At 38.0% G+C, this 118651-nt stretch overlaps 2 protein-coding genes across 2 annotated transcripts; one reads left to right on the top strand and one right to left on the bottom strand.

Moving 5' to 3' along the window:
• Positions 1-14049: 14049 nt before the first annotated feature.
• LOC139735500 (aquaporin AQPAe.a-like) lies at positions 14050-29488 on the top strand. Its single transcript, XM_071646260.1, has 5 exons — positions 14050-14661; positions 23161-23241; positions 23606-23764; positions 24429-24527; positions 28608-29488. The coding sequence occupies exons 1-5, from the start codon at positions 14050-14052 to the stop codon at positions 28635-28637; spliced, it is 981 nt and encodes a 326-aa protein (XP_071502361.1). The 3' UTR covers positions 28638-29488.
• Positions 29489-39000: 9512 nt separating this feature from the next.
• On the bottom strand, positions 39001-97603 carry LOC139737054 (large neutral amino acids transporter small subunit 1-like). The gene is given in 11 exon segments (XM_071647736.1): positions 39001-39107; positions 39967-40054; positions 40056-40145; positions 43109-43258; positions 46770-46866; positions 48589-48692; positions 49994-50117; positions 50599-50643; positions 52367-52466; positions 58517-58642; positions 96641-97603. Coding segments are annotated over 11 exon segments (1485 nt in total). The 5' UTR covers positions 97140-97603; the 3' UTR covers positions 39001-39045.
• Positions 97604-118651: the final 21048 nt, after the last annotated feature.

Below are 118651 nucleotides of genomic sequence, written 5' to 3'. Positions count from 1 at the left end.
TTTAAGCTGACTGTAGTGATATTTGAATTCGGTTTTGAGATTCCTGTTGACTTAGTGTATATGTAGCCCTATATCTAATGTACTAATTGTTATGTTAGTGTGTGTTTTTCCTCATGTAGATATATTAATTGTGAAAGTCAATTCTGGTGTACAAACTTTTTGAAATGTACATTGTATTTAGTTATCAATATGTCTAGTACTACATGAAGTAAATAATTAATTTCTAGCACTGAATGCCCTATATCAAATGGCTTGAGAACAATTTTTTGAGACTGACATAAACACTTCATATTAAATAGTTTTCAAGGCATTTGTACATCTGATGCAACACTGATCTTATTTAAGCAAAAAATTGTCCTACCAACCGTACAAAGCATGCACACCTTATGACTATAATAATTATGATACTGCGCTGTCCAACAAAGATCCAAAACATGTACAGTTGTTATGCATAAGTATGAAAATAGATGTGTTTTGAAAGTTTGTTTGTTTGTATTTATTTTTCCTCACAGGTTATTCATAAGATCTGAATAAATGACAAACTCCAGAACTTGGCTGCAATCAAGGTGCAGAGAACATGAGTTAGTATCCATGTACAGAATTATCCTACATGACATGAATTTTATATGGCAGAGCTTTTGACATGAGAGAAGAAGTAGCATTAAGAATACAATTGATTGTCTGTGGCAACAGCTTTAGAGCTCAGAATTTGAGACAGGATGTGCCATACACTATACAAAAAAAGTGTAGTATCAGGAAACACACTGGAAAGTTTAAACATGACCACTTGTTGGTATGTTCCATCTAACCCATGATCCTTCTTCCAGTCTATGAAAACTGTAAATATCAACACAATTTCTGCCAACAAAGGGGGTGGGGGGGGGGGGGGGGGATACCATGCCAATGTAAGTAACGATTCTCAAATCAAGCTGACACCAAACATGGCAGATACAAACCTATGTATTGAATATACGTGAAAATAATATCTTCATGCAACAGATATTTTCAAAAGTATTCGCCTATCGATGCTACTGTATTTATTTGCATAGAATTGGTCATTTGAAATTTTTGTCCTAAGAGAAGTATATAACATGCACTCTTCATGTCTTTGTTGTCAATTTTGTCAGGTATGTTCAGTACCACATACGTTTTTTTTTAATGCTGGTGGAGCTTGGGGACTTGGGAATCTGCTTAAAACATTATTTGTGCCAGGTAGACCACAGCAAAGAAACACTGCATTTGGGTAGGTTCTTATGCAGTACACTGTTGAAGCTGTGTTCACAAGAATCCAGTGAAGCAGCAGGAAATGAATATTCCTGGACAAGATGCTTTACCCACTATCCCACTCGACCCAGGAAAGATGTACATGAGTAACTTTCAATGTTAGGGTGAAACTAATGGCAGGGCCCTCTGGAAGATCAGTACTAATGCTGAAGAGGCTACCCTGAGTTATTAAGACCATGTTATTATTAGTTGGAACTAGTAGTAGAATTATTATGAGGATTTGGTGTTTTGTCTTGTGAAGTATACATGAACACATGAACTAGGCAACTACAATTATTATACGACACTAGCACTACAGAAATGTGTACAAGCATACTATCTGAAGATATATGTAAGTAGTCAAGCAGCTCGGTATTATTGTCATTGTCCAGACATTGAGTTTTGGATGATCATTTCTTCAGGCCAGTACAAGTTTCATAGTACATTGTATTGCATATCCACAAAGTCAAGTGTCTATGTTTAAAAAGCAAGAAGATTATATCTAAAGGTCCTGCAGAGAACGAGGTGTTTTCAATTTCTGTTTCATTACCCGAATGTTTAGGAAGGAAATATGAGTGCTTTGTCATCTAGTGCTACCTATAGTAGCTACTTAGAAATAAATTTAAAACCTACATGCATTACAAGTGTCAATATTGAAACCCAGTGTACTGTGACTTGTGGACTTTGTGTGGTTGTGATTTTTTTTTTCAAACAGTTGTTTTCATGCGAGTCAAAATACTGAATACATTCGTGCAATATACATTATATCACTACACCTGAATATATTATCTATTCTAATGTGTGCAATAAAGATATGGAATATATCAAGTAGAAGGTGCTTGTCTTCTTGTGTGAAGCTGAAGTAGTGATTTCCTGTAGCACGCAATGTTACCATCCTGGCTGAAACGATTTTGTATTAAATATGCAGCTACTAATAACATGGGATTTAGGAAGCTGTGAGCATAACTTTGCTGCAGTTTTTCCCGCAACCATCAAACATATGCATCTCTTGATTCCAAGTATCACACACATAGACTGTATTTCATTTCATTTCATTTCATTTCATTTCTTTATTTGTCCAAATTATGTATAAAAACTTGGTATGGAAAATTGGTTTTGTCACACATTCATAAACACATCTTGACAACAGATAAACAACAAATTACATTACATATAACATCCAATAAATGTTCAAAAAAATTACAGGGAACTAAACATACATCAAAACACAAACTATCATCATGTGGTGAACGTGCAAAGAGGGGATATATATATATATATATATATATATATATATATATATATATATATATATACATACACAAAAAATGGCATTATAATGCAACAATGATGACTTGTATGTGACTCATTTTTTTTTTTGATATATGGCTGTGTACTGTTTATACAAACTAATTGTATAATAAATATGATTTAGGGACTAAGATTGTAAATACAAAACTTTGAATTTGATTTGATATTTATGTAGACTTCATGACTGAAGTGATAAAGAACAAGTCCGTACAATCTGAATTAAATGTGACATTGATATGGCCATTCATCTTGTGCAGATAAGCAGTTGCCACACTGTAATTTACATTGATTATTCTCAAGCTCACAGGTTGAGGATTAATCACCACTTGCAATTAATGATTTTCAAAGAATGAAAAGATTGAGATATGAAATATAAACAGTCAGAGACTGAGACAGAATGCATGTAAAAAAAAAGAATTGTGAGAGAGCAAAGTTGTCAAAGTATACACAGTGTACGAGACTTACACTAATTCCAAACATGCTTCGCACTCCAAAATATTTTAGGAGAGGGAGATAGCATACAGTGTGTCCCCAAAAAATGCACAACTATGCTTTCTGCAGTCTTTTTTTGATAATGATTAATCAATCTATAAATGCTATTACAGGATATCAAAACTATTTCTTATTACCTTCATCTTGCAGAAAAAAACCCGTTTAATTTGCTTCAGCGGTCATGGAGAAATATGAATGTCTGTAAAACATGTAATGGGTGTGTTTAGCAGTTGGATACTATTGGCATCCATATAAATGAAAATATTTTGCTCATAATTGACAAGATAACTTATGAATGAATTCAAATTCTCTGCATAATGTTGCATTAATATGTTAATATATAGACATTATCGTTCATGGTCATCTCGATAAAAGAGAGAGAGAAAAAGAAAGAGTGAAAAGAGTAAGCCAAAAAGAGATCCATTCTTCCATGGGTTCATGATGTAATGTCTTTACTTAATCACTGCTTTTCACACCTTAACCACATTTGCAAGATTCTGTTTCTTTTTTTTATGTTGTTCATTACTCATTTTATTACATGGAAATGAAAAGAAACAAACAGTCACTTTTTCAAAAGAGAAATATTGTGCGAGAACACAATGAACGTCTTTGTATTTGTAAAGCGCGAACACGATATTGGACAACGCGTCTCCTTACAAAACTTGGAGGGAAGGGACTTATACATGCTTTACAAAGATCTCCATTTTTCTGTGACCATCGAAGCATATTGAAAGGGGTTTTCTGCAAGATGTAGGCAATAAGTTAATAGTTTCGTTCCCTGAAATTGCATCTTGATTGATTCATTGTTATTTAAATTTATTGTTGCAGATAGTGCAGATTGTGGCAGTACTCACCCATTACAGACAGTATACGACTAAAACTCCTTGTAAACTGAAACTTCGTGCAAAACCAAAGACTAAAACACTAGCGAGGTATAATGCAAAATCCATTCAAGAGAACAGTTTCTGTAGAGAGTAAGTTTTCTGATCTTTTACAGGAGACGTATGAAGAACAAACATCAAATGAACCGCCGGAGAGTGCAGAAAATAAAGTTCTCACTACAGCTTGGGATTCGCTGGGCAATAAGAGCAATATATGTATACACGAATGGACATACGTGGCTAAAAACCTTGGGTCAGCGACGAACAAAAGGGACAATACACTGATACATGGATGATGGAAATACACTAGAAATCCAATAGATTGGCAATGGAGGACAAAACACATTTGTTGAGAAAAATTACCGGGAAGTTTACAATGTACAACAAAACTCTAAGAAAGTTTTTAGAATTCTGCATGAGGGAAATAACGGAGACAAAACTTCAAGATATGATATCATGATATGATATGATATGATACTTCAAGTGATATGATATCAGCACGGAAACGCAGTGAATATCGGAATATCGGAGCTTGGGTGTGTTGGGTGTTTGTTCCAAGTTCATCATTTCACTGCCTGCAACCAGGGATAGCCTGGTGGTAGTGTTGCTGCCCGGAAAGCAGTAGATGATAGGTTCGTTTCCCACTTGTTCTCTTTCCCGACATGTTTGTTAAAATGTAGATCAGCTGTTGCGATTTTCATTTTTCATTTGAACAGAGGGCAGACAGATTGAAGAGTACTTATACCTCACATCTTCACCCCTCTGCTTGATAATCCCTTGCTTTCAAGTACAAAAGAAAACAAAATCAGGGTAATTGACAGGCATGAGAGTGAACAAAGAACATTTCATTCTAGAAGGAGAAAAAACTGAGAAGCAGTAGTTTAAGTTCAGGTTGATTTATTTCACTTCCAACAAACAAACAATTAGAAATACAAAGAAACGCTCATATACACAGACGTCATGAAATCGGTACCACAATGCGATGAACAGAATAACATTGTAAAAGAGTTACAAGTAAATTATCAACAGAGATACAAATAACTGTTACGTCACTGTGTTAATGACTTTTTCTTTTGGGAACTTGGATGAACAAAGAGAGAACTCCATCAGCAGCCCTGAAATCAGGAGAAAGTAGCTATGGCAAGCTGTGCAGTGTAGAAAATGCAAAACATAACCGGGGAAACATGTAGACGTCAGCATAGCACACAACGAAAGGTGAGAATTTTACGGGCCATAGCATTTCCCATGGCAACATGGATGCGAAACTTGGACAATTCGATAAAACACATTGATTGCAGGAAGTCGGACGTATATGTTACGGCACATTTTGATAGATTACCAAAATGTGCAGTTACCAAAATCTGCAGGACATTGACGGCACATTTTGGTAACTTTCTGCTCCTCCACAATCATCACAACAACAACAAAATTGTAAGTGCAGTTGGTTTTTGTCCCCACCGAATGAGTTCGGTAGCCTAAAGGCCGTGTCACACCTTTCCGGGCAAGCTACGCGGGCTTGTTGCGAGTAATGTTTTTGCCTGCAGGCAGGAAAATCATCTCGTCCGTAGTTGCCCGGAGCTGCGCACGCCAGTCCGATTTACCCGCAGCCAAGTTTTGAGCATGACCAAAACTTTTTCCGGATGAGTCGCGGGGATTGCCCGCAGAGCTACACGCAGAACGCCAGTAGGAGGCCCTTGGCGGCAGCCTCCTTGACGGTATAATAACTCTCAAGCCATCCATGGGTTTTTAGTTCAGTTACCAAAATGTGCATATTGTCCAAAATGTGCAGGCAAATCCACTTTTAACTGCACATTTTGGTAACAGTTGATCCCGTCAGGTATAGGTGCACTATCAGCACATTTTGGTAACATTCTTTAAAAAAAAAACCAAAATGTGCAGTTACCAAAATGTGCAATTTACCAAAATGTGCCGTAACAGACGTACATGTATATAAAATGTGGTGTTGCCGCAGAAAATGTTAAGAATCTCATCTAGAGAGGGCGTAATGTCTGAGGAGATTTGATTAGGACCAGTCATGAGGAGACTCAAAAGCTCAACAGGTAAACTCATCCACAATCACAGCAGCGCACATTGTACCAAGTGAACTGATGACGATGACCAGAAGTCATCGCACACTCATCTGCTTCTGCTCCTCCATTCTCGTATGGACAATGTCACCCGTTTGTTGGCTATTGCTAGTCACATAGGGCGAACCACGAGAGGTTCACGGCATCAATCACCCGTGAGGGTATAGGTAACGACGTAGGTAAACTATACTTGATTTCTTTATGACAGACACAAGGAGGGAGTTCTGTAAATTATGACATATCATTTCCAAGTGTAAGTCCATTGTGGAAATTTGAACGGTTCCATACTTTAGATTAAAAAAAAAGAATTTGTCAGAAGGAAAAAAAAGGTCGAAGTTTATTAGAAGCCCGTGTTAAGAGAGAGAGGGAGAGAGAAGGTCTTCTTTAACCAGGGGAGCTTCTTCAGTGTTGCCACTGCTCTACCAGAGGGCCCTACTATTATTATTACCCTAGCGTTGTCAGGTACCCATCTATATACCTGGGTCGAGAGGGACTCGGTGGATCAAAACCTCTTGTCCAAGGACGTAAGCACTGGGCGGGAATCAAACTGAGGAGTCTGGAGTCTTATCCATTTTGCCATAGCACTCCAACGTTCCTTTGTTTCCTTGTTTCTTTTCATTTTTCCCAACTGGCTATGGGTATAGCCCCCTCTGGATAGCCCACAAAAGCTTGTCTCCATGGGGTCCAGTTGGGAGTAGGCCTACTTGGGGCGGACCACTTCATCGGGCTATGCATCCTGTTTTGTGCAAGTAATGAATAAAACGGGATCTTTTACGTTCGTGTTTTGTGACTCTCCCACACACACGGGACCTCCATTCTTTTTTATCCTATCCGAGGGACAGAGTATCTTGCCTCTACGAGATGGCATATACTGTAGCATGATAACGCACAACATTGCTCAGTATAAACCCCCATATACAGGGCCGGCGCAGTGTTTTCAAAAGTGTGGGGGCCCACTTCCGGGTTTTATGAGCTAACAAGCAAAAAAAAAAATAAAATAAAGGTCCTCAGCTCATTCTCTCCCCTCCCATTTCCGGATGTTATAAAAAAAAAAAAAAACGTCTTCAGAGAAAACACATAACCTAACCTTTACCGCTGCCATACTTCAAGATCTCTATCTATTTCTATGTTAGTGCCACTTACGTACTTCCGGGTTGAAAAAAGTGTGGGGGCCTAAAGTGATGACACCGTATGTATTTCTTTGTATGGTGCACAAAAAGTGTGGGGGCCCGAGCCCCCACGGCTGCGCCGGCCCTGATATAATAATAGTAACCGACTCCCGAACACGAGCCATTCGATTAAAAACATACCGCTACCAACTGAGCCACCTCGCCGCTCTACCGGACGGTGCACGTGTCCAAAGATTGTTCTTCGGTCTCCTGCCATGATACTTTCTTATCAATGGTTTGTCCGTCGTTAGCCGATATGTTGCACAATTTCCAGCATTCATAAGTGTAAGATGACGCACCATAGTTGCTGACATGTTTGAGCGTAATCTAAACCCGTTATTCTTCTCGATGCGAATCTTTTGTTCAGGAAAACAAATTGATTTATTGGACAGATTAAGGGACAGTCATGTTGTTGGTACTAGGCAAAGAGAGATCTGTTGAGATAGGGCTGCATGGATGCAGGGGTTCATGAGTTTGATTAGTTTTGTCAATTTTTGCATAGTTTGGTGCATAGCTTTTGTTGAAAATCCTCTAGAAATTGGCTCATATTGCACCAAAGAGCCTTTCGTTACTTGGACCTCAGTCGTGAAGGGCATGGAGTTCGCTAGTTCGTATTGAGAGAGTTTGGCGTTATGAGACTGCTCCATACATTTTCATCTGAAAGAAAATGAGGAGGGCTATGAGCCGCAAAATAGCTTTGTCCCACCATTCCCGCCAGCCATAATCTCGCAGAAGGCCACTAAACAGCTATAGCAAACAACAGGCGTTTTCAATCTCTTTGTAAAGAGACAATGCAGAATTTTCAGAGCTCTCTCACTACGTTTACTCGCACTTCTTAGCATCAGTCGTATCAAGTTACACATAATCATGCACACATTGACAAACCTTTGATAAAGGAATGATACCGATATCACAATGCAATCTCCCCTCGACACCAAGGACCTACCTACGCCACCACTGTCCGAACAAACTTTGACAATGTTTGAGATACGATCCATTGCAGACGTTTCGGCTCAAATCTTAACTATGAAAACCGTTTTACCGACAACCATTTAATAAGAGAGTGAATTTTGACAATGTCGAATATAAAAAAAACCGAAATCACTTTAAAGTGCTCTTGAAATTTGATTTAGAATACACAGATAAGTTTTTTTTTCTCATCTTTTCTCATTCGTTTGTTTTGATCTTTCGCCATGGACTCTCGACACGTTTTTTATCCTTTACAGTAAGTATAGTCATTAGAAAAAACATTAACCCCTTTGATTTCTTTTACAATAGATGGAAATTATATAGCCCTTACTATAATCCTTTTTTGTTAATCATTCTGTTGTCAGTATATGTATATTATCATTCATACTCATCAGGAGCTCATCGACCGCTAATGAGAATTTACGATTTAAACTGTATGCTGATAGCATTATAGATACTTCTCATGATAACAATCATGGTATATGATGCCAACAAGGACAATAAAAACTTGTCACGCAAAAACTCAAAAATATAAGATTCTAACGCAACAAAAAGTTGTTACACACATTATATTAAAGAAATTGGAGAGAGAGAGAGAGACCAAATCTGTACAAAATTGAAACAAGGAAGTTCTCTCAAGTTGTCCAAAATTGTCCAAATATTTATCCAAAGTGTGCACAAATTGCTGAATTTCAATTACGAAAATGCAAAATCTCTCTAGCGTTGGATGGGGATACCGCCTCCCACTCCCTCCTCCGTTATGTCCTTTTCATATAGATTTAGTACACTTTTAGATTGACAGATTTCCAAATGTTTCATTTAAGTGTGCATCAGATCTATTACTTAAATTCTAATAGATTTAAAAGTTCCCTAATCTCCGTTTTATTTACCTTTTCCCCGCTCGGTTCCCAGTCATTGATTTAGACTCTGCACACTTTGGGAATTGATAATTTTCCGAATATTTCACCAAAAGTGTGCACCAGATCGCTGAATTTCAGGTCTAAAAATGCAGAATCTTCCTCGTGTGGGAGGGGGATACCCCCCCAACACCCTCCCCCTGACTCGGTCGCTCCGTTCCCTCGCACAGGTATTGCAACTCCAAGTCCCTCCCCCCTCATTTCCTGCTCTTTCTCTCGGTCGCTCCTCTCTCTCGCACACATTTTCCATGTTTTTTCGGTTGGCAGAATGAATACATGGTTCACGTTCAAGAGAGATACAATCAGAGGTATACAAAAGAGATGGTAGAGACGCCAGATCTAAATCCCCTCCATTGCTGTGGAGGTGATACTATTGACATACACAGTCATGTGTAGGGTGTGACGACAAAAGGTGCTATTGAAAGTACAAATCAAGCACACACAAAAGATGTATAGGAGCAAGTGTACAACACTGGACACTGAAAATGGCAATACAGAGTAGGCTACAGTATCAAGATTCAAAATTCAACTGCTACAATCTACAGTTAACTTACCAACAAATTGACTGGAAAAGGTCTAGCAAGATCCTTGACACAAACATAATACAATATAAACAACCAAATTGCAAAAATGCAACAAGAACGTGGTAAAGGACACAAAATAATCAGAGCCCTAAATGAGTGGGGCTACCTATGGAGGCGCACACCAAAAACAAAACATGACAAAACAACAAAACAACAAAAACAAAAACCCGTCATGTCTTACAAACATTGTACTGCGAGTATTATCGTTCTCCTCACTTGCAACGATAAAACCTATGGGAGAACAGTTACGTTCCGGTGGTGCATCAATCGAATATACGGAACGGATCCTTCGGGGGAAGACAGTGAACATAAATTAATTTGCAGCATATAAGGACTTTCATGGTATGTCTGAAAATCACTGAACCTGACTGATGGTAATGATCTGAGGTAGCTCGACATGCGAAGTAATAATCATTAGGAAACAGGTTCCACAGTCACTTTAAATTTTGAGAAAATTGCATTTGGAAAGGCAGCATAAAAATCACCTGATCTCTTATACATGCCTATAGTTCTTTTATTGGGTTTGTACACCATTCGATAATCTGGTAAACTGGTACTAGGCACAGGAATACATTAGATTTCTTAAGTCTTTTTCTTTTTCTTTTTCGCCCCTTCTTCTTTTTCTTCTTCTTCGCTTCTTCTTCTTCTTCTTCTTCTTCTTCTTCTAATTATGATAATAATGATGGTGATGATGATGATGATGATGAAGATGATGATGATGATTATTATTATTATTTCTATTATTATTGTTATCATCATTTTTATTTATTCATTCATTTATTCATTTATTCATTTATTTATTTATTTATGTATTTTCTCTTTTTTTTTGCGTTCCACGTGTCGCAAAGTCCTCCTGAGTGTTACACAAGCTTCCAAAGTACAACACAATTTCAACTTGTGACCTCCTCTTAAAAACAAGATATCTACTCAATCTAGGAAGTATTGGCACTTTCATATTGACCATGAAAAGAAATGCAAGTGCCTGTAATTAATTCTAGTCACTTAAACATGCAATGCCAGGTTGACGAGATTTTGCCTTTAAAGGTGCACTGGGTCTTTATCTGCTTTAAACTGTCAACCGTATGATAGCAGACTGCTCTCCGCGGGAAAAAATGATTTACGAAGTTCTTTCACTTGTTGCTGTTGTTTTGATAATTGTCCTCATGTAAAGTGATATATTTGACTAAGATTAAGGTGCAAATATTCAAATTTAACCACAACCAATCTTGACCACCACAACAACAGTACCATATGCAATGTCAAATGATATACATGTTATAGTTTAGAATGATACAAAGAGAATTGTTTGGAGTTTCAACGAATGGGAGAAAAGATGTTACAACACAAAATTTTCACAATTTCAATCATCTTTGTACCTCTATTTTTTTTTCTCTGCAACACCCTGATTTCTTTCCCCAAAAATTCTAATTGCACTCGATAGCACATTATCATAATTATGTCACTTGTTCTGCTAACTTAAAGAGAGAAAAAAAAATCACATTTAGGAGCAGAACTTTATGACATCTGATAATGCTTCTACTTCATAATGCGCCTGAAGTCATATTGGTGTATATTTGCAGTTTGCATACCATTAACAGTGCTATACCATGTACGCGAACTTCCATCTAGGCATCGAACGCACTGCCACTATATATCAATGCCGTATTCGGGATGCAGGTTAAGGAAAGGCGTAGAATGTTAATCAAATATCTATAACCGGATTCAGGAAACAGAAACAGGAAACTTTTCGACATGGTTCAGTTTCTTTTTAACACACGAACACTTGGTCAACATGTCACCAGTCGAGATACTTTAATATGTGATGTGTGGACATCTTTGAGTACACCAGAGGGTACGGTACAAGTGTGTTTGTTTGTGTGTGTGTGTGTGTGTGTGTGTGTGTATGCTTACGTGTGTCTGTATGGAGATGTGTCTCTGTGTATACCTTAAAGGAAGGGGACAAAAATCATACAGGACTGGTTTTCACCTCGTTCTTTACGGAGTGATATGAAGTTGGATATCAGTTATACGTGAGTCGGTTGTGACTCATGTATGCACTAAACATCCATTTAATGTTATGTGCAGACATACAATTTGGGGGACAGAGTGATTCTAAAAATAAAGGGGGGGGGGGCAGGATGATACACACTTAATATCCTCAAGCGGTCTCACCAGGCCTTTATGAAGACACATTTTGATAAGAAAAATATGAAATATAAAATCCCCCCCCCAAAAAAAAAATCAAGTAGATAAACAAAAAACAAACAAACAAACAAACAAACAAAAACCAACCAACAGCAGCAACAACAGAACAGAACAAAACGAAACAATAAACTAGATAAACAAACGAAATATCTGACAAAACCAGAAGCAATCGACATGAAGTCTCATTCTTTCTGGTAATACTAACAAAGGTTTAGTTATCATATTTCGTAATGTCTTCTAGATACAGGTATGATGAAAAACAAGGTGTGTTCCCTTTATAGAAATAAACGACAAATAGCTAACGTAAAAAGGCAGTGTCGCTTGAAAACGCCTGTAAAGAGAGAGGGAAAAATAGAAAGAGGGAAAAATAGAACGAGGGCATATATTATTGACATCCAAAGGAAGATAAAACGTGTGTTTAGTTGATCGAGATGAGATGCTGCTTATTTCCCCGGTAATACACATTGCCTGTTTTGGGGCTTCAGCTCATTTCTGTCTATAACCATGAGAAGTAGCCTACTAGGCGAGCCTCCTTGCTATATAACCAGGGAGGTGGAATTCCCTGCTAGAACCATGTCGTGTCGTCATGTAAACCCATGTTCTCAATTACGTCATCGCCTCTAGAGCTCCGATGAAAGATAGTAAGTAAGTGAGGGAAGGCATTTCAGTGGGCACACCTCGATCGTGGCTGCATAGCTTCTTCTGCCTTCTGAAAATCATGCATATATTATCCGTCTGAGAAGAATTTGGCTATGGAAATTGCGCCCTTGAGATAAGTTAACATCCCTTAGAGGAAAGGCGTCGTCTTAGAGATGTCAAATAGACATAGGCACACCATTGGGAAAGGGGAGTTGGACTCACAATCACAATCATGATCTCCCTAAGCATTAATCCTATTCTGACAAGTGTTAAAGGGAATGTAGTAGTTTCCTCATATATGAATGAGCAACATATGGCTCACTGGAATGTGTCTGGTACAAACTTGATTTTTTTTTTTTCAATCTACCTGTTCCGATGTTGTCAAAACCATGTTTTATTTTTCTGTCAGCTAACCATATGATCTTATTGCTTTGCCCACGTATCTATTATCATTAATCTTTTTCTCTCTCTTTTGAGGGGGGTGTCGTGTTCAAACGATATCCTTGATTGGCTGGGAGGCTAGAGGGAAGCATTTAAAAGCGTTGAAGATTCAGTCAGGAAGAAAAAACCAGATACAGATCTATCGAAGCGTCACTGACTTGACGACATCAAATCATTCTGGGGAAAGCGGGAGAAAAAAATGATTTCACATCTTGGTAAGATTGAATTCAAATATGTCCTTCAAGATATCAATTTTGACATTATTGTACTCAATGTTGACCTGATAGATTCAAACCGTTTCGTTCACATTTTCATCTATTCATTTAAATTTTCACGAATGAAGAAGTTCTTCACAGATGTGTAAGAGAGCACAACAATATGATTAAACGTTGTACGTCAATTCGTGTTGATGATAAACGGAAATCTCAACTTGACTATCTCTTTCACATTGATTAAATTTCCTTTTGCAAATCATGTCTGTAGGGTCCTGTCAAATAACTCATACAAATTCTTAAAAATTAGATCTGTGCACACGTGTATCAAATAGATGTATTTCGTCATGTGAAGATGATTATTGTGATGCTGCTTGTTTAAATGATGCGTTCTGCGGGAAGAGATCTCGGTCTACAATGGTATAGTGAAGAAACGCTACTCAGGCTAGTAGGCTACACAGATGGTTGCAGTCTATGATCTTGTATCTTCGTTTGTGATTACATACCCGTGGGCTGCTTTGCAACCGAAATGAATTCGTGCCTGTGAATCGACAATCAGCCGCTCGACCCAGATTTAGGAGCACGCCCGGCGATTTGTGACGGCATTATTTGCGCCCCTAGTGTTTGAGATGATCCCTGAGCTCACACGTCCAAAGTCTAGTCTAGTCACGCGTTGCAATGTGTACCTAGTAGCTCAGCGACGGGACAGCGCTTTGCTCAGTTGGTTTACAGCAGCAGATCTTCTCTCTCATGTGCTGGGATAAAGATCTTTCGAAGGCTCAAAGAATATATTCACATTTATATTCAGCTTCGAGAAGGGGTTTTTATACGGAAGTCAATTTGCCACAGTAAAAATACGTTCAGCAGCTTTCTCCGAAAATGGTAAAGAATAATTTCGTTAATTTGCTCGTGTCGTATCGTGCACCCGGTAAACCAAGTAGCAAGGCACACTTGGAAAGGGACAATCTTCGGAGTGCGGTTTTCTGGAGGGGTGCAGCAGCAGAATGTCTCGCGCTAGTTTTATTTATACCCCTGGGTCCCGGTGCGTCGGTAGGATGGACCGGTGGTAATACACCATCCAATCTTCTCATTGCTTTTTCTAATGGCTTAGCAATTGCTACTCTTATTCAATGCTTTGGACACGTTAGTGGGGCACATTTTAACCCTGCAGTGACAATTTCTCTAGCATTGGTTCGGCAGGTTAGTATCGTGAAAGCCGTTGTGTATATTGCTGCCCAGTGCATAGGAGCTACAGGAGGAGCTGCAATTTTACGAATCATCAGCCCAGTGGACAAACGGTCCTTTATCGGTATGACGAGGATAAACTATGCAGAAGACGTGTCCCTGTGGCAAGGTTTCGCCCTCGAGCTTTTCATCACCTTCCATCTCGTGCTCATGGTTTTTGCGACCATAGATAACGACAGAAAAGACCTGAGAGGGTCGCCAGCTGTAGCCATTGGTTTTACTGTGGCCACTGGACTCATGTATGGCGTAAGTACATTATCTAGCCATGTCATATACAACTTACCCACAAAGTATCTGTAGAGAGGGGGCGTGGCTCGAAAAGGCACGCAGTAAGTTCAAACTTCTGACCAATCACGATCGTTATTGTGGTTTATTGAGATGTAGAAACATTAAATTTGACATCACACACCATTCAAAATTCATGTCCGTTCTTACTTAACGTTAACCAACTCAACCTATAAGGATATCATCTGTTGGCGGAGAGTTGGTTGGGGAGAGTATGAAGAGAAATGACGTATTGTGTCTTACTGCTCCTAAGGGTTGTAAGGGGAACCCACTCCAAGGAATTTAGAGCAGAACTCCCGGAAAGTTTTGGCTTTTACTAATTTTATTATCAGAAGAGATTGTAATGTATTACTTAGTTGCTAGACACTAATATTGCGTTACTATCTCTTCTTTTCATCTTTTGTGTACTGACATCAACACGTTGGCGGGGGAATCACCGTTTCTACAGAGTATTTACGAGGGTTGGAAGGGCTGATCTCATAGTGTTTAGGGGAGCACGCAGGATCCTTTCAAAGGAGATGATCAGTACACGCATAACATGATTTACTTTTCTGCCTTTAACTGGCCTCTAATGATCTTGTTTCTTCGTCATGCATGCCTTATCCTGATGATTATGTAGAAGAGGCGGTAAGGATGGCATGAGGAGGAGGAGAAAATACTTTTTTTCATGAATAGCACAATTTTGGAATACACAAGTTAGTCAATAAATATGTGTATCGTGCGAATGTCTATGTAAATGTTTACATTCAATTTTAATTGCTCAATCCGTATTTTTTTTTTAAATTACGAAACAATATTTTGTCAATTTATTTTCGGAATTACGAACCTTATTTCATTGTCGGATTAAGCAGCCTTATCTTTTTTTTTCCGATTTACGAACTTCCGGAATAACGAATCTTTTCTTATTTTCCGATGAACCGGACCCTTATTTATTTTTTTTTGGATTACAGAAATTTCGGAATGAAGAACCTTATTTAATTTCAGATCAACGATTTGATTTGATTTGATTTGATATAATTTATTCACAAAATGCACGTAGGCCCTACATACATTATTCCCAAATATGCACATAATTTGTACAATCACATGACATATATGTTATATAAACATTTTGTGTGGATCGTCTTATGAAAAGCTTGACTGGGACGTCCAGTAGGGACAACGTATACACAGTTATGTACATAAACATTATTAAAAAATGTATCATGCACGTTTCTTCGAACGAACCTTCGGAATAACGAACTATAACCCCTAGGGGAGGTACCCACAAAAATGTTCTGAAAAACCGCTTAATCTAAGAGTGGGGATTGCTATGCCAATATAAGCAATCCACACTAAAGATACAGAGGATGTCGAAATTAAACATGATGAGAAGAGTAACTAGACCAGGATAGAAATAGAAATATAGGCCCTACAGTTAAAGACACAGAGATTAAAGAAATACAAACTTAAAAAAACATCACGAGCAACGCGAGAAAGTGAATGATTAATAACATATAATAAAATTTGCTTAAAACTTTGGAATATTCCCATCAAAGTTATAAAAAATACAACTGCGCTCGACAATTTTGATGTCTAACACTTCATAGTAGTAATTGGCGAGAAAATGTGTAATTGCTTTAAAATACAACAACAACAACAACAACAACAGCAAAAACAACAACAACAAAAACAACAACAAAGCAACTTATATTCAGGTATTACCACATCCAGTAAGTAAAGTGTGGCGTATTATAATAGTCAGGACTCAGTATAAAGTCTCCTTCATTTTTCATAATTTTTTTTTTTTGTATAGATTCCTTGTCAGTCAAAGAAAATGACTATAGCTGACAACAGGTATATTTAGACTAAATCAGTCAGTATAGTTTCTTGCAAAATGCCGCAGTAGTGATTCCGAGATAACTACTTCTCTGTTGTTTGTGTATACCACTCTTCAGAAATAGGTATGACCTAAAATTACACCATTATCGTAAATCTAACATCATCATGTCACCAACCATGCACGTTCACACGTTAATTTTGTTTCCGATTTATAACGGACATTTTCAGTGTTTGGTGAAATTGCTCTTTAACTGCGAGTTATGTTCACACAGCTCCAAGTTTGAAATTGAGGGACCGTTGGCGAAGTTGGCTAACTCCAAGTTAACTCACTTCAACTTGACTAACAGTTCCTATTGTGACAGGAATACATTCCACGTATTCACGGTATAAAAACAGAATTGATTTCCTTTTGAAAGAAAAGGCAATCCTACCTACCCTACACCAACAGTCGTGTATAGAAATACATCAACATGTCCTCATGGATATCACATGCACGCCATATGTTACCTTTGTTATTTATGCTTCTTTTGTATTCTTTTCGAATGCAATTCAATCTTCCCCCTATTCTGATCTTAACGTGCTCGGTGAATACAATAAACTTCACACACTGTATCTTCATAATACATGCGCCTGTAAAGGCTATACTGCAGCATGGCTGCCAGTTTACCCTTTTGTTGTTGTTGTTGTTGTTGTTCTTTTTTTATATACCGCTATGGTTTCCACCACAGCCTACAAGAAAGCAAGATATTAAAGGACAAGTTCACCTTCATAAACATAAGGATTGAGAGAATGCAGCAATATTAGTAGAACACATCAGTGAAAGTTTGAGGAAAATTGGACAATCCGTTCAAAAGTTACGAATATTTTAAGTATCTGCGCAGTCACTGCTGGAAGAGAAGACTACTACAGTGTATGATGTCACATGCGTACAACTATATAAGGAAAATAAAAAGAGAATTTCACAAAACTTTACTTTTTGAATAAAGTGCACATTTCTTCGACTTGCTACTGACGTATGTTAAGGGTAATATTATTCCCCCTGCCTTCTGAAAGAGAGAAGTCGAGTGTTCTTTTGTTATGCGAGAAAAATGGAAATATGTTGAATTTTCTTTATTCTTTCTTTATATCGTTGTACTCATGTGACATCACAAGCTATAGTAGTCTTTTCATCCAGCCGTGACTGAGCAGAAACTTCAAAAATTCATAACTTTTTAACGGATTGTCCGATTTTGCTCAAACTCTCACTGATGTGTCCTACTAATATTGCTGCATTCACTCAACCCACATGTCTATGAAGGTGAACTTGTCCTTTAATGTTAACACGTTTTACACACTTTGACATGCAAGTCATAGGGTAGTCAATGATTATGAACTTCAGAATGCTACAATTTGCATTTGCATTTATTTCCACGTTCACTTACACACTGTACAAAAATAACGCAAGACGAGCATATTGAACTTTGGAACAAAGCTGAAATGATTTACACATTATACAATTGTAAACAAGACGATAACAAGTAGAGATGAACAGTTTTTAAGTTAGCAAATTCGACCGTACAGGTACAATTTTTAGGTATATGATGCTTAATATATGAAATAATAACAATGGGGAACGAAGCAAAAATTAAAGTGTATATGCAATGAAGTGAATCTATATATACGTGTTTTAGTGAGAGGAACCTTCTAAAAGGGTAATAAGCCTGCTATGTAAAAAAATAGTTCCTAAGAAGAGAGAGAGAGAGAGAGAGAGAGAGAGAGGAAAAAATAGGGATATACGCTTATAAATAAAAGAGCATGGCAGTGCCACATGGAGCACAACGATTTTGTATTTCTAATTTTATTCCCGGATTATGATAATTCATGGAGAGATGTCAATTATCATTTATGTGTTATTTCTATAAACAAATTTTAAGGGTGTTTCAAACAGTACTGGTTTTAAAAAAGTGCTTGTCAGAATACGTGCAAAAAAAAAATGTGCAATTGTTACAAATGTCTTTTGAAATGTCACTCAAAGCAACCTCAGGCTGCAAAATAATGTCAGAAATGTCAGAAATTTCGTAAGCGTGATGGTACAACGTTGGGACTTTATCAGACTTTGTATGTAATTGTTACGGCTCAATGCAAACATTGGACCTTAAACCTGGACCTTAAACCTGGACTTTGTTTGTGATTTGTCATTTGCAATCTGATCAGTGTCTGCTCTGTATACGTTGTGTACTTGCAGTGCTATATAGTCTTATATATAACAGAGAGAGAGAGAGAGAGAGAGAGAGAGGAATAGGAGGGGATTTTAGAGAAATAGTGAAATAGATGTAAAGTTTATTTCACATTGTCTAAATGTGCTGATCCATACCATCTCTGCATGATTAGTATTGAGAAAACAGCAATGTGATGTAAACAGTGGTAAAAGTTTAAGAAGTTTGATTGCAATGGAACGTGTTACTTGAAATAAGTAAAATCTGACAATTAAATCATTTAGTTTTCTTAATGTTTTGCATCCTACTTTTGGTCACAGAGTTAACGTGACATTCGAAGCATGTTATCTTCACGTTATTATCATAATTTATTGCATTATTTTCGTGTTTTAATTTCTTAGATTTTTTTTTCTTTCGGGTCACCAAATTTAATTGTCGGGTCACCCCAGCTCCCCAAAAGAACCAACAATCGAGAAAAAAAAAAAAACGGACAATGTAAATCCGGAGCCTCGATTGACAGGGATTGCATGGAGTCATACAAGTCACCTTATTACTGTGAATATAATGTTATGTATTAAGCCGTCGATGGAAAGTATTTAAGAGGTACTCTCGATAATCAACAAGGCAAATTTGCTTTCATGACAGCAACGTGAAGAGAACATGACATACAGATATACCACAGCAATTACATTACTGAACTTGTGCTTAAACACTACGATTTGCAACCATGTAGGCCTAAATACGGCTTCAGTTTGTGATATATGACGATGATGTAATGTGGTATATGCCTACATCTGTGCATCCACTTCCTCCTATGCCTTTGAGGTAGATAGCTTTGCTTAAAAAAAAAGTTTTGCTCCAACACTCATGTTAACTATTGCTCTAAATTATGTAATATTATGGGATGATTTCATTTTTTGACTGATTGTTTCGGTCCCTTTCCATATGTAGGCCTATGTCTACAAACATTGTTGACAATACATGAGCGTAGAAATACGACAATGTATACAAACGACCCGATAACGAACTACATTACGGAATTCCATTTTCCCACGAAATCTGCAAAAACCTGTTTCTTCGATATGTCACCACCATGTTGTCAGTGCTTTGCTTGCTCTGCGAGTCATCTGAATGTGGTATGTACAGAGCTTAATTCATAGTGACAGAGTTTTACATTGTTGGGATTTTGACCTAATAAATTATTAATCAGCTTTGAAGAGTAAATCAGAATCTCAATATTCAAAATATCGTTTTTATAGAAATAAGCTTACCTCAGTGATTCGACTTTCCTCACGGAAATTTGAATCACATAAAATTGATATAAATGTGCTTTGGAATACAGTAAATATTTCATTAGAGAAAAAACTCATAACGATAAATGTAATTCATATGTTGATGATGAGCTGGTAAACGATCCACTCAAAATTGCAGAAGAATTTAACACGTATTTTGTTGAGATGGGTCCTCGTCTTGCCACTGCCATAAATTCGGGAAATGCTCATTTTACTCAATACTTATACCGCCATCTCCCGAAAATTCTCTATTTCTTGCACCTACAAATCGTTATGAAATTATCAAAACAGTCAAGGAACTTAAGACTAGCCATTCTAAAGGCATATGATGGGTTTAGTGTTAACCTTGTTAAGAAGGATAATAAACTCATTATAGACTCATAGACTCATTATCTCATATTCTTAATTTATCGCTTTCTTCTGGGCAATTCCCAAACTCATTAAAAATAGGCAAGGTTATACCAATTTATAAGAAAGATGACTCATCTCATTGAAGAATTATCGTCCAATTTCTTTGCTTCCTGCCCTATCAAAAGTTCTAGAAAAGATTGTACATACAAGACTTTATGGGTTTCTGAATGATAATGCATTATTAGTTCCTAATCAATTTAGTTTTAGAAAAAGACATTCTACTGATTATGCAATCATTCAATTACATATCAAATTATTGAATCATTTATGAAAAAAGAACATGCTATCGGGATTTTCATGAATCTGAGCAAGGCATTCGATACCATACTCCGCTTGTAAATGTTCAAGGCCTCACTACCAATTTCCGTTCAATCATCCCCTTCATTACCAGTTTTCAAGAAACGCCTCCGGCTTCACCAGTCTATCTTTTGATTTAGTTATCATTTCATATGACCACCACTTGTATTATGTCGTATTATGTTTGTATTTGCTTTTTCTATTTGTATATATGTTACCCGATGTTATTTGTAATTCGTATTTGATTTTGTAACCTTTGTATGTGATGCAGGGCTCCCTTGCAAAGCAGGCCATTGGGGCTCTGAACGAGACAACCCTGCTTTTAAAGAAAACATGAATAAATAAATAAATAGATAGATAGATAGATAAATAAATAAATAAATAAATAAATGAATAAATAAATAAATAAATAATAACTTATTGTACAAAATGCAGAAATTACGGTATCCACGGCCAAGCTCTAACTGGTTTAAAGATTATTTACACAACAGAAAGCATGTGTTTTATCAATCGACTGAATCCAATAAACAAAACGTCCTCTGTGGTGTCCCACAAGGATCGATTTTAGGACCTTTGTTGTTTTTGATATAATTATATAAATGATTTAGTGCATTCATTTTCGTTGTTTAACTTTGTTTTGCTCGCAGATGACACAAGCATCTTCTTTTCTCATAAAAATCTACATACACAGACTACAGTTGTCAATTCAGAATCATTAAAGGTTTCAACGTGGTTTAAGTGCAACAAATTATCACTGAATGCAGTGTATTGAAAAAACGAATTACGTTTTCTTTAGAAATAGCCATACACCAATTGATGATATCATGTTACATATTGATGGTAAGCAATTGGATCAAAAGTTTTGTGTAATTTTTTTTGAGGTAACTATCGATTCATATAAATCGTGATCCTCTTGAAAGTAAGAGAATATCTTACCAAACATACCCTGAAAATTCGTCATAATGCACTCATATTACCCCATATCACTTCCTGCAATATTGTGTGGGGAAATTACGCTGTTAACACACACACACACACAAAAAAAAAAAAAAAATCGATATTGTTATATTGTTATTACAGAAACGTTCTGTAAGACTTATTACCGGTTCACACTACTTAGCACACACTGAAACTTTGTTTTATGATTTAAGGACTTAGAATTTCTGATATGCATACATGGCAAACAGCAATATTTATGTATAAATATACCAATAATCAGCTCCCAGAATTTTTTAAAGATATGTATATTTCAAATTATAGTGTTCATTCATTTCCTACCCGTCATGCAACAGATTATAATTTGGAAAATCCTACACTCATTATAGCTCAAGACATCATGGTCCAGATGTATGGAACTCATTGAATGAAAAGAATGGTGACCTTAAACGCAGTTTATCTTTACAACGTTTTAAATCATCATATAAAAACGCTCTTCTCGGAATGTACACCACTCGAATTAGAAATTACGCTTTTGTTAGCTCTCAACTCCTGAACACTGTATCTCATCGCTTTTCCTCTCTTCTCTCTAAGTCTTCCTATTCGGGTCCCTTATTCTCGGTTTTTTCCGTCTTCATACATTCCACCTTGTGTTGTCCTTTTTGGTCAAATGCCATTTAAAATACTTTAAAGATTTACATTATTTGTTCTACACAACTGAAATCATGTGTTTTATTCCTTTAGTTAAACAGAAATTGTAGATCAAGACATATATGTTCAGAGGCCGTTGTCCAAGTCAAGTGATTTATTATTGATATCGGTCTTATTGATATCGGTCTCCCCCACCTGTACACTTAAAGATCTGTACACTTAAAGATCTGTAATGAAACTCATGTATTATTTCACATGATTATATACTTGCAATGTGAAATCTTGTTTATATTTTCATGACTTGTGAATAATATGTTTGATATTGTTATACTTATTTTCTGTTATGTACAAGTGGAGATTTAAAACTTACTGAAACTGAAACGTTGTACTAGTAGGCCCTAGCTTATTTCAGTAGAGAAAACGGGTCCAGGCTATGTTACATCATGATTGTAACAAGATGGCGGCAAGTCGGTCATCTCTCACTGCATTCCAAATAAAACGACATAGTCACAAAAGCATTGACAGTCATTCGCTTCAAAAATCCCTTTTGAGAAAGTCAATCCTAAAACCTCGAATAGAGTGCTTTCTTACGGAGGAGAAGCGTGAATACATCATGGACGAGCATTATACCTTGACCAAATAAGAATTCATGTAGAGATAGCTTTATTCATGGAATGATTCCGAGTGATATTTGAATTGAGAGGGATATGAAACTAAAATCTTAGTCAGTGAGAAATCATAAAGAGAAATGTGTAACATTCGAACCAAATTTATGCAGTTTACGTGACTGGGGTGTGTGGAAGAACTGCTATTGAGATGTTTAATACACGTTTGATTAATTCTTTCCTCTTCCCCAGATTCCATACACTGGGGCGAGTATGAACCCCGCCCGCTCTTTCGGCCCCGCTTTGGTAAACTGGGTGTGGACTGACCAATGGGTAAATCTAGCTGTATACTTTTATCTTTCAATCTTCCCTTTTCAGACTTCAGAGGTAATTTGAAAACTGACCCTTTGTTACTGTTAATTAGCCATGAACGTTTTGGTGATGATAATGACATTGAAGGTAAGTAAATCTGCAACTACATGTATAGTACTCTTGTTATCACATCTAAATGTGTTATACATGTAGAGAGTGAAAGCAACACAATAATATGCGAGTATACAATATGAATTTACCATAACGAGTTAACGCGATATTATCAGTAAACCCGTGATATTATCAGCACCCTCACCCCCATCCGCTCAAGATTCTTAGAATACTTGTCGACAGTGATCGCATTTGATTCTTCCTTATGAATCAGGTTTACTGGGCGGCGCCTATTGGAGCAGGTATCCTTGCAACACTGGTCTACCAGAGTCTGTTCGCCGAAAAGGCGCTGATTCTCCGAGAAACTTCGTGCCGACGCACAACTGATGGGGAGAGCGCACCCAACGGTAGACACAGCGAAGTAATTGACGAGGTGACGAGTGTTTAGTCGGGATTTGATGTGTATCCGCCTGTGATCTGGATAAAGAAAACGATTCCATTCCGATCATCATTCCATCCATCTGAAGTCGTTGTATAAAAAAAAGAGAGTTCCATAGTAATTCATGTACAGTGGGGCAAAATTAAATCCAAAACACTTTGGTCTTGTTGATGTATTGCACTTTTGCCGAAGGCTTTAGGTTGATTTGAATGCATCATAATACGAGTGTCTCATATTTATTCACTTTGGATCTTAGCTGGTATGACACTCACTGGATTTATTCACAGAATAATAAACATCTAAAATAATGTAATACCAAGTAAAGGAATCTCATGCTAGCCAATTTCAAGTCACTTTCTGACTTTAATTTCTGCATCCTAATGGAAGTTTGAGCACAATCTGTATCATAAATATTTATCATCTATGCAAAATGTTCATGCTATGACCACTGTCGCTGAAGTCAAACAATAAGCATAAAATCTGTGAGGTAAGTTATTAAACTTCAGATGGGGAATTCATGACATGTTAATAAGATATATCTGCTCTACTTGTTATCATTTATGAAGTCATTTTAAAAGTATAGCTATCTTGGATGTCCTTTTTCAAAAATAATTGCATGAAAGTCATTTTCAACTGATCAGTGTCTGTGTTAAAACAGGTAATGTATGCATCGCATGGACAGTATATCAAGAAAGACTACCGTCGACTGGATACTGTAACCTTTGACCTGAATTCCTCCCCGTACTCGGCGAGAGCTGTGAGTGTTTTTAGATTACAATGTTCATTAACTTCCAAGTCGCCATTCATATTTTATACTCACAGTTTTTTGATTTCACCTTTTCTTTTAACACTGCTTTGAAAACTAGAGTCATGAGAGCACTCAAAAGTCAAAGTGTGTGTAGTGTGGAATGATATCATTGCAAGCAATATCATAATTATTCCTACCCATACACATTTGCAGATTTCACTCACGAAATCATTCCATGTTGTTTTGAAAAGACGAAAAGTTCAATCCTGTTGATCTAACAGTATCAGGTTTTCTATGCCTTCATTCGGGCGTATACTATTATACGATGTATGGGAAAACAGTTTTTCTCAAATCTCCATTTTGTCATCTGACAGTTAACGCAAAGCACAATGCGAACCTCAGTCTCATCTTTTCCTGCTGTAACTATACTACATACAAATTTCAATCATTGCTGCTGAATCAATCATGATAATGAATAGAATAATCAATTAATCAACGTATCAATTTGCTTTATTGTTAATTTCTCTTCACACGATTTATATATTCAGTCATAATGTGCTCATGTGGTTGAAGCAAACGATAAATAAGCTTGTCTGTCATTATGCAATCAATACATGTACATCAGTGTAGTTACTCATTTTGGACAAAGTACATCTTCGAGTCAAACCTTTGTGTGTAAACTAGTCTTTTATTATCACGATTAATGATGTGTGCAGTACATACTCGCTTGTCAACATATCCATATTGCTGCTCAAACGGGTATAGTAGTCATATACTCCGCAAGAACTTTCACTTTATGCAAACTTTGACCAGAAGATGACAACGACATACGCTACGCTTCGCCATGCTTAAAACATTGATTGGCAGCGTTTCATTTTCTCTTCGGCAAGGCCGGACCAGTCGCCTTGAATTACAAATTTGAGATATGCAAACATTGATTTCTTGATAGCAATATTTCATGTATAACATTCATGTCATGTCATAGTTAATTAATTGAACTTGTGTTAACTGACTTTGTATGAACCATCTCGTTATAGGCTGCTTCCTTGACAGGTTTGATATTATCGCATCGTAAAATGATCGCTAAAATTGACCATGGCACTAGTTCCCAGAGGATTATAAGGTCAAATTCTGTGAACGCAATGGAGAGCAAACGAACAACACACATACACACACACACACATACGCACACACAACAAACTTATTTGCACACGTCGACCTTCGCTGAGATAAGTGTCCAAAATAATCTATAATCTATTTGTGGTTACATGTTTTAATTGTTGCTCCCAGGATGTGCAAACATACGATTCACCTTCGCAATATAAAGGTATACCTTGACAGAAATGCGGCAACATAAATATATTTTGTAGCAAATTTCGACGAAGATTTCATGTAGATAACATTGCAAGTCATGTGTTTGCAATATAATGTACAAACATTACCTATAGAACTTATGTACCATCATAAGATAGCGCTTTATTATGATGAAGTCGAGAGAGTTTAAAATTTGATTGTGATATGAGCACAATGTCTGCATTTTTAGACCGGATGTTTTACCCACCATATTACTGTTGCCCCCAGCTAGACAAGCACGAGTGGTACAGCCTACGAGCTAGACGTAAAGTATGACAGGTCCATGACCTAGACACTAGGTAAAACAAACCCACGAGCTAAACACTAGGCAAATAAGGCCCTTGAGCTCAACACAAGGCAAATGTGGCCCACGAAGGGTTTGCAGTGCGACACTATACAATATCGATGACGTACATTAATTACCGTGATGTATATGTCCAGTTCGTCGGCCTTTTTGCGAAGTGTTGAACTCGTGGGAATTATTTTCCTTTATAGTGTATACCTCGTGGACCGTATAGCTAGTGTGCCTTGGCTGTATAACTCGTGAGTGACTCGTAGACAGCATGACTCGTGGGCCTTGGCTGTATAACTCGTGAGTGACTCGTAGACAGCATGACTCGTGGGCCTTGGCTGTATAACTCGTGAGTGACTCGTAGACAGCATAACTCGTGGATGTCGAGCTTGTGACGTGCACCCCTTTGAATTTAAAACAGGTATTTAGCAACGTCGGGATAAAAGACATGTCAGAGAATATACATCAGAGAAAACAGTGTATGCAATAACAGGGTATGCTGAAGAAATGAGGTCAATTTGTTTCTTTGTTATCATCATAATTATCCTATTGCAGTGTTCGTGACTGTGCACGGAGTAAACGTTTGATGTGTTATGCAGATCAAAGTTTTTCCGAAAGTTGATACCATGCATACGAGCTGCTAGAACAAAAGATAATTTCTTTTCAAAGATAGACATTTTAAGCATTAACAAAGAACAAACTTCCAGCCGCTGAAGCCTTCATCCAATAAGTGTGTACCGCCTTTAGAGATTTTGTGTCTATTCATTTTTGTGTTCGTAAGTGCTCTATACCATGGATTCCCATTTGTCTTCCATTGTTGTCTGATTATGAAGTTGTCAAACATATTTTACTCTTTTTTTTATAGGTATTAATTCTGGCATCAGCACATTGTCTGTTGTCACCTCTCATTTGTGTTGTTTCAAAAGAACGTCTGTCTTGCTTTCAGGAGTATGTGTGTGTGTTTCAGTGATGACCTTTGATGTAACATTTTATAAAGTATACATAGTGTCATTGAATGCATATCCTTTCAGAGAACGTCGCATTTCCACAACCCACATTCTATCTCCCAAAAATAAATATGCAAATATTACACAATATTCTATAAAGGACTCTATATGTAGGGGTGCTGTGGAATAGTGGATAAGATTCCCGACTCCCAATCGGAGGACCCGAGTTCGATTCCCGCCCAGTGCACCCGTCCTTGGACAAGATGTTTTTACCTACAACAACCTTCCTTGATCTCCAACGCTATACAGGGTAATAATAGTGGCAAGGTCGTCTGGTAGAGCAGTGGCAAAACTGAAGAGGCTACCCTGGGTGAAGAAGGCCTTAATATTATTATCGTTATTATTATTATTATGATTATGATTGTCATTGTTATCATTATCATTATTATCATTATCATCATCATCATCATCAATCATCATCTCATTATCATAATAAAATCATTATCATTAAAAAGACAAAAGGAGAATAATTCTTTCTTTTTTTCTCTCTCTCTTTTACCCATAGTCTTATCTCATTCGACTTACCTCTATTCTTCCCAATTTATTCTCCTTTTGTTGTTTTGATTTCGCGTTTCATAGTCCACATCGTTCATAGACTTCGGTTCTCCCCCTTGGTTTCATGAATAATGAATACCCACCTCTCTCTCCTATCTCCATATTTCCAGCCTTCAACTTTATTTTTCTCCTCCCAGCGATGTCCGAACCTTTTACTTGATTTTCACTATATTCTTCCTTACGACTCTCTCTATCCCTTTTCTCCCGTCTCCACATAGTGCAACTTCAACTTCAGCTGTCTGCTGCCCTCACTTTTCACTATATTTGCCTGTCTTGCGCTCTCCCTATGTCGTTTCCCTCCTCAATTCTCCATTTTTTTTTTCTAGGACATTCTTTTGTCAAGCCACGATCCCTACAAAGACTACATACACATGGTGCTACACAAACCCTTTCCCCTCATTTACTTCACCATGCAAACCTTCAAGCAACATACAATACAATATTGTCTGATACTCATACAAAGTTCGCAGATGTGTATTACTACCAGTCGTGCATTTGCTGAATCCGCTTATATATTTTTTTTGGTAAATGGAATTTAGGAGGAGTTGCAGCCTTGAATTCCAATGTGTAATATTGTTCTCTTAACCTATGTAAATAATCTGCAGGATTCGTTGGCCAGAAGTTGTATATCATTAGTCGAATTTACTTGTTTATAACTATCCTAAACATACATGTACGGTTGTACTATATGGGAGATTGTGGAAAATTATGTAGTTAACTGTAAAAGTAAAAACCCCACCCAGGAAAAATGCAACAACAACAAAACGACGACAAAGGGCCAACATTTCTGTACCACAGAGGGTGACGACATATTTTGTTTATGCATCTGCACTGACAGTAGGGCCTACTGTATAACATAATCAATGACTGTTTGTTTTGCAGGCTTGGGGCACGTCAAATACTAGGGTATAGCGGCGTTGGCATCGGACATCCTATCAGAGCACCTTGTACAATCTTAAAAGGTCCATGTAATTGTTTCACTTCAGGTTGCCAGATATTTCATTTGTTTTTCAAATTGCAACGTTGTAACATACCAATTTGTGATTTTAACACCCTATGATTGAAGCACGTTCTTACCTTAGAATGTTATAGATATGAAATATTACACACGACCCTTTCCAAACAGGTATTCGAAGTCTTTGAAATCAATCACTATGCTTATCTTTGATTACTAGTATGTATCATGGCAGCTCTATGTAAAGCTTGCTGCAACTTACCAGACGACACTTTGTTTGAATGATAGTGAACGCCGTAGAGTTGCCCCCCCCCCCCCTTCACCAACACACACACACACGCACAAAGCTCTCGTGATTGTGTACAAACAGAACATATGTCAGGTTTTGAAATACATTGGACATAATGACGAAGGGATACCACTAAAAAGAGTAGGGAGATCTTGTTCATCTTTTGGTGACAAGGGCTGGAAAGAAAAGTCATAGAGTTCTTCTGTTTTATCGAAATTTTCTCATGATTCTAAGAAAACGATGAAACAAATGGATTCTCAACAAATTTGCTCAACAAGTAATAATATCACAGTGGACTCCCGTTATAACGAAGTCCTCGGGACCAGCAGCTTTCTTTCGTTATAACCGAACAAAATAGGCGATAAAAACAAAGACCGGATAATGTTGTGGCCTGAATTTATATTTCGTTGTAACCGGTATTTCGTGGTAACCGTTATAGCAAGCAAGTTTACGAGATGGAGTTCCAACTGGCTGTAGTTATTCAAAAAGTTGTCAGTTTTCTATTGATGTACAAAAGAATTCCACAGGCGCATTTGTGCCTCTAATGCCGGGGTTTGATGCTGCCGTCTTGCTGAGCAATCTGAAGATTCATTTCGAGCGTTGAAATAATGTTGGCTATTTTTTTTTTTTTTTTTGCTTGTTCATTCGTTTACATGAAATGAAATCTCACTTAATGATAAAGCATATAAAACAAAAGTCAATCCCGTCAAGAAATAATATTATGTGCAAAAGTGTAAATCATAGCTTTATCATGTGAAAGTGTTTAAAACTGTACCCTCCTAGAAAGCCGGTTTTATCACTTTTCCACTTAATTCCAACAAATAAAACTGAAATGGAATAATCTAATAAGTAGAATTCTTTATTAATAAATATTATACAGATATTGACTGGTACGGGGTGGAATATAACATTCTTTGGACCGCCAGGGAGTTATATTTTCCCCAAGGGATTATATTTTCCCGCTAGGCTCATGTCCTCTATAAACGACAGGAGGCTACTAACGTTAACGTTAGGCTCAAATCAAGTAAACGACGCTTGGGCCCTACAGTTAAATTAGGCTCAGGTCCAAAAGATGTTTTAGCTAGGGTCTACTCACAAAACAAATCTAGATAAATCTAACTTTAGGCCTTAAACGTTATGGCCTACTGGGCAATTTTTATCATTTGACATTTTGTTTCTACAGGTAGGCCCTAACCGTTAGTACGTTAGAAGTATAGATCTAGATTCTATGTCTACATTCTAATTAGCTCTGAGTCTAACACATAGAACCTTCTAACGGTTACATGTTTGCTAAATGTTATAGGGCTAGATAGACTCTATTATAACTGTAATAGACGTAGGACTAACGTTACCTTCTGTCATCAGGAATCTGCAGCAATTTCAAAATCAGTCTTTTTTCCCCTCTGTTGCAGAGATGAACATTGTAGAAACACAGTGATTTGCAAACCAGTCTGCTCGGTGTCGTACAGTTAGTCCTCCACAACCGTGGTTTGTTCGATGTAACGTTAGGCCTGGATCTAACGTTAGTCTAACTCGTCGTTAAGTTACGTCAATACAAAGATGCATGAATTGCCCTCGTTCTAAGAACTGAACTGAACAAAATGTCTCTAGACTATTAACTTGCTTGGTTTAGGCCATGTTTTCCTTATCCTCCAAAATCTTATCGAGCTCGTCGTCGTTTAACTATATGTAGCATGTATATTTATACACTGTACTGTGATGTGTACGTAACGTTTAGCTTCCCGAATTCCATCCACACGTACCAGGCAGCAGACCTAGCGCATGACGCTACTAGTACTAGTACTCCGCGCCGCGCCGCGCCGTGCCGTGCCGTCTACTCTCTCGCGATCTGATCACGTATCGTGTGTGTGTGTGTGTGTGGTGGGGTGAGTGGGAACAGATTATATCGATCCAGACTGCAGTTATCGATAGTAATCGTTTGCTCCTCCCAGTTACCGACGCTTGCGATCCTCGCAAACAGCATCACGTGATGAGCTCTCGACCAATCACATACCAGAAACTGTCTAAGCCATCTAATATATCAGATTAGCGGCCGGGCATGGCCAGTCGATATATTTTCATTTTTATTTCATCGTTTTTTTGCGCAATTGCTATTCGCGCATCCCCGTGCCTTTACCATTACAATATCACCTATCTTTAATAAGTAGGGATGGCGAAAAGTAATTACCATCACAAAGACATACACGTATCTTCCTTAGAAAGTGGCCGGAGATTATGCAATTGTCAATTGTCAGTTGTATTCCTATCTGCGCGGCAGATCCAGTTTGGCACATGCTTCAAATATTTTCCAGTGGCGGCATCAAACATGGGTTCAACCCCAGGAGATAAGACAGTTGAGACTCCATTCTGTTGAACCTCCTTGGTTATACTATAGCGGGAATGCAATGTACTGAAAGTGATCAATTTATAACTGAGATAATTTCAAGTTTCAAGACAGCATGATAAACAAAACACCTTTAGATAATAATCAAATGGTTATGACGTCATCTTTTGTCAGAGATGGCTCTGGCCTTCATTGATCAGTAGCTGTTGGTTTACTGACGTCATCAATGCAGGGGTCAGAGGTCATCAAAACCCACTATGCTTTATAACGTATACATATATACTCAGTACTTTACACACATCGTGGTTTAAAGTACATATATCTGGTTCCGGCATTGTTGTTATATTGCAGTGATTATCATCATTGTAGGTAGTTTCCTGGAATATTTAATTTTCCAGATTCTCAAATTTAAAAAAACAGCTGACATGCTTTCTTGATCCTCGCTTAGTCGGCTATTTATTTTTAAAAAGGAAGAAAAAAGAGAGTAAGTCTACTTAAGAGTGACATGTTTAAAGACAACCAGCTTGAAGGTTATATTTACAGTAAACCTTAAGGCTTATTACCGTTTTCCATGTATTGTGAGGGGTGATCCCCTTGACTGATACTCTTCTTAACTGTTTGGATACTCTTATTTACAATATATCAAGTTTCAGCTCTACATCATTTATCAATTTAATCTCTGAAATACATATGTAATACAGTTTTTATTTTGCGCAAAAAACAACAAAGTAATGTGTTTTTCAATTTAAACTTCTCAGTAGCGGTTTGCATTCCGCAATTATCCTCATTGTCACTATCATCAATATCACTATCAGTATTGTTGACATTTTTCAGTTCGCAGCACTGTCCACTCAATACGTATATCTGTGGTGCAGTTTTGCTGAATGCAATGATCAAATCGGTTCCATGTAATTCCTTGGCTAGCATCATACAATGTACCTACTTAATATCCCAGGTGGTCACTTCTCTTTCTTTGTCACGTGATTCAGTCGTTGATTTGTAACGCATTTATTTCTACTTTATTCTGTCTTGCTTATCAATGTCGTGTTTCGTGAATTAGCTTAAGAGGAAAGATTCCTGAAGTTGAATAAACGACTATGGAAGAACTGTAGCCCCATTTTGGCACGTCACTGTACACTTATGAGATAAAAAGAGAAATTTGGATGTGGCAGAATATCGGGAAGTAATGAAAACCGAATGGTTTCATCAATTTTGATCCTTTCCCTTGCAAAACAGTCTATGTATGATAACCTACGTAGACTTCATAAAAATCCTGTCCATGGCTAGGAAATAGTGTTAATTGATGTTAAACCCGATCAGTAGACAGGGTGGTGTTGCCATCTCCCTGGTGTTACAAGTTGTTGGCACATAGTGAAGGCAGAAAGTGATGGCAGAAGAAGGAATTTACACATCAACCTATTGGTGGCTTTACATCATCTTTCATAATTTACTTGGACATAATTTACTTGGTGGTCTTTGTTTATCATTCGAAAAGATTGAAGATGACTGAATATAAAGTATTTCACGATGTTAGTAATACGAAGAGTACGGCAACGTTAGGAATACTAAGGCAATGGAACATCTCTGACATTCTAGTGATCGTATATCTTGCGTTATACAGATTTGTATTAATGTACACGTGTACCATGAAACCTCGTTTGCAAGACTAGTCATGCAATGACCTTCAAAAATTAGCAATAGCATCACATTATAGTCATTTTCAGGTTGTACACTAATATCGGTGTATTCAATAAACCACCTTAATATCAATGTCTGTTTCAATTTCTAAGTTTTCTTGTATATGTAACACATATGAGCCAAAATGAAGGCTATCTTGTATTCAGTGCAGTGTGTGTGTGTGTGTGTGTGTCTGGGTGTGTGTGTGTCTGGATATGATTTAGTCATTTAAGCAAGCACACATTTCTATGGAGGTCCAAGAATTTTGGTCAGAAAGCCTTCCTTCCATTGAGTCATTAGCTTTTCGTATTCATCAGCATTTATTTCTCAGTGAGTTATGACAGAGATATCAAATTTGGCTCAAGAAAGTAATTTGCTTTGTGAACGTGTTAGTGGGTGTAAGTGTGCGTGTAGTGCTTCATGATTAAGAAAGTTGGGACAGTTTCATTTACGATTCATACAGCTAACAAATTTCTGGAAGCAGTGGCAATTGATGACTCTAATATGCACAATTACATAACACGTAATAGCAACAGTATTTTGGTTTACTAAAGATTTTATTTCACCCAAAAAATAAAGCAAATGAACAAGCGAGCAAATAGTGCTACAAAAAAAAAATACATCAAGCAAGATCAAACTTTACAAGGATAAATATACACAAATCTCACGCCAGATAGAATAAACGGCAAAACTTCCGAGCTAGGCTATGCATGAAATGACTCATCAAGTTTACGAAGTACCTGATACAGTGTAGTTGAGAATACGACTCCAAGCTTTAGAAACAAATCCATTCATGAAAAACAAAACAAAAACATTGCATCACTCTGACCAGGTCAACGACAAGGCATGAGGGTGCAGAAATAACTTACTAGACTTTGCCTTGACTTGATGTGATGTGACGTGACTTGACTTGACTTGTCAACCTTTGTAATATGTACTTGTAATTTAACACATGATTGGGCTGTAACGAGGACAAGAATACCAATAGTCAAAAACACAAAAATACACATTGATGTGTACCGGCACGTATTGTTACCCCTTCCCCTGCATAAATATAAGTTAATTTGACTGACAATGCATTACTGTTTTCTTCACATTCTGAATAAACCTACAACATAGTCACAATCACCGAGTCTTATATCATAACATTTTGTACTGACATAAAAAAAAACCAAATGTACACTAATGGATGTTGTAGGTCATTTCGACATTGCCTGATGAAGAAACTTTCACACTTAATGAAGCACAACTGGTGAATAAGGGCAAGATGGGTGCAGCTACAACACGACAAGACTTAAAACTTGAAATGACTGACTGACATGTCCACTAAATCTCATATGAAAGGTAGCCACTTTTAGGAAAGAGTACAGAAAGAATGTTTGACCATCTCTCAATGACCATCAGCTGGAGTGTTTTGTCCGACGAAATTTAGTCAAACAGCCTATTGTGCAAGTCAGTATTTTACTGCGACTTCTGACTTTTAGTCAGCAATCTCAAAATCTAATAAGTGCTCAAATACATGCAATGGTACATCCTGTGAATACTACATTTTGATGTCATAATATATACACTATTTATATGAACCCCCCCCAAAAAACAAAACAAAACAAAACAAAAACTCCATCCCAAACAAGTTAAAGTATTACATACCAAACACCAGAGCCAAAGAGTGAATCTTTCCAAGCAATTATCATGCAGGTCTTACAAGAGATGAAAATATAACTTTCTCAACAGTTTGCCTCATCCATAAGTTGTTTTCCCATTAGGTCTTTAAATAGGCTGGCCATGAACAACTTATATCCCTTTGAATGTTTTAGGATCAACTCCTAAGCCTCAACCTGTATCATCTCAACAACATTGACTCTGTTACTCCTAGAATGATTTCTGCAAATTTAGATTACAATTAAACTGTGCGTTATCTCAATGATGTAACTGTACAAAATTTACAGATGATGTACAACAGGCCAACAAGATATGACTGCAATATCTAAGCAGCATTTTAACTCTGCTGAGATAAATATGGGCCTATGGGTTACATTTTATCTGAGACAGAAAAAGAAGAAGAAGAAGAAGAAGAAGAAGAAGAAACCAAAAAAACGCAGATGGAGATAGACAGAGGAACTTAGAGGTAATGGTTCGGTTAACTACTTTACCTATTAAAAAGCACTTAACTTCCAATTTCTGCAAACACGTACAGAGAATACAAGACAATTCTGCTTAACCAGAGAAAAAAAAAAAGATAAAGCTAAATCAAGCATAACTAGAGCACCTCATAGCGTACAGACTGAAATATTACTGTCATGTCAAATAGTAATGTAAGGAAACAAAAATGGAAAAAAATGCCCTTGTATGATTTTAGATAAGAGAACATGGATGCTGAGAAAAATATTTTTGTGAAAAATGTGCTTACCTCAAATGAAAAATTGCACAAAAGGGCAAGTATGCTGTTATAGCTCAGTTGATTTATTTTTTTTTTGATACATGTATTTATCAAAATTTACTTATGTTTTACTATTCAAGAATGAATGTCTTACAAAACAGATAATTTCTTTATGTAAGTTTGTCTACTGGCTATTGCTCTTCAAAATTTTCAATTATATCAATAGTAATGAGAAAAACATGCATGACACACATTACATATTGCACATGTCTAACGCTTACACTTCAGCTGAGAATGGGAAGAGAATGGGAAAAAAGTGGAAACACTGTCACAATACTGTTTACCAGAATATGTATACAGAGACTGACCGCCCCTAAAACCTGATACTGACGTGATTTCTATAGAAAAAACAAATATGCCGGTACTACAAATGAAAAGAAAAGAAAAGGTACCAAATTACTTAGTACTCTTGACAGTATTCACGCAAATACCTAATGATGTATTCCTGTATTCACCTTAAGTTTACATAGTTTGAGGAGATCAATACCACAAAGTGTCAAAATGTCATCAAGCTGATTATCACTGGACACAGCAAATGTACATAGTTTTGAAGAGATGTGCAATCCTACTGAAGTGCTCATTAACCTCAAGAACAGACAGAATTAAACTTGGTTGAGAGCTCACCTCTGGGTCAGCTTTTCTCATTGATGCAGCTAAAGCCTCTTTACACTTTTGTACCAAACAAACTCCGTCAATACAGTCATATGACGATAATCTTCAATTTCAAGAGGCTGTTTGGAATACTGGCTGATATTTACGACCTCTGTCAACATTATTTCTTTTCCAGTGTACTTAATTTTTACCCACTCTTGTACACACCTTTCCATCATACATTACTATTCTTACAGTCTCGCATTCTCTCTCTCTATCACCATATCAGGGGCAAAAACCAAAACCCAAAAAATTGAAATCTTTGTATTTTTCAGCACACAGCACACACACACACACACACACACACACACAAATCCTAACCCAAAACGAAAAAAAAAAACACACCCAAAAAACAAAAACTAAATGCCCCCCCCCCCAAAAAAAAAAAAAAAAAAAAAAAAAAAAATCAAACCCAAAACAAACAAACCCCAAACCATCCTATTATTAATTGGTCAGATATTAAGCTATAGGTTTTAGCATTTGTCAGAGTACGGTCTCTCCTCAGCCTTCATGTCAAGCAGACTTTCTAATCAATTAGGTTGTAGAACTGCCTGTCAATAAAAGAACTGACTATCCTATGTGCTGAGCTATCCTTGCCTACTTGTTTAATTGGTCTGTGAATCTTTTTGAGTACATTGGTTTTTTGTTTCTTACATGTGGTAAATGTATATACAGATAATTACATGCCACTCTTTTTTCATTTCATTTCTGGGGAAAAAAACACCCCAAACAGAAATGCTTCACTCTAAGACAGCAGTGACAAACTCTAATAAAGTTTACATGCAACAGAAGGACTGGAAGAAATATGAAACTAGTTTGACTGTAACACAGACTACATATATTGTGTTTTACACCCTGTTTTAACTAATATGCGCACACATCACTCTTCACATAAAATTGAATGTAAACCTATAGAGCAGGTGAGGTATCATATTGTCAGCCTGATGCCACTTTGCTTATGACAAGCAGATTTTACTGCAGTTTGATGGAAGAATGCTCTGAAAGTTGTGTTAACCTACTAGGCTCATTATACAAGTTGGTTTTGGAGAACAAAAATCTAGTCAAACTGTTAATTCAACAAATGAAATTGAGCACTATTTGAAATTTAAGCTCATATATTTTGTTACTAGTTACCTGTGATGATTTTTATGTAAGAACAGGAATATGCAAATCAAAACTCTAACTGTGATGCAACTTAGCTTTCTATTGTGTGTGATACCAACCTACTAGTAAAGAAAGTCTCTAAAATGTGCACTGGCTTGAAACCCTTACAGTGAAGTCATCAGTATGCTTTCCTATGTACAGCTGTAAGTTAAGGGACTGCATTTGTAATGCTTCACTGCTAATTTTCCCTTACTAACTGGCTACATCTAGGGTCAGATTGTCATGATTTTTTTCTTCTTCTAATCACGCTACCTTGCCTCTCAAATTGTCCCTTCTTACTCGTAGCAGAGCTGATTTACAGCAGAATCTGTGTCCCGAGTGATATCCAACACTATTATGACTTGTCTCCTTTCTACTCAATGGGAATGAAGGGATAAGAATGAACATTCAGACAATTGATACCAGTACCCCATATTATTCTATCATGCATTGACTGAATAATAATGTACCATATTTTGGCTGCCTGATAATTGGTAACAGCCTGTCATATTGCACTATGCATTGAAATATCTGTTTATAGAAGATGTGCAGCCTCCAAAAGATGTCAACAGTTTAGTTGCTGGCTTGACAAAGCCTTGTGCATGAAGTCTTCACCAAGACTGGACACATGTCCACTCTGACCCAAAAGAAAGAACAAACAGTGATGTACATTCATTTTGCTTTATATCATAAATACCTAATTTCTGGACTTATGGGATCCAATTCTGGTTACTGCAATATAACAGCAGCACAGTATCCACTTAGGATACTTCTCACACAATCACTAAAACTGCTATAAGGAAATAGCCCTTCATTTACATATTCATGAATCTCATTGATCCTGGCAAGTGACAGAGGATTGAATTCAAACCCTGTGTGCATGAAGAAATAATTTCAATGTTACTAGACTTAAGGAATCCCATTTTTTTTTTTTCTCATTTCTCCACTAATACACTTAAACCTGTCGGATAAGGCATCTGATTGTTTAGTCACTTCTATCCTTTCTTGTCAGATATCACTAGGCATTCAAAGCTAAAGTTATAACTGGAGAGGGACATTCTTAACCAACGTACAGTGACTGCTGACCTTATACCACTATTATGTCAATGCACATGAATTTTCATTTATTTGTACCCTGTTGACCAACTTACATTATTAGTAAACATCATTAGCTTAAATTTTGATTGAATTTTCTTTTTCCTTTAAAAGTACAATGACTTCTGATCTTGACTTTTCACAACTATCACTTTCTTGATATAACTGTCTATATTTTTGCCCTGTCTACAAAATTATTTATCTACTGAACAAACCTAAATGAAGTTTCTTAGCTCGTGGCATAAAAGTTTTTGACAGCGGGAAAAAAAAAATCTTTTTTCCAATTGCAAAATGAAAAAAAAAAAAAAAATAGCTGAAAACAACAGAGTAACATTTGGGTTGTGCTTGACAGATGACATATCATATTACAATTACTCCATTGAAAGAATGGATTGATGGGATAGACAGATAGGAAGATTTTTTTTTTTCTTTTTTACTCATCAGGCATTAAATGCAACATGCATTCTCTGCACGCAAAACTTTGTACTTTTTTTTAAAAATTACTGTATCACTGCTTTGATGTATTTTATTAAAGTGTAATAGCTAGAGATTTCTGTCTCACATGTTTTTCATTTTAATTTCCAAGCTTAATGGCAAGCATGACAGTGGTTGCACACTTGCTCACAAGTCTTAAAGAAATTGGAAATCTATATTTCATTAGAGCCATTTCTACCAAAAAACCCTCATGTAACTAAGGGCTGGTTGCTATCAGTTGAACAAGCTGGACTAATCCTCCTTTTCCTCAGCAACACAGAACAGAAGCTTCTGCATCCAGATAGTGAATGATTCTGACGAACAAAGACAAGAAATAGAAGAGAAGATATTAATACTGCTGACTGCTTGTATCTCATCCAGTAAGAAGACACTGCTAGTAACATTTGATCTTGAATCAAGGGAGAATTATTCATATGGCAGTTTTACTAGCTGTCAAGTGATTATCACCACCCATTTGCATCACAGCAGACCTGGCTCAACCCATTAGGGATTAATAATCTCACTGAAATGCTTCAAGCTGGGGGGTGTTTCATAAAGCTGTTCTTAAAATCATAAACGACTTAAAGGGATCGTATAGTTTTGGTTGAGACTTAATGTCAGGTTTCTAACATTTTTTGGTGAGATTAATGAGAAACCTGTTATGAAATATAGAAGAGCATGTAATTCCATGAGGAATTCAACATTTATTTGATGAAAATTGGTTTTGAAATGGCTGAGATATCCAAAAAATAGAGCGATTCTAATAAAGTGTCGGACCCACATTTTGTTACGATCGCTTTGTTTTACTTTGCTTTTTAATGTTTCAGTCATTCCAGACCCGATTTTCATCAAATAAACTTTGAATTCCTCTTAAAATAGCATGCTCTGTACTATTTCATAAGTGTTTTCTTGGTATCTCGCAAAGCCCAATTCTCCTCTCCACCAAAACTGTACCATCCCTTTAAAGGGATGGCACAGTTTTGGTGGAGATGAGGATCGGGCTTTTAACTTTTTGTGAGATACCAAGAAACCACTTATCAAATAGTATATAACATACCATTCTAAGAGGACTTCAAAGTTTATTTGGTGGAAATTAATTCCACACACCTGCCACCTCATTCTACACCAGCACTCTTTTGCACAAAGAATATAAAACCATGACACTACACTTACGGATGGCAAGAAGGAACCACTCTGGCTTTGTGGTCCACCACACCCCCAGGAAGTAAACAGGGATGCCTGACAACAAGATAGCGGCCCCCTATAAGGGTGTCGATGGGGGCTGCATACACACCCATGATGGTCAGGAAGATGCAGGCAAGGAGGAATAGGACTGGTAGTGCAATATTCACCTGTAGAAGGCAGCAGATACATTATGTGGTTACAGGAATGTCTGAATTCCATGTCATAAGTCATTTGGGTCTTTACTTCAGTACAACCCTTACTGTAAGCATATATTTCTTCATCATTGCTTACTTTCTAGATTGACATATATGAGATTAAGGCCATATACATACATTAATCGTAACTAAAAAAAAAAAAGAAGAAAACTAAATGTGCATGAGACTAAATAAATGTAAAAAACACCAAATAGGTGTGACAAGATTTCTTTCAAAACATTCGCTCACTCTTCTTGCTAACATCAAGAAGTTGCATGTATTTTTTTTTTTTTCTTATAAATCTTTAGAAATGTTTCCTTCAAAAAACAAATCAATCAACATAATCCACAGAAGAGTTTTTTTCTGACACTGAAAAATCCAACTGCTGTTGCATGAGGCTATTTCTACAACATTCGTAGGTATACATCGTGAAGTGAATATCTTATAGTACATACATCTTAGCTGGAAAAATTTTCAAAAATTTGGAGATAAAAAATGTGACTGTTTTGCATTTTACACAGATGCCCGTTAGAGCAAGGAGGTCTAAGAGTTGGAGTTTCCAACTGGCTGTAATTATTCAAAACAGTTGTCAGATTTTCTATTGATGTACAAAGGAATTCCACAGGTGCATTTTGTGCCTTTGATGATCGATGTTCGACGCCGCTGTCTTGCTGAGCAAATCTGGGGATATAATTTTTTGAACGTTTAACATAATGATGACCATATTTTTTGCTTATTTATTAATTAAATTAAATGAAAAATCTATTCTAATGATAAAGCATGTAAAACAAAAAGTCCAATCCCGTCCTGAAAATCTGTTGCAAAAAGTGTAAATCAGAGCTGTATCATGTGAAAAATAAAACTAATATGGAATAATCTTTCAAGTATTATTATTTACTGATAGATACATCAGATTAATGCCCGGGTATGCCGAGTCGAGTAATTTTTCATCTTTTATTTCAGCATTTTTTTGCCCCAATTTCTATTCGCGCATCCTCGTGGTCTGTACCACCTACATGTGTACCTTTTATAAGAAGGAATAGCAAAAAGTAATTACCATCACAAAGAAATATCCTCCTTAGAAAGTGGCTGGTGACTATGCAATGAGACATGAGTCAATTGTCTTCCTATCTGCATGGCAGATCCTGTTTTGGCACATGATTCAAATTATTTTCGAGTGGCGGCATCGAACATCGAGCAAAGGAAATAAGATGGTTGTGACACCATTCTCTTCAACCTCCTTGGTTAGAGAGTGACAGAGAGGCCCTGAAGTACATCTATATGAAGCTACTTTGTACACATAAGAACCTGAACTTTTGGTACTACCAGCGCCTTAATTGAGGCTTTTGCCTGAAAACTGGCTTTCCTTATTTTATAAATCAACTAGACTTCTTTCACAATGTTACCAATTGTCATAAAATCACAAATTTGTCCCTTGAAAACAAATCCAAAAATGGAAATTCATGGAACTACTTTTCTTACATTGGAATGGAAGTGCTATAATTGTACGTGATCAGATTTTAGATGTGTATTGTAAGATAAAACAGTAATTGATGAGTTCATCGTTTGGCAACAGAGCATATGATTGACCCATGCTACCATTTAAATAATCAATATCGAAAGCAGGAGAAAAAAAAAATCAATATCAGAATACAGGAAACAATACACCTATTTGTCTGCTTGCCCAAGGGTGAGTGGCCTTAGTTGAAAAAAAAAATTGCCTGGTTGGATGTAAAGTGTAACTTGCCCACCATATCAGAGTCAATTTCAAGAAAATGGAGTAAAATCTGACAAACACAATGGTAAAGGTTTCATCAAAATAAGACAATAAAATAAGAGTGTTAATATGATTAAAATAATCATATGCTCTCATCAAAAAGTGATATTCGTCAAACCACCTATTGTCCCTGGTGTGACAAGACCTCATATCTCAAAATCATGAATTTTGGGAGAGCAAAACAACTTCTGTTTACTTCTGTAACATTTGCAGAATAACATCAACGCTGACATCAAATGATGCAGAAAGATAATTTTGGATTACATTAATTATTGTAATGTCATAAAACTCAAAAGAGTATTGTTGAAATTGATTATTGAGTTATGTCACCAATTCACAGCTCTCTATATTGGTTTGTGCACAAAATATCACAAGTATCATGTTTTTAGCTCAGCACTAGATGACAGGTTCGAGTCCCACTGGTTCCTTTTTTCCGACATGTTTGTTAATTTACAGATCAGCAGTTGCGATCTTAACAAATTTTCATTTGTAGAGGGAGACAAACTGAAGAAACTCAAACCTGAGCCTTCACCCCTCTGAATAATATCTTTCTTTCATTTATCATGTTTTTGTTTGATGAACTAAACAAGAAACTGTTTACGTTACGAGAAGACACGTTTCTTTTTTTTGTATAAAATGCAAATTTAATGAAGATGTGTGTGTGTGTGTGTGTGTGTGTGTGTGTGCGTGTGTGTGTGTGTGTGTGTTATTGGGAGATATGTAAGGTGATGAAAACATAGCTCCATGTGATTGCAACTAATATCCCTTTTTTTTTGCACAAATAATGAAGCTTTGATGATATACCACAGTCTTTGTTTTAGGTCTGCTTATTTGAGAGGCCTGTGACTTTTTGTTTGTCTGTTTTCACTCTATCAAATATGATTTGAACACAGCGTGGAATTGAACTTATGTGCAGTTTGCTTTCTGGGAAAGAAGAGACCCCTCGCCCCTCCCAACAAACAAAAGACAAATACAGATCTGTATCTGATTTCACTGTTTAAGGTAATCTGCCTTCCAGTTAGCATGATGTTCTTTCGCATATTTCTCCACCTACACCAAGACTGATTAATGAATGAGATTTAGAAATCTGAGGCATGGATTGGTACACTGCCTACAGCCTTGAAGCTACTTCACTTTTCTACATCATGCTCGTCATTACCTTGACAGGCCTTGCCATGTCTGGCCGCTTGTATCGCAGGTAAATCTGCCCAGCGATAGATGTCCCAGTCGCCAGCCAGGTCACAAAGCTGAAGTAATTGATGAGCTGACCGATGTTTTGAGCGAACAGGTACAGCAAAGACAGGATGCACTAGCAAAGAAAAAATGGTTAGAATAATGCAAAGAAAAATATAGTTAGAATAATGCAAAGAAAATATCATGGTATTAATATCTGCAATTATGCAAGAGCAGTTGAAATCTCTTGACAAGGCATGCAGTCAGCAAAATCATGTGACTTATTGACATACATTGCTACATTGAAGACAGGGAATGAATAATAAAATTTCACTTCATTTTAACTTTATCTTAACCATATTAAGCAAGTTTATCTATTTATTTTTTTTTTAACAGGAAATACTTAAACATACAACTGTTAGCTGAATTGTTAATCATCATGCAAAGTTTTCTGTTTTGTAGATTACAGGAGTTCCTCTTACTCAGGTCCATACTACGCTGGTGGACTAGCTTATGACTGGTAAGAGCTTATTCTCCTACTGCACTCTGCAATACATGCTTATGATTCCTGACTATAAATGCTTGACAAATAACTTAACATAAGTATACTAGCAATAGCTTTTAGCCAAGTTTGTACTGTTTAATAAAGACAAGCTTGAGAGTGCACAGCAGAGAGAAAAGGGGAAAAGGTACCTGTAATATTAGAGAATATCACCGGAAAGAGTTTGGTTTACGAGTCAGGTTGCCATTTACACCATAGGCAGTATTGCAGGTACCAGCTCATTTAATGTCTACATGAGTACCTAGCTTGCTTTTAACTAACTCTATTTTAGATATGCATACCAGTTTGCTGAATGAAACAGTGTCCTCACACAATATAGTCAACACACTCTACAATGTATGCTCACACAAAAGTTTCACCAGCTTCATACAACTGACAAAAGTTGCAGCTTATGTATGTATTTTTTCTGTCATTTCAATTTGAAAAGCTCACAGTATTATGAAATGGCACACAGTATGCAACATACTCAAGCAAAGATGATAGCAATTCCTTCTGGAAGTGTACATTTTTCTTTTTTTTTTGAGAGGAAAGAGTGATGGTTTGCTTCTCTGAACTGTGCCTGCTATATGTCACGTACAAGGTTAGTCCACATGCCATTTCAGAGCAACAAAAGAAAGATGTAGGTATATACATTATACAAACACTTGTGGGAACACGGGATGGGGTTCGTATGTGAAATGTATAGTAATAAAGTACAACTAGGTGATAAAAACTGATTGTACTGCTTATCTCTATGGTTCCATCAGAATAATAAGCGCAGGCATCTTACACCAGTCCCATGACCTGTATGTGTCCAGGGAGGTTGGCAAGCTCTCCCTGATAAGATAATAAGCCTGAAACATGTATGCCTTTTCCTTTGCTGACAAGTGCTACCTGAGGTGCTGTTTGTGAGAAGTGCTGATAACATCTCATCAACATTACTGTTCTTATGGCATGTTTATATTTCATTCTATTTTGTTTCAATATTTTATTCTCAAGCAGTCATAACACAGTTGATATCTCGTTTATGACTCTTAGTGTCATGGCTTGATTTGGTTGAAGAAAAAAAAAACTAGTGTCAAATCTTAATGCAGGTAAACCAGCTGACCAGCTGATCATATCATATAACAGCAAATTGACAGTGTATGGCTTTTGGTTATGCAAATTAGGGTTAAAGTTGATATTTCAAAAGTTACATTTGAAAGTAAAGATAATTCATAAAATACCTCATGTCATAGTTTTATCAAGTTCATGTTACTTTTATCAAGTTCATGTCAAAATCCTCTTGCTAAATACAATAACTGAGCTTAAAACACTGACACACTCCCACATGCTTATACGTGAATCTCCCATTGGTTTTGTATCTCAAAGACTGTTTGTGCAAATTTGTCCAAATCTTGTGTGCACACAGTACTGACAATACAAACATTCTTCAAGATAAAAAGTATATAGGTAGCCCCCTTAGTCATTAAAATGTAAGTCGAAATTTGTACTTCTGATTTTTGCATATCTTTCTAAACTGTGTTGACTAGTGATTTCCAAGTTTCAAAGATGACAATAATCAGTGACCATTATCGGATCATGAATATATCACCTACATCATCCCAATAATGAGATCACATGTAATTTTAATTGAAACATGTGCACAGCACATAAATTCTATGCATACTCTAATATCAGGCCTAGTCTCATAGTTAATCATTAAAGTCTGTCACATGTATAGCTTGAAACACTGGAGTATTAATCTGGAGACGAAATCTAGTCCAACTTGAGCAATGATGGGAACAATGGCATGGTAATGCCAGGTGTGTGTAATGGATGACTAATCTCCAATTTATGCCACTATCACCCCTTGCTAGAAGCGTGATAGTAGCATTTGCTCCTGACTTACAAGCTTGACAAAGAGCATGTGGACCAAGCAACTGCTCAAGTCAGGTGGCAATACTTGTTTCTACAACCCCAGCTACTTGGCAACATTTCATCATGCACATGGCAGATTGTTGTTTTAAACACACTTTCCAGCACATGGCAGATTGTCACTAGGTGGTGGGACTGGTCGTAGGGTTAACAACATTCTGCCATGCGCACAGAGAAGTGTGTTAACAACATTCTGCCATGTGCACGACAATATGTGACCGTGCACCTCAAAACGAACATAAAGTCGCACACACTGATTTAGCGTGAGGACTGAAAATAAGTGAAATGGGTCAACCTAGCCGAACTTGATTTTTTCATATTTTCTGAAAGAGCTGGTCTTCTTTTACATTATGCTAAAATTTGGTATCATAAAACGGGCAGGAAAGTGTGTGTTGTTTTTTAGCAGTTTATCTCGAACATTTTTGGTAGAACAGTGTGATTAGGTGTGTCTTTAGAATCCCTTTTTCATTTCTGAAAAACCTTGTCCACACTCTTCACTTTCAACTCTAATAACTTTTGAAAGATAGTGCTACTGCTTTGAAAGTTGGCATTAATTATGGACAGAATGTGTTAACGAGGCATGCTTAATTTCAGTTTAATCTGATAATCCCTTCATTGTTGTTACTCTGGTGGTTTACTTCCTGTTTTTTGTCCCATTCATCGCACAGCCAGCACGGTTTGGTAAAGATTAAGCGCTTGAATAGACACTGTACTTCAGAGCCTCTTTTCTCAGTTCACATTTTTCCTGAGTTTGTGCTTTTTTTTCCAATAATTAGATAGGTTAGGAGAGTCCATTTGATTTGAGTTATACATTATTTTAAAGCTTAAAGTCTGCTCTTTCAGAATATGGTCTTAACTAAAAATTAATGTCTGGCGACTTTTTGTTTGTTTTGAGGTGCAGGGTCACATATTATTCTTTGTCTCCAATTTGCCATAAACAAGAGTGTGCAAGAGACATGCAAGATCACATGTTTTCATCAGCAGTGACATATTTTGAAATGTGATTTTACTGAATTCATTTCTTTTATTCACCTTTAGAAAAGTATTGACCTCATCATCAACAAATCTTAGCTTGTCCTTGGGGTGAGTGGCCCAACTTACTGCCCCATTCACTTTGTTCCTGTGTATTGGAAGGCATTTTAAAGCACACTCTGCATAAATTCCAGCTTGGAGGGACATCGCTACTTACTGTAAAGATGAGAGAAGGTAGAGGAGTCTTTCTGCTGACACTGATCATGGCAATGGCTTCAGGTAAGTGTCCAATGCGAGCTCCAACAAAGTAGATTCTACAAGACAAATAAGACAGAAATGTTTACTGGAACACAAGGAATGTGTTCAAGTCAAACAAAAATCCCTCGTTGTATCATGATCTCATTACTGCAGTACCAACGGTTTAATGCAATCATTTAAATATCTTTTTCTTTTTTTCAGGTGGGAAATCTTGATAATAAAATATTACTTATCTTTAAATGCTAAAAACCATCACCAGGAAATGAGCTATCAAGTGTGTGTGTCCTTAGATTAATATCTAGTTCAGATCTCTTGCTGGTGCCAGGGATACTGTATGACTGGCACCAGCACTAGTCCTACAGTCACTGTTTGCTTGCTGACATAAAACTTATGATATATACCACGCAGTATTTGTGGTGTCCAGGCTAGAGTTAAATGTTGCCTGCTGAACATAGCACCATGTTGTGTATATCATCTTCTGCTGACTAAAACATGTCCCTTGGAATACAGCATCTGTCATTTCACATTTGAAGAATGACATAGCATTGTACAAGGGAATTTACTCCAAATTAACATGTGAATGAAGTGAATTAAAAAAAGAAAAATAATTAAAAAATATTTGTGAAGTTGAGGAAAATTAATCAATCCATTAAAAATCATGCATTCTAAAACTTTGATTTGACTGTCAATGCTGGATATTAAAGAAAAGTACAATTTGTGATGTCACAGCAGTGGAATGATATAATCAACAAACAAAGAGAATTCTACAAACAATAATTCCTCTGAACGTAAACTACATGTATTCTCTGTGATTGATATGTGAAGGGTAATGTTATTCTCACACCTTCTCTGGGAGTTAAGTAAAGCATTCTTTCATAAAAAAAACAATAACAGTAGGGAATTTAAGTGGTAAAGATCTAATAATCTGTGTGTTAAGCATGTAGCATCATGGTCTCTTTAACAACATTATAATTACGGAATCCCCGCGTACACAAAACACAAGAAGGGGTCTCCTAAACTTCTCTTTACTGTCTTCAATGATGCAGTAATATTACATGTTACCACTTCTGTCAGTGAGATGAAAAATACAGTTTGAGAGTTCTGAAAAGGTGGTAAGACATTTATTGTTTATTATCAAGAATAAGCTCCCCTTTTGACATGTGCCCTTATTAAAAAGCAAAGTTACACTTTATCTGTCTACGGTACAATTCACAGGACTCAGGAACTGCAGTAATTGCTCATCATAAATACACCATTGATGTGTACATGGCAATCTGCAATTTTATAGCCTTGAAGTATGATTCCATGCCATGTTCAAGTTGATCCCTTGGTCTCCCCTCACCTCCGGTGGGCTCGACAAAAACAACAATAAAATGCTTGATGAAGTACTGATTTCATTGCGTAAGTCTCCCATTAGAATGTAAACCCTCACAAATGTCCTTAGTTGACTGGAAATCAATAAGAGGCTGTCAAGCAGTTTCCCTCTCATAAAATAATTGAAGTCTTGAAACCCAACAACAAAACCATAGCTTTTACTAGTATATCTTTCTGTACAAACAAATGAATTGGGAACACAAAACAACCAATGTACACTTGTATCTATCTATCAACACTGTGTGACCAACAGCTCCCACTGACTATTCACAAAGTCACTGATAGCTTTTTCATGAAGGATTATTGTTTATTACTCCTTGCTAGGGCTAAATTTGTTACCACTTCTTTCATTTGGAATGTTACAAAGAGTCCACTAAGTTTGGTCCTATCCATTCCAAACTAACCTCGAGCCTGTGAGCAATAAGCCATTGACCCCGCCAAAGGTGGATAGTGCAACAGACACTGGCATGATCCAAGCCATGACTCCAAGCAGCTTATCCCCAAACGTCTGCAAAATGAACAGTGACTCACATTGTAATCATTAATCATCACAGTAGAGTTGATTGAATTGTGTGTGGAAGGTGGTATTAGGCCAATTACTTAAAGAGTGCTGGCTAAAGGAAAAGTAAATATGCTCCATATGCTGTCATTTCACGTGCCAGAATATGAGAAATAACATAAAAACATATTGTAAGCAACATGGCATTACTTATATTGTAAACATGAAGGGCATGAAATTGTTTAAGAAGTCAGTGGATTAATAGTGTAAAGGCAAGGTACAATACCTGCATTTACTTCACTGAAATGCCTTGAATTAAATGTAGTAACACACAGTAAGAATAGACTTCTTGGTGAAAAGAACAGCTTAGCATACCGTGAAATGAAATTAAAGGAAACCAGAGTCTAAACAGAAATGTGGATTGAGTGAAAGCTGCAATATTAGTAGAAAACAGTAAAAGTTTGAAGAAAATCGGACAAACTGTTCAAAATGTATGAATTCTTAAAAATTCCCTTGCCATCATTGCTGGATAAGGAGACTACTACATTGTATGCTTTATGATGTCATTATAAACAACAATCAAAGACAAAAGTATACATAGTAGTCTCCTTATCCAGCGATGATGGCAAAGGAATGTCAAAATATCTTCACTTTCAAATTCATGAAATATATAATAAATAGATATCTTCAATTTTCTAGCCTAATGAAAGAATACTTCACCTACTTCTTTCAGAAAGAGGGGCCATAATACCCTTGACATATATGTCAGTAACAAGTCCAAACTGTATTATGAAGAATTCAATTTTATGGAATTCCCTTTATATTTCCTTTATCATATAATCCAGCGATTAGCCATAGAAACATTAAAATTCAAAACTTTTGAACAGATTGTCTGATTTTCCTGAAACTTTCAGTGATGTGTTCTACTAATATTGCTGCTTTCATTTAATCCACATTTATATTTGAGCTTTGGTTTCCTTTGACATCTGTTCCTCGAGAACTCTGTTCCATGCAAACATCCACACTGATCTCAATGAAAAGTATGTAGATTAAGGATTAAAGAAAAACACACACATACACTAGGCTTTATTGTTATCCACTAATGCCCATTCTGCTAGATGATGAGTCATGTACTAGAGTCCATCTCAAAGGACTGTAGGTCCTGTACCTTCAAATATTGGATCTTTTAAATCCAGAAATCTTGTCTAGATCCTGGGGCTATAACTTATTATCATTATCATTTTTTTTTTTTTTTTTTGTATCAAGACATGCTCTACAGCAATGATGAAAAAAGAGTGCAATAAACCTACCACTGCAACAGCCTCAGTAGCCAGCAACTCTTTGGGTGACATGGCTGTGAAGTATGCAACGTTGGCCATGACGTACACAAAGATGACAAGAGGTACAGATATCACAATGGCCCTTGGGAGATTCCTGCAATGTGGCAAACAAACTCACTTTTTAAAAAGCTGTGGCTAGGTTTAATCAGTGTTATAGAATTTCAAACTGATACCATTATCATGTTTCCATGATAGAGTAGATATCTGAAATCTGGAAATTTTTCTGGTCACCTGCTCTAAGCAAGTTCATCCTTTGTTTGAAAATGGTTGATGAATTCCATAAATTATAACGTCGGGCAAGCTTAGCATTTTGTCACTTTGAAAATGAGTAAAGTGCCTGAAGGCCCCATTCCACCCTGACAACTGACCAATGAGAAAAAGTCTCTGTTGAATGGGGGTATTATCAACTGAAGAAAAAGAACAGTTTAATACCTGTACCTGTACCCATGCTCGTGTGAGCATAATCTGAACTGGTCACATCATTCACTTTGTGAATTCAGTTCAAAGGTTTTTGCAGCTACACACACTAAAAACATGATGTGTTGCAGCTTAAATGCCAGTTGGTCTTCACTTACCTGTATGGGTCTTTAAGTTCCTCCGTGACATAATTCAGGTAATTCCTGTCATGCAGAAAGGCAAGTGATTGCGTTAAAGGACAAGTTCACCTTTATAAACATAAGGATTAAGAGAATGTAGCAACATTAGTAGAACACATCATTGAAAGTTTGAGGAAAATCAGACCATCGGTTCAAAAGTTATGAATTTTTGAAGTTTTTGTGCAGTACCCGCTGGATGAGAAGACTACTGCAGTGCATGAATAACTTAGATGTCACATGCGTACAACAATATAAGGAAAATATAAAGAGAATTTCACAAAATTCCATCTTTTGAAAAAAGTACACATTCCCCTGACTCCTTACCGACAAATGTTATGGGCAATATTATTCCCCCTACTTTAGAAAGAGGCAAGTCAAGTGCTCTTTTATTATGCAAAAAAAGTGAAAATACGTTGAATTTTCTTTTACATTTTCTTTATACTGTTGTACGCATATGACTCACAAGCTGTAGTAGTCTCCTCATCCAGCGGTTCCAACACAAAAATTTAAAAAATTCATAACTTTTGCATCGATTGTCCGATTTTCCTCAAACTTTCACTGATGTGTTCTACTAATATTGTTACATTTTCTCAATCCTTATGTTTATGAAGGTGAACTTGTCCTTTAAGTAGAGAAAAGGACAGTATGTAAATATGATAGACTTTTGCATTTTCATTCAGGGTATAGACTTTTGAAGATAACAGGTACATGAATATTTGGAATAAGTTAGGAGCTTATACAAAAAGTATGCAATTCACCATAATAATAATAATAATAATAATAATAATAATAATAATAATAATACGATGCTTATATAGTGCATATTACTACCGTAGTGTCTCTATGCATTTTAGACCACTCATGTCAGACCAAAAATTGTTCAAGGACATGAATTCATGTACGGTCAAATTTCATAAACGCATGACTATTTTTTTCATGTTATTGATAGAAATTAACTTCATTGATTTTCATGTTAAGAGAACAGTGACAAAGACAGTTTTCATCAAAAAATAATTAAAAAGTCAAAAAACAAAGAAAAACATGAGAAAGTAAAAAACAATAAACCAAAGATTTTTGTTGTTGTTGATGGAACAATCTTTTCCACTCACATCTGTTAAAGGGACATTCCAGACGATTTTCATAATTTCACATCATGTAGTACATAAATCGACAACTCCATGTATAGATTTGTGGAATTTATTATGGTTCTTGAGCAGAGAAACAATACTTTGAAAAACCTTAAACAAATTACACTGAACAAGGATGATGACATAGGAGGTTCACATATTTCAGAAATGTAGCAGTGTAATTCCATTACAATACCACTTGCTTGCGAGTTCACCTGTGAATAATCTATGCATGCCTTCTTCTTTTGTTCTGCTTCCTTGAGCCCCAACTCATGCATTCTTATGGTGACTCTGCCATGTCATCATCCTTGTTCATTGCAATTTGTTCTAAATTTGGAAAATATTCTTATTCTTCATCTCAATTATCACAAATTCTGAAACTCTGTCCTCAGTATAACTAATTTATAGTTGTTCAAATGTAAAAATCTGAAAATCATCCGGAGGTCTCCTTTAAAGACACAAGAAAGGACATGAACACTAACAACATGCCTTTTGGGCGCTTCAATTAGTGTTTTATAGCAAGAAGTCTGGTTTTATGCATACATTATGCAAAAGTAGCATATAGTGAGATATTTTCATCTGTAAAAACTTTTCACAAGTTCCAAAGATATTAAACTCACCATCCTCCATAGGCAAAGAGGCCAGCATACAGGGCCAAGGCCAAGCTTCCCACATCGTATGAAGAACCTTCAAATGCATTCTGCAAATTCTGCACATCCCCTGTAAGAAAGAAAGAAAGACAAGGCTGAACTCTACAGGTAGAGGAAAAAAACAAACAAACATGTGCAGTCCAAAATAGTCCATGGGCCAGGCCAGATATTGGTACCACCTGAGGTGGCAAAACCTTTTTGGTGTCATTTTGTTTGTCGGGCATAGATATGCTTATCAAGCTACAAAATTGTATGATAGCATTTCCAAATGAGTAGCTTAGTCCTAATAAATGAATTTTTAACCAATTTGGTCTCGTTGTTACATCCCTATACTTCTGAATCGAGACTAACCGCTATACATAAGAAGAGCACTGTCTTCTGTATGTTCACAGGTGTTCTGTTGTAAACGCGGTGCGCTTAGTTTGTACTCAAGGCAGCGAAGGGAATATCCAAAGGTTATGATGTCCACAGCGCTTAGTCTTTATTCAAGACGGCGAAGGGAATATCCAAAGCTTATGATAGAGTGTATATCCCTTTATCTAAAAACAACAACAACAAGAGCAATTCCTCGTGAAAGTTACCATATTTTTCAATTATTTATCATTTCCTGGTGAAAACGCTACGGTGAAAACGCTAATACTACGCCAAAGTCGCTTTATATTCATCCAACAATGAAAGATAATGCCCAAAACAATGTACCGGTAAACTACAATACATTATAATGAATAATATTGTAAATGAACAGAGTGATTTTAGTTTAAAACTGATGTATTTGTTGAGAGGGTAGTATAAAAACAGTATAGATAATCCCTTTTATTAGGAACTTTAGATATGATAACGGTACATTGGTCTAGATAAAGACTAAGCGCACCGCGTGGCAGCTGTGGACATCATAACCCTTTGGATATTCCCTTCGCTGCGTTGAATAAAGACTAAGCGCACTGCATTTACAACAGAACACCTGTGGACATACAGAAGACAGTGCTCTTCTTTGTATAGCGGTTAGTTTCGATTCAGAAGTAATCATTTATTATGACTAAGCTACTCATTTGGAAATGCTATCATAGCTTGATAAGCATATCTATGTCCAACAAACAAAATGACACCTAAATGGTTTTGCCACCTCATGTGGTACCAATAACCCATTTTTCGGGTCTTGGCCCATGGACTAAAAGGGATGCAGATATGTTTACTTATGTAATCATTGCATTTCTCAAGACATATGGCCCCTACATACCTGCAGAGAAAGTTCATTGATCAAGACATTTCACTTTGAGGGTTGACCTTTAATAAGACAGTTCGGAGTTACATGTAGCTCATGTGCACATGGGTACAAATGATTTCTCATCTTTCTCAGTGGGTTAGGCACTTCACTCGTTTTCAAAGTGACAAAATGCATAAGTTTGCCTGACATAACAAATTATGGAATACAACAGTCACGTTCTAAGAAAGGATAAACTTGCATAGACCAGGTGACCACAATGGGAAAGCAGCCACTACATTATTTTGCATTCAATGTCTTAATAATCTTTTTCTATGATGTCGCCAAATACAATGTACCACTTTTGCTGTTAGGTGGATGTGTTGGCAAGCACAGTTTATAAGTATTACTTGAATATTCATTAGGTCACAGATGCTTATCTCTGTGAATTGAAAACAATGACCTTCTTCTGCTCATGCGCAAAGTGGAACCCTGAACTGGCTTATTCTTTTGCATGAAAAGATATTCTGCTATTTGAGAGTTATCCTTTTTATCTGTTTACATGGAACCAAAATTCATTGTGTAAAATTTACAATTTTTACATTCCCAACAGACAACAAATTGCTATTTTTATGTTTATGTGTTCACACAACCTCCTCCCTACTTCTCTGCATGAATATTTCATTTCAAATCGGTCCATCCATGATTATTATACAAGAAATTCTACTGATTATTATCTCCCGTCCGTACGTACCTCTATGCTCAAAAATTCTGTTTTCTATAGAGGCCCTTTGGTATGGAATGATTTACAAAATGAAATAAGAACTATCTCTTCACTAAATCAATTAAAGAAGAGATCTATAAGTTGTATTTATTAGATTTACATAACTTGTAATGACCTTGCCACGCAAAAAGCGATGTGTCACCCCATAATGTATGTGTGTGTGTGTGTGTGTGTGTGTGTGTGTGTTTGTGTATTAATATGCAAATCTGAATGAATTATTTTGTCATCAGGGTCCAACTTCATATAAGGCAATCAGCCTTCCTGTTGTGCCCTTACACTTTTATAATGTTTCTTTTCCATTTTCTCCTCTGTCCTGCAGAGGATTGAATGATTGTAAATGTGTTAATGTGTTTTTGTTGCGTATTCATTGTGATGTTTTTTATGAAAGTGTTGAAATAAAGAACTTGAACTTGAACTTTCCAAACTGCAATTATTGACTGACAATGAAGGGTCTAACAACCAACCCTCCAACTTTGACTCTTCCATTCATTTCATTTAAATGAGTATCTTTTTACATTATTACCCTTCCTACCAACTACTCAATTATATAATGGCTAGAAAGCAGTCATGTTTGTTTGTTTGTTTGATTTTGCCAAACATTTAACCTTTAACCTTGAGCATACTTGTGCACAAATATCCCTCAGTAAAAGGATTTCTTTCAAATATTATGCAGCAGGCCAAATTTGAGGCTAATCTGGGCTCAGCATGCCCAGGGACTATATTATGCATTGTCTTGCAATTGATCCCCAACGGCTGTTTCATACTCATCTATAATAAATGTTCCCACTTGTATATGGTACTGTCTGACTCAATTACCCAGCCATCTCTTATCCAAACTTCTCTATCATCGGAACTTATTCAGGCAGTGAAGATAAAAAAAACAAAACAATAATTTCAAACTCACTTTTAACTCTTGTGAAAGTCACACAATTTACCTACAATATTCCCAACGGAATCCTGTAATGAATTTTATGCTAAAAGTTTCAATTCCTGTGAAAGATGGACTATAATTTGAAGCAGGCTAGCATGTATTATGCCACTGTTGTGACGTATGCTATACCTATGTAGCTACCACTGGGTCGACAGCTACATGTACATGTACATGTACATTTTTGTACATGCACATAAACATTGTTTCTCCCATATCCAGCAAAATCCCTTATCTGGACGGGCGCTGCTCCCAACATGGTTGCATAACAGAGCTCGGAGTGTAATTGTTTTCTTAATATTTGTGGTTATGTTTTGTAGTACATCTACTTCATGTTCTTTCTTCAGTAGGGTGATTTTTTTAACAAACTGCATTTTTTGTTTTACTAAGAGCTAACAAAAAATGTGTCCATTCAGCCTATCTTTAGATCCTGTTTGAGCAGAAAGTATCACGCTTTAGAAGTATTGCCATGATATTGTCACTTACCTGAGTTCTGACTAAACAGTGGCAGCTGTATCAAATCATTGTACTCACGCTCATCCTCCACGTCAGGAAGAAAATACACAAACAATCATATCCAAGTTTATCTTTCATCATGCTGAACGCTAACCCTCGTTAAGTCGTGTCATAGTTATGCCAACAGGGCAGTCACTTTCAAGGCCAATTTTCATGTTTCTACGTGACATAATTACTGATATTCACAATAAGAACAAGAGACCCGGGGGTCACGCGCGCTCACCTGAGTATCGCAATTTCACTTTCCATGCATTCTTGCACACTCTTACCTGAGAACATTGGAAACTTAGGTCTGCATATGGATCCCCCCCCCCCAACTCCAGGGTGGGGGGGGGGGGGGGGGCAGGCAGCCCTTGATCTGCAATGAACAACCTTGGAACTAAAATCATCAATGTACAAACTCATGGTATTAACTTTGCTTTATCATTTCTGGTTCTAGAGTAGAAGATTTTAAATATTCCTTAACGTGGGGGTGCACCCCCTAGGGGCCCCCCAAGAGGGACATGGTGTCCATTTGAAGGAATTGAGATTCTATCCCCCTAGGGATGCTACCTGCAAAGTTTGGTCAAAATTCATCATGAGGTTTTCAAGACGAAGATGAACATGAACAATTCAGGCTCCATTACAACTGCAGGACTTCTCCCATCCCCTCTCCTGGGTCCGAAGGGGGGGGGGGGGGGGGCACCCCTGATTCCGCCAACCCCATGAACAAACTTGAAACTACAGTCATCAATGTACTAACTCATAGTATTATCTAGGCTCTATCACTTCTTGTTCTAGAGAAGATTTTTAAATATTCCTTCATTTTAGGGGGCATGGGCCCCCTGGGGGCCCCCAGGTGGGCCATGGTGCCCATTTGAACAAATTGAGATCCTATCCCCCTAGGGATGCTACCTGCCAAGTTTGGTGAATATCCATCTAGGGGTTTTCAAGAAGATAAAAATGTGAAAAGTTTATACAAGACACATGACAAATGACGCATGACAGACGAAGAGCGATCACAATAGCTCAGGTGAGCTAAAAACCTAGATTTGCCAAATCTAGCATTTGAAAATCCACATTTTCTGTTTCTCTGTTATCAACCAGCCACATTGCCATCTCCCTCTGCCAGCAGCCTAAAATCTGCCTTGTATGTGAAGCAGTTAATTAGCTTCATCAGGTTCTGCCTCTTTTTCAACTTCTTTCTCCAATATCTCCCTCTTTATTGGTGCTGTCACTGCTTTTAATCCCATTGTTGTTGATATCCAAATCCATGATCTCACCAGAGTTATTTTCGCTGATTATCTTACACAGTTCTCGACTAGTACATAATCGAAATTCTTTTCAAAGTTCATGACTGGAAAAAGAAATTTAGGCCTTTACCATCTGTATGAAGAAATATCATTTTCCATGTCATGGATTAGGATTCAGATCTATTGCTGCACGATGTATGATGTAGCCTACCAGCATGGTGAGCCAACTAAGAAACTTTAGTCTGCCTCCTACCAGCATGTACTCCACAGCTATGACTGTGTCTGCATTTGAAGAATATCTGTCTGTATGCTGATGTGCACATGTATGTATTTGATGTATGTAAGCCTTTTATTCTTAAGCATTTCTACACATACTGGAGAGTTTATTGACCCCAACAAACGTAAACTTGAAGTAATCTTTTCATGTCTACTCTCTTCACGATATCCCCATATTACCGCTAATTCCAAAAGCATAAGTAACCTCAGTGAGACCTACCCATACTCCTTTTATCTTGGGAATGAAGTACCTTGCTTTGGCCAACAACCTCAGTAAAACTACTGAAATCAACCCCTGTATCTTGGGAAAGAAGAGTTTCGCCTTGATCCCAAACCCCAGTGATCCTATTGAAACCAACTCATGTATCTCTGGAAGGTTCTTGTCTTTACCCACAACCTCAGCAACCCTTGTGAAACTAACCCTTGTATCTTGGGAAGGAAGGGTCTGCCTTGATCCGTAACTTCAGTAACCCTAGTGAAACCAACCCCTCTATCTTGGGAAGGCCTTTGACTAGATCCACAACCTCAGCAATCCAAGTGAAACCTATCCCTGTTTCTTGGGAAGGAAGGGTCTTGCCTTTAGTTGCTGATATTGTGATCAAGGCAAGACCCTTCCTTCCCAGGATACAGGGCTTAGTTTCACTAGGGTTGCCGAGGTTGTTGATCTAGTCAAGAGCCTTCCAAAAATAGAGGGGTTGGTTTCAAGAGGGTTGCTGAGGTTGAGGGTAAAGGCAAGACCCTTCCTGAGATACAGTTACATTGGAAAGGGGGAGGGGTCTGTCTTGATCCACAACCTTATAGTAACCCTAGAGAAACCCTTGTATCTTGAGGAGGGTGGAGCTTGACATGATCCACAAACTCAACAACCCTAATTCTTGGGGAGGAAGGATCTTGTCTTGATTCATAACATCTTTCATCCTAATGAAACCATCCCATCTTTCTTTACTTGGGTATGAAAGGTCTTGCCTTGACCCATAACCTCACTAACCCCTGTATCTTGGGAAGGAAGGCTCTTGCCTTGATCCACAATCTCACTGGTCAGCAACCCTTGTGACACCTTGTGACACATATTCCTCGCTACTTAAGAGAGGAAAAGTCCATAGTCTCAGTTGCTATAGTGAAACCTACTACTACATATAGTAAAGAAAAGGTTTACAACTTTAATGACCCATGTGAAACCTACCCTTGAAGATCTGCACCAGGCCGGTAATGACGATGATGATGAGTGCAAAAACCTTTGCTGCTGTGAAAAAGTCCTGCACCCTGGTAGCCCACTTGACACTGTAGCTGTTGACAAAGGTTAGCACGGCTGCAGAGTAGGAATAGAAAGAATATTCCTTTTATTTTATTGCAATCCTACTTCAGAAACAAAAACTTAAAAGGGCTACAGAATGTAGGCTGTGTTTCATATACCATGATAAAGAGACAAGAGCATTTATAAACAAGGAGTATAAACAAGCATCTCATGTATTAAACAGACACAACATGATTTTGCTTTCGAGTGAAAATTGCAAAAATAAAACATGAAATCAAACCAAACCAAATAAAACACCAAATATTCCAAGGAGTGAGATAGACATTTTGAAGTAAGGCATGTAATGCAAATTTATTAAAAGAAAGAAAGAAACAAACAAACAAGGCAAATGCCAAGAGATGTCTTGCTCTCGCCCTATAGTATTTTTCCAATGTAAGTTCATTGACCTTTTGACCATAAACCTTGTCTGACTTGACCAATGTACCTGTGGTGTGAGTTTTGTAGTCATACAGTAGCTCAAAGCTGTGGAGCACACAATAGGCACTTAAATCAGGGAAAGTTCATTGACATTTGACCTCTGAACTTGTCAGACTTTACCCATATTTGAACATGACTGGTATCTTTAGGTTATGTATACCCATGGTGTGACTTTTGCGGTTATAGCACAAACCTGTGGGAAATTAATTGAGTACCCGGTACACCCTAATATTGTGAGCTGTACAGTGCTTACACAGAAAAGTTCGTTAACATTTTGACGTTTGACCTTGTCGGACTTCACCCCTTTCCGAACAAGACTGGCATTTTACGTACCGGTACGTGTGGTGGTGTGAGTTTGGTGGTCATAGCTCAAATCTATGGAAAGTTAGCGAGAACAGCACAATACCACGTGTACAGTGCTTATCAGGTGAAGTTCATTGACCATTTGACCTTTGAACGATCTACCTTTGAAGACATTTTTACTGTCAGCAAATTACTTTTGCTAGTGAATGTGCCTTTAACCCAAAATTTTCATCCCTTTCCGAACAAGACCGGCATTTTAGGTACGTGTGGTGTGAGTTTGGTGGTCATAGCTCAAATCTATGGAAAGTTAGCGAGAACAGCACAATACTACGTGTACAGTGCTTATCAGGTGAAGTTCATTGACCATTTGACCTTTGAACGATCTACCTTTGAAGACATTTTACTGTCAGCAAATTACTTTTGCTAGTGAAGGTGCCTTTAACCCAAAATTTTCATCATTTAAGTATTCATATGGTGCAAAATTCGCTTACAGCGAAAACGGTTGAAATCATTTCCGAGCGCCATCGACAAAAGAAAAAAAAGAAGAAGAAATGTGCTCCGTTATAACGAAATGCGGATTCCACTGCAGAACAAACATTTACAGAGCATCTCTGCTCGGGCGAACGCTTCACATTTCAGTGTGTTTAAATAGAAATTACTCTGCGTTTGCTCCCTGTGTCACACGACGTTTCCGAGAAGAACTTGCGTTATATGCTAATCCGAAATAAAATGAGATTCGTTATTTCAAAGGTTCATCGTTGCGAGACTTAAATTCCGTATATATACATGTACCTAGATGTTAAATGGGATCCGTTATTACGAACATTTAAGGCGTTATTCCCAAGGTTTGTTCTTCCTAACCTTCGTTAATCAGAGAATGGTAATGACGGCGGTTCGTTTTTCCAAAAATTATAGGAATTTTCTTTATTCATATCATTTTCGGATTAACGATTCTTCGTAATAATGAGCCTCATTAATTTTCATGTTGGGATTCCGAAGGAGTGGCGAGTTGGGGAGTATACTGGTGGGTGTCTACAAGGGTCAATTTAGGATGTCCGTGCTCTTGAACACCCCTCGTGAGCGTGCCTATATGTATTTTTTTCCAAATATTTATTCTTATTCAGATTTGTATATAGCGTTAAACGTATATACACATGCGCGCGCGCGCGCGCACACACACACACACACATATACTATATTGTTTAGACTGATTCTGTGCTGCTACATGGTTTGCATGACATAATGTAACATTATATTGTACATGTATATTTTGATTTGTTTTTGTGTAATTAGGCTTTTGAGTGGTTTTAGCATGTATATTGTACCTTTTTATGAGGCGAATAAAGAAGAAATGAAAAGAAAAGAAATGAAATGAAATGAACGTTACAATGTAGGTAGCCTAATAAAGTTCGTTTATCCGAAGTGAAAAAATGTGGGGATACAAACTACCCACGGAATTACTGAACCCTCTGAGTAATGGACCTTTTATATTTTCGGATTAACGAACTTTCGGAATAACAACCTTATTTCATTTTCGGATGAAAAATCTTCAGAATAACCAACCTTCAGAATAACGAACACACACACACACACACACAAACAAACACACACACATACAATATATATATATATATATATATATATATATACATAAAGATTATACATATTTAATGTTTTACATGTGTTTTCAAACTATGCATGAAAGTCGAAATTATAAACTTTATGCTCTTTCTTAAATCTAAAATTTAAACGAATTAATGTCATAGTATCGCGTTTAACATTGCTTTTCAGCAGATGATGAGCACTTGATAATAATGTATACGAATGGTGTGCGTGTTTTCATAACATATTGTATTAACTCTTCATAATAGCGAAATGTCGATATATTGAAAGAAAGCTGCTGGTCCCGAAGATTTCGTTATAACGGGAGTGCACTACACGATCATGCCATGGAGCTACTATGTATAGCTCCATGGTCCCATTACAGTTACGATAGAGAATTATTGTGTGTACGCACCACCGGGGAAGGCATACGGATCGACAATTATTGATCGTAACTTTTTTTTTTTTCTCAAACTGTCCAAAACTTTCGTATAATCAACATGATTGAGACGACTGCCTACAAGACCTGAATAGATCTGATTTATGATCACCACGGTTACTCCACAATTCATGTCCTCTTCATAAATTCAATAATGCGGATAATATTCGCATTCCTCGTATTTGGTCGACAAATCAGAGCTGCCTGACAGTAATTCGCGCGCTTCAGTATTTCAACGCTGTTATCATCCGTATACTATATAGTCCGGGAGCCAGCGGGGGTCAGCCTAGCTGAAAAGGTTACCAATTTTTATGTGTATAGCAATTTAGTACATATGCCCCTGAGTATGGAAATGCACGTCTGGCTAGTCATCGGTGGTGGGTGTGGCCAGGAGAGCCACAAAAAGGACCCCCCAAAATTAGGCTAGCCTAGCTGGAAAAGTAACCCCATGAAAACAACTGGAACTTGTTCGTTACACTTACAGGATAAATGAATGACCATTGCCAGACGTTTTAAGTGGTGGGGGGTAGCCGCCAGACGCTCTTAAAGGCCCAACTCCAGCTAGGCTAGCCTAGCTGAAAAAGTAACCTCATGAAAACCACTGGAACTTGTTCGTTACACTTACAGGATAAATGAATGACCATTGCCAGACGTTTTAATTGGTGGGGGGTAGCCGCCAGACGCCCTTAAAGACCCAAATTTTTCCAGCTAGGCTAGCCTAGCTGAAAAAGTAACCTCATGAAACCCACTGGAACTTGCTCGTTACACTTACAGGATAAATGAATGACCATTGCCAGACGTTTTAAGTGGTGGGGGGTAGCCGCCAGACGCCTTTAAAGACCCAAATTTTTCCAGCTAGGCTAGCCTAGCTGAAAAAGTAACCTAATGTAACCCACTGGAACTTGTTCGTTACACTTACAGGATAAATGAATGACCATTGCCAGACGTTTTAAGTGGTGGGGGGTAGCCGCCAGACGCCCTTATAGACCAAACTTTTTCCAGCTAGGCTTGCCTAGCTGAACAAGTAACCTTGTGAAACCCACTGGAACTTGTTCTTTACACTGACAGGATATATGCATGACCGTTGCCAGACGTTTTAAATGGTGGTGGTGGTGGGGGGGGGGGGGGGGGTAGCCGCCAGACGCCCTCGAAGACCCAATTTTACCAGCTAGACTAGCCTATATATAGCTGGAAAAATAACCTCCTGAAACCCACTGGAACTTGTTCTTGTGATACACTCAAAGGATAATTGAATGATTGTTGCCAGACAATAGCCGCCAGACGCCCCAAAGACCAAACTCTTACCAGCTAGGCTATAGCCTAGCTGAAAATTAGGAAAGTAACCCCATGAAACCCACTGGAACTTGTTCTTACACTTACAGAATAAATGCATGACCGTTGCCAGACGTTTTAAATGGTGGTGGTGGGGGGGGGGGGGGTAGCCGCCAGACGCCCTCGAAGACCCAATTTTACCAGCTAGACTAGCCTATATATAGCTGGAAAAATAACCACCTGAAACCCACTGGAACTTGTTCTTGTGATACACTCAAAGGATAATTGAATGATTGTTGCCAGACAATAGCCGCCAGACGCCCCAAAGACCAAACTCTTACCAGCTAGGCTATAGCCTAGCTGAAAATTAGGAAAGTAACCCCATGAAACCCACTGGAACTTGTTCTTACACTTACAGAATAAATGCATGACCGTTGCCAGACGCTTTAAGTGGTGGGGCGTAGCCCCCAGACGCTCTCAAAGACCCAATTTTACCAGCTATAAGGTTCACATATTTCAGAAATGATAGCAGTGTAATTCCATAACAATACCGCTTGCTTGCAAGTTCACCTGTCTATAATCTATGCATGCCTTATTCTTTTGTTCTGCTTCCTTGAGCCCCAACTCATGCATTCTTATGGCGACTCTCCCATGTCATCATCCTTGTTCATTGCAATTTGTTCTATTTTTTGAACATATTCTTATTCTTCATCCCAATCATCACAAATTCTGAAACTCTGTCCTCAGTATAACTAATTCATAGTTGTACAAATGTAAAAATCTGAGAATCACCCGGAGGTCTCCTTTAATGGGGGAGTTTCTTGAGCGCAAAGGGAAACATGCTTTGAAATATCAATAGGGCAAGTGTTGAGACGAAATACTGTAGAAATATGAGAATATACAGTGCTGTGGTTTTTGTAGAAGAAATAGGGTGTCTGTATTTGTCCTCAGTGATAACCAAAAAACTTATTTGGGAAGGATAATAGACATCAAAAAAAGAATTGCCCAATCAAACATGTCAGGATTTTTCTCAAACATCAGTGTTCTCATTTTCTTTGCAGTGTAAAACAAAAATAAAAAACAAAAAACAAAAAAATCAGGGCCGGGTACAGTATCCGGATGGAAATTGGTGGGATGGGCGTAAACCCGCGGGTATTATAACATACTGACGTGAAAAAAAAAACAAGACCAAAAACTACTTTCTTTCTGTGCCCTGGGGAGAAATATTCATCAATTGCATTTTGGAAATGTTGAAAATCACAACTTTTGATAAAATTGTGTCCTACAGTATCTCTTCTTATATGAAGGCTTTTTTTTTAAATTAAAGTTTCTTTCCTCTATGACCATGATAAAACAAACATCTGATGATTAAAACAAAAGACAATCAAAATTGGCAAATGAACTCTTTGGACATTAGCAAAACCCATTAACAGTTTTTGCAAACACTTTATACAATTGTCTAATACTCCATCAAGCTCATAAAAAATACAATTCTACTGCAACAAGAAATCCATTCAGTAAGACTCGTCCTCGGTGTACAAAGCTTAAAATACCAACTTTTTTGAAAATAATGCCCCAGCTCTTAAATTTACTTTAAAAAGGGGAAGTAAAGCTCAACACCTTTGGCCTATGAATTTTTAGGTACCGTATCACCTTACGGTTGAGGAGATGGGTAAAGAAAAATTATTAACAAAATAAAACTTATAGGAACATGCTTCACATGACCTCATCGTTTTCTTCTCTTAAGAAAGAAACGAAATCTGAAAATTGTTCAAGAGTGTCTTTGAACATAGTACATTGCAAAAGCAGAAAAAAATCAGTGTTTTTAAGAAACATAACTCACAACAACAAGGAATTCCTGTCGTGTCTAGTATTGCACGCTTGGTTTGGAGGGTTTTGGATGCTAATATTTCAAGACAAGTTTATGCTCCGGCACTTCAATGAACTTAAATGTAAAGTAATGATCAACCTCTCTTGCCAATAAACTCAACATTTGCTGTTCTTCAGTAAAGCATATGACAGAAACATATGAGAAACATGTCTAAAATTCATATGAATAAGCTCACAGCAACAACAAAAATATTATGTTATCTAAAAACTAATACTGCATGTACTTAGTTTCGAGGGATTAAGATGCAAAATGTTATGACAAAAGCCCCTACGTGGCTACCAGCAATTAAACATCCTTCAAATTCTTTAGCAAATGAGCTTATGTGTACCATCTTCTTGTTGAGAAGACGAAGATGAGTAATGATAAAATAACCAAACTATCAACTTTCCTTAACATGTTTTACATGAAATCATTATTGCCTTCTCGTAACGAAATTGAAAAAACCAGAACATCTGAAATTGTTCAAAATCGCTTCGTGATAACGATGAAAGCAAAGGAAACTTAGTATTTGTAACCACTATGACACGTGTCTACAGATCTGTCATGCTCATAAGAAACGTAACTCACAGGAATATAATTTTATACAGTGAGTACTTGGTTTGGAGGACATTTAGATGCCAACTTTTCAAGAATAATACACCAGCACTGACATTAACTGGTGAAAAAAAAAGGAATGCTCAGCTTCTTTATCCAATTAGCTCATAGGTAATTCCTTGTAGTTGAAAAAAAAAAACGAGTACACATAAAGATATAGACTTCCCGTAACATGTATCACAGGTCATGATCTCCACATTTGCTCCTCTTAACTTAAAAGAAATATTTAAATTTGTTTTAAATGACCTTTAAACAATCTGAAGAAAAAAATTATGTGTCTGCAAAGGCTTGACACGTGTCTAATACTGGGTCACGCTCATATTAAACGTAGCTCACAGGAACAAGGAATTCACGTGTGTATAAAATAATACTGCAGAGAGGGTGCAAAGTTGAACCCTTTATTGAGGGTGCGAAAATGTTCCCTTGGGTACATCTTTCCACCCACACTAAGTGGTGCTAGATTGCACCTCTTCTTGAGGGTGCATCTTTCCACCCACACTAAGTGGTGCTAAGTTGCACCTTTCTTGAGGGTGCGATCTTGCACCCTTTACCTTTCGGCGCACCTTTGCACCCCGTGTAGCCTTTACATCTTGGTGCAACTTTACATCCTTTCGTGAGGGTGCAAAGAAACACCCAAAGTTCCAAGATTGTGCCTTGTTTTGAGGGTGCAATCTTGGAACTTTGGGTGCTACTTTGTACCCGCAAGAAAGGATGAAAGTTACACCCTCGGGAGCAACTTCGCCCCCTTGAAAAAGGCGCAACCTCGTACCTTTAGGTGCAACTTTATGCCCGAAGGATGCAAGAATGTACCCTCTCTTGAGGGTGCAATCTTGTGCCTTATTGGTATGATGTTGCACCTATGTGGTGCTTATTTGCTCCATGACTGCTGCAAAATTGCTCCTTTAAAGGAGCAAGTCAGTGTCACTGCCCGCTCCTTTATAGGGGCAATATTGCCCATCATCTCAAGGTGCAACTTAGCATCACATAATCGGGTACGATTTAGTTCCTTAACTACTCTAAACCTTGAATAGTGCGAACTGATGTAAGCCTATTTGCTCAGTATATAACTTATGTTGTTGTTGCACTCTGCAAAGTAAATAGGATTAGTGTTACTTGGATCTTGTGAATCATGAAATGTGTGTGCGTGTGGAATTTGTGAGTTGTGAAAATGTTAATGTAAAAGTTAACTTAGTTGTGTTTGAATAATATACTGAAACCAAAAATTTACCCAATTACCTTTTCAATAAGGTGAGCACTATATCTATCAAACAGTTAACCTTCTCGGCAAGAGTATACATCTGCATGAATTAAAAGGAAGAGGTGAAAATATGATATGCAGTTGTCTGGATACGTTTTATTCAAATCGTCCTTGAATGCGTACTTATTCACATAATCTATAAGAATAACATATGCTTCTTACCAGTACTCAAAGCCTCTAAAACAAGAGCATGCTTCTTACACTTCTAAAGTATACACCATATCTTAAAAACAAAATGTAAGAGGATTTAAGAAGCTGTTTGTATGCATTCAAACGAATCCATATTTCTATCTGAAATCTAAAACGTGTCTTGTAAAAGGGGAATTCGTTTTATAATGACGATGCCAATTGTCTTAAAGTCCTTATCACGACATGTCTTGGAGTTCACGCTTATTGAAAACATGAGATTCTTGGCACGTATCACTATGATTTAAAGAGTTAACTGAGATACGCATACCGTATACGGGCATTTCGATGAAAACATTTAAATGCAAGGTACTGTAAATAATATGAAAATCAAACTTGATACCAGCCCTTATCGGCAACCAATAGAGACTATGGAGGACTGCAGTTATAATTGTGTTCAGTTATTGTTTTGGGTGATACACGCATGCCGACTGATTTGGGATCAATCCGAGTCCCTCGAGCTGAGATTCCGGAACTGCAATGAGCAAACCATCATTATGCATAACAAAGTGACTGAGAATAATGTATGCACCAGTTTCTGTTTCGTTGTTCTATACACAGAAAGTTGTTTCGTTTTCCAATCCTGTGCAGGCACACAGATTTACAGAATTCAATCATATTTGGCTATAACGCCATGGTCGCGTGCAAAATTAATGCAGCTTATCTAACTTAACCTGTAGTTACTGAATAGGGGACTACTGTATATTCAATTTATACATTATTAATCGGATGATAGAACCTGTCAAAGAGTAAATTGCGGATATCATATATATACCATTGTCAAATTCACTTTCTGTTCTATACATAGTATCAATGGAATGTTATGAACCACTTCAGCATTACCAATCATTATCATAATTATTTCCCTGAAACGGCTGCATTAATTGTATGAGCGGGAAGAGTTTTGCATCATACATAGCAAGAGTCGTGACTACAAAACTAAATACATGTATTATACAAGGTTTTAGGACACTTTGAATCATGCCCCCCCCAAAAAAAAACAAAAAAAAAACCAAAACAAAACAACAACAACAACCAACAACTTAGTGAAATGTTGTACAATGTATGCCCTACTTCCATTAACCTATGATCTTTGAATACATGGCCCGCATTTTTTGAACGAATAGGCATTTGGATGCAACGTAGGTATTATATAAAAGAAAAAATGTTTTAGGAAAATACATTTAACCACTTCAGAATTAATTATGGAACAAATAGCAAAATATTGACACGTTCACTTCTTCCGTAATGACATCACAGAAAACTTTCCTCACCGAATCGTTCTGCCGTAATTCACGAGCAAGTCATGGATATATTAGTTCGATTAAAAGTATACATTGAGTCATTGCAAAAGCATCTAATGAAAAGTATGCTTCAGAACTACATCATTGTCATTTATTCTATAGCACTAATAATATAGAGCTATTGGTCCGCCATATTGCCTAACAGGTCGTTGTCCTCCTATCACTATACCACGTTTGTTTAGCAAATAAGGCACAGAATTTAATTTTGCACTTGTTGCCAAAGACTCTAATCTTCTTTACCGCTATTCTCAGACATGTATGCTGGTGCTGTATGAATTAGAAACGGAAGCTTACAAATATTCACCATCTAACAAGGCAAAAGCGAAGTGATGTCTCGTCCACGTATCGACTTTGTGATTACAGAGATTTTCAAATGGCATATGCCTAGTTCATTGACTTTTTGACTGTTGACGTAGTCAGACTTCACCAATATCAACACTTGACAGCAATCATTAGATGATCTGAGGAGTGAATTTGGTGGTCATAAGGATAGCTCAAAAGTGTGGAAAGTTATTGAAAGAACACCAGAATACTATGTCGACAGTGTTTATCAGGTGAGATACAAACATAGAACAAGTTCCAGTGGGTTTCAGGAGGTTACTTTTCCAGCCAGGGCTATAGTCTAGCTGGTAAAATTGGGTCTTTGAGGGCATCTGGCGGCTACCCCCCCCCCCCCACTTCTTAACGTCTGGCAACGCGGCCATGCATATATCCTGTAAGTGTAAATAACAAGTTCCAGTGGGTTTCATTAGGTTACTTTTTCAGCTAGGCTAGCCTAGCTGGAAAAAGTTGGGTCTTTGAGGGCGTCTGGCGGCTACCCCCCACCACTTAAAACGTCTGGCAATGGTCATTCATTTATCCTGTAAGTGTAACGAACAAGTTCCAGTGGGTTTCATTAGGTTACTTTTTCAGCTAGGCTAGCCTAGCCGGAAAAATTTGGGTCTTTAAGGGCGTCTGGCGGCTACCCCCCACCACTTAAAACGTCTGGCAATGGTCATTCATTTATCCTGTGAGTGTAACGAACAAGTTCCAGTGGGTTTCATGAGGTTACTTTTTCAGCTAGGCTAGCCTAGCTGGAAAAATTTGGGTCTTTAAGGGCGTCTGGCGGCTACCCCCCACCACTTAAAACGTCTGGCAATGGTCATTCATTTATCCTGTAAGTGTAACGAACAAGTTCCAGTGGTTTTCATGAGGTTACTTTTTCAGCTAGGCTAGCCTAGCTGGAGTTGGACCTTTAAGAGCGTCTGGCGGCTACCCCCCACCACTTAAAACGTCTGGCAATGGTCATTCATCTATCCTGTAAGTGTAACGAACAAGTTCCAGTTGTTTTCATGGGGTTACTTTTCCAGCTAGGCTAGCCTAATTTTGAGGGGTCCTTTTTTTGGCCCTCCTGGCCACACCCACCACCGATGACCAGCCAGACGTGCATTTCCATACTTAGGGGCATATGTACTAAATTGCTATATACATAAAAATTGGTAACCTTTTCAGGTAGGCTGACCCCCGCTGGCTCCCGGACTATATAGTAATAGGGAGCTTTAGATTTGCTGCGCGGACGCTTTTAAGAGACGACGCTTGAGCTGGACGTTCTCCTCTCCCCTGCGTCGTGCTGAAAAGTAGTTTTATAGATTAAGCTGGGACGCAACGCATAAAAAAATAAAATGCTTTCCCCCCCCCCCCCCCCATATGATCGGTGCATCAAGTACTAGTAGCTCTCTACGTCGTGACCTGAGCGGACGTAAAAATAGCCCAGAACGCGTAGTGAAAACTCAGGCGCACGAGCTATAAATAGATCGCGTCTGATACGCGATTCTGCGCATGCTCAAACCAGGTTCCCCCCCCCCCTGAACGTCCCCGTCGCAAAAATCTAAAGCTCCGTAATATCCGCATCTCACAAGACTTGAAGTTTGTCAACGCAATGCCAAAATAATGCCGATTATATCCAAGGTATATGGTCACTTTTCCAGCATAACGCATCATGGGAGGTGCGTATGCGTTTACCATGACAAATACCCGTCTATTCCATGCTTGGTATTGTTTTTTTGTTTGTTTGTTTACGGGCACTCGCAAAAAAAAAGTAACAACAGCGGAACTTTTTTCAGTTTTTCTCTGTGAACACAATTCCCATTGATATGGCCGCATGAACTATTATGCGGATAATCTGGAGATATAATTTTGGTAAAGGAGTAGGGCCTACATGACAAGTGTGGCGCGAATTGTGGATGTTAGCAGAAATTTTTAACATATAGTAAGCCCTATGGTAAAACTATGTAAGATGTGGACATGATGCAAAAATACATTCACAGCTCTGTGTTGCTGTTGCGCACGTCACACGAATTGTCTGAGCTCTAGACTGCAGCTATAAAGTCAGAGCTATGGCGGGAGGGGAGAACAGAACACAGAACAGAACCATCTCGCGATTGATCGCGCTGGGCGTGTCTGACTCTGATGGAGACCATTTTGCATGCCGTGAAACCTGGTGATCATGCATTTTCAAACTTATTCTCAATGGATCTTCGTCTAGGATTTGCATACGCCTTAGTGAATGTCAGACTTCTTATATCAGAGAGTAAACAAGAAAGGGGGTTTGCAGAAATGAAATGAAAATGGACGTGCTAGGTACACGATTTTAGGCATAGGGCCTATTGCAAAGCGCGTTCAGGTACCCGGGGTAATCTCGTTGTATACTGGCGACTTGCCTCCAAAGCATCAATGACACTACGGTAAAATCTTGGCATACATCCAGATCACATGATTTAACATGATCTCCCATTGACGCAATGTGTACTCCTAACAGGGGCAGCGGAACGTTTGTTTGTTTGTTTGCTTGGGCTTGTGATTGGAAAGATCTCGGAGGAGCCCTCGAGGTTTGTTTGTGCGTGTGTGTGTTTTTGCTCTTTAAGGGAAGGGTTACTTCTTTGTTTTCTTATCTTTATTAATTGTTGTTTTTATTAAGAGCCAACATCATGGAGGGGCTACAGGCACCAGACCACCCCCCCCCCACACACACATCCCGCTCCCGTTCCGCAGCCTCTGTGTTAAATAAAGCACACACATTTTAGTACTTTCAGCATGAGCCACTACTTGGGACACCATTATTTACCAGTAATCCACCTTCATAAACATGTGGATTGAGAGAAGGCAGCAATATTAGTAGAACATAGTGACAGTTTGAGGAAAATCGGACAATCCATTCAAAAGTTATGATTTTTTTTTTCTAAGTTTCTGCTCAGTCACTGCTGGAGGAAAAGACGACTACAGCTTGTGACGTCACATGTGTAGAACGATATAAAGAAAATATAAAGAAAACCCAACATATTTCCACTTTTAAAAGAGCACATGACTTGCCTCTTTCAGAAGGCAGGGGAAGTAATATTACCCTTAACATGTAATGGCAGTTACAAGTTGAGGGAATGTGTACTTAAAAAAAAAAATTGTAGAATTCTTTTTTTTATACTTTCCATGTATATAAAGGTGAACATGTCCTTTAAGGAATGCTGTAGCGTGCCACAGAGCATGATGTCTAGCTGGGACACATTGATGAATCAATTTAGTGTTTCCACTGTCGTGTCAAACGTTCTACACACTGCTGGTTGATAAACCACATTTGAACCAGGGAGGTGAGACAACAGTCACCCGTGTTTGGACCAAAAGAGTTTGGCAAACCTCTGACTTTGCGAAGATACACAGCACCTCAATGAATATTCATTATATTTTTGTAACTGACAATCGATTGTTAGAATGACAGTAACCGCTAACTCATTGTATGTATTGCACAAACTATCAAATCAAGAGCATATTTTCTAATTCTATTATACAGGTCGTGCTAACATGATGCAGGATATACATATAAGGTATAGGCCTAGGTTTGCACGTCAGACAAATTGTTCTGGGCGTCGCGCAGTGCTCTATGACATGGTGTAACTTTATACAACATAAAATATGCTTGGAAGGCCTATCGGGTTATAGAGACACAACAGCAGCCGAATATTACTCATCTCACGACTGACTGGCACAGAGTATACATGTATATGTCCCGGGGTATAACCTCCTAATTGATACGATAAAGTAGATCTATCGTATGAATTATATATCAACACGATGCTAAACGGAACTTGCTCAGTTAAGGGCTTTTTACACTAGTAAATTTTTGCTTAGTCCCGTACCAACGGTGGGGCTAAGGCCCCCCCCCTAGCCCCACCGTTGGTACGGGACTATCCTTAGCCCACTTTCTGTTTACACTCGTTTTTGCCAAAGTGGGCTAGCCCCACCGATAGTCCGGTACTATACATCTGGCCCTGCAAAATAGCAGGGTTAGCACCGCAATTGCGGTGCCAAGCAAGTGAGTGTAAACAGAACGACAAAATAATCCTGGGCTAAGAGACGGAGACGAAATCCGACCCTCACTGACCAATCAGAAACGAGGTAATCAAGTGCTGCCGGTGCGTGCGTGTACGTGTACACTACACAGCGTAATCATGAATATTCATGTGGTTTGGAAAGTCCGGGGCTAAGAAATACGAGTGTAAAAAGGTCAGTTTTCTCCTTAGCCCCGGACAAGAGATAGTACGGGACTAATTGGTCAGTGTAAAAAGCTGAAAAAATTGGTACGGGACTAACGATAGTCCTGGGTCAGAGAAAGTCCGGGGTTAAGAAACACAAGTGTAAAAAGGGCTTTACAGCGGATGTTATACAAATGCATTCTAACGAGTGCAGTGCATGTAATTATTACAGTATACACATAAAGGCACACTAAATAAAAAACAAGGCAAACGCCAAGCGATATCTCGCCCGCATGTGTGATGGTGATGTACCCGTGGCATGAATTTTCAGTGCGGCCATATTAAAACTCAAAGCTGTGGAAGAATCTTCAGTCTATTGAAGGAGGCAGACTTAATCAGAGGAAGAAGAAGAAGAAGAAGGTTATTGAGAGTATCACACCACGATATATAGAACGTGTAAAGTGCTTACCAGGTAAAGTTCATTGAGTTTTTGACCACTGAACTTGTCGGAGTTCACCTATATTCAACATCTTTAGGTTATGCACAGGCATCTTTAGGTTATATGCACCTGCGGTATTACAGTGGTCACGGCTCAAATCTGTGATAAGTTATTGTGAGTACATAAATAAGTGAGTACAGTGCTTATCATTGCAAGTTCAACGACCCTTTGACCCTTGACCTTGTTGGACAACACCCATACCTGAACTTGACCAGCATTTTTAGACTTCGTACCTGTAGTGTGAGTTTTGTGGTCATAGCTCAAAGCTGCGGAAAGTTAGAGAGCGTACATAAAAATGTTGACGGCGCCGGCAACGACGCCGCCGACGACTATGACGACGATGACAGAAAGGTGACACCTATGTCTCGCTTCCGCTATGTGGGCAGAACTATATGAACTCAATCGATAATAACATGCCCTGATTTCGTTAGACATGAACGAATAGACACTTGCAGAAGACTGGGAAGATGTATCGTCTATGATTTATACTCGTACATTTAAACACTAAACATAAACTACGTTCTCCCTTTCTCAATTTATGAATCGGGAACCTTTGAGGGAATCTGAATACAGGGGCATGTACAGTGTACAATGTAACTGTACAGTGAACTAATAGTGTCTCTCAGCTGCCTTTCACGTGAAATTGAGTGGATATCATTCAGTGAGTAATCCCTAACGGCCAAATAATGAACTTTATGAAGTTCACAAGCCCTATTTTGTAACTTAGATTCAATGATTGTATCTCAACAAATTTCGAATTTCCAGCATAAGAAGGCAGGTAACAAACATGTGCTTCCTATCGTACCATATAAGTTGTGCTCAAAATTTCACGCTTGAGTAACCACAAGGTAAAAATTGCGAAAACTGCAGTTTTGACATGTTTCCCAGGGTAATTTTTATCTTAAGACATAGAATTCATGTTTGGGAAAGCTAATTACGATTTTCGCATACAATGCATCAATTCAGGGTTGAATGAGCGCATTATAATACAAAAAAAATCGTATCTTGAAATCATGCAGTAGGTATTGCCTCGATTTTGTGCACAAAAATCAACTTAATCATACATAGTGAATATAATAATTCATTGTGTGCAGACCCGTTGTACATGCAGTGATCCTCATACTGGCATTTCTAAGGTTCCAGATTTAGGATTGACAGAGATTTGTTTTAGGGGGAACTTATTTTTTGTTTGGTGTTCATTTAGAGCAAGCATGTCATGGACATAAATTGTTCTTTCTCGCTCACAAAAAGACAGTCTGTGATACATAGCAAACCACGTTTGTATTGGGATAACAAATACAAATCTATGAAGAGAAGGACAGAAAGGACGGGATAGGTGCAAGTACACACACACACACACACATACACACACACATACACACAGACGATGACATACTGTGCAATTTAAAATCTTTACCGTAGGATTACAAAATGATGAGATATTTCTTCGGCAGGTGTTTCTCGCCTTTGCAGAGCTGTAACCGAAAGAAACTTCGTTATTGGTTACCAAGGGGCCACAGCCATCTTCCTCCCGTGTACGCAACAGTCTTATTCAAGTGCGAAATGTACGACGAAAAGGAACTTATTAAGTGGGCACTGCGGAAGTAAGACCCCGTTTACAGTGCGGGGCTGGGCCGAACCGCGGCCGAGCCCAGCCTCAATTGCGGGGCCGAGCCCCGCAATTTTGTCCGTTTACACTACCGGGCTCGGCCGCGCTTTTAAATTAAACCTTTCAATATTTTGTCGTAGTGGCGCTCTGCTTGTAAACAAACGTAATTTGGTATAGTCGGGTTTTCAGACCCTTTGCCCACTGGATTCCGTGGCGACGAAGTCGCCGTTTGGGCAAAGGCCTTTGCCGAAGGAAAAATCCTTTGCAGGACAAAACCACCTTAAACTATACTAGTTTTCGACGTTGAGGGGGTTAATATCCTCAATAACGAAATAGTACGGGCAGAGGGTTTGGAAGCCAGACTAAAATTGGCCGCGCATTTGGCCCAGTTTGCGTTTACACTGAGAAAAGGCCGGGCTCGGCCGCGGCTCGGCCGTGGCTCGGCCGTGGCCGAGACCACCTCCAGAGCGTGGCCAAATGCGCGGCCAATTTTGGCCCCGCATTTGGCCTTATGTGCGTTTACACTGAAATGAAGGCGGGCTCGGCCGCGGCCTCGCCTCGCACTGTAAACGGGGTCTTTGAGACTTGGTGACAGAAAGAGAAGTAGAGAGAAACTACTGCCCGACGTCTTACATTATAACACCTGCTATTTAGGACATGTAATTTCCGGTTTTCTCTCGAGCCCAGCTGCCATTGTTCGCTCTTATACAGCATACCTCGCAGGGTTGTGTATAGTTTCACATCTACATCTGCGAACAGTTATATACTACGCTGTATGCAACCTGCAAATTGGTCGAACCCTCTCCCCCCCCCCCCCCCCCCCAAGAAGAGAGTGAAATACAGTTTGTCTCATCTATACAATAGATTGGTTACCTGATATAGAGCTGCTTAAATCAGACTCGCGGGAGTATCCTATTACCAGCGGGCTGTATGATGAGTCTCCTTGATTGCCCAAATATGAATCTCTGCTATAGAGCGCTGTATATAATATGCGTTGCTGCATCCAATCACGGCTTCGTCTACAAAGACGGGGTTTGCTCACCGTTGACGTCATCAACCTTGTTGACGGTAGGGGGAAATGGACGGAGTGGATCGGGAAACAACATGCAAAGGCGCAAAAAACAATTCACCACTGACATACAAAGTACTGTGGGAGATATTCTCGGGGCAAAAGATCATTAAGTTTTGAATTTGATCGTTTTCATCACGATGTAGAATCTCAAGTGACTTGTAAATCTAGACACTAATTGTCTCTTGGTTTAGATACCACGAGAATAGAGGGTAATGAGTGACCATGCGTTTCAGTAGCTCAATTATAGCCAAATGAAGTGTGAAATGAACACATAAAAGTGGTGAGATGGAAGAGAATCGGATAATAAACGTTATGAAATATGTGCACATGCATGCAGAAAGATGCTTTGCCAAATAACGTTAGCCCAATTTACTGCGAAACTTTTCCTCATCTTTTTTATAATAAAGTTGGTGAACGATTCATATCAAAATACTATAATCAACAGTGACAGAACGTATGTTACGTGTTTCAGGTATACAATTTGTATATAATGGAGACCGTTTTAACAAAGGGAAACAGAAGAGGAAAAAGTAAACGATAACGTAGGCATTATCAAGTTTATTCGAGTGGACGGAAGGTCGTGAGTTCAAACGTATTTCAACCTTCTCATAACTATATACAACAAAACGTGTAGAGTCATTATTGCTAAATAATAGAAGTCAATTGGAATGATACCATGATTATTTTCGCCTCTTAATAATTTCAGTGTGTCTGTCATGTGAACTGACACAGCTACTGATACACGCATATACATGTACTGGGTTTTAATATCGAGATTTTTTTTTTTTTTTTTTTTTTTTTTACTCAATGATTAATACCAACACAGTTTTATCAGTTGTTTAATTTGTGCAATAGATGCCATTGTTCATTATAGTTTTTCCCAACTCATATTTATTCATTTAGAAATGTTGTAGTATTTACATGTCTTTGAAATTGTCCTATAAGCGTTATATGTTTGATTTTTGATTGTATTGAATGAATGTATAATTTTTTCTTTTTTCTTTGTTTGTTAGTAACTGTAATTCTGGAATGTTTTATGTGTTGTGTTTTAAAGAGCCCCGATGAAAACCAGCCAATGCTGACTTGGGCCACCCTTTTTAAAGATGTGAAATAAATAAATAAATAAGATACGACTGACGCGGAGTGACTCTACTTCATGAATATTCGCTTGTTATTTCCAGTAAAAGAACTTGTGTCGTTCTACATTGGTCTGCATAGTTGGCAATTTCATTATGAATAATATACATTGTGAGATATGTGAACTTCTAAAATTGCGAGGAAAGCTGGTGACTTTCCAATGGGTCAACATGGCAATGGGAATGTACTCATCCACGGTGTGAAATCATAAAGATTCTTTTCCGTGAGTCATTTCATCTGATCGCAACATTTAATAGTGTCATAACCAATGAGTATCATCCTTGTTGTTGGCGATGTTCATGGAAAAAACAAACAAACAAACAAACAAACAAACAAACACACAAACCATGAATTGGACCCTATTGAAAATAATTTGCCCAAGACAAGACTGGTATCAAATTAAGCGCTATCATAAATAGCTCAAACTTTGTTATTACGTAAACTTATAATAATCACCGTTGTGTTTTCATCGTTATAAAGAGTATACAAACGCGTTTCTTAATCTTTTTTACAGACCATTTCACATTCCGAAAATACAGCTGAAGTAGTTTCAAATCTATATTTTTGAGAAAAAATTACACGCTCCGTCATCTTGCAACAAAAATAATTATATCTCTGAAATATATTTTCAAGGCAAATGCCTATCATCAGTCTTCTGGAGGAACAAGGTCACGTGCTCTTTCGACATCCTAGATATATGAATCTAGTGAAATTATTTCCTGTCACACACACAGGTTTTTGGTCCCCCCCCCCCCCCGTTGTATCACTGAACACTGTAATATCACAAACTGCTGCGCAGTGTTCACCTAGAATACAGTCATGTATAGACATGTGCACATAACAGGCATTTATAGAAAGGTATTATTAAACTAAACCTCAAGTGTACTTCCGCGGGTCTACAGTTGTATATAGCATACAATATTATACAGCTCATCTGAACAGCGCACTTCGCTTAGTCATCCGAGGCAAGTTTATGTACAGGTAACAACAAAATCATTCATACCCCTGGGAAATTTTTAGTTTTGAGCAGATTTCTTACAAGTAAAGGATGGAGTGACAGTGACTGGGTTTTATTATCTCAACATTTCTATTGTTATGCAAATGAGGTGAAACTGGAATTAATGTCAATTTACAGAGGAAGAATAAGAGTAGAAAGTTAACACCCAATCACCATTACTCCATCCTTCACTTGTAAGAAATCTGCTCAAAACTAATAATTTTTCAGGGGTATAATTTTGATGTTAACTGTCTATGATTCAGGGATTGCTGCACGCCCCTTCTGGAACAGCTAACCATCCTTTCCTGATATGATGGGCCCCGCCAAAGGGGCCCGCTGGGGCGCCACCACCAGCAAATTTTGTACAAAACACAAAGAAAGAAAAAATACAGTAAATAAAAAATCTACAGCCCCCGCCATCCACTGACAATTCCTCTGTATACGCTAATTTTGGTCAAATTCCACCTGCCAGTATCCAAGAAAACGATGAAAATGTCAAATTATGAAAATAAGCTAATTTGGGGTATTTGCGCTCCACCCTTTAGCGCTCTGACCCCTCTGAACTTTTGAACTTTCTCTACGTGATTCGATATTCTTTCTGCACTCCCCCTCGCATTTCAATTCTTGATATAAGACATTATTTACCATTTGCAGATGAAACAAAAACCAAGCTTCAGTGCTTCAAAATAGTTCTACAATGTCAATTAGAATTATCAAAAAAAAAATGTAAAAACGTTAATCAGTATAGTCAGTGTTAAATATTGTTAAATAACACAATGTAAACAATAGTTATAATAAAAGGAAATATCGCTTCCGAATAGTGTTTTACAGGTACATCACTCTATCTGCGAATTTCACAACCGACAAATAATGAATTGATTATGCTATAATGCCACAAAAGTATGAGAACATAGTAGTAATCTTCAGCAGTCATCCATTCGACCTTGGAGAAAGTACAGAGGAGGCGACAGTGCCGCAAAGGTTATCAATTGTATTTCGATAAAGTTCGGATTCCCGCAGTCATTGAATTACCGATGAATGGCTCACTAATGAGGAGTCTAGCAGAGACCAGCAATGGGGCGACAGTACACACTCAGAATGACCCATCAACTGTGCCGCATATAACGTCTCCTCGAGTAATAGTCGAGATACAGAAGAGCGGGATCGAACCACAGAAATCCCTCGCAAGTTCTAAAACTTAGCTGGAACTTTGCAAAAACAGGTGGATGAATATGTTAATGTATAGAAATCTGACCTACAATGTAGGCCCTATCATTGCCAATGATATATAGACAATCATGTATCGGTAGCTTTCGAAACTCTTTACAGGTTATCGACACGAACGAAAGGACCTTCAAAAAGCAATTCACGCACGGTTTTGGCACGCATGAGTTTGTTCGTTCGCATTTCCCTCTTCTTTTAATTGAGTTACCTCAATTCACAATATTACTGTATGTTTGTTTGTTTTTCAAATTCAAAAGATGCTGTTACCATGGCAACACATTGCTATTTAAAAGACATTATCAAAAGACGATCCTTTCACATCTACACATGTCACAATTACAAGACTTCGAGTAAAATGCTAAAAAATTGAGGGAGTTAGCTTCATCCGCAATGTTTGCACGTATATAAACATATCAAAATAATACTGTAACCATAACTAATGCGTGGTTTGATGACAATGACGAAATGTGTTTTGCACATTTACATTCTAAAGCGGTAAATGCGCCAAATTTCAAGGCAAATGCTAAAAAAAAAATAACTGAGGGAGTTAGCTCAATGCAAGATATTTTTGAATGATTTTCTTTAAAAAACAATGTCACCATGGCAACACATTGTTCAACATTGACGAAAGACGAAATTTGCACATCTATATACTCACATCCTATTACAGTGGTCGCACATTCAAATTTTATGTCAAGTGCTCAAAAACTGAGGAAGATAGCTCAATTCATAATACAATTTTTATATGATTTTTATTGGACAAACGAGCAATGTTCATGCTGTCACCATGGAACACATTGTTCAACATTGACCAAAGACATGTTTTGCACTTCTAAAACTCATGTTGGTCACAATGTATGCAAAATCTCAAGTCAAATGCTCAAAAATTGAGGGAGTTAGGCTAATCCACAATATTGTTTTTAATTAATTTCATTAAAAAAAATGTTACCATGGCAACACATTGTTCGAAAATGACGAAAGATAAAGTTCGTACAGTAACCTCCTCATGGCGGTGATAATTATGAGCCAAATTTCGAGTCAAATGCTCAAAAAGTGAGGGAATTGGCTCAATCCACATATTTTTGTACGATTTGTATGAAAAATACCTGTGCCATGGCAACATGTATTTCGTCACTCACAAAAACGTGTCTCGCATGAAAACATTATAGCAGTTATGTCTTGCAATGGCAAGCCAGAAAACGGCAGCCTGGTATGCAAGACGAATCACTTTGATAAGCGTTTATTACATTGAAGGGGGTTTCCGATAAAACCCAAATGACATGTGGATTGAGTGAATGAAGCAACACTACAGCAGAACACATCAGCTAAGTTTGAGGAAAAGTTATGAAAAACAGGGAAGTTATGAATTTGTAAAGTTTCAATGCCGCCATCGCTGCATGAGAATACTACAGGTTCGTGAGGTCACTGCAGGACATCGATAAAGAAAATATAAGGATAATTCCACAAAATGTCATTTCTTAAATGAAAATAACACATTTCCTCGACATGCTACTCACACTATTCTCATTGCTCTCTAAAAGAGGCAACTTAATTGCTTTTTCAAAATGCTATAGAAAAGTGAAAATAATACATGCATGTTGATTTTCTTTCTATATACGTGTAATTATTTTCTTTTTGTATCGTTGCACATGCATAAAGTAACAAAATGCTTGCCTTCTCATCCAGCGATGGCGGCACCGAAACTTTATAAAATCAAAACTTTTCAACCGATTTTCCTTAAACTTCGCTGATGTGTTCTAATATTGTTGTATTTCCATTTGCTCTCCTAGAGTTCAGATTCCCAGGGACACTATACTTTGAATTTCAACCAACGACATGTCTTCTCACAGTTAAACTCTATACACTACAGTTGACTAATATGCGGAGATTTCATCTACGTATTTCATTCCATTTCAAAATTTTAAAAGTCGAAGGAGCTTTAATAAAGTGTTATTGTTTCATGAAATGTAAGATCGCTCGCAATATATTATTTATGGCAATGACAGTACAAGTGTATATGCGATGATTATTGCCTCAAAACGTCTCGCAGCTTCTGCGCAAAGTTGAGAAACATTCATCTCATCAACCATTCCAAAACAGTAACGATTTCAAATTTTGCGACACAAACATGCATGATTTCCATTATTTTTATTTCTAAACAAATACATGTGAGACTGTGAGGCGAGGATATCATCGTGTTATGTTTTAGTTGGCAAATGTAATTAGGGCCGATATCATTGTTTCGTAAATAAACTCGCTATAATTTTGTACAAGTTAGTTCTATATGACTGCGAAGAACACTTGAATATGGTGAAATTTCCAAATTTGGATATCGCCTACGGGTCGCTCTTGTATTCACATCCTTGAATTTCTGTCTTTCATCCGAGGGGTACAGTAGAAAGGAGACCCGTGTGGATCACTGACACTGATATGATATTCCTTTCACTTCTCAATTGATTCGGAGAATATCAATCCATCTGCCAGCTCTCACGTAAACCGTGCGATGTACAGGAAACACTGATGACAATGACATAAGGTCATGATACTTGCGACCTTCGGGTCAAAGCGTCATACACGGAGAGCACGTACTGTACTTCAGGCCTAGAAACTCTCACGATATGAAAGGGTTCAGTTTCTAGATTTGATGACAAAATTCAGATAGAAATTCATCTCGTACATCTTCGCGTTCATTGCTGCGATTATCACCTTCAAGTGATTCTAATGCTTGCGTTTTAGGCGGAGTGTGCCAATTATTTTATACGCACGAACTGGCGACGCAAAGCACTCGTAAGGCGACTGTAACGGGTGAACTCCTGCGTCCTGCAAACACAAGCACTGATTTTAATTTTCTCTCTCTCGATCGATACGTTTCCTGGACACACTAGCGATCATGAAGCACTTACATCTCTCTTCATGTACTTGTAGGAACGTCACAAGAGCTATGTCAGATGTGCCTTCTGTAATATACAAGTACGTGGTGACAACTTGAAGTGCAAACATTCACAAATGTTCCCGCATTGCATCTAATTTAATAGTTCGGAATTATTTTGGGTTTCACTGCCTTTATTAGTGAAGGTAGTATACATGTAGGCCCCACGAATTCCGTGCGAAAAGTAAGAGGCCCTTAGAGCGTCGCTATCATCGGAGTTACTAGTAGCTATCTGAAGTTACAAATTTGGGCAGCTCAGTGTCTACTAAATAAATGCCTTTGGTAAATATTGAAAAGAAATCTTATACATACAATATAGGAGCAATAGTCAATTTATTTTCACCACGCATAACAAACTGTCAATGAAAACCCTATTGATTCGTACACCCTTATAATTTCCTGATGTTTCCGGTGACCCCGTGGTGCTTCTATACACAATAAGGGAGGTAGGCCTATACATTCCCGTCATCCCGACAGAACATCTCGATGTTAGCGCTGCATGCATGACGTGCATAAATATTTATAGTTTATTGACCTCTTCTCTTACTTTGGAGTCCTTCTTTTCATATTTGCGAATTCTGGTTGATTCATGGTGGCAGATCATGCTGGGTTGAATAGTTTCTCAGACATGCAAAGAATAAGTTTTAGTCTGATCTTGGTTGCTGGGGCACCTCTATCCATTTTGAAGTACATTTAGTCAATGGCAGCGCATGAGAGGCAGATAAATGTATACCTTTCGTGATATGATTTCACATAAATACTATAAGAGGTATACTACTTCCATCACCTCTAATTAATTACGGTGCAAGTGAAAAGGCGGCAAAGTACTAGCATTGGATGGAACAACAATCTGCCAGTATTTCAATTCCATGGCATAACGGGTAAATTAGATTTAATCAAAGACCTGCTGGACTGAAGCGAGAGGACAAAATCGATCTGAGCTCGCTCCAAGATGATTAGAGTGGGCACTCTGGACGTAGGCCTACTGTAATATAAACCATGTATAATGGAATGGCGTCGTCATTCGGCACTCAACGCGGCGGCCTACACTGTATGTACAATAGGTGCGATGTGTCATCAGGCGTTCTCAGCATAATTATAGGAACGGTGTATTGAAGATGTGATAAAACTAAAATAAAAGAGCTTACAGTTTTTGTAGATGTATATTTAACAGTGAAAGAGAAAGACGTCGAGACTGTTTTCAGTGATGTTATTATCACATCAAATAAAATGGCTGCGAAACTATCCGTATCATTGGGGTACATGTATGTTCAGGCGCGCCGTAAGCAGTTTTGGATGGGGGGGGGGGGGCAAATATTGGAGGGGGCTCACAATAGACCATACATAATTATGTTACACAATATACACATACACACAAACACACACACACACACATATATATATATATATATATATATATATATATTGATATATATATTGATATATATATATACCGGGTGTCCCAAAAAAAGCAGAACGGTGGATTTTCAGTACCTTGCGTTCTAAAAGTGATTTGACATCATGAGAAAGAGCATCTTCCGCAGAAGACCATGATACCAAAATCATTAAATTTGGTTCAGTACTTTTTATTCTACGCAAATTTCTGTAAATGCAGTCATTTTCAATTTTTTGCGACTTATGAGATAATAATTTGGGTGCGACACGCGTTCCATACGGTGAATTGTGTAAGCTCGTTGATCCATGTCAACAAAAGATACAGCTTTCATATTGGGAGCGCGCACACACACAGACACACACTGATTTTTCCTGGCCCGTGCCCAATGCGAAAACTGTATCTTTTTTCCCGCTTTTTTTGGGACACCCGGTATAGGCCTATGACTTATTAATGTAGGACCTACAATGTACATGATCGGCCAGTTCAAGCTTTTTGATCACTCTTGACTTAAAATTTAAAATGATTCAAATAAGACAAACTTGGTGTCATTGTAAAGATATTAAAGTACATGAATTTTAATATGAAAGAAAGTTGCCCATGCGTGATAAGTAATAAATGAATACATTTGCATAAATTACGAATTAGCGTAACGTTTGGGACATTATTCTTTTTCTAAAGATATCAAGTTTTCCACTTTTCTATCCCAATGATATTGGGACCCGAATTTCTGGATAACAAGTTTTCATATCACGACTATGATTTCCAGTTTCTCAACTGATGTACGTAAATACGCAAATGAGGGGTGTGCAAAAACTGGCATGTCCCACGTGTTACTTTTTAGGTCATTTCTCATTTGCATATAAACTGAAGATTAAATCTTCCTGAAACTTTGTTAATGGTAAAGGTTAACTTTATTGTGCAATAGTTAATATTTTTACTGTATGTTTGTATATATTTGAATGTATTCATGCCGGTTTTTGTCAGATGTCCGCAATTATTCAGCCTGCGGGCTGCAATGGATGTCATTCAATATGCACTTTTCAATTCAATTCAATTCAAGGACAAATTCACCTTCATATACATGTGGATTGAGTGAAGGCAACAATGTTAGTAGAACACATCAGTGAAAGTTTGGGGAAAATCCGACAATCCGTTCAAAAGTTCTGAATTTTTGAAATATCTGTGCAATCACTGCTGGAGGAGAAGACTACTACAGTGTATGATGTCACATGCGTACAACGATATAAGGAAAATAAAAAGAGAATTTCACAAATCTTGACTTTTTAAATAAAGTGCACATTTCCTTGACTTGTTACTGACTTATGTTAGGGATAATATTATTCCCCCTGACTTCTGAAAGAGAGAAGTCGAGTGTTCTTTTATTATGTGAGAAAAGTAAGAATATCTTGAATTTTCTTTATACTTTCTTTATATAGTTGTACTCATATGACATCACAAGCTACAGTAGTCTTCTCATCCAGCCGTATCTGAGCATAAACTTCAAAAATTCATAACTTTTGAACGGATTGTCCGATTTTCCTCAAACTCTCTTTGATGTGTTTTACTAATATTGCTGCATTCACTCAACCCACATGTCTATGAAGGTGAACTTGTCCTTTAAATTTAATTCAATTCAAAGACCAAATTTACATTAGGTTCCATCATAACCAGAAGAAGACAAGTTAGTCTGATTAATATAACAAACACGATCTTTAATTAGATTTGGTTAAGCGTGGGACAACATGTGTATAACGCAATGGAAGTACATGTACACAATGTACATTTGTATATTGAAATTCTGTCATGAAGAAGTCGTAGAACTTCCCTAGAACTTCCCTAAAGTTGATTAATATAATAAACACGATTTTAATTAGATTTGGTAATGCGTGGGACAACATGTGTATAATGCAATGGAGGTACAAGTACAACTGTACATGTATACTGAAATTCCGCCATGAAGAACTTCCCTATAAAACCATGTAGAAAAATGAAGTCTCTATATACACAGTATAGATGCAGTATACTCAGAATGGTAATTATTGTGGCCTTAATCATTCTTGGTATTCTTTAGCTGAGTTGAAAGTCAGTTTCGTATACATTAAATAACCTACAAATGCTTTGTAAATCTAATACTGTACATTACCTAGCATCACTTTCTTTATAGTGGCTCTGCATGTGCATGTACAATTATGTACACATGACATCACACCACTTGCTATGGGTCAATTCCTGTGATCTTTTCTACAAGCTACAGTGTAAAGGAGATACCCACTCCACAACTGTTTAGTGAGAAATGGAAACATGTGATTTGTGGGGACCTGCTTACATCTGCGGCCTTTATTCGGTTAACATGATCAGTGCATCATTTTACTCTTCAGATTTTTTGTTTTGTAATAACAAAATGTGCACAAAACTGATTTTTTGAAGTCATCAAATCAATGTTTAGTTTTTCATTGGTCGTGCAAGGCCGCAAAATATAATTTCCCTCAGCAGAGAAGACAATTAAATGTTATTGTCGAAAGAGTTTTATTTCAAAATCACAAGCAACCTTTTGTCATTTGGGGCACTGAACTCATGATAGCGTATAGTTACATTGTAGTTGTTGCATGCTGGAATTTGAATTTAGGCCATCATATGATAGCCTTTGTAGTTTTATATCAAGTTCAATAGATGTTATTCCATGACTTCTACTGTTGATTCTATATTTCATAGTTTGTCGTTGAGCGACAAGCTGTTAACAAAACATGCAAAAGTAGCTTTAGCTTCATTTTTTAATGCGCTATTTTTAAAATTTATATCACCTGTAATCATTTACTATCAAATATTGCATTCTGTTTATTCAAGGGACATGTTATATTATATGTATGTATGATGACTTTTTATCAATCACCTAACACAATGAATGTGTTATACATGTTTTTGTATATTCTAATTATGCAAGATTTATCATCAGAATATCCTGCTTGAAAAAAACAAAACAAAAAAGTTGTTAACGGTTTTTGTTTCATCTTGATATTCAACACCATGACTATGAGTGTTGTGTCTTACACTAAAAAAAAAAGTCACTCATCAATAAATAACAAGCACACATATTATACAATTGACTTTCACCACAGTAACAACTAAACAACTTTAGTGTATAATGGCGCGGGGGGGGGGGGGGGGCTATAGCTATAGTGTAGTTTGTAAATCTACTATAGGCCTACATGTCTGTATAACACATACAGCCTAAGGTATTTTAATCTACATGTATTTTCATTAGATAATTTGCATAGTCTCCATAAAAATTGTGTACTATATGAATTAATTGGTTTATAACGAATGAAGTGGTAATAAAGCCTTTCCTAAAGCAAATGGAGTCAAATTTCACTTGCTCATTATACACATGGTCGGTGCCACGTTTTAAAATTAATTAGGGGCCCCCAAGAGGGACATGGTGCCCATTTGAAGGAATTGAGATTCTATCCCCTTAGGGATGCTACCTGCTAAGTTTGGTCAAAATTCATGAGGTTTTCAAGAAGATGAACATGTACAATTCAGGCTCCATTACAACTGTAAAATAGGACTTCTCCCCATCCCCTCTCCTGGGTCCCAAGGGGGGGGGGGGGGGGCACCCCTGATTCCGCCAACCCCATGAACAAACTTGAAACTACAGCCATCAATGTACTAACTCATAGTATTATCTAAACACTATCACTTCTGGTTCTAGAGAAGATTTAAAGATTCCTTGATTTTAGGGGGTTTGGGCCCCCCTGGGGACCCCCCAGGTGGGCCATGGTGCCCATTTGAGATCCTATTTCCCTAGGGATGCTACAACTGTACCTACTAAGTTTGGTGAAAATTAGACATGGTGATCTCAAAGTGAAGATTTTCATTAGGACCCCTCCCCACCCCCTCCCCTGGGTCCCAAGGGGCGGGGGGCACCCCTGATTCCCCCATGAACAAACTTGAAACTACAGTCATGAATGTACTTATTCATAGTATCAACTAAGCCCTATCACTTCTGGTTCTAGAGAAGAAGATTTTTAAAGATTCCTTAATTTTAGGGTGTTTGGGTCCCCCTTGGGCCCCCAGGTGGGCCATGGTGCCCATTTGAACAAATTGAGATCCTGTCCCCCTAGGGATGCTACCGGCCAAGTTTGGTGAAAATCGGTCATGGGGTTCTCAAGAAGAAGATGGAAATGTAACTAGACTTGGAATTTGTCAACACTGACAAAGTAGGTGATCCGATCTATTTGGAAATCAATGATTCATGAGTCCTGATCCCAATTATAGGCATGACCATAAATGTTTTATATGCGTTTAGGGGACATCGGCCGTGTGATGTTTGGATTCTTATTTAGAAAAGGGAGTCAGACCTGCCATCTTTGGTACCAAATTCCGTATACACTTACGAAGATACAGAATGAAGTATACTTGACCTTTGACCCCACTTTGCACACCCAAGATGGCATCTGAGCAAAAAGTGGTTAGTTTGTGAAATGATCCTTGTAACATGGTCTTTGCGTGTGCAAAATATAGGAAAGATAGGACATGTATTCACCAAGATACAGGATGAAACATTTATGACCTTTGACCCTAATTTACATACCCAAGACGGTGTCCGATCAAGTAGTTGTTATTTTATGAAACAATGTACGTGACATGAACTAAACGTGTGCAAAATATGGGGGTGATAGGGGCTGTTTTTCTTGAGTTATTGCAAAGAAAGTTGCAGAAAGAAAGAAATATCTCAATTACTGTATCGAAGACGAGCTTTAATTTCAACCAAATTTTTTGACGTGATGCCGACGCCGTATGAAAAAACGAAGGGCTCACCAACGATAGCCCAAAGTCTCAGCTACAACATATTAACATCTGGGAGAAATTCACTGAAGCATAAGTGAGCTAGTGCTCGATAAAGATAGTCATGTCAATTTTCATTTCCAGAAAAACTGCACTCCCATAGAGATAACACGGAAACTGGTCAAATTTGACAAGATTACATTCAATCCATTTTTACGAGGTGATGCTGTCATTCAATAAAAATGTTGTTAGCACATTAATGAAAGAACATTTAATAATCTACAACATACTGAAATCTGGGTGAAAATTGGCCAAGGAAAAGTGAGATACGCTTGAGTAAACTTGAAATTTGATGACGTCATTTTGAAAATTTACTTTTTTTATTTTATCAAGAAATTTGATAAATTTCAGTCATTTTTCAGCATCGCCAACCCATGAAATCACATGTAAAACTCATTAGCTTTCAGAATATGTAAAAAAAAAAAATGGGGGTTCACCGTCCATCCTGACGAGTAAAATCGGATTTAAAATTGGCGGGTTTTTGGCATAGTTGCACTGTATATCGCCATTGACGCGCGCGCGGAATTTCAACTTTGACGGGCCCGTATGACGTCATATTAAGTCGGATTGACTGGAAACTTGGTAGAAATATTCCTTGACATTTCAGGCATCCGATAAATGTGAAAACACGGGAAATTTCTATTGCATATGAACTGTGCGTGTGTATACGGATGTGCGCGCGCGTACGCGTCCGTCCAATTTTTTCCATTTTTCAAAATATGCTCCAAATGGTCTGAAACGTGTGCAAAAAAAAAATTGAGCTCGATTTGAGCATACAAATATTTCAAGCGCGCGTACGCGCACGTTTTAAGAGAAAATATGAATTTTGAGAACATGAGTAGAATGCGCATAACTTGAAATATATGTGACGTATATTTCATTGAAAAATTCTATTCAATTAATGAGATATGATTGAGAATGTGTTTCATAGAATGACGTCATAGTGACGTCACGGTCGAGCAATCACAATGATACATTAGATTTGTCTTTGGGACATACAATACATGGTATGAGTTAGAAATTGATAGGCAGAGGACTTTCTGAGCTCACAAGAGTGTACGTCTGCAAAACTTTTGAGGAGAAAAGAAAAAGAAAAAAGGAAGAACAAAGAATCAGGACAGACACAGAAGGTGATCCGAGAGGATACTCGGATCACCTAAAAAGTTTACGCACGACGGACGACGGACAACGGACAACGCACGACGCACGAGGTGAGCTAAAACCCCACGAAACCTCGTTTTTCTGGTGCTACTTCCAGGAGGGGGGGGGGGGGGGCAGTGGTTAGACCCTATGTACATCAGTGTATTACAATGCCAAAACACCAAAGAGAAAAAGTGGGGGCCCGAGACACTCCCCTCCCGGCCCGGCCCTGACAGAGTAGCCAGTATTGTACATACGTTCCGGTAGCCAGATACGTACATTTCTGTCCTGGAACACCCACGACTGCTGGCTGTCGAAAACCACTTGTGTCCTTCAATGACAGTACAATTTGTATAAAGTACATGTACTGCTTTGCAGACTCCAGTCATAACCATTCATTAGCCAGTTTATCTAAACACGCGGCGATATGGACGTGGATAAAAATATAACAAAGACCTATGAAGTTACGCAAACTCCCTAAATCAGCGAGGCGTGATAGTGAACTGCAGTGAATACAATGGCTCTATACATGAGAACAAAAGCAGGACAATGTGCCTGGGAAGCTCTCAAGCGCGGGAAATTTTGCTGGCGAACCCCCCCCCCCCCCCCCCGCCCCCCCCCCAAAAAAAAACACAACCAGTATTATATAAAACACGTGGTTCCTTTAGAGAAATATTCAGCATGCCGCACTCTCTACAATGATGGCGAAGAGCCTTGCGTGCGACTTATGAAGAACAATTTTTACTACCCGGAGGTCCCCGCAGATGACCCGCACATGACAGTACCTAGCACGTGTATCACCCCTAAACGTAATATCAACGCTAAATGTAATATCGACCCTAAATGTAATACATGTCAACCCTAAATGTAGTATCGACCCTAAATGTAATACTTTTTAACCCTAAATGTAATATCGACCCTAAATGTAATACATCTTAACGCTAAATGTAATATCGACCCTAAATGTAATACATCTTAACGCTAAATGTAATAACAACCCTACTGTAAATGTAATACATTTTAACGCTAAATGTAATGACAATCCTACATGTAATTCATGTCAACTCTTAAAGTAATACATCTTGACGCTTAATGTAATTACCACCCTAAATGTAAAAACCTCATTATAGAGAGTGTAACCAACGCAGAATAGCGGGCAAAAGGTCAATATGAAGGGGATGACGCAACTTTTTATAGCACTCTTGAAAGAGCAGCAATAGCTGCTTAGATTTGTTTTTGTCGTTTACTCAGGTAAAGATCACACAGTCTTATTAATTCCTTTGTTTGCTGCAAAGTTAATTAGGTACATTCGACATAGTTTTTCTTTTTAATCTATACCTTTATCATACAATCACATAAACATTTTGTATTCCAATCTTCATTCCGTGTTCATGTTTGTTTAAAGTTTTGATGAAAAAGAAAAGAAATGGGCAAAAATTCTTTGTAAGGAAATTCTGAATAGGAATAATATTGCAAGGAAAAAAAAACATATACATGTACCTATGAAACGGGTTGATAAAGCGAGTAGATTGAGAAAATTAGAAAGTAGAAAGATTTAGAAATATTTCGCAAATTTTTTTTACGAACCATCATTATCTATGTAATGTTTTCAATGACGAAATATCTGTCACACATTGACATGGCAGCAAATCACTGTCCGAAATATTAGCCTCATGACATTGTTCACGACTCCTGGTAATCACGACTATACTTACACGAAACTGGGACAATAATTGGTCTTGGGGAGGGTACACGAAATAAATTTAAAAATGCCAGTAAAGCAAAAAGAAATACAGATGTCTTTTTAATCATCTTTGAGTCACCATTTATATGTTGACTTTCCTATGATATATGAATGTATGAGTAAGGCAAACTGACTTAAAGGTGGGGAATCCCATTTGCGCGCCTTAAATGAAGAGCTGTATAAATACAGTGGTATGTTGAAGAGAGTATCATTTTAGAAACTCCCATAAAGTATTGAAAGTGGAAGGTAACATTTAGTACATTTTTTTGACCGTTAGATTTTGAATTGAATTGTTTTCGGGGCTCACCGTAAATTCCAGTACATTACTAGGCTACCTTTGCAGTTCCATGTACTGCATGTGTGTCCATCATGTATATTTTGTGAAGAAAGTTCATCAACACTTACAAACATTTCTATATACATTCTTGCCACACACTCTATATGTTATTACATCAGCTCTTGTACTTTTAGATTTGTGTTTATAGATCACAAATACAGAAGAATGCAACAAAAAGGCTTAAGTGTGGCTGACACACAGAACTACTGAGTAGTTGAGCTTTGTGCATTATTCAAATTTTAGATAACTGTTGACTTCCAAATTTCTAAGCAGTGGCCTAAGCAAGTCCCCTGAGGTTCATATTTACTGTTTTGCTGCATTTTGGGAGGTCTGTAAAAGGTATCCCCTACCTTTAACTTTTGCCCATTTTTTTTCTTTTTCAACAAAACTCTGAGCAATAATGAACACTGAATAAAGATTGGAATACAAAATGTTTATGTGATAGCATGATAAAGCTAATAGATTTAAGAACTATGTCACATGGACCTAATTAACTTTGCAGCAAACGATAGATTTAATAAGACTGTGTGATTTTTACCTGGGTAAACAACAAAAACAAGTCTAACCAACTATTATCGTTCTTTCAAGACTGCGAGAGAAAGTTGCGTCATATCTCCTTCGTATAGCCCCTGACATTTTGCCCGATATTCTGCGTTGCTTACCCTCTCTATAATCAGGTGTATACATTTAAGGTCGCAATTACATTAAGCGTTGAATATATCATATTTGATGGGGTTGACATGAATTACATTAAGGACTGTTAATACATTTAGCGTTAAAATGTATTACATTTAGGGTTGTTATTACATTTAGCGTTAAGATGTATTACATTTACTGTAGGGTCGGTATTACATTTAGCGTTAAGAGGTATTACATTTAAGGTCGATATTACATTTAGGGTTGAAATGTATTACATTTTGGGTTGTTATTAGGGTTGAGGTGTATTACATTCAGGGTCGATATTACATTTAGGGTTGAAATGTATTACATTTAGTTAGGGTTGTTATTACATTTAGGGTTGAGGTGTATTACATTTACAGGGTCGATATTACATTTAGGGTTAAGATGTATTACATTTAGGGTCGATATTACATCTAGGGTTGACATGTACTACATTTAGGGTTGTCTCCGGTTATTACTGTACATTTAGGGTTAAAATGTATTACATTTAGGGTTGACTCGATTATTACATTTAGCGTTAAAATGTATTACATTTAGAGTTGTTATTACATTTAGGGTTAAGGTGTATTACATTTAGGGTCGATGTTACATTTAGCGTTGATATTACATTTAGGGGTGATACAGCACGTACATTGTATCTCACTCGTAGTCGCCCGGAGGTGCGCACGCAAATCTTTTTACCCGCATCCATGTTTAGGCCCTGTCATATTCACACCTTTCCGGGCATGCGTGCTTGTTGTGTGTGGGGATTTTTCAGCATACCGGACAATTTCTGAGGGCAGACAAGGATTTGGGCGAGTCAGAGCATGTGTCTTACTTGCTGGATGCGTTCTACTTAAATTCTACTTGCGGGTATACTGTGTGACCTGTGTACCAGTCGCGTGGGTGCTGACAACTCAGTGAAGGAATTCCTTCTGAAGGAATGGCAGAAGTCTCACAGAATGTCATTATCTTGGCTGCATACGGGGACTGCGAAGTACCTGCGTGGGAGTTGCCTGTGAGGTGCTGCCGCTAAGGGCCTCCTACTGGCGTTCTGTGTGGACCTCTCCGGGCATCCCTGCGACTCAACCGGAAAAAAGTTTTGGTCATGCTCAAAACTTGGCTGCGGTTAAATGGGACTTGCGTGCGCACCTCCGCGCAACTACAGGCGAGATACGCGCTAGGTACTGTCAGGTGCGGACCAACTGCGGAGAGTCAAGCCGCAAAACTTCCCCAGATACGGTATGACAAGGCCTTGAGCATGTGCAAAACTTGTTCCGGGTGAGTCGTGGGGGTTCGCTTTCAGAGGTACACGCAGAACACCAGTAGGAGACCCTTACCGGCAGCACCTCTCAGGCAACTCCAACGCAGGTACTTCTCAGCACCTGTAAGTCGGTCGTAACAGAAAACGGATCGGTTTCAAAGCTCTCAGGCAGGTCACATGGAATACACGCAAGTAGAAGGTAAGTAGCACGCGTCTAGTAGGTAAGAAACAAGTGCGAAACTCGCAAACATTCTTGTCCGCCCGGGGAAATTCTCCTGCGTGCTGGAAAATCCCTCCTCGCAACAAGCCCGAGTAGCTTGCCCGGAAAGGTGTGACACGGCCTACAGTATGAATACTGTGTAGCATACTAGCCTTTTATATTCCCCTTTGGAAAACCAGGGAAAACACAGCAGGCCTACCCCTGGTACATGTATGCAACTAATACAGTGGTTTGTATCCTTTCTGTACGACGTACTGCTAACTAAAGTTCGTTTACATGATACAACGTATTACAAATGTGTAAAACATTAACATTGAATTATGGATATGCAGACAATGGTGCCTGGAAAACTGACAGTCTCCATGGCAAATCAGTGAGGACGTAGACTGCATAATCTTCCCACGTCCAATCCCCCATTCCACATGGAAAAACACACACACACAAAACTGATTTGTACAGTGTGATTGTGTGTGTGTGTTGGGGGTGGGGGGGGGGGGAGGGGTGAGATAGCCAGGGGTGGATTTAGGAATTCCGTAATGGGGAGGCACCTTTACAAAATTAAACGGGGGCGCACATCCCCCACTTATTTTCATTTTATTTCTTTTGTTTTAACAAAAAATAAAGAGGGGGCACGCATCCGGTGCACCCCCATCTGGATCTGCCACTGCATATACAGTATACAGGATAATACACCCTACAAACATACCGGTAATAAGAAGTGAAAAAAAAAAGTGTTATATATCTGTAAAAACGGAAAAGGCAAGTGAAATCAAGCAAATTTTTGGACTATTGAATATGGATTTGAAATTTGCCAAAAAGGCACTATATTTATATAATAGTGGGAAAAAACGCAAAATAAAACACACATAATTTAACTGATTTGTACGGTGTGATTGTGTGTGTGTGTGTGTGTGGGGGGGGGGGGGTGTGAGATATCAAACTACACAGGATAACACCCCCTACAAACAATTAGAAGTGAAAAGGTGTTACTACAATGTACATGTACATGTGTATCAGTGAAACAGAAAAGGCAAGTGAAATCAAGTAAATCTTTGGACTATTGAACACGGAACATGAAATTTGGCAAAAAGGTACAAACTGTACTAGTACATGTACACTGTACATTTTGTATGTTCACAAAATTGTGGAAAAAAATACAAAAAGAAAACCCAAAAAGTATCCATAATGATGGCCAAGAGACTCTGATCAGGCTGATGACACATGCACATGGACCTGTTCAGTGCACAAAGTAATCACTACCATGGCATGGTACCACACACAAGTACATGTAGCTGTACATAATTTGCATTTTGTACTTAAATTGTAAGCTGTAGTTGCATTTTCTTGTAAAATTCTGCTGTAGCACTTGCTCAATACATACCGGTACTTCTATACAGTGTACATACAGATACATTGTAGTATGCAAGTTCAGGACAAATCATACACTGTATTTTGATCATTTTGGGCATTAAGTGGGCGATGAGAATAGGCAATGCTGCACACTGGCCCTCGGCCGACGGTCCCTGACGGTCCCTGACCAGTAAAAATCACTGTGTGATCAGTAACTTTTTCAGGAATGGACAAGTAAAAAAATGGAAAAACTGGGCTACTGGTCTGACAGACAGGTCGGACCAGTAGAAAAAAAGTGTTAGTCTGCGGCCCAGGAGTAGGGTTCTACATGTACAAGTATAACAAGAGCTGGAAAAGACCTCCATCCACAACATCCGCAGGATGTCATTGCAACATTCATAACTTTCAGTTGCTACACATGTACATGTGTAGGTGTGTATACATGTTGTACATTAAACTGTATTATACTGTATATTGTACATTCATACAGTTCTTTACCATGTTTATCTTACATGTATGACACTCTTGTTCAAACGCTCAACCATGTACAGTACATGTGATCAATTTAAAGGGATCGATAGTTTTGGTTGAGACTTAATTTCAGGTTTCTAACATGTTTTGGTGGAATAATGAGAAACCTCTTATAAAATATGAAAGAGCATGTAATTCCACGAGGAATTCAATGTTTATTTGATGAAAATTGGTTTTGAAATGGTTGAGATATCCAAAACACAGCGATTCTAATAAAGTGTGGGACCCACACTTTTTTACGATCGCATTGTTTTACTTTGTTTTTGGATGTTTCAGTCAATCTAAACCCGATTTTCATCAAATCAACTTTGAATTCCTCTTAGAATGGTATGCTCTGTACTATGTATTTCATAAGTGTTTTCTTGGTATCTCGCAAAAAGTTAAAAGCCTAATTCTCATCTCCACCAATACTGTACCATCCCTTTAACTCATGAAAAAGTGACCACTGAACCATCTTTTTGTTTTCTTTATGACATCTGTGTCCATTGGCTATATGAACCAACTACAATGACACTTAATTAAGGGTAGCACTACTTCTCTGCATTATGTGTATTTTTGTTACACGATAGAAGTTTCATGTACTCTCAAGGTATAAAGAGCAGGTGTACACTGTACACACAGAAAAGAGGTTTTGTCATTGTCAGTTTAGAATTGATGGTTACAGTACATTTGTATAGAAATACAAAATGTACATGTTGTACACTGTACAACATAAAAAAAAAATCAGACTGGAAAGAGTGAGAAAAATAATGATAGTATAATGCAGAGGGCTTTTACATGTTATTTGTAGACAATAATTACACGTATGTAGCATTGCGACTGTTTGCATACATCTACAATGTACATGTACACTGTACATTGTAAAGTACAATGTGTGACAATCATAATAAGGGCCAGGGGCAGGGGGTTAACCCTCTACCCTACTGCCATTTCACAGCAAACATACAATTTACAGGTAGATACAAAATCAATACATGTACAATGTACAGTAAAATGCATTATTTGTAATTGTTAACCCACATGGCACAGCCTAACTGTGCCCAGCCAGGCCCATACTACCAATACATTGAGCCTACAAATGTACATTTTGCTTGCATTTGACCGAGTTGCTTTCACCTCCTACTTTGTTTACATTGCTGCTCCGGCTCCTTCCAGCTCTGCATATTCATGGGGATGCATCTATTGAGGTCAAAACAATGACAATTCATTTTAGTGATTTCATCATAAAACACTCTTGAGAGGTCTTTCATATTAATTAATGATTACTTACTGATGCACGAGGCTGCCAGAATTTTAACAGGAATGTCTGGTGGGGGGCAGTCCAGCGTGAAGAATGGCTGAAGCAAGTACTTGCCAAAGGTCATAGCCACAACAGCCTGAGCTGTAGGCCGGATGATGACCAGTGTAACCCACAGTAAGAGGAAGGCTGGAAGAGGGCCAAAAGCTGTTAGAATGTAGGCATAATCACCACCAGACATGGTGATCATGGTTCCGAGCTCCCCGTAGCATAGAGCACCGATCATAGAGAAAATGCCGCATACCACCCATACTACCAGAGACATACCCGGAGAGCCACTGTACATTAGTACAATCTGAGGTGAGATGAAAATGCCAGAACCAATGATGATTCCAACGATAATGGTAATGCCATTAAAGAGAGAGATCTTGGGTTTTAGAACAATGCGATCACTCCCAGTATCGTCGCCATTTGCCACTGGGTCAGCAACGGCTGCGTTACCACCCTTCGCGGTCTGTTTTTCATCAGCCATATCCACCGACTTGGTTGGAGATTACCTCTAATAGAGTTGAGTAATTATTGGATATTATCTAATATAAATATCAAATTTCGATGGTGTATCATTTAAGTTACACAAGTCACAAGTGTTCCGTCCAACCTGAAAAATGACTGTAAATAGCCAAGGCCGAGTTCGGTGTGCAGAGACACAGCATGCAGCATGGACCCAGTCAGTTCCCAGCTAGCTTAGTATATCCGACGTAAACAACCCACACTCAATGAATGAACGCCACGTGAAAAGGCCGGTATGCTCAGATGTATGCAATCTCCGTCTTTTGCTTGTGTCGCCCGCCGTGTTAAGAACTTCAACAGCAAATATATCTCTAGTCAAATACCACAACAGGAGTAAACTTGCAGATCTCTAGATAACAATGACCATTTCACCTGGTATTTTCACAAATCAGTGTCAGTGAAGGACCGTCGATTCATTTCACAAAACAACAGCAGCCACATAGAAACAACGATCCCAACGCACGAGGTATAGTACGCCGCTCGCTACTGGTACACACACAGACAGAGCGAATACAGTACAACAACGTACTAGCGGTTGATCGAAAGAATGGGTGTGTGTGCGCGCGTCACGCCTGATTTGGCCCAGTGCTCGGAGCATGCATTGACAACATTGAAACCACGTGACTGTCGGCTTGTACGACTTGTACATAAAGGTAAAGCTCTCCGATGTACTCAGTAGCTGTGATCAAAGACATTCTTATGGATATAGCATTTGATCGAAATCTGAACAGATTTTATTTTGGGAGCCTGATGGTGGAGTTAGCATGGAGAAAAAAATGCGGATTTTGAATAACATTTACTCCCCATATCTAGAATGGAATGTACACTCTTGCATCACCCTTTTGCTCAAGGCTCGTCACAGCGACATAGCCCCATTCATAAATTTACTTCCTAGCCGTTGATTGGTCCGCTGAGATTTTACTACCCCATACACACGTAATAACGTGCCGATGAGAGCAAAGCTGATCATAACGAAGTACATCCGCATTCTCTTTTGAAACCACGCTGCCCCGGCTGATGCAATAATTGCGGTGCCAAAGCAGTCAGTACATGTAACAACAATATTGCGGGATTTAGCTAGTCTATACACAGCACAGTGAATATCAAAACGTGCGCTATGCCTTTGTTTTCCTCCTCTTGATATTAACATGATTTGGCAGGAAATTTACGATCAGAATGTTGGTTCAACTACTGGGTGTTACATTTATTCCCATATATCAAATAACACTGACACAAAGCAATAGATGAATAGTGTAAAATTTTGTGGAGGTTATTTGAAAATAAAAGCATTAATCGATTTCATTAAATTCAAGAATAATTTTCATGTTAGGGTTCAGATTTTTCTCTATTTTCAACCCCCTGTATAAAAGTTTAGTTTTGCACAGGGATCAATTTTAGTGTGTATGGGAGTGTGTGGTCAACACCCAGACAATGGTCCTACTCATGAGGAATTCCACTATCACAGCTAGTTTTTATTCATCCTGAAATGTAGTGTATGCAAGCACATGAAAGTATGCGCTTACTTTTTTCCCCAGGTTCATGCATTTCACCCTTTACCATGAATTCAGACTAGCAGCGCCATTCATGTTCCTTGGAGATCGACTAGAGACCAGAAGCCTAGCCAGCAGAGCTCAGAACAGGTGATATTCATGTCCATTGTTCAGGGGCCAGGTTCGTACACACATCATTGGTATGTGTCAAAGTTAAAGTTTTGTACAGATGATTAAAATTTAACAAAAATTTGGAATCTAACTATTAAATCAATTATGGATTTAATGAAACTGATTTATGCTTTCATTTTAAAATTACCTCTGAATTGTACACTATTCAGCTATTACTTATTATCAATGGCAGTGTTATGTAATTTTCTAGTTTTCGAACTATAAGGATCAAAAGTGGGATTTTTTTTTGTAACACGTAGCGTAAGATCTTGACATAGTCAAAATTCTGCCTTGCACGTTGTCTCTATCACTGTATAGGCTTGAACCCAAATCAAAGGAGGCTAAATTCACTCTCTCTATATAATGAGATAAACTTCACTTTCGAGCTAAGATGGGTATACATAGGGTGAAGTTGGACGCAACAGTGATTCTTTTTTTTTTAACTCACACGGAAAAAATAACGTACAGTACAGTCCTTATAGTGATTGCATGCACGAAAAGTTAAGTCTTTATAGAGAAGTCATCCTCGGCGATGATACAATCGCCAAAAAACTCTCCCACTCATACATAAGAGGGGGAAATGTCATGATTGATATTGTCCTGTAATGATAATATTATCATATCAAATTTAACTTGCTGTGAGCTATGTGCGGACGCTTTGATGTGTTGACCGAGGAGATTGGTACAGCTGTATGGTACGTATATCTCTTTGACTTTGAATTTGTCTGGTCGTCTTGGTGTGGAAAGAAATAGCGAAAGTCTTTTTTCATGAATTTGAGACGGAGATGTTTGAAAATGTATGACAACGATGACCGTCGATCTGTGGGAGTGGCCAGTTCAAGAGATCGAAACGCCTTCTAAGTCCATACTCATATAATCATCAATTGTTTTGATTGGATGTGTGCTATTATGGCCGTCGTGTATTATTCAGATACCTTTTATGAACTGGAAGATAACCGCGCGGGGATAAACAGTCAGGAAAGAGTATAGGCCTATACTTGGTGTTCAGTGTACACTAGATCATACTACGCCGATAAGGACTTGGTGTTTTGATCCATGACATACCTTTCAGGCTGCGAGATGCTTTTAAGAGCGCCATTACCAGGGTTTAAAGATTTTTGTATCCCCTGTTGATACTGATATTGAACACATAACACTGTAATCACTGGTGTCTGGATAATGCTGAATAAGTCAAGGAGAAAGCAAGTGATCAGGGGAAAAATAAAAGCCTATATAAGACTCTCATGAGAATAAAAACAATGCCTTTCGGAAGATAATTTGACAAAAAAACAAACGAACGAACAAACAAACAAACAAACAAAATGTAACAGAAAAAGAGAGACGGGTCATATAACAGGCGTTGAAAACTCCCAGCCAGTTGAGCATAGGTATAGGATCGCATGGTTAGGACTTTGGAACTTCGCCAAAGAAAATCTCCCGCTGGGACTTTCCACTGTGTCGCAAGTTCCTTGTTTTTAAACGCCACCGCCAACCATTAAATCAAAATAATGTCTCTATTCAGTCCAATCTAAATATATCTTAAGTCCGTGACAGAATAAAAACATACACTATAACCCTTTTTTTAAAACAGAAGAATGGCATAAACGGTATAATATTGTGAAAGGAACAGCATGTTATATGCATTAACGAAAATTAATATTATGATGAAATAATGATTTTAACAACGAAAGAGATCACCAATTACAGAACAATTATGTAATAGATGTAGCGTAAAGGACGAATCTGTTCAAAACATCAGACGAGAAAATGAATTCAAAATGCCCTCTTTGTGGTAGCAAAATTTCATAAAGTGATACATATTCATAAACTTAGTGCAGGGAGGTGAGAGTGTCACCTCCTTGGTTAGTGATGGGACTACATTAATTGTTTATACGCATAAACTGATCCCTACGAGAACCATCAGAGAACATTTTTTACGTAATGTTGCCTTTTATTTAGGAAGAAGAACTTAAAGTTGATATTCATCGGCACATTCGTACAATCTTAAACCGTAATCTTGTAACGATTAGAGAAATTGAGAGTTTGATTTGTATATAATGTGTATAAGGGCTAGACAATCAACATAAAAAATGGCTTTTTATCGGCTGCAGAGGGCGTTCTCGCAGCAGAGTGCTTTATATAAGGCCTCACGCTCCTTTTCTGGGCTCCCATAGAAACCTGTGTTAAATGCAGCATATATTCCATGAATCATAAAATAATCGAATCATAGATTTTTTTTTTTTTTTTTTAATTGAAGCAGATGAAGGGAAATTTTCTCTGCTTTCAAGCAAACAACATATTTTGGGATGTTTTCCAGCTCTAAAAAAAAGTTAAGAGCCTCCATACGAGACTAGTCATCCAGTCACTCTCAAAAACGATAAAAATAGCAAATTACCTCGTACATCAATAAAAATTCATTCAAAATACAAAAACCCTGATTCACACAACTTCTTCATAGCCTGCAGAAGCTTCTGTCCTCAAGCAATGTCAAACTCTACCAAAGATGGCAATTTTCCACTTGACTGATTTTAATGATTTTCTTGGTAAAAAATAACATTACCTCATCTTTGTACTGCCTTCCCGGTAGGCAATGCGCGAGTTGAATTAGGAGCGTGAGGCCATAAGGGCACAGAGTTCTGTGGTACAGGGCTAAAAAAAGATGATGTAAAATATAGCTTAAAGAATTGAGGTAATTCATCATCACTAACCTAGATAAGTGAGATATACCCTTTCATCCATCAAATTTCCATGGTGGGTTCATCAGCTCAAACTCTGTCCAAGGGTCCGCAAAGCAAGACTACGATTTCTTTTCACAAAAGAAAAAATCACCTATTTTCTGTACATGCTCCCAGTGAAATAATTATAGTCCCTTTAAATTCCATGAGAAAAGCTTTCATGTTCCAACCAAAATGCAGTTTGTAGAGGAATGCTTTTTTTCATTTTGTGAAGCGGTCAGGGACATTCCATTTTATTTACAGGTGTGAGCCCTACAGGTCACCTCTCTGCTTGCTGTTTACACGAGTTTGAGCTGATGAAAATTGAAGTGCTCAGATGTTAAACCGTAATCTTGTAAAAAATTAGAGAAAATTAATTACGAGAGTTGATAGCATTCTTAGTGTACCATAACTCTATAGGTGAATTTTTTTCCAGTGGTTATGTCGCGGAAAAAACAGAATAAGCCCCCGAGAACAAAAGAATCGGAGACCGAGAGTTATGTGGAAGTAAGAGAACAATATATAAATTGATGAGAGAACATAGGTGGCTTTCCACTTGGTGGTTATGTCCAGGACCAGTATCCATGCGTATCACGCCAAGTCTGGACAGGTGTACGCGTTGCTGCTATAGAAGGTGATTGTTTTTGATGCAATACATCTGTATCTACCATTTGCAGATGAAACAAAAACCCAGCTTTATAGTGCTTCAAAATAGTTCTTGAATGTGAGTTTGGGATAGAAAACACCAATGTAAAAATCTTAATTAGTATAATCAATGTTAAGGTTTGTTAAATATACAAAATGCGAACAATAGTTAGGCCTATAATGATTTTTTTTTTATAGACTAAACCGTTCATTGCAGCTATGGTTTATTGAGAAAAATTATGATATCTCCTTATGTTTTAGGACTTATTGCAAAATGTTTACATGATAGGATATAGCATGCACGTATCAAGTTATATCTTTGAGTGTGGACGTGTGTGTGTATGTGTGTGTAAGAGAGAGAGAGAGAGAGAGAGAGAGATGTAAGATATGTTTTGGCATTCACATGCTATGAACCCCGAAACAAGGGTGCCAGGTAAAAATGGCAGAGGTAAAAATGGCAGGGGTAAAAATGGCAGGGGTAAAAATGGCAGAGGTAAAAATGGCAGAGGTAAAAATGGCAGAGGTAAAAATAGCAGGGGTAAAAATGGCAGGGGTAAAAATGGCAGAGGTAAAAATGGCAGAGGTAAAAATGGCAGGGGTAAAAATGGCAGGGGTAAAAATGGCAGGGGTAAAAATGGCAGGGGTCAAAAAATGGCAGGGGTAGGCAGAGGTAAAAATGGCAGAGGTAAAAATGGCAGGGGTAAAAATGGCAGGGGTAAAAATGGCAGAGGTAAAAATGGCAGGGGTAAAAATGGCAGAGGTAAAAATGGCAGAGGTAAAATGGCAGAGGTAAAATGTCAGAAGTAATGAGAGCGATTTCGTCAGATATAAACGTATGAAGAGGTCTTGAATGATATCCTAGTCAGAGCAAAATGTATTTCTCGAATTAACAAATCCAAATTGCAGATTTGAAGAATATTGATTTAATCATGTTTTAAAAAGATTAGAGCACTCTCATTATTCTGAGTTTGATTCAAGTGCAGTGGCGTAATCTGTCTGTGTGCAGAGAAATAATAAACCAGCTAAGAGCCTAGTAGGCCTATGGGAAATTATTTTCATTATTCAGTAATATTGTTGTTGTTATTATTATTATTATTATCATTTATCATTATAAGGGCGTTCCAACAATGATGCAAAACCCTTAAACAGTATAATCCTACGTTGTTTCGCCCAATGAAGTTATCACACACACACACACACACACACACACACACACACACACACACACGAACCCACTTTTGGCATAAACATAAAATTATACGCAGATATACATACTCTCACATACACACTCTTACACAAACGAATTCCGCTCACGTCCAGGCTAGTATATTGTCATTACTTTTCATTTTTTGAACTGTTTAGTGTAAAGAAGTGAAGGAGACATAGTCGAAGCAAACCACTAATTTTTCACCTGTTCAATATTATTTTCTCACATTCAGGTTTCGTAGGAGCCTGTTTATCTCACAAGGCCTGATCACGACATAATGTAGAAGTAAAAATACAAAACGCAAAAAATAAACTACAGCAGATGTATCGGCAGACATAAGTAAACTCTTGCAAAATATTCTATTACATTGTTCAAGTATATCACATGGCGCAAAAATAAATAAGCTCTTGCAAAATATTTTATTACATTGTTCAAGCATCACATGGCGCAAAAACAAATATCTCGAAGTTAAATGAACACTTTGTAGTCACTTTACAAACTTATGCCTATTAAAACTGGAGACGAACTTTAGCAATAAACTGTTCTAGTGAGAGTAAAAACTGATAGTTTGCCATGGGATTTCTTTCAATCATTGTTGAATGAATCCGCAGGCGAAAAAATGTAAATGTTTGATGCCTTTCAAACTGAGCTGTTGCTCCAAAGTCAGATTCCATTATGTTATCAACATGGTGTGTTGCTAAAGATTGGTAGATTCAGCCACCGAAAATGACGTTGTTCCCTCCTTATGCAACAACAGTAAGAAAATCCAATCCAACCCCATCCAGGTATAGATTGAAATCACCGCCTATGACACTATGATCGCGATTCAATTTACACAGGGATCGCTGAAGCTCTGCAAGACTCTCTTTACATGTGCCGCGGGGAGAAATGTAACATTGCCCTTTTAAATTTCTCCCAGTGGTAACAGAAACAGTAAAAGATCCCTGCCAATTTTTCATACCTGCATGTCTGTTATCAAGCAATTTTATTTTCAGAAGTTTGCACACTTTTTAAAATACTTATTAACCTAGTATAGGACCTACCAGATCTAAAGTAAGTTTGATATTTTACGGACAAGATACCTATAGAGCTGTATAATATTTTAATATGTCCATTTTTAGGTGTATACCGAGGCTCATCTTTTACTGATATAATTGGATTGTTGCCTGGCCGAGCATTTTTCAAGTTACATGAGTGTCCCATATTTCTCCCCGGTCTCCCTGTGCTTTATTTCAGGAGAAGGCACGAAAAGCGCGTATTGCGAGAAAGGTGTCAGAAACATGAAGAAAAAAAAATTCTCTGTCACTTTTACCTCGTCCTCTTGCATTTCAACGACTAAATTTTATCAATGGCATGTTTTATCTCTATCATTTTGACCACTGACATTTCGACCACTGACAACTCTACCTCTGACATTTTTACCACATAATTATTTACCTCTGCCATTTTTACCGCTGCCATTTTTACCTCTGCCATTTTTACCTCTGCCATTTTTACCCCTGCCATTTTTACCCCTGCCATTTTTACCCCTGCCATTTTTACCCCTGCCATTTTTACCCCTGCCATTTTTACCTCTGCCATTTTTACCTCTGCCATTTTTACCTCTGCCATTTTTACCTCTGCCATTTTTACCCCTGCCATTTTTACCCCTGCCATTTTTACCTCAGCCATTTTTACACCGAACCGAAACAAGTGAGACTCCACTAATTCTGCCTAAAATGAACCTACACCACTTATCAGAGAGGAGCAGAAGTTTGTAATGTATATTCACTCATGGTATGTGTGAATGCATGCATAATTGTGTAAATGTTTATAAGAAACTAATTACAGTTACACAGACACACACGCACACCCACGTACACACACACACACACACACAAACAAATCAACAAACACACATGACAGACTCAAATATATAACGCTCGTGTGTCAATGCCACTCCGTATATAGTGAGAGCATCTCCAAGTTAAGATACTATGGTAGTGCAAAACGGGCACAGGCATCGGAAAAGAGACAGTCCTCGAAAAAGTGAACTTAACGTAACTCCAACAGAGACAGTCGCTGAAAAGTGCCAGTATAGGATACCCCAAAAGAGACAATACCTAAAAAGTGACCTTTTGTACCCAAAAAGAGACAGCACCTTAAAAGTGCAATAGTGTATACCCGGAGAGAGACAGTACCTGAAAAGGGCCAATAGGGTACCTTTAAAGAGACAGTACCTGATCAAACGGGACCTTTCGTACCCCAAGAGATAGCATCTGAAAAGTGCCGTTAGGGTACCTTAAAAAAGAGACATATAAGTCCCTGGAAAGAGATTATTGTCCACCCAAAGTGACTGCCGTGCACATACATACACGAAAAATGATCTCCCTGTGTGCCCCAAAAATGACTTCTGGGCCCTCAAAAGTAACAAGTACCCACTGGCCCGAATTCACGAAGGTGGTACAAATGAAACCATGGTTTAAACCATGGACAAAAACCATGGAGCGCCAAGTGTCGCACGGAATACTCCGTTACGAAGTTGGTAATTTCGTAGAAAAAATTACCGTTTCGTTAACGAAATTATCATGTAGTGGAAGAAATGTTCATTTAGTTACAAAATGTTGTCATTTCGTTACAAAATAATCATTTCATCAACGAAAAGATTGATTTCGTAATGAAATATTCCATGCGACACTTGGCGCTCCATGGTTTTTGTCCATGGTTTAAACCACGGTTTCTGTACCACCTTCGTGAATTCGGGCCATTACATCTCAAAAGTGACCTCTACGTCCCTCAGAGAAATAATCATTGTGAGGAAATTCATCTTTAGATATGTATTGTAAAGTATGGCGAAAACAATCCTATATCGATTGCCCCTATTGAAATCTTTGTAAACCTGCAATAACTAAAAGATTTTCTGACATACGCTTTCAAAAGTAATAGTATCCATCTAATATAACATATACAGTCCAATGTATGCCATTCATCCGTATAGGCATAATTCGACAAAAACCTTCAGTTTTATGTAACATACTTTTCCTTATAGATTGGAAATGCCTTGATATAAAGATAAAACCTCGATGTGTTGATACTGGTATTAGTATTGTATTGGAATCGCAATATGGGGGGGGGGGGGCACTGATGAAAAAATGGCCAACATCTGATTCATGCAGGTGAAGAGCTTGATACATCATTGCCATAATGATTGTTTTTAAACAGTATGCCAATGGGGTGGTGTAGTTTGATGTATTTCAAACTTGAACTTACTTACTCTATCATATAAAGTAAAAAACAGCAGCATAAAAGAAGTTTGCACGTTTCCAATTCAGGAACAAGAGAAAATCTCCAGATGTGACGAAAAAAAGAGAGACTGACAATTCATATAGAAATTGCAAAGACTGCACATTACCCATAGAAGTATTTTACTCAGTATTTTGATTATATAAAGTGAAAACTATGCAATTTAATGTCTGTGATTGTAGACAAGAATACATAATCAGCAGTTAAGCTCTGCTTTGTATTTTTGTTTGCCGTTTTTCAATTAATGAAATGATTATTGATCATTCCATTAAAGGACACAGTATATCTAGATATCTCAGTATATGCTTAGGATGGAACTCGGCTATTTGTGTGATTCTCATTGGAAAGTAAAGAAATGAGCACATCATATTTGAATACAGACTTGTATGTGTATGTGTGTGTGTGTGTGTGTGTGTGTGTGTAAGAGGGAGAGAGAGAAACAGAATGTAAGATATGTTTTGACATTCACATGCTATTAACTGAGAAACAAGTGAGACTCAACAAATCCTGTCGAAAATGAACCTTTATACACCAGTTATTAGTGAGGTGCAGAAGTTTGTAATGTGTATTCATTCATGATTTGAGTGAATGCATGCACAATTGTGTAAATGTTTATAAGAACTTAATTACAGGTACACAGACAGACAGACAGACAGACAGACACACACACACACACACAAATCCCCCAAATCATAGACTCATAGGCCCTATATATCACGCTAGTGTCTTTTCATGGCTTTCCGTTGTGAGTGCATCTCCAAGCTCAGATAGTGCCAAACGGTCTCAGGCGCCAAAAAAGAGACCGTTCCCGAAAAGTGACCTTTACGTACCCCAAAAGAGATAGCTGTTGCGACATTATGTCGCCCCGTCAAAAATTGTCGCCCCCTGAAACAGGCGACAATTTTTGACGGAGTTGGCGGCTTAAATTGTCGCCCCGTCACAAATTGTCGTCTGGCGACAATTTATGATGAGGGCTGACGGCAAAGATTGTTGCCCGCCCTCGAAGCACATTTTGGGGGGTAATATCATTCTTGACATAGTCATTGAAATACCAAATCATAACTTACATGGCTACATCCATGCAAACAAGCTATATGTAAAAAGTCACGGTGAGGTTTCAAGGAAGTGTGTATATGTGCGCGCGCACATGATAATTGAGTGTCCGTTCGTGCGTGTGTGTGTTTGTGTATGTGTGCGTGTGTGTGTTATTGTATATTATGAAAGAATGTGTTTATCATGTGTATTGGCTGCGCGTGGGGAGGGGTAAGCTGTTGCTGGCATTAAAGTTATACTGATTGTTTATCAGCAGCTTTGAGTTTGATGAGTTTGACGGTTTTGTATTTGAATTCGGAGTGGTGCTTGCGTGCGGGCGGATGCTGCTTTTATGCATACGGTCCATTATGTCTTACGTATCAACATTGGGAAGTCGTTTCATCAGGAAGGAAGGTTGTATCGGTTCGGGTGTTTGTGTGTGTGTGTGTGCATGTGGGTTGGTGAATGTGGGTGTGGGATGATTTAGGTTTTGGTTAATCGGGGGTTGGTGGGATGGGGATTTGATTTGAAGAAGGAAAGTTATAAATGGTATGACAGATATTGGTAGAATTTGATATATTCATGATAGATGTAGATTTGTATCGGTTTCGAGGGGAAGGGTTGGTCGGGCTTTTTTATGAATGATTTCATTCTAGATTTGTGTAATGCATTTGGTTTTTTTTTAATGTACATTCCCTTGTAAGTGAGAAGGAGTAATATGATCCAATATATTCAAGGGATATAGGTTTGGTACATGTCAAAACTTTCTCGTGAAGAAATTGTTAGTAGGGTTGATTCAAAATTGAGTTATCTATGTTGAAGTGAGATTATTTTGTAGTATAAATTGAAAAATGGATTTGTTTGTGTTTTGAATTGCATTTGTACCGTTTTTGTTTCGTGTTACACCCAGAATGGGCTGATTTATGAACGATTTGAATGAAATCGAATGCCAAGGAAAAAAAGTGTTGAGGTGGTTTTTATGCATTATGAGAATTTTGTTTGAGTGTTTGTTGGTGTTTTTTAATAATTTCGTATGCATTTGCGGTGTGCATATGGCAGTTCGTTTGTACTAAAATCAACTAACGCTTGATAACTTATTTACGGCGGTCGAAATTATTCGTTCATGCATAAAGCATGCCAAACTTATTCTGGGACAAAGAATAGTGATATGGAAGTTGAAGTTACGACTGATGGAAGAATATGACTGCAGAGGGTACCTCCCTCACATGCCTTTTCTCTCGGTCTCTCTCTCCTAGCCCGCCTCACCGCTGAAATTGACACACCCATACTATTTTGAAATCAACGCCGCTGTGAACTCTATAAACACGTGCTCATACACATTGAAGGCATTTTCATTGCCACAGTAGTATAGTGCCTGCTGCTCAAAAATTTCGTTCGCACAAACATCAAAACACCAAACACAAACAGACACACGTACGCATTCAGGCACACGTATACACATATAGACAAACAAACCATGCACTACCACTATACAACCACCTCACATGCACAGTTTCCACATATTGTATTATTATACTCCAAACACACACACACACACACACACACACACACACACACAGCTCTGCGCAAACGCATACACAAGTCACATAATACGCACTTACAAATCTTGTACCCTATTTGTGCAGCTACGTTTCATTTTGCCATCACAAATTGTCGCCATCGAGGTCAAAAATTGGGAACTGCACAAGCATCACATACTGTCGCCAGACGACAATTTTTGACGGGGCGACAATTTATGCCGCCAACTCAGTCACAAATTGTCGCCCCGAGCCGGGGGCGACAATTTATGTCGTAACAATTGTTTTTGCCATCACAAATTGTCGCCATCGAGGTTAAAAATTGGGAACTGCACAAGCATCAAAAATTGTCGCCAGACGACAATTTTTGACGGGGCGACAATTTTTGACAGGGCGACAATTTTTGTCGCAACAGACAGTCCCTAAAAAGTGCCAATATGGTACCCCAATAGAGACAGACCTGGAAAGTGTCCTGTTGTACCCAAAAAGAGACAGTACCCTAAAAGTGCCAATAGGGTACCCCAAAAGAGACAATACAAGAAAAGGGCCAATAGGGTACCAAACAGAGACAGTACCTGAAAAGGGACCTTTCGTACCCCAAAAGAAACTGTAGCAGCACTTTATGACAATTTTTTTTTTAATTTGTACATCATTTTTTGCATTTGGTTGCCCCGCTATGATGCTGTTAGATTTCAGCAAAACTCCCCAGTTTGAGAAGACAGAGTGGAAAATTCCACGCTTACCTAGCTGACCTAGCTTGCTGACCCGGTTCAGGCCAATTCATGATCTCGACTAGACTCTAGATTTGACATTACTCGTAATGTGGAAACTGAACCCCATCAATGTTATTCTTGAACGAATATTCAGTTTACATTGTCAATATGCATGTCACCTTTGACCAGTCGCGACCGGAAATTCGCACCTCAACTGTTGCAGATGTCAGACACAACTCAAACATCCACATCGATCACCACTCGCACACTCAATCTTGCTTGAGTCAACACCACCATCGTCACGCTCCTGCATCAACCTGTACCGAGCACGGGCTCGTTCATGTCGTCATGCGCAATCTTTTGCACTTGGTGGACAGGTGTTGACTGCTAGCTGAGGTGTTTCTTTACCGGCTGTAGTACACTCCGCCCAGAGTTCTGACCCAGGAACATTTCAGTTTTTAGCTATGCTGTCTCACCATGGACACTTTCCCTTCGTCTTCGTTCGGCGAGTTTACGAACGTCGAGATATTCGGCTTCTTCAGGACGACCACGCGCCGTCGCTGAGGAAATGCCAAACATCTGCAGGCACGACGACCCACTGTCGCTGGTCGAGATGAACTTCTAACATCATTCAACCTCCGTCTTGACTCTTCAGTCTCGCCACCACGGAGCGTCGCATCATCGTTAAGCGTTTCCAGCGGTCACCATCATCACATCGAATTCGCCGCCTGTAGAGATACCCTTTTCGTCCACAATTCCGCTTGAAATCTTCAACTTCGCGAGTTCCCATTCAGTCTCGTCAAATCGCGATAGCCGCAGCTTCCAATTTTTTTTTTAATTTGTACATCATTTTTTGCATTTGGTTGCCCCGCTATGATGCTGTTAGATTTCAGCAAAACTCCCCAGTTTGAGAAGACAGAGTGGAAAATTCCACGCTTACCTAGCTGACCTAGCTTGCTGACCCGGTTCAGGCCAATTCATGATCTCGACTAGACTCTAGATTTGACATTACTCGTACTGTGGAAACTGAACCCCATCAATGTTATTCTTGAACGAATATTCAGTTTACATTGTCAATATGCATGTCACCTTTGACCAGTCGCGACCGGAAATTCGCACCTCAACTGTTGCAGATTTCAGACACAACTCAAACATCCACATCGATCACCACTCGCACACTCAATCTTGCTTGAGTCAACACCACCATCGTCACGCTCCTGCATCAACCTGTACCGAGCACGGGCTCGTTCATGTCGTCATGCGCAATCTTTTGCACTTGGTGGACAGGTGTTGACTGCTAGCTGAGGTGTTTCTTTACCGGCTGTAGTACACTCCGCCCAGAGTTCTGACCCAGGAACATTTCAGTTTTTAGCTATGCTGTCTCACCATGGACATTTTCCCTTCGTCTTCGTTCGGCGAGTTTACGAACGTCGAGATATTCGGCTTCTTCAGGACGACCACGCGCCGTCGCTGAGGAAATGCCAAACATCTTCAGGCACGACGACCCACTGTCGCTGGTCGAGATGAACTTCTAACATCATTCAACCTCCGTCTTGACTCTTCAGTCTCGCCACCACGGAGCGTCGCATCATCGTTAAGCGTTTCCAGCGGTCACCATCATCACATCGAATTCGCCGCCTGTAGAGATACCCTTTTCGTCCACAATTCCGCTTGAAATCTTCAACTTCGCGAGTTCCCATTCAGTCTCGTCAAATCGCGATAGCCGCAGCTTCCTGTGCCCCTGTGCGCACGATCGAATCGCGTTCGGACACTTATGAAGGGACTCATTCGAAACTCAGGTAATTTCAATTTCATAATGCACTTGTAAATTCGTTTCAGCATGTGTCAGCGGCGGCCTTCCGCTATAGAAATAACGCCACCACTCTGATTGCCTAGCATGTTAATACACCTCTGCTAATTTAATTTACTATGTCTAATATCCATCGCAACGTTTCACTTGTGCAATAGCTGATGACATTATCTTCATAATAAAATATCAGAAAAGGGAATACCTTGCCTCATGTAAAGGATGAGTGTAAATGTCAATTCACGTAGTTTACGGAAAGAAAACAAAGAGGAAATTGGTTCATGACCCTTGCGCACGCAACTGTAACAAACAATAACAGTTTTTCAACTTTTGTATACAACACACCCCAACCAGTTTTCCTAAAAGACCGTGCCTGAAAAGTGACGTTAGGGTAGAGACATATTATAGGTCCCTGGAAAGAGACTATTGTCGCCTCCCCCCGGACGCGTGTTTTTTTTTAGACGGCACAGATTGGGGAAACTAAAAATCTATCAGGGACCCTATCCCTAAACCTAACCCTAATCCTAATCCTAACCCTAACCATCAAACCCTAACCCTAACCCTAACCCTAACCCTAACCCTAACCCTAACCCCAACCCTAACCCTAACCATAACCATAACCATAACCAAAAACCCTAACCCAACGTTTTCCCATAGGTTTAACACGCGCCATGCCCCAATCTGTGCCGTCTTAAAAAAAAAAAAACGCCCCCCCCCCCCCGGACTGCCGTGTACACAAAAAATGACCTCCGTGTACCCCAAAAGTGGCTTCTGGATCCCTCAAACGTGACAAGTACCCAGAAAGTGACTTACACATAATATGTGTACCTCAAAAGTGACCTCTCCGTCCGTCAGTTATGGGGGAATTCATGTTTAGATATGTATTGTAAAATATGGCCAAAACCTTCTACCGATTGCCCGTATTGAAATCTTCGTAAACTTTCTGCAGCTTGAAGATTTTCTGACATATGCTTTCAAAAGTAACAGCATTCCATTTAAACGAATATAACATATACAGCTCAACAGCAGCCCATCCGTAGGCATAATTCGACGAAAACCCTTAGTTTTATACGTAACATACTTTTCCTTATTGTATTGTTTTATATAATGCAATCTTAAATGCCTTAATATAAAGCTTGAACCTCGATTTGTTTATATTGGTATAAAGTAATGTATCGGAATCGCATGGGTGGGGGGGGGGGGGGTACTGATGAAAGAATGGGCAACATTTGATTCATGCAGGTGAAGAGCTTGATACATCATTGCCATAATGATTGTTTTTAAACAGTATGCCAATGGGGTGGTGCAGTTTGATGTATTTCAAACTTGAACTTACTCTAATAATAATGATAATAAAGGACATTTATATTGCGCAGCTACGATAATAATATACTCTATTTCGCATTACAAAGTAACATACATAATTCAAACATAGAATGTATCACTTCAAAAGATGACTTTTTAACCTGACCTTCTATAAACTCATTAATTGTAGCTGCTTTCCTTACAAAGGGAGGTTATTCCATAATTTTTGTGCAGCAAACAAGAATGCCCTGTCACCAAGAGTAGGTTTTGATTTCCCTGATGGGATATTTCAATAGTGTTTGATTCTATTATATGAAGTAAAAAGAGTAGGTTAAAGACATTTTGAACATTTTCAATTCAGGAACAAGAGAAAATATCCTGATATTGCAAAATAAAAGGAGAGACTGACAATTCATTTAGAAATTGCACCGATTGCACGTACCCCATTTGATAGAAGTGTATTTCACTCAGGGATTATGTAAAGTCAAAACTATATGCAATTTAATGTCTGTGATTATAGACAAGAATACATAATCAGCAGTTTAGCTCTGCTTTGTATTTTTGTTTTCGTTTTTAAATTAATAAAATGTTATTCATATTTCCATTAAAGGACACATTATTTAGATATCGCAATATGCTTAGTGGAACTCGGCTATTTGTGTGCTTTTCATTGGAAATAAAGGAAATGAACACCTTCATGAATACAGACTTGTATGCTGTCAGTTGGTTATAGATTTGCATCTGTGTCTGTACCTGCGTCTCTGCGTTTTGTGCATGTCGTATACCTGCGTCTTTTATATTCTCTCTCTCTCTCTCTGTGAAAGAGAGATAAACAGAATGTAAGATATGCTTTGACATTCACATGCTATTAACTGAGAAACAAGTGAGACTCAACAAATCCTGTCGAAAATGAACGTTCACTAGTTATCGGCGAGTAGCAGAAGTTTGAAATGTGTATTCATTCATAGTATGTGTGAATGCATTCATTATTATGTAAATGTTTATAAGAAACTAATTACAGGCACACACACACACACACACACACATACACGAAATCCCCCAAATCACAGATTCATTTTATCACGCTCGTGAAGTTGTGTCTCTATAAGTATGGCACTCCGTTTATAGTGAGTGCATCTCCAAGCTCAGATATAGTGCCAAACAGGCACAGGCACCGAAAAAGAGACCGTCGCCGAAAAGTGACCTTTACGTACCCCAAAAAGAGACAGTCCCTGAAAAGTGCCAATAGAGTACCCCAAAAGAGACAGTGGCTGGAAAGTGACCTTTTGTACCCAAAAAGAAACAGTACCTGAAAAGTGCCGTTAGGGTATCTAAAAAAGAAACATGGGTCCCAGGAAAGAGACTGTTGTCCCCCTAGAGTAACTGCCGTGTGCACGTTTAGTAACCTACGTGTGCCCCAAAAGGGACTTAAGGGTCCCTCAAAAGTGACAAGTACCTAGAAAGTGACTTATGTGTACTTACAAAGTGACCTCTATGTCCCCTAGGAAAATTTTGTGGGAAAAAGTCAAGTTTAGATAGGTATTGCAAAATATGTCAAAAAACAAAATATGACAAACATACAGTTCGACAGTTCCCATCCGTAGGCATTTTCGACGAACTCCCTTAGTTTTATGTAACACATTTTTCCCTACTAGATTGTTTTGTATCATGCAATCTTAAAGGGACTGTACAGTACTGGTTGAAGTAAGGATTCATGTTTTGAACATTCCTAAGTGAGATAATGAAAAGCCTCTTATGAAATATGAAAGAGCATGTAATTTTAAGAAGGATTCAACGTTTATTTGATGAAAATTGGTTTTCAAATGGCTGAGATATCCAAGAAAGTGCTAATAATAAAAGGCGACATGCCCCAACTTTATTAGTATCTCTTTGTTTTACCTCGTTTTTGGATATCTCAGCCATTTCAAAACCGATTTTCATCGAATAAACTTTTGATACCCCTTAGAACTGCATGCTCTTTCACATGTCATAGAGTGGTTTCTGAATATCTCACAAAACGTTAAAAGCTAAATCTTCACCTCGACCAGAACTGTACATACCCTTTAAATGTCTTATATGTAGCTTAAACCTCGATGTGTTTGTATTGGTATTAAATAATGAATTGGAATCGCATGACATGCATGAGGGCACTGATGAAACAATGATCAACATCACGTATTACTGATTCATGCCGGTGAGAGCTTGATATATCATTGCTATAATTATTTTTTTTTGATAATATATCGATGGGTTGACGTAGTTTGATGTATTTCAAACTCAAACTCACTCACTCTATTCAATAAAGTAAAAACACCAGAATATTATGCAGTTTTCACTTTTTCAAGTGAGGAACAAGGGCACTGAAACCTTCCTTATGTGGCAAAATAAAAAGAGAGCCTGACAATTCACTTAAAGATTGCACCGACTGCATGTTCCCCAAACGTATATTACTCAGTATCCGTATAGCGCGAACTACGCAATTTAAATGTCTGTGTTTACAGACATACATTATCAGCATTTAGGCTCTGCTTGGCATTTTTGTTTGCGGTTTTTCATTTAAAAACAACGATATTGATAGTTCCATTCGAGGAAATATTATTTCAGTATCTTAGTATGCTTAGTGGAATTCGGCTATTTGTGTGCTTTTGATAGGAAATAAAGTAAAGACCTCCGTGAAAAAAGATTCGTATGTTGTAGATTTGCATTGACGTTCGCATGCTTTTAACACCAAAACAAAGTGAGACTCAAGAAATCCTGTCGAAAAATGAACGTTCACCAGTTATCAGCAAGGTTGAAAGTTTGTAATGTGTATTCATTCATGATTTGTGTGAATGCATGCCTGTTCGTGTAAGTGTACATGAGAAACTAATTATACACAGTATACAGTGGTACACAAACACACACACACACACACACACATACATATATACACCCACATCACATAAAAAGACACATATCACCTTCCTGTGTTTGTGTCTCTAGGTACTCTGAAGTCAGTGCGTCTCCAAGCCCAGATAGTACCAAACAGGCACAATCACCCAAAGAGAAACCGTCCCCAAAAAGTGAACTTTATATACTACAAAATGGACAGTCCCCAAAAAGTGCCAATAGGGTACCCCAAAAGCGACAGTACCTGAAAAGTAATAATAGAGTACCGAAAAAGAAACAGTACCTGAAAAGTGACCTTTTGTACCCCAAAAGAGAGTGCTAGTACTCGGCTGAATAGTGCCATTAGGGTATACCTAAAAAGAGAAATATCCCAGTAAAGAGACTATGAACAATTATTGTATACCCCCAAAGTGACCTCCGTGTGCATGAAAAGGGACACCCGTGTACCACAAAAGGGACTTCTCCGTCCCTCAAAATTGACAAACCCAGATAATAGCTTTTGTGTACCCCGAAAGTGACCTCTATGTCCCTTAAAGCAATTTGTGGAGAAAGTTTTGTTGAGGTGTATTTTGAAGTATGCCCCCCCCCCCAAAAAAAAATGCCTGTTGCTCAAAACAAAATCTTTATGAACTTTTTACATCTTACAGATTTGCTCACATAATTATAGGCACACAAGTAATAGTTTGCTAATTTATACATAAAAATGTAATATACATCACAAAACTAACAAAAGTCGCACGCTCTGATTTTGTGTGAGGACTGAAAATTGGTGAAATGGGTCAACCCAGCCAATATTGAGTTTTTTCATATATTCTGAAAGAGCAAGTCGTCTACATTATGCCGATATTTTGGATAAAGCAAACAGAAAATTGCATTTTTTGAGTTTTTCTAGAACACTTTTTTTGTAGAATAATATAAGATGAGAAGGGGTGTCTTATAGAGTCCCGTTTCAATTCTTAAAAACCCTGTACACATTCTTTACGTTCAACTCTGTAATAATATTATAAGTAAGGTCGATGCTGCTGCTATGAAAGTTGGCTTTCATCATGGAAAGAATAAGTTAATAAAGCAAGCTCAATTTCAGCTTAATCTCATAATCCCTTCTTGTTGTTGCTCAAGTGGTTTACATCCTGTTTTTTTTTTATCCCATTCATCGCACAGCTAGCACGGCTTGGTACAGAATAAGTGCTAGGGATAGGGTTAGGGTTAGGGTTAGGGTTAGGGTTAGGGTTAGGGTTAAGGTTGGGTTAGGGTTAGGGTTAGGGTTAGGGTTAGGGTTAGGGTTAGGGTTAGAGTTACGGGTATTCCGCAGTATATGAAGTATATAGTTAAGAGTTGAAATTAATAGTCTAGATAGGTCTCATGGAGACTAAGATGATTCAATAATTTCAGATCTTAACTCTCAGTAGTTGTTGCTCCAGCCGTTTTTAAAGTTACCGTTTGTTTTGTACATAAAAAAATTCAAAAGCGTCTGGAAGAAAAACTAATTATAGTTAAGGATTCATACTTTGGTTGAATGTTAAGTCTGGTGGAAGGTCCAACAAATAGAAGTTTGAAAGTGTAAGTGTAATTAGTCTTTGCTCCAGGCGACTTTGAATTTTTTGATATATACTATATGTGCAATATTTGAAAGGGCCTGTAAGGAAGACTAAACTTAGTTAAGCACTCATACTTGAGAAAAAACTGAAGTTCGGTACAAAGTCAAAAATGTATAAGTTTGAAAGTCTTACTTAAAGTAGTAGTCTTTACTGCAGCCGTTTTTTAAGTTACCGTATGTTTGTACATAGAAATACTTGAAAGGGTCTGGAAGGAGAACTAATTGTATTGAAGGACTGATACTTGACAAATATGTTTAGTCTGGTGGCAGGTCAAACATATTTTACTTTGAAATTGGAAGTCCAATTAGTCTTCTCTCCAGGCGTCTTTGAAAATTTTCCTTTGTACTATAAATACAATATTTGAAAGCGCCTGGAGGGAAGACTAAACTAAGTTAAGCACTAATACTTGAGAAAAAACTTAAGTTGGGAACAAAGTCCAAAATATGTAAGTTTCAAAGTCTAACTTGAAGTAGTCTTTGCTCCAGCCGTCTTTCAAGTTACTATATGTTTGTACATAGAAATATTTGAAAGGGTCTGGAAGGAGAACTAATTGTATTGAAGGATTCATACTTGACAAATATATTAAGACCGATGGCAGGTCAAAGATATTAAAATTTGAAATTGTAACTCCAATTAGTCTTCTCTCAAGATGTCTTTGAAATTTTTGCTATATACTATATATACAATATTTGAAAGCGCCTGGAGGGAAGATTAAACTTAGTTAAGCACTCATACTTAAAAAAAAACTGAAGTTGTGAACGAAGTCCAAAATACATAAGTTTGAAAGTGTAACTTGAAGTAGTCTTTACTCCAGCCCTTTTTTAAGTTACCATATGTTTGTACATAGAAATATTTGAAAGCGTCTGGAAGGAGAACTAATTGTATTGAAGGACTCATACATCAGAAAAATGTTAAGTCCGGTGTCAGTTATAGCATATTGGACTTTGAAAGTGTAACTCCAATTAGTCTTCGCGCCAGGCGTCTTTAAAATTTTATGTACATTGCCTAAGGAGAAGTCGAAAAATATTCTAAGTCGAAAAACCCATAGACTTTGTACATGAAATTTGAAGGCGGCTGGAAGGA

This window comes from Diadema antillarum, unplaced genomic scaffold, assembly GCF_040938485.1.
Source record: "Diadema antillarum isolate AM-2024a unplaced genomic scaffold, OU_Dant_1.0 scf00000028, whole genome shotgun sequence".
Lineage (NCBI taxonomy): Eukaryota > Metazoa > Echinodermata > Echinoidea > Diadematoida > Diadematidae > Diadema > Diadema antillarum.
The sequence above is the reverse complement of the archived record's forward strand: the minus strand, read 5'-3'. Positions and strand labels throughout refer to the sequence as shown.

Coding starts and splice junctions, on each gene's coding strand:
- LOC139735500 (XM_071646260.1), top strand. CDS start 14,050: ATGGTAAAGAATAATTTCGTTAATTTGCTCGTGTCGTATCGTGCACCC. Junction 14,662..23,160: donor CCACTGGACTCATGTATGGC/GTAAGTACATTA, acceptor CCTCTTCCCCAG/ATTCCATACACTGGGGCGAG. Junction 23,242..23,605: donor GGGTGTGGACTGACCAATGG/GTAAATCTAGCT, acceptor CTTATGAATCAG/GTTTACTGGGCGGCGCCTAT.